Here is a 144179-nt window from a genome sequence, read left to right on the forward strand (position 1 = left end):
TAATGTGATATAAAAATCGTATCATTGTCTTGAAGAGGTGTACACTTTTGTCAAGATGATTGTTTTGTGTAGAGGCGATATTTTTAGTCGATTATGTGCTTTTGAACATTCAAAGTGATTCAACTTCGAGTCGCCTTTATCATTGTGAAATAACATTTGAGCGCAATGGCATTAATGCCCCCTACAATACTTGTTGCTATCTCTTTGTCATATGCGCTACCCACCTGTACGTATTCTACAGTTTGTTTCTGTCGATGTATTTTCGCAGTTTATGTATCCGTTCTAAACGCACAAACTTAACTTGCCAGTGTTTTAGTAGGCTACAAAACGCATGACATCCCAGACTCAGACAAATGATTGCGTTCACAAATACTTGCTTGTACTTAAAAAGACATAGTGATGCCTTTCACGTTGGGGAGTTTTACAATGTGGCCTAAGCTACCTATGCCTTTGTAAACGCACATCACCCTCGGTTATTCCAGGGTTACGTCATCTTTTCTGGTGGCATTCTCCCGAGATGCACTCTTCCGTGGCTGTATGAGTTTTAAATGCTTTACTGGAAATCATGTCAAATTAACAATGGACCTTACATGGCGATTTCATAATTTGGTAGGTAGTCCGTTCATCCACATTGCACATACAACCCTTCTTAAAATGATTGGAGATAACTTCTAGATGGTTTGATACAGAAATGACTAATGCTATGGAGCTTTTTACCATCATATCTTTTGGTCAGTGATGTATAGAGATCAACCATTCTACTTTATAAGCTGCACAACACTTACATTTCTCTAATTTCCACCACTGTCTTGGTGCGTCCTTTTCCATTTACCAGATAGCTTGATTAAAGAACTGGCTCTCACATGGTGTTTGATTCCTTGTGGTATTGTATTGGTGAGGATTTACAAACCCCTTTGTGTCTACTATGACTGCAATGAAGCTTTACACTCTCACATACCATGTCATAGAATACAAGAGTAAAAATGGAAGGCAGGTTTGCAATTTTGTTTGGCTTGAAACATCTTCATTCATTATGCCTGTTTAAATTGTGCAGCTGGCAATAACTTCACCTGCTTAATAATTGTAGCCATGCAAATTGAGTTGTGAGTTTGAATTAGCACAAAGTGTTGTCATCAATATGAATGAAACCCTATACTTCTTTATTTCCCCAGAGAACAGGCATTAGGCAAACATCTCTGTTTGAATTTTCCTCCGAGTGGGTAGATCTAGGCTTTGAGTACATCAACCACAAATATCAAACACAGAATACACATACAAAAAAAGCTGATGTGGGATGAATTAAAATGCTTTTATAGTAAGAGCAGCCTTGCAATTAAGGAGCTAAAAAATGCATCGAGGAATCCTTGAGGAATTCTCTCATGATAGATGATGTATTTGTGGAGGTATGGATACTTATCTAAGAATAAAAGGGATGTTTACCCGGGCACTGCAAAGACATAATAAAGGTATTTTCAGGCTATGGACTCACATAAGAAGTAGAGTTACAATTTGTCCTTGCATTTCTTTTTTCAGAAAGAGGACAGACAGGCAGCTAGATCGAAATAGAGAGAGAGAAGGTGAGAGAGAGAGAGAGAGAGAGATAGAGAGAAGGATGGAGATAGAGAGAGAGGGAAGGGAGGTTGGGTGTGTGCGTGTGTGTTTTGTGTGTGTCAATCTGTGTGTGTGTGTGTGTGTGTGTGTGTGTGTGTGTGTGTGTGTGTGTGTGTGTGTGTGTGTGTGTGTGTGTGTGTGTGCGCGCGCACGTGTGTGTTTTGTGTGTGTGTGTGTGTGTGTGTGTGTGTGTGTGTGTGTGTGTGTGTGTGTGTGTGTGTGAGTGAGTGTGTGTGTGTGTGAGTGTTCCGGAGCTTGCTACTGTGTGTGCAGCAGAATTAGGAAAACAGTGTTTGGATATCAGCACAAGCAGCTGTTCAGTCCTCACTTCAAAAGCAGATCTGTTAGCATGGACATTTGACAGCCCTCACCATGGATCAAAGACTATCCAGACACTCATTACATATGGACCCACAGTACTATGAATATTGATATTTTTGTCAAGTTGGCAGCGCTTTGGCATACTCTGACCATTTGGCTGAAATATCAGCTACTCTTTTAGCAATTCCTTTTCCACTCAAAGAAAAGATGCTTATTACAACACATGTACTACCAAAATAATTTTGATGTTTCACGACAACAATGTTTTATTCTAAATTCATCAATGCTTTTATACAAACACATACAGTATATTTTTAATTCACTGTAAGTGCCATGGAGATTGGGAAATAGTTCTAAAGATGCCTCTTTACATGCCACTGATCTCTTAAAAAAGTCCTATCATTTCCTATGATTTGTGAAGGTATCAGGATTCTGTTTAATCCTTGACTGCCTGTATGCCACACCTAGTCGATCCACTTTGGACTCTAGGGAAAGGACACCAAGGGACCACAACGATCTGTACAGTGATGTGTGTCCGCTTGCACTGGCTGGCTGCAATATCTTATATTGTGGTTGTGGTATTAGAGGGATTAGAGTGAGGTTTATACTGGTTTAATTAGCTCCTAGCATAGAAATGTCAGCAATAAACTTGGCATCAACCAGTGGGATGACATTCACCAGACAGAGAAGGGCAGATTTGGATACTTTGTTTGCTGTGAAAGCTCCAGACAATATACTCATTTGCAAACGCCAACCATCGCTGAACCCAAACCTGTGGCAGTAGAGATATTGTCGGACCATATGTTTTATCAGGTCATCACATGTCATGTAATATATAGCAGCTTACACCGCAGTCATGGTTAATATGTTGATCGCTGCAGGCTTGGAAGATATAACCTAAAACAGTTGCAGATTTTCAGGGACTTTAGCAAGCAACAGTTATGCAAAGATTCACAAGTGAGCAAATCCCCTCATACGTGATGTCCTTCGACTCCCAGATGGGATATGGCTGTGGAATTTACCCAGCCCTGGTCCTGACGGAGTTTACACTCAGCTGCTGTCTAGACTGGTGGACTATTCTATCACGCACTTCATAATTATAAAGATATTAAATAAAAGTATTGTATATGAAGAACATCATTTACTTGATGCTGTTCCACCTGTCACAATGAATGGTCTGTTGATAATATAAATGAGTTGCCATTCAATCCAGATACAAAGAAATGTTTTTGTGATGCCTGTGGAGAATCCCCTTACTGTTATATTAACTTCCAATATAATGCTACACAGAATTACAAAAACACCTCAAATGCTGTATTAGCATACATATCACATTTGCTGTAACAAAATTGGATATGTGAATGCGTGCAGGAAAGATTAAGGTTGTTTCAATCTCTAATCTGATTAGTCTCATTGTAAACAGGGTCTTAGACGGAGCGAAAGCGTTTAACCAAAAAAGAAGGCATCTCTGCGGGGCTCTGTCTGCTCATTTGCATGGCGCTCAGACTGCGCGGCACAAAGCGATGAGCTTTTTCCGAGTGCCGGCGCTCGCCTCTGATCGACAGGTCTTCTCGCCCCGCTCTCAGCTTGCGTCGCACATGTTAATTAAAACGTCTATTGAGATTTTCCCCCTGCTAAAAGGCCAAATTAAATCAGCCCCCGAATGAGGAAAATGACTTCTTGGCAATTGCGTAATTGTGTTTAGATGCATACCGGAGCTGCTCCCTGCCGCTATTTGATTTTTGGAGGGGCAGAGAGCAAGCATAGGCGGCGAGGCGAGGATGGAAGGGAAGGGGAGGAGAGGGGTGGAGAAGGGGGGGGGGGGGGGTCTCTGTGGACTCTCTGGCAACCTTGCTGGGGCTACCCTAATCCAGAGGAAACAGCTGGGACACTAAACCTGCCCAGTGCCTTCATCCAGAAATATCACCATCCACAGCTTAGTCATGTGGAAGACACGGGTGCCAAGGGTATACAGTACCCTACATCTGTAAAAGTGAATGCATTAGAGTAGAAGTGATAAGTCCTGAGGCGTATGATATTTCCAGTTTAACTAATCTTCCCCCCTCACAAATGCACTTTGCATCCTCTTATCAACCCTATTTTTTTTCTTTAACTGGCAGGCTGATGTTGACGCTTGCTTACCCACTACCTTGTGTGCATTCAAAGGGGCTTTTACGCTATCCTTCCCATCAGCCAGCTGTGTTCGGAGGACTAATTACCTGTGTCCGCAAGATGGGCAAGGTCAAGGGATAATGGCAGAGATTGAAAGCTGGGGTCAGCCGCTCCAGCTAATGAGATTTACGATCCGGTGCCCCTCCGATTGCCGTTCTCTGAGCTGTTAACATGATTTATGAATCATCCCTCTCACAGGTGGCTGCAGTCTACAGATAGATGGCTCACTAGCCAGGCGTCTGAGAAAAAGCCATCACACAATTAGAGACAAGGGCCACCAGTTTAGGGCTGCCATAACAAAAGCACTTGTCTCTCTTACTTGCCACCAATGGTGAAACATGACTGGTAGATAGGCCTCTTAAAGTTTTTGATAAAAAATGATTGTGACATATTTGCTAATATGTTCTAGATTAACTTGGCCCTCAGTATGGATCCTGACGACCATATGTTTGCACGGTTTTGTGGAACAGGTTCTCAGTTAATATACTGCACCACAGAAACATGTGGAGAAGCTCCAAACCATTACACAGTCTGCCTGCTCTGTCGTGATCAACAGATCACCAGACAACCCAATTAAACCCCAAACCTGGGCCCACTTGGCCAATTACATCAGATTTGTTAGCCACTGTAGCACAGCCAGATCCAGCAGGATCAGCTCCACCATTAGTCTTCCCTCCCCTACAGCCCTCTCTGTCCCCCTTTATCTTCTCCAAGAGCCCCAATAGCAGCCGTCTTCCATTATTGCTTGTTTAAAAAAAATGTCAAGTCCTGACAGCCGATGCTCAGTCCACACCTCCAAACAAGAAACCTGCAGAAAAAGAGAGAACAATCCCGCTGAGAAAAAGCGCTACCTGACAACGCCACGCGCAGGGCTTCCCATTAGATATGGCCCAGCCCACCGGAGAGGTGCAGTGGGGCAAGAGACATCAATTTGCTCTCCCTAATGCGCTCACTGCCCCCACAAGACATATTGATTATTTCTCCCCCGCAAAGTGACAAATAGCATTTTCGGGGGCGTAATGGAGACGAATGGTGGGTTTATGAGGGGGAGGGGGAGGCGGGGGGGGGGGGGGGGGCACCCTCCCTCTCCATCTCCCCGTCCTCCATTGGCTGCTCCTCCCCACCCCGTACCCCTTCATGCTCCCATAGAGGGACTGCCGAAAACAAACAGTGCTACCAGTGAGATGAGGCGGGGTTGGTGGTGGGGCTGGAGGGGGTTGGCACTCCGTCAGGGAGAGTGAGACAGGGGCAGCGGGAGGTAGTGTGGTTGCAGATGTCTGGAGCTGCCGGCGAGGTGGGGAGAGTGATGTTCCTTCATTACGCTCCTCTCTCTGGAGGAGCCTGCTTTATGGCCACGCCGCAGAGGCCTACATCTGCTGCCGTTTTTAAACGCTATCTACTGCCCCAGCTCCAACCATGTCCCCGTTCAGCACCAGTCTATCTGTTTATCCATCGGCTCTCGGTTGTGGTCCAGCTCTCCCACCTTGACAAAAATGTACGCTCAAGCTCGGTAACACGCCCGCATGTAAATTACAAGATAAATAGGATAAATGTGTTTCATTCAAATATGAAATGCAATGCGGGCTGTATCTTGCAATAGTTTGAAAACATGTCAATAATGCAATAATGAAAATATCACAAGAAATCATTCTGAGGAGCCCGCGGCAACAGCTCCGCTGGATAACCAGATTACATTGCCTTTGCCTGACTGTAATGGTAGATATGGATGGAGGGGCTGCAATTTCTGATGATTATCTCACATTTTCCACCCAGTGTGTCTGCTGTAGATGGAAATAAACTGAGATACAGGATTTCAGGGCAGTGTGCCTGTTTAGGACCCCCGCAAATCCTGTGAGGGCACAAGGAGAAATGGAGGTTAGGCTCGCCTGGAGAGAAGCAATCAAAAGGCAGTGGTATAACTTTTCACAGAGTAACTTGGCTTTAACTCATTTGAAGCAGTCTGTGTCTCTTTTTTCATAAAGAGAGATATAAGTTTAACCCACTTACATCTCGAAAATGTATCATGGTGGTTTTTGGTTAGGCTGAGGATTTATGAATGGTGCAGAATGGGGAGCATAGCATAGCAAATATCCTGTGCACTGTAAGACCTGCTATAGACTCCGGCATTCTTTGGAAACTGTCACAAGGGCTAGAGAACCACCGCTACCTCTTAGATTAGAGGACAACCATAAAAGGGTTATCATATTGAAAAAAGTAAAAAAAACAAAAACAAATACTTCAACGTACAGGCCCTTAGCCATGAGTTCATGCTGAACCTCACGTTTAACAACAGAGTCATCTTCTCATTTCATTACATTATTATACATGTAATTCATTCTTTCACAGGCAGTTCCACTGCTCGGCTGTCTCCCATGGAACATCATTCCGTGTCTTCCGCTTATCTGCATCATCAGATCCATATTCTCTGTCTTTTCTCTCCCAGTCACATTTTCCAGCTATTTTCATTTTCCCATGTGACAGGCCCACCTTTCCAGTTCAGTGATTGTTTAAAATGTTATCCAGTATAGATGTATTTTCACTTTCACCTAATCATTTTCTATCTTTTCACACAGGTAGTCAAGTCCTGCTGTCTTCATTGCCTCACTGCAGTTATACTCTGGTATGTACTGGAACTCAACAATGGTTGATGCACTCACTTCATGGCGCAGTAGTGAAACATTACTGCTCTAAGATGCCATCATTAAATAACTGTGTTTGGCACAACTTTGCCAAAGATACTCAAAGGACCCTTTGTTTAAGTGTGAATACAACCGCTAACTCTCAGAAATTCACTTTTCATCTTTTTCAGATTTGTCTTTGTCGCAGAGGTAGCGATTTTACTGTGTAATCGAATCAGGGAAATTGTGTTTCCATTTAATCATGCAAATAGAAAACAGAACAATTTGTTACCATCATCCTCTGCATTAATAATAATTTCCAGTCGCTGCTTTTCATCGAACGCGGAAGGGCGTGCAGGGAGACTAGGACATGCTTGAGGAGGCAACAGAGGCCCTAAGAGACTCTTGCAGTACCGCATTAGACAAATTAATGTCAAAGAGGGACCAGGCTCTTCCAATAATTCATGTTGAGCCTTTGTGGAGAGTTTACAAAGAACAATCTCCCACCAACTTCTTAAATGTGCCAGTAGCGGTGTAGTGTCCGTGGGCTGCACCCAAGGTTCAATATTGCTCAGTCTCAGAGCCCCTTTTTGAATCAATGTCCCCTTTTGAAATGCTCTAACTGGCCCTGTCCCTCCCACCACTCTTAACCTCAATCTTCCAGCAATCTCCAGGGAGCAGCGTTGAGGGCACACCGTGGGTCCCTTTTTTTCTATCTCCCTTTCATCAGTCGCCACTCGTGTGCAGGCCCATCAAGCTCAAAAACAAGAGCTTCTCATAGCAATCTGACCTTCATCAAGATTGGGGGGTAGGGCGGTGGGAGTGGGAGGTGGTCGGTGGTGGTGTCGATGTGTGGAGGTGGGGGTGGGTGGAATGTTTCTGGGTGGGAGGCGAGGAGTCTTAGGGGGTTTTGATTAGGCCGGAACCTAAATATAGCAGCGATAGCAATTAGGCGCCAATCTAATCAACCATGTGCTCCTACCAGGCTGAGGATGATTCAGCCCTCATATTCCTCTGCCTGCCTGCCTGCCTGGACCAGTCGCTCGTCATCTGGCTGCCAAGCCGCCGCCGTCCATTTAATTATGCCCACCCCCCGTCAGCCGAAGATAAGGCAGAGATAGCCTTATCGCTGCGCCTCATTTCAGAATCAATGAAATTAATACAGCCGCCCTCCCTTTTTCGGGGCCTGTCATTATAGTCATAGCCTGCCTGGGTGGCTTAGTGATTTATTGGCATGTGCTTCGTCTGCCTGTGGAGGCCTGGAAAGTTTATTTTTTCTGGGTTTTGTTTAATCGTTTTGCCACAGACGTTGTGTATAATCCCTTTCCCGAAACCCCGCTGCAAATGGAAAAAGCGAAGTGGTGCGGAGCGGTGGCATCGAGACACGTCTGACTTGTTGTTTATCGGCAGCTGTCGCCCCACACCTGTCCGCTTTGACTCCACACGCGCCTCTGTTTGTGATCTATCTTTTCCGCAAGGGTGTCACTGCCTTGAACACCTTAAATAAATGATCGGGAAAGCTATACAATAGCTACAGCTGTGTATGGCTGATCTGAGTAGAAATGGGAATGTACTGCTGTTGAGACATGATAGGGGGTAGGGGGTGGGGGGGGGGGGTCGGGGGCTGAATCCCACTCCTGCTCCAAGTCGTTGTATTTGACAGGCAGGGTCTCTGCAGTCCTCGGAGGTTCAGATGGCAGATCAGGCTGGCATGAGGAGCAGACAGACGGATGGAGGTGTCCCTCTTGATTTAGACCCATCGTTTATTTTTAAGCGATGCCAGATGGTCCAGCCCAGCATCCTCCCAAAGTGCACGTCTGATGGATGTGGCATTGGGGAGGAGGCAGAGCGCATCTGCGCATTTCGATAACTGCTAACAGTGCCTTCCCTTTCTTCCTCAAGATTACCCTCGCAGCAGTCAATGCACTCTGGCTGAAATCAATCAGGCAAAAAGTCTGGGGAACACTGTTAACAAAAAGCATTAATTAGGGCATGATGCATTAATGCCGGGTAAATCATTCATATTCTGTTGATTGTTTAATGAGGCTAAAGCAAGTGTGTCTGAATAATTAGTCAAAGAAAATAAAAAAGGGAAAACAAATGTAAAGAAGTACCTTTTTTTCATAAATAGCCAAAAGACCAAGACTCAAGATCTTATTTCATTACAAAGCTGTCATAAGCTTTCAATTATAAGACTTTTCAAATGATCTGTCTTTGACTCACAAACATAGAGAAATAATAACTGTGCATAAAAGATGCTATATAGTTTGAACAAAGTCTTGAAGCCTCTTTGGATGATTTGAAAGACCATCCTGCTTCAAAATAAAGTAACATGTTGTAAAGACGTTGTAAAGAAGTGAAGTTAATTGCTAATATAAATAAACATGGATGTCAACTTTAGGTAGCTGTACGAACATGTTATTCTAATACTTACTGTGCTTTCATCCTCAACAGATAGATTTGCATTTTCACAGTGACAGTGAATTGGCTTTTATCAGCTGCCCCCTTCTCCTGAAATGAATTCTTCATACATTATAGAATACTACATTCCTGGCATCTGTTAGGGATTGGGATACTGATAAACCGAAGAGGGAGGACGTGAATTTTGCATTTCTCTCTCCGGTTATTTATGTATGAGGCCCTCACAGTTCAGTCACCGCGCACACACTTAAGCCCGCAGAGGCTTGCCAAGACTCTGCCTTGCATCCCTCAATGACTATCTTAGCATCCTCAGGGCACAGCAGGCGACCTCTCTTGATGATTCCTTCCACGGGGGTCTCGATCCTGATGTTTATGACCCGGGTTCATCACTGGCATTATCAGCGAGGAGAACTCCATTAGACCCCTAATTTTGGTGACAGCCTCTTTAATCAGTGTCGCCATGGAAACACAGGGCCTCTCCTAATGAAACAAATTGTCCTTGGTATTCTCTGATTGTGGCGCGGGGAAACCATGCGTGCCGGGCCGATCTACCTGAGAGAGCGAGAGAGCGAGAGAGCGAGAGAGCGAGAGAGATAGAGAGAGCACACAGCATAGCGTAGGTCTGGGCAGGGCCGGATTAGCCGAGTGGAAAGTAGCCACCTAATGATGATGATCAGATTATTATCACCTCAGCAACAATAGCACTCCCCTGCACAGGGGTTTAGTTGTCATGTGCCGAGCCCTCTGACCGTGAGAAATCTAAACGCAGTGTGGGTGGAGGAGTTGTGCCTCCATTCAGTGACTGTTGTGATAAGCCTCGGAATTTCGCTACTCAATGACTGGAACATTCCATGATAACCTCAGTAAGCCACCATAACAAATAGTGTGCGCACACAATGGAAACTAGACACCTACACACCGGATTATGCATCAAGCCAACTCCCCCGCCCCCCCCCCAAACCCCTACTCCCATTCTGCCATCCTCACCTCATGCACACACCCACACACACATATATATATATATATATATATAATGTATGGGAGTTTGCTATCCTATCAAATCTCCTTCAGCACGTATCAGTAATCATGTTTGCAATCATATCACTGTAATAACCATTTTCTGTCTCTACACAATGCATTCATATGTATGTAATAGTGAGCCTGTAACATTTGAAAAATGTCTCACACATCATGAGTCTGTTTATAAGTCTGTTTATAAATGCAATGTTTATAAACAAGGTATGTGGTGTCTCGTGTCTGTGTGTTTTAATCGCATGTTGCAACATTTAGCAACATTATGTGCTTTCCAACTTGATAATATATTATGATATCATGCTTCCCATTCACAACCCATTGTATATATGTCTCACAAATCATGTATGTGTTGTCATTTACTCATGCTGTGTTAAGAGTGCTTGTCTATACAACAGTTTTGTAACATTCCTAAGCTAAGTGTTTAATAAATCATTTATTAATCATCTATTAAGTCTTTCTAAAGCTTATATCTGACACACATCATATCTGTAATACCAATAGCATTTACTTATCATTTTCATTGTCCATTGAGATTTTTTTATACTTTGTTAGAGACAAATTTTTTACATACATTATAAAGATATGCCTTCATGAATAAATATACAAAAATCTAAAAGAATCTCAACACATGCTTACAGGGGAGACTCCAAGCATAATTAATGCTTGCAATTGCAATCAACAAATTAATCAGTTGCATGTCAATATAGATTATAATTATGAGCATTTCATTTGCTTTAATCACGCACTTTAATTAGTAAGGTTATTTTAAAATTCTCTTTATCAAAAATATGATTGGACTTCAAAATGGTTTTCATTTGAAACTGAAAATGATTTTTGCACATGAAGACGTGTTAACTGCTCGAACAAGTCATCAAATTACTCTCACTGCTGATTTAATGTGTAGGGCACATCCTCAAAGGAATGTACCCAAGTGCTTCAAGTAAGCTTTAATTCAGGACCAATGCAGCATCTACAAAATATACACAGCTAATTGATGAAAGAAAATTACTTGTTAGACTCAATCAGAAATTTTGTAAGTAGGGCTTAACCAGCTGATGCATACAGACCTCTTCCCCGTGTCTGAGTACCACTGTGGGATAATGATGCTGTACGTTTCTACTTTTTCAATCTACAATTCATCTGCTCTTTACTGCTCCTGTGCACTACTTCAACCTGTCATCATAGCCTCATCCGAAGCAAAAGGCACTATCATCGCACACTCATAGAATCTTTTCACATAGCAGTCAATAGGTTATAGAAACAGGATGGATAGACTTTTGTGGAAATCAAAATGCCAGTCATTAGCGCCACCCCCAAAAGTACAGCAAATATGAGCATGGGGGACGATCAGTCTTGCAAAACCCTGGGTGGATGAAAGGACATGTGAGTCAGCCAAACAGCCAGCAAATGCCGTAATGACTCATTTCACCCCAACTTAATGGGGGTTTTATTACTCTCATTCAAACCTAATCACATGCATAAAAGCACAGGGGGTAGCTTTAAGGACAGGACAGAAGAGATTACTTTACCCAGCAGTCCAAATGGAAAGGGTAGCTCTAAATGAGGAATATTGGTGGGTAGCACAAGGCATTTGATATCCCCAGCATAGTAGGTTGGTTGTGAAATATTTAGGTGGAAAGATAGAGGGAACAGCCAGTACCTGGGACAGCAGGGGAACTCTACAGGCGCATCATCAACGGTTTTCAGAGACACTCCGCAATTCCTGACCAAAATGGTTCAGGTTCAGTAGGATCTGGTTGAAAAACTGTGTCTGTTGTGTCAGTATCTGGAGAATTACACAATCCAACTCTTGTACGTACTTGCGCTTAAGTCTTTAAATAATGTCTTATTGCTCATTTAGAGAATATGAACTCATCCATCTCTATGCAATTATTATTTCACCCTAAGAAGGAAATATATTGGCTTTCTGAGAGAAAAGGCCAGCAGAGCATACTGTAATTTTCAGGCGATAATGATCCTATCCAAACATAGTATTTACTTGAGCTAACACAGGGAACCACTGAGCACATAGGCAATAAGCTGTAGTGCAGTGTATGATGCCTTGAGGTGCAGTGCAAATACAGTATAAAGGTATCCCCAACCACCACAGATGGTGTGGTTCAAGACCATAATAACCAGTTCTAAAACATGCAGTATTTGAATATGACTATAGGAATTTAAAGAGTACATATACTGTACGTAAAACCCATTACCTTTACGGGTGATGTGAATCCAAAGGTTTAAGAGAGGGTTTCTGATTCAGCATCACAAAGATTCAGAAGCGGGGCCCATGATTTACAGACCGAATGCATGCTTCACAGAACCCTCTTCTAGTTTGGAGAGGTAAACAGAAGACACTTTTGATCCTTTGAATTTACCACAGATTAGAGTGTACCTAGTCTGCATGGTGTCAGATAGCAGACAGTGAGATTAGCTTGGATCAAAACCGTTGTGCTCTCTATCAACAAATCAAGCTGTGTAAGCCTGAAAATGGAGTCAAGAACCACTAAAGCATCTGCAAATCTAAGCCTTTTGTTTGTTCCGGAAGGCCTCAGCAGCAGGGACAACGTATTACTGTCTGAGTTTTGTTTGTCTGTGCTGTTTTCAACAAATTACCTGCTTAGAATCGAAACACAAAAGTGAGTGGCATCTCGGCAACTCTCAAGCCTTCAGCGTTTGCATTGTTTTACTAAATCTATATGCCCAGCACACACACAATAAGCCAAGGTAAATCTTCACTGTATCCCAAGACTATCCAATGTGTTGTTGCTGCATTTCTTGCATCATTTCCTCTATATTATTCATTGTAGCCCAGGTTCTACATTAGCTTTTGTTATCAGAAGGAATGTACTTTTGCAGATAAATTCCCACAGATGTCCACTGTAGATGACAAGTGTAAACAGAAGTAAAGATGTTTGTAGCATAAGTAAAGGGCCAACTGTACATTAACAGTGACAGTGTATTTCTGGCATAACCACGTGTTATTGCTAGAAGTATTTTGAGGTTGGTGTAGGTTTGCAATCAATAAATTGTAATAAATCAGTTCGGCTGTCTCCAAGACATCTCATTTAAATTCAAACCCAATTCTGAACAATGTGCAGCTGGACACAAGTGCTTGCCTTCACATTCTATCCACGTTTTCCATGTTATTTTTTTCCCCTCCACTCTCTCCGCTCTCTTTACAGGGGGAAAACGCAGTGAGACAGCGAGCCGCTGAAGACCCGCTCATTAATTTATGAATGGCCCGCAGGCCTGGAGGTATGCGCTGCTCATCCTCGCACTGACCAATGCCATCGGGCGCCTCGGGCCCTGCTGCTCCCGCACGTCCACGCCTGGCAATTTCTAGACCGTTCCGCATAATCCAAGATGCCTCTCTCTTGCTCGCTTGTGCTATGCGGCCACATTGCATCTCACGCCTGTTTTTTTCCCCCTGCATCATGTGGCTGATGAAGTGTTGCAGGGTTTATGGGTGGGGGAAGGTCGGGTAAAAGCTGTGTGTGAGAGTGTGTGTTTGTATGGAGGGTTCTGATAACTGGTCCTGCTTACATCTCTCCTCACCAAAATGGGTGAGGATATAGAAGAGAGAGAGGTAGAGAAAGTGAGAGGGGGGAGGTGTTGGGAAGGATAGGGAAGAGAGAGAGGTAGAGAAAGAGAGAGGGGGGAGGCGTGGAGAGGAAAAAAAGGCCGAGCTGTGGTAATTTACTGCTCCCAGCCCGTGTCGAATTTCACATCCCTCAGAAAAAAAAAACGCGAAGGCTCATCTTGCCGCACGCTGATTTCCATACGGGCACAAGAGAGCCCTGCCCCACCTCATGCATATTTATCACTCCTGCCTGGCATGTGTTCACACACACACACACACACACTGATGATAGTGGCGTACACACACACACACACACACACAATAGGCACATACAAAAGCCCTACCTGCCCATGCTGTTGAATATGTCGCTCTGACTGACTGAAGTGAAGGAAGTCCCTGAGCTGTGCCAGTGGACTTGGTGAGCAGCGGCAGCCTCCACTCCTGTGCCCGAGCCACGTCTCTTTGAGGTGGCTGAAGATCCGGCTCAGACACACGGGTAGATTTGTGCTGGACGAGACACCGGCTCGCTGGTGGCTACTCACGCTGTGTTGCTGTCGAGCTGGCCGTGGCTGGATAAGCATGACAATCAGCTGATGTTAAAAAAGGGGCTACATTGTCTGAGATGCCAGTACACGCTGCTGTGGTCAATTATTTATGTCTCAGTACATGATGACACCCTCTCAAACACTCAGTCATGGTACATGGCGAATGAATAAATTCAGAAAGCACACAGTCACTAGTAGACCTAAAGCGACTCTTGATTGTATGGTATATTATATATATATTATATATCGATAACATCACAAAACCACATACCATAACTTCCTGATGATTAACTGCACCATGTTTAACTGCACCGTATATACTGTGTGGTTTTATAAAACAAATCTGTGTATTAAGTGTACATTGGTATTAAGCACGTTTTATTCAACATTACGTCGTTGTGTCAAAAATGCAAGTACATTTTGGGAACTCTGAGTGTCATTCAAGCTGCAGATCGACCTCACACTACTTGGCACTTGTGTATTCTGTGTGAGCATGAGAGAGAGAAAGAGAGAGAGAGAGAGAGAGAGAGAGAAAGAGAGAGAGAGAGAGAGAGAGAGAGTGCACACCAGTTACAGGGCTTGTCATTGTTGGCATCTGGTGGTAGCTAGATAGCTAATTCACTAAGGCAAGACTTAAAAAACTACGGATAAAAGACAAGAGGATGAAGGTAACAAGGTGCCTGCAAAGCTAGAGGGCGTGGAAAGAAATCTCCTGTTGTTGACCATTTGGCAGGCGCAATGTAAATTGGCATTCTAGTTAACATGCGCGAAGATGAGGGGAGCAGCATTACCACGGTGAAGAATAAAACACAAGTCTTTATTGATGTTTTTATCTCTTGTTTAAAGCTCACACACTGTTCGAAGACACACACAAGCACAATGAACCAGAGATAACTTCTGGCTTAAAGAAATATTTTGATTGACTTCTTTCTTTTTAATAATTCATACCAATGTATAGGCCGCACCAGAGTACTAACCACAGGGCTGGAGATCGATCAGATCAATGTGTAAACCGCAGTTAATAGTTTGGGAATTATGGTACTCTTCCTTATACACTCATACCAAAGATCTGAGGCCATACTCTCAGCTCTTCTGATGCATGGCTCCACCCTTTCTTTAGCAATTTCATGTTACACTCTACCTGTGCCCTTTTTACTGAGCCTGTCCTCCTTTTCTCCGTTCCTCTCCATCCCTCTTGGGTCCCTCTATTCTTCCCTCTCTGGTTTGCCTGCCTTGTCTTTTATTCCTGTCTTCTTTCCCCCCTTCCACGGCCCCTGTTGGTGCTCTAGCCTTCCTGCTGTGAGTCTGCTGTTGTGTCTTATGGCTTTTTATTCCTACGTGATGAGAGCCGTGCTCATGTAGGGGTCAAAGCCACTAAACACACAGTGTGAAGTCAACCGAGGGCCTTCAATGACCACTGGTCATTTCAAAACCATGTAAACTGACTGTCATAAATAGAGACAGCGAAACACACAGCACTGTCCTTGTCAAGGGAGATATTTGTGTGTGTGTTTTTGTCTGTATGTGTGTTTGTGTGAATGTGAGCGAGAGCAAGAGAGAGCGATGAATAAGCATGCATATGAAATTGGTGCTATAGCATCATGGCTGGGTGAGTTGCAATATAAGATGTTTGAATTGAGTGTAATTGTTTTGAGTACATGAGCACCTTCTGGGAATAAAAGTGGAAACAGAAGTAGTTTGTCACATATACAGTTTACATCATGAAAATGGTTGAGTAAAATAAAACTGAAATACATATGGCAAAGACTGTAGTCCTTCCTTCAAAGTATTTTCTTTTGTTGGGTAGCAAATACATAATGTATTGCAATACAATGCTCTGTATAAAACTAAATCTGATGTAAATGTCAAGTAAACACAACACAGTAATATAGCTAATATATTATTATTATAAAATATATATATAATAACCTGTGGCATGACCATGAAATACATTATCAGGAATTTGTCTTGTGCAATTATTGATGAAGGGGCATGCTGGTATATTTCAACAGGGCATGTCAGATGAGTGCTAACGTTGCAAAAATGACATGCTGGAAGCTACATAGGAGGCAGGAACATTTCCGATGCAATCATCCATCCACTTAGGCTGTGGTCACGCCTGGTTGAATGCTCCCAATTACTTGTTAGCAATTCTCCCTATCATGTGATGGTCCAGTGATGAGCTGTAGAGAGATTATTATATGTATATATATTCTATACATACTGTATATACTATATAGAGAGAGAGAGGGAGAAAGAAAGAGAGAGAGATTGATAGATAGATAAAGAGAGAGCTAGGGAGAGAAAGAGGACGGGCTTAGCATGCCATACCATTTTAGAAACTCTGACTGATATAAAACAAAATTGACAGTGGCCTGGTATCAAGTTGTCACTTAAATTAGAGGGCAATTTTATTCTACCTTTGGGCTGGGAAATGCCTTTGAGGGCTTCCTTGCAGGTTTGTCCTCTTTCTTGGCAGTACTGTGTCATTTTTTATAAATTCTCTTTCATATCAAATTTGACATCCCATTTCTAGTGTCTAAATTCTTTCAAGGTTCTTGAAGGTCCATTTCCCACTTTGAACCCCTTCCTCGCGCTCTGCCGCAAATTATCAAATTGCCCCCCCCAAGCAGGGAAGCCCCACGGCGCTGACTGGGAGTGAGGAGCTGATGGAGATTAGACGCACACAAACACAGGTCAAGGTAACTGAGACAGAAACATCTCCGTAATGACTGGGAGAAGCTCGCAGTCATGTCGGCCTCTCCCTAGGTTGCCCACGCAACAGCAAATCACACCGGAGACTCGGCTCGCTCCTTCATGATGAAACCCGGGGAAATTCCATAGCCCTGGCAGACTGTGTTGTTGTATAATTGATGGTGTGTGGCTGGGAGTAGGAACGCCATGCCACACACTCCAATTAAAGCTTAAACTGCTGGGAAACTACAAACTGCATGTGTTGCTTGTGTAATTATTTATGCGCTTGGCACCGTCTGTGTTTGACACGGAGTATGAAGGTAAGGTTGGAGGATACAAACATAATGTGCAATTAGCTGATCTAACTGGAGAATTTATCAACTATAAACAGCGTTTTGTTTTCCTGTTAAAAATAAAGACGGACTAAAAATAGTCCCAACCCCACCATGTCCATCTGTTTATGAGTACCACAGACAGAACTGGATTCACTTCAGTGAAACCAAGGTTGAAAAGCAGTCCTTAGCAACACAGTAGGCCTGCTAATGCCTTTTGAGTCATTTTGTCTTTGAAATCATCTGATCAAACTCAATCGACTCCGTGGTGCTGCCGTACCCAGCTGGCTAAATATATCAAATGAATTACCTTCGTATCCAAAGTCAATATCCAAATCTAATCACTGTGAATATTTGCTCTGGTTCAAGAACTACAGCTAAACCGATGATGAAAATGCGGACAGCAGAAACGCTCTCTCACTCTGGCCAGTCACCTCTGTGGATTCCCTGCTGGCCCCTTCAGCACCAGTCCCTTTCAGACAGGCTGATATGGATCGCCCAGTGCACTTCAGCACATTACCGTTCCGTTAAAGGTCATCTCCTGAGCCTTTCGTTTCATTACGCTTATCTGTGTGTATGATCAGAGAAGGGCTGACGAGCAAGGGATGGGGGGGAAGGAACGAGGCCCAGCTTCCCAATCAACAGTGAATGCTCAGGGCTGTAATACCTGGTTAAATATAGCAGCAAGGCGAAGATGAGCATTGATTTCTGGGGGCCAGTGGGGCATAGTGTGATGGGCACAGCACTGTGTTGGTTAGGCACCAAGGGGAATCTGTGAGACAAGACAACGAGATGAGGAGTGTGTGTGTGTGTGTGTGTGTGTGTGTAGGGGGAGGACTGCTGGCCATGGCTGTCCCCTGTCCACCCGAGTGGCGATCGCATCCTCCGGAGAGGGGACTCACTTCGACCAGCGGAGCGTGTCACACTGAAAAGTAATTACAGTTTCCCTCAAACTCCCCCGCCCTCACCCCCCACCCCAACACCCAGCTGATGTACACAGAAAGATGCATGTAGACACACACACACACACTGCACTGCATGTACACACACACACACACACACACACACACACACACACACACACACACACACACACACACACACACACACACACACACACACACACACACACACACACACACATACACACACCATCACCCTCTCCTTGATCCACCCCCAGGATGAAATAGAATTTTGGGCCTTGGCATCTACCTCACTGTAAAATATTCCTAATCTCCTCTTGATAAAAGGGTCATTACTCTAAAGCCTTTTTAAAAGGGAAAGTGTCACCTGTAATTAATTAAAATTGCACTGTACAGCCACAGAATGAAACTGGGGGAACCTCCAGTGAAAAAAAAGTAATTGAGTCATGGCTTCCCTCAAACACCTCAACCGGGTTCCTATTTCTGTCACCGATGGCAACAGACAGAGATGAGATTGATTTTTTTTTCTTACTCTGAAATGTGTCAGAGATGAAAATCTTCAGGGACCAGTGTGCAAACCCAATTCTATATCAAAGCGACCATCAGCCAGCATGAGGGTTCGATGACCTACTTTCCAAAGCGTGTCCACCACGCCACCTGAAATCAATTGGTCTGTAACGAGAATGGATAGGATAGGTCTATCACAGGGCAGGGTCCCAGGTATAGCGTTCACAAGGCCGTGAAATAATCCATTTCAGCACCGACTGAAAACAGCAGGGAGATCAAACGGCTGTTATAACTTGTGTGTGGGCTGAGGGAAGGACGTGTGACTTTGTGTCAGTATCTAAATGACAATTTGCATATTCATTCAGCAGATGCATTTGTTTGACACCAGAAGCTCTAGAACCTTCTGCATTATCAAAGGCCTGTGTATGGAAACATTTCCACTGGACATTTCTCTACGAAACAGTAACCATGTCAGCACAAATAAGTCTCTAAATTCAGTGATTTACTTCAGCAAAGGCAGGTCTTTGCTTAAAAAAAACTCCACTAGCAAAGAAAAGGTCACACCCATAGCAATGTTCAGCCTTGTCGTTGGACTAACAGGTCGCTGAGATCAATGACTTGAGCTTCAAGGCAACCACTCCAGTCGCTGTGCGTACCACTTTATTACTAATACTGAGAGATGAAGTGTGACTATAGAGTTACTCTCTTCATTTCAGAATCATCAAAAGGCCTGGACAGAATCTGCCAATACGTAGACATGCGTATCCATCTTTTTAATTCTGTTATGTTTCGAGGTATATTTTCAAATGGGTAAGGACAGTGCTTTGTTATTCAAATCAGATAAAGAGGGCACTTATAAACGCCAGCTCAAAGGATATTCCATTGAGAGAGTAATTCATCCATCTAGTGAAAAAAGAAAATAAGATGATGGCTTCCCACATAACATAATAAAAATAATAATAATAATAATTATAATAAACTTTATTTGTTTAGCACCTTTCATACAGAACAATGCAGCTCAAAGTGATGCTTAACAGAAAATAAACTACCTGCACAAAGAAGTTACATGCACAGTGATTCACATAAAAATAGACATAAAATAAGCATAAACATAAAAACTGGAAATACACTACAATATTCTCCCAGAATATCTGGAATATATTACATATAATATTGTCTTGCCATTATCTTGTTTCAGTTCTGACATCCCCTTCCATGGGCTGAGAGAAACTCATTCGGTATTTGCTCAGCAATGTGAATAATTAATATTCAGCCTCTTAGAATTTTCCAGATGTTATTTGATGAGGTCATTCATTAATCTGAATGAAATTAAAGCCTGCGCAAACATGTAAATCTACACATAGGACACCTTCAGATGTGACTTGAAGCCATCATTTGTTATTATTTTATATGGTTCCTCTCTCTTCTCTGTCGCCCACATTTTCTCTTTCTCACACACACACACACACACACACACACACACACACACACACACACACACATAATCCTCCCAATTCCCCAGTATATCCCGAAGCCAGAGAAAGGCAGCACCACTGGATCAGAGGCTAAATTGGCAGGGAGAGGATGCAGCCTGCTGCAGCGGGGAACAAAACAGGTGGCCAGGGAGGCGAATGCAAATGTGGGTAGCTGGGAGAGGGGGCACGAGACATCTGGAGATCAGCACACACCTCGCCAGGGAGAGCCAAGCGGAGTCAGCCAGGAGCCAGGCGCCAGCGTCCAGCGGGGATTGAGAGGAACCTCCAGAAAATACCACAGAATGGCCTTGAGAAATGAATGGGAATGTTACATTTATTCGCTTTACAGAAGGTGTTCCCCAAAAGCAGCTTACACCATGTCATACTCTTACAGAGAGAGATGAGACCATGAGCCCTTAAGCATTCTTTTCCATGGAACTTTAAAGGTTCTATTTCAATCCGTCTCCCCAAACTTATTCGGTCATGTTCTGTGTCAAACATCAACTGCAAAGCAATTTTCAGTGATGAAACATTTTCTTCACCAAAGGGTTTTGCATGTGGGAAATATTCGATGTGGAACTTTAGCTTCCCAGCATAACATTTTTTTGTTCTCAAAGTCTTAAGTGCCAGTGGTCATTGAAAACTCCCTCTGTTAATTATCTTTCCCAAATAATTATTTCCTCTGATGCCGATATGAGATTTGAATCATAAACCAAATGATACCTGCTGCCAGATCTGTCACTTGAATGGCGGCCAGGAACTTATGGTAATGAGACTGATGTTTAATTCCACCCCAGCTGTGCGCAGGCCCTGGTCAATAACCCAACCAAAATATTCATTAGGTCTTCTTCTGGAGCCAGACCACAGCCATGCCAGATATGAAAACACAGGTGTCAACTGCCAATGAGCATTGGTGGTACTTCAGCTCCCTCTAGTGTCTGACAGTCTTGTGGTCGCACAAGATTTTTTTCAGTGTGAAGGGGCCGGTATTCATAGTTAATAAGGATATGCCATAGTCAATAATTCCATCTTATTTATACCTGGTATAAATGTTACTTTTAATAGCATGTAAGCATTCCTGGGTGAGGGTACTTTGATTTGACCTGAGGACGGAGGTGAGAAACACCTTCCCCCTCCGGGTCAAGACAAAGAGTCTGCAGCCATGGCCTATTTGAATAGATGGTTACACCCCTAAACATTATGTATATAACAGCCTGTCCTTTAAGGAATAGTCAGATAAGCTTAGGTGAAACGCTGTGAGTGAGTGTGTAACTTCAAGCCTCTGTCTTACAATGATTGGCCATCATTGTTCAAGAACAAACCTGGATCATGACTGACAAATCCACGACTGAGTCTTCCAATATATGGTATAAAATCTATATACTATCAAGAGTGATATAGAGGGACATTTGTAAATACATAAACATATAAAATACAAAAATGGCTAAATGGTTGCAATCCATTACAGGAGTGGGCATTATTATACAAATTCAAACTGAACCACAACTCCAGAATAATGGTCCACATGGATTACTGGCCTAAGTGATTATTACCCTGTTCACAATATTAAAGCATAAGTGATTTTAATAAGTGATTTTAATAAGTGATTGCACTGTGAAGAAAAGCCAGGCAGGCCTCTGGAGCACATATTGCAGAACCTAAAATTTTAAATAAATACTTTTGCTTGGCCATGGCATTTTTTAATAGTATGAGCGTCGCTCCTGCCGGAATACACCCTGCTGCTTTGTATGCATAATTAAAAAGGGACTTGAGTGCTTCAGCTACGCATCCCATCTGATTGGTGCAGACACGATGCCAAGTGAAGGTGCACCGAAGTCAGCAGAAACTCTTGTTGTGCACAAAATAAGATGCAAAAATGGGTTGCTTTCATTTGAATGGGAGTAGAGTTGCTTACTACTGCACAATGAAAAAGCGAGTTCAGGCTGGGAAGTCGTCCTGTGCAATGTCACAAACTATGTAATTTCTCAGGGAAATGTAACGTTTCCAGTTTAATCTGAACTTTCGCTGTGAAACTCTCAGATTCACATAATGATGATCACAGTGATATGGTACATACATTATGGGGTCCTGACCAGCCACCAGCCCCCAGAGAGCAGAGCACACACCTTCAGCACCATGGAGAGCGCCTCTTACTCACAGCACAAACCCTTGGGCGTGGTTCCTGAACGACGGTTCTATCCTGGAGGGATGGTGAGTACCATGGAGAGCTCCACTGGCACGCAGGTGTGGCTCCAGCCTACACCAGGATGGCCACAGGTGTTCGCAATTGACTATCAGCCTCAGCCTGATCAAAAAAGTCTGGGAAGCCTATGAGCAGCAGACCCAGGCAATCTGTCTGAAAGGAAGGGCCCACTGCGTCTGTTTCTGGGCTGGGCTGGGCTGGGCTGGGCTTCCCAAACTGGGCATTTTGTTGCCAGTAAGGATTTTCTTTTTGAAAGACTGTTGGTGGAATGAACTGTCCATTTGCCCGATGACGAGGCCAAATTTAAGTTTAAAAGACTGAACTCTGCCTACACCTGATGAGGCCTGTTTAAGTTTAAACGACTGAACTCTGCCTAAGCCTGATGAAGCCTGTTTAAGTTTAAAGACTGAACTCTGCCTAAGCCTGATGAGGCCTGTTTAAGTTTAAAAGACTGAACTCTGCCTAAGCCTGAAGAGGCCTGTTTGAGTTTATATTTAAGTTGTTCTATTCCCCTTGCCTGAAAATTGAAGCGTAAAGCATTTTTTTTGTGTTAGCCTGCGGTTTCAACCAACTCCACCAAATCCTGTATCTCTGTTGCCAACATGAAAACGTAATCAGCATTACAGTAAAGCAACACTGCAACAGTTTGGCGCTTTTTAAGTTCTGTTTTTAACCAGCAACTACTTTTGCAACAAATGTTCTGATGTTTGATCAGGTGGAGGACAGAAAACACACACCTGTCATTCCAATTAGCCGTCCACGCTATGCACTATGTAGTTCTGTGGTTCAGACCACCCTGTGAAAATATTATATAAAAGCCTTCAAAGGACAATGTTAACAACAATATCGTTAACCAAAAGGTGCCAGTTAGCATGTAAGCAATCAGGGTCAACTGGACTGTTGGTTGTCATTTTCAAGGTTTTTGCATGCTTTTGAGGGAGGTTGTTTGCTAGTTATAGACCAAAACTTATCATCCATAATAATTATTTTAAAGTGAAATGGATATAGGGGTATTCTTTCAATAAAGGAATTCGTTTCCACTCACTTTGACTCTAGTATCCTCTGTCTAAGACTATAAAGTCAACTTTTAATGAGATTTGGATCATTATTGCATCTCGGAGCAAGGAGGTACTGGAAAACGGATTATTTTTCATTAGAGGCCCCTTGTCTGGTACACAGATAACATCACTGAGACATTTCTGAGTGCTGTAAAGTTTTAATTAAATCACAATGAGGTTTCTAGCCCTCGGTTTCACTTTCTGCCTCGAGCACTGCCATGCAAGAAATGGCATTATGACTGGTTATTTTCAGGCTGATCTCTTAGTTTAAGATTAGACTGATAGATTAGTATTGAGACTATGATTTACCACCAGGTAATGCTGCGATGCAAAAAAAAATCCAGAGTCTTAAAAACTGCTTTCCTGAATGGAGAGGAAGGCATTGTATTATCTTGTATGACATCCTCTTTCATACGGTTTGTGACTATGCAATCAAATGAGACCATTCTCCTAAAGAATCCTAAGTGTTTTCTCTCTCTCTCTCTCTCTCTCTCTCTCTCTCTCTCTCTCTCTCTCTCTCTCTCTCTTTCTCTCTCTCTTCATTTGCACCTGTCTGCCCCCCACCAGCTGTGCAGGAGCCTACAGAAGAGAGGAGGAGCGGGGGCTACTAGGAAAATGGGTTTGTTGGGTGGAGAGGTGATACTCCCTCTTTTGTCCCCTAAAAAGTCCCTGTCCTCCAGATTTGCCCAGTCAGCTGTCCAATGTTGTTAACAAAGCCCAAATGCACCTTGTTCCCCTGACCTTTATCTTGTTCTAGAAAAACACAGCTTCTACAAGTGCATCATGGGCAGAAAGACAGATTCACTTGGGCCAGTGGCAGTCTGAATAAGGAGTTTCCTCTTTTAAAAAGTGTGAAAAGAGATGATGCAGATAAATATAAGCAAATGTTTGGTGTCAGGCGCTCGTATAATTGCTCACAATGGAATTAGGTACAGAGCAGAGAAATCAGCCATGAGCACGAAAGCTTTAACCCCTTGTGCATTCGCATCCACACCGCCACTTCTGACCACCTCAGGTTTTTGTTTTCTGCTGAGGGGAAAATGCGCTGAGGAGATTCAATGGCATTTTCAGAGAAAGCCTAGTTCTGGGTCCCGTGGGGCTCGCTTGCTGTGTAAATATGGAGCGGGCCGAAGAGGATCTCTCTGTTTGAGTTATGGCCTGACATTTCTGGGCCACTCTCCCGGGGCCCCAGGGCCTCCCTCAACAGAGCAACACCTTCTGCTGGGGAACGTTTCATCATGGGCTTAGAACCGGAGAGGAAGTGTTATGTAAAGCATTGTGTAATGCTTTCTTTTTACTGATCCTTATCAAATAATGAATGATTTCTCATAATGGTATTGCATTTGTGTATCAGACTTTGTGATAACTATGTGATCCTTAGTAACATCCTGAGATTATGGGAAATTCATAATTTGACAATGAAGAAATGTTTGGCTGTGGTCATTACAGACAGTTTAGTTAGCGTGATAATTTCTCTTCATTAGACCAATTGCTCAATCTCTCTTGAAGTTATTGGCAGCATATCAATATTGACTGCGGTAGATAGTCTGGATAAAGACTACTCATCAATACATGAATGCTGGAATGCTGTGCCATGGATGTATAAAGTTATTGACTGAAGACCTTATCATCTGCTAGTAATGGTTAAATATTTGGCTTGCACTGATAAAACAAGCTACACCTCTAAATGGAGCCCTTCAGAGGTTCACATTCTGGATCTCGTCAGAAACGACAGGGCACCACACTTGACTTGATGAATAATGTCCTTGTTCACCTTTTTGGCTCATTATGTCAGTGACAGGCCCTTAGTGGAGGCTAAGTGCTTTACCATCTACATCAGAGCCAGTGATTAAACTAGTCATCACTATCAGCCGCCCCATTTGAGCTAATGGCGCAATCTGGAGGGCCGATGTGGCTGTTCCACTTCATTAAATGGACACTATAAGCTTTGAGCATTTTTTCCGCGTTAATCATCCAGTTGTATGATTTGGCTTGTAGGCTATTTAGATAAATATGCAACACAGCTTGTATTCTCTGCATGTTGTCACGTGACATAAAAAAGTCAATTGAACATCTGATGAAAAGGGCTGTCATACATTTGCATGGATATGAGGATATCAATTAGTCTACGCTTTATATAATCATAAAAATAGGTAATGTGTTACACCTGAGCCACGTGAAGAGACCACGTTGGTCGAAAACCTCTCCCCCTAAGTCCGGGACGCAGAGGGGAGGAGGTGTCCCGAGTGAACAACCTTAGCGAGGCGCACCTCTCGCCCTGTCAAAACTACAGCTATGATGCCCTCTTAATCTAAATCGTATTTTGGGCTCGGTTTTTGACCTTTGGGTGCTGAGGTGTCTAAAACTCATATTTCACTGAAACGTTCTGTTCTGGGAGGATGGTGGAGCATGATTGCTCAGGGACAGATGTACAACTGATCCAGCAGCGCTGCCCGACCATGAGGATTCAGCCGGGAATATGTAGTGGAACATCGGACCAGCGTTGCTGTAAAATGCGTGATCTGGACTTGGCTGCAGATACTGATGAGAATGTATCCTTGGAAATACACGATGAATCGACAAGGGTGTGCCCCGAAACCCCAAGGCTCAGGGCACGGTTATCTTCCGGCTCAACTCAAGGTAGGCTAATCACGGGAACTTGACGTTTGTCAACTTTATCAGATAGCTTCTCATGGGTTCTAAAAAAGTTGACGGGAGTTTGCTACTTCGGGTTTTGAAAAGCCTAAAGGAAAACACATGTGACCAATTTGTCATATAGTCTTCATGTCGATTATCGTTTGTCAGTAGTGTCTGCGATGAGTTGAAAGCTCCAACGTGGTTTGAGGTGAAGCATCTTCTCATTAAAGTGTCGGGATACCGCCTCTGCGGAAACGTGTTTGGGCGCGGTTCGGAGTGTGACATAATTGTTGTGTAAGCTCATGAGCTGTAAATTAATGTTATCGTCGGAGTAGCCTAACTTCATACAACACACATGCCTTGCCAATTACAGTAAGGTATGACAGTGAAAATATAATCTTCTGATTAACTGCAAATGGTGCATTTGTCAGCGTTTGTTCCTGATTACCCTAGTTACCCTATACATGTGTTCAATTCAGCAAACTTATTAGTAAGTAGAGGGTAGCCTCCTGCTTTGTACTCTCAAACTGACAGACACAAGCCCTTTCTATTCTGCATGTGTTTATATATCCCATGTAAACGTGTGTGGAAGGGTAATCATGTGAGCAAGTAGAAGCTATGCAAGGATGGTAAACATCTATTTTATGTTACAGCAATTAACTGCTGCAAGTACCAGCAGCCTTGCCAGAAGACCCACTAATGATGTAAAGTGGGATGAGAATTATTGTCAACCCATGCTTTTCTTTTTCTTTTCTGCAGAGAGAGAGAGAGTGTATGTGGCATAGGCTATAGATAAAAAATAAAAAAGTAATACAATTATGTTTTTCATTGAGGAATATTATAACAAAACATTACTGTGGATGTGGATATGTATGTGTGTTTGTGTGCTTGTTTGTTTGTGTGAGTGAGTGTGTGTGAGTGTGTGTGAGTGTGTGTGTGTGTGTGTGTGTGTGTGTGTGTGTGTGTGTGTGTGTGTGTGTGTGTGTGTGTGTGTGTGTGCGCGTGTGTGCGTGTGTGTGTGTGTGTGTGTGTGTTTGTGTGTGTGCTCGTGCGTGCGTGCGTGCATGCGTGCGTGCGTGCGTGAGTGCGTGCGTGCGTGTGTGTGTGTGTGTGTGTGTGTGTGTATATGTCCAGGAGTGTGGGTTATGTTTGTTAAAGGAGAGGAGTAGAAATCTTTTCCATCACTTCATAACCTCATCTGTAACTCTTTATGTTGTGGTCAGAGTGCCAGCCCATATACTGTCAATATTGCTTTTTCTTTGACCTCTCAGGTGCCAGACAGCCTCTGAGAGACCGATCAGTCTGGAGCCTTTCATTGGTCAATAAAGGCCACTAGACCATAAGGTCCTGGATGGGTCTAAGGGGGGGTTAACATCCCTCTCAGGTTGCACAGAGGAGTACTGTTCATCCTACATGTGCATAGTGGACCCTGACAGGAATTTGTCAGTCGGTATGGACAGAATGCTGTACTGGTTCTGATGTTTTTGAAAAACGGTTCATGTTTGATTTGTGTTACATAACAAAGATCAGGCTCATTGTATCTCTGAAAATCCCAGTCTCCTGCTGTTCAACGCATTATTTAAAAATGAACCACAAACTGTGTTTAGCCAGTGAACAGAGAACAGTGATCACATCTGTCAAAAAAGATCAGCTGTTCTGTCAACCACAAATTTAAATAGGACACACAATTACAGACATTTACCGGGTATGTTTGTTTTGACCATTCGTTGACCAAGTTATAATAGCTTTACATGGTAGCCACGTTTTTTTTTATATTTTGAACTTCTCGGATAAAAAGGTCATTTGTATGCAGTTTGCAGCTGCTTCATTTTAGATTCATAGATGTTGAAGTGGGGAAATATGAACCATTACTTTGCCTCGTCAAAATGTCAATCTGATTCCTGCTGTGACCTCGCTGGCTCTTGTGAAGGGAAGCGAGAGTAATTCCAGGGGATTGTTAAATGTCTTGGTGATGTCTCCTGTCTGTCACTGGCCTGAAAAAAAGAAGAGTGTATTTGTCTCCCACAGACCGTGAGCCAAGCTGCGGCAGCCACAATGCATCCACGGGTACGAGCTACTACAGCTGTGTCAGTCAGATAACCATTGGTGAGTACGTTTTTGAGAAGAATGCTGGGTAACACTTTATTTGGACAGTTTATTTGGACAGTCTGCCTTCCGAGACTTTACAGATGGTTTGTTCAAATTCAAGTTCTGTCTTTCTAATTATCCACTGAACATCACATTAACCCAACCCAACCCATAACCCTAACCTTAACCAACACATTGTAGTGAACAAGGTTTGTTTGATAGATAGTTTGTTTATAATCTGTGCATCTGTGGATAGTCTGTAGGGGACCATCCAAATAAAGTGTGATCGAATCCTGTAATGTTTAAAGGCAAACAATTAGGAAGACCTTGGAGAATCTGACCAATTAGGTCTGAGATCAGTAGCTGTCAAATAAGATTGGGTAAATGTGAGCTAATTAAAAAAAAAAAAGGTTACCTGTAAAGATAAAATGGTGATGCCAAACAAACCAGCAAGGCTCAATTCAAAGCTCACTCACTGATGAGTGCTTCTGTTAGGCCCCAGCCCTGACTTCCTAAAAGTGATTTGTGATTGATGTCTCCACGTACACATAATGTGGTTTGGAGAAACTAAATTGGAGTGCACTTTTGAAGTTATATTTGAAAGGCCTGATTAATTATCACGCATCTGCATGGTACCATTATTCAGCGCTGGAGCACAGACAACCGAAAAGTCAGAGCACAGTGATATTTAGCCACACTGACTGGAGGCAGATGAATTCTGATTAAAGGCAATCCTTGCACTCAGCAGAGATCGACCTATTTGAAGATATACAGCAGGTTCCTTAAAATGTTCCCCCTGCTCTGAGAAGAGGAGGAAAATCGATGGGCTTTCACAATGTGGCGCTTCTAAAAGAATCAATGCCTTCACTGCCATAATGATTAAAAAGGCATGTCTGTGGGGTAGAATAGTTTTGTCCGCAGTGGGTAAGTACGGTCAACATGTAGCTACTATTCTGTTTGAGCACAAAAGAAAGGAAAGTGGAGTTTCTAATGACCTTGGGAGATTGGTAGCTAAGGCCTGTGCACTATCCTTTAAAAAAACTGACTTCTGGGGCGGTGGCCCTGGTTTGGGGTGCATTGCAAATGGCAAGAGGGCGGAAAACTGCAGGTGGTGTGAGGTGTGCGCCTGTCGCTCCTCTGAGAGCTTTCTGGGCATTTTTTTTTTGATGACTCCACCAGGGATATTGCTGATATACTAATTGGCCACTTGAATCATTTGAAAAGGTCATTATAAAAAGAACATGCAGTTAAACAGAAGATTTGGATGCATGCCAGTGTAACATTAAGGTTATGTTCAAATGGATATAGCGAGGCAATTAGGTCAAGCGAAGGAAGAGTAAATATACATGTATATTAAATGCAAGTTAGGAAGCTGTGGTTCACTCAGATTTTTTTTTTTATGAATGTTTATAGATGATTCAAATTTAACAGTTACCCCCACCAACCCCTAGTTCACTCAGTTTCTGATGCAGATAGTAAGAAGGCATTTATACGTAGCCCCCATGCTTCCTAAAATGAATTTCCATTGTTGCCGATAAGAAATATGCTTCCATTACATCACATTTCTCCCATAATGCAGTGCAGTACATCAATAGATGAGAGACAATCACGGGATGCAAAGGGCTCTTGAACCATCTCTCTCAACCCCCCCTGCAGGATTTGACCCGGAGGGCCAGGTGGCCATTGGCATCTCCCACTGGAAGAGGCCGTACCCGCTGATGTGCCAGGCCTTGCCCAGCCCGGATGGGGTGCAGTCGGAGGCGGCTGCGTTCCCCTGTCTGATGGAGCACGCGGAGCCAGTGTCCTGCCCGGCGTCTCTGTCCATCACCCCTCTCCCCTCTCACTGCAGCAGCCAGGACACCATCAGTGAGAGCAGCGCCAGTAAATATCCAATCCTGTTTAACTTTTGCACAGTTACATTATCCCCATTGTTTGAGATACCCTATACTGTAGTTATGCATAATGCATAATAGGGCTTCCCTCTTACCAGACGGTCAGGGTTTTGGTTCAAATGGATGTATTCAGTTGGTCAGTAGTCAGAAAGTTGCAACTTTATTCAATGCTTGAGCAGATCTAAATCAAGTGCATTGAAGGTGCTTGGGTCACTACTGTGATTACTAAATCAAGTGCATTAAAGGTGCTGGGGTAGCTACTGTGATTGCTAAATCAAGTGCATTAAAGCAGCTTGGGTAGCTACTGTGATTGCTAAATCAAGTGTGCTTTTGTTGCTCTAATGAGTGCTGTTGAAATGCTTCAGTCAGTCAGTCAATGAATAAGTGTTCTCACCCGTCCCCTTCTCTTGGTCATATCAAAGTGTCCTTGATATTCCCCACCCCCATGACTACAGGCCTTAGACACATTTGCTCACAGCTGGATCTCTTAACCAATTTCCCCTGTGGACAACTGTTGTGGAGTTTCCCGTCTCAGAGGTAGTAGACTGATACATATTCATGGAGGGAGGGGCTATGGGGTGATACCTCTTTGACTATGGAAAAATTACCATCAAGGGGTATCGCAGGAACTGCACTGTAGTGGGCTAGTATTAAGCGCCTGCAAAACACGCGCCAGACACAAACACCATTAGGCGTATGTATATATCTTAACAAAAATGTGTTCGATTTTACGGTTGAATAAGATACTTTGGCTATTGTATTGGGAAAGCATACAGGTCAAAGTTTACTAAACGTTACATCCACCCTCTTTGAGGTGTGCACTGCCCTGCTATTGTTTCTAACATTACATGTGACAGGGCAACAGCCGAGTGATCCTTTTCTAAATTTAAAAACTCATTAAGACCTACCTAAGGAGCAGGAGAGGCTGAATGGGCTGGCTACCCTGCTAATTGAAAAAGCAAATCATCACCACTTTTATGTTGGAAAGGTTTAGTTCGGCTTGCAGGTGTGCTGTGCCTCTTGCTGTGCTCGGTCAGCTTGTCGGTCTTGACGTTCAGATTTTGCGCCTAAACTAGCTATATCGTATCGTCTCGTCACAGGATCAAAAAGAGACTTGTCATTAGACATCAAGATACATATTACCCAGTAATCATCATTGCATATCTGTATATGACAAACAAACAAAGACAATATTGATAAATAAAGATTTAACGTTTTTTTTATAGTTTCTGTAGTTTATTTAGGATAAGCATATAATATATATTGTGTTATAGATTGCTACTTTCCCCAAAAATGATGAAAACCAGGACAGAGACAGGTTTGCCATTTCGAGGGCATACGTATATAACATAAAGTGTCATAAAGAATTAAAAACGAATGAATTGTTGGTCACAGACGCATTTACTAGCAACACTCTGGCAGTCGTATGTCCGAGAAAAGTAGTAAGGCATGGCCTCCTTTCCCTACGAACCCTCCGCTCTGGCTGCATTGTCTATAGTTATGCCCCTGGCGCACATGAATATTTTCTAACCCATCGCAGGTACACTCAATTAAAGCCAACAGCAAATTAACAAAATACACCTCTTTCAAGCACAAATAAGAGATACATAACAGCGACTTCATGCAGAGGCTCTGGTTTAGGGCCCCCCTGAGCTCATGGGCCCCTGGGCCTGGGCCCGGTAGGCCCATTCGGTAATCCATCCCTGCTGTTACTGATGCTGTACTTGAAATCTGAGAGAGTGGTAGAAGACCTACAAATGAAGCTGATCAGCGTGTTAGTCAAGCACCTAGTGGCTTTAGCGGTGCCGTTAGGGATTTGAGGAGTGGCAAATTTGAAACGCTTATAGCTTAAATGGATATCTGAAGGATGGCAATTGAAAATTGTTCCTCTGTCTACAATGTCTGATGATAGTTTTTTTGAGAAGTTTTAATGCATATATCAATGATTTAGGGGGCCCACACAAACAAATACATCGAAAGAGCCGAGACAGAAACAGAGCATATAAAGTTCACAGTGATATTGAGAAACATGGTTTAATTTTTTGACAGTAAAAACCACTTACACTTTCTTGACGAAAGGATGAATGGTACTCACATCCATACATTTATGTTTCGAGAGCACATATGTTAATGTGTTAATTGGTCGACATTTTGAAGTAATTTGGATCAAAGAAATTAGAAGAAAAATCAGCTTAGATCAGACAGCAGCCTCTGATTTCAAGGTGGAAACAGTGTGTACCTCTGATTTGATGTCATCCCAATCCCACTGTGGAAGACTACCCTCTGTCCTTGGAGTCCCATCATACATTTCTGCTGTTCAACACCAGCAGCTGGCTCCCATAAAAGCACTCTCGCAGATGGTCAATCACAAAAACCATCGTAAACGATTAAGAACAACCATTACAAACAACAGAGCCCGTTGAGATGCTTCTAATTTTTAATCACTTTATTTTCGTTTGCACTGTAGCTTGAAGTCAGGAAACGCAGCACACATTTAACATTATGCTAATTTTCAAAAATACGTCAAATTGGCACTGTGCACATTAAACCGAATAGTATGTTAGTGTATGTATATACACGTGTGTGTGTGAGTGTGTGTGTGTGTGTGTGTGTGTGTGTGTGTGCGTGTGCGCGTGTGCGCGTGTGCGCGTTTGTGTACATGTCTGTTTGTGCATGTGCCCGCGCAGGCACTTGTGTCCGTTTCATGGGAGAGCAGTACCTGCCCCTGTGGCCAACAGCGTTACTAACACAGCCAGCCCTCCTCTGATTGGCTGCTAACACAATATCAGTGCCTTCCGATTGGCTGTGGAGAGTGACTGATCAAAAATTCCCATCGTCCTACAGCTATCCCTCTCTTGCCTCCTCAACTCACTGCTTGGCTTCTTCCTCTTCTTTTTCTTTTCTGCGTGCTCTCTTTTTTTCTCTTCTTCCTCAAGAGAATTTGTTTTTTTGCAGCTGTTTCCGAGCCTCTCTCCTTGATTTCAGCGTATGGGCATCAGTTGCAGGAGTGGATGACAGACTGTGCTGCTGCTGCTGCTGCTGCTGTTGCTGCTGCTGCTGATGCCTCTGTTTGTGTGTGTGTGTGATTGGCTTTGAGAGTGTGTGGATGTGTGTGGTAGCTGGAGAGAGGTAAACACAAGGACCTCTGCAGGAGTTCTCCATCCCATTACACTGCTGAAGGCACGCACACACACACACACACAAACACACACACACACACACACACACACACACACACACACACACACACACACACACACACACACACAGACGCACACACACACACACACAGATGCACACACACACACACACACACACACACACACACACACAGAGGGGCTGACAGTGACAGGACTTCAGCTCTGTCAGCTCGCTCCAGGTAGCTGCTCTCTAGCTCTTTCTCTCTCTCTCTCTCTCTTTCTCTCCCTGTCTGTCTGATGGGTTACCATCTGGTGGGGGCTTCCCCCACGGTCCTGCACACTCTGGGGGTCTGAAGCTGTTTTCTCGCCACACACGGTAAGTCCAACCGCTCACCACAACACAAGCTCTGCTGCTTTCATTTCAAGGCTCCGTTTGTTTTTGCTGCAGTGCTCTCTCTCTCTATCTGTGCCTCTCTCTCTCACTCACTCACTCACTCTCTTGTACTACAACCTACATAATCTCCTCCCCCCCTCCTCTCTCTCTCTCTCTCTCTCTCTCTCTCTCTCTGATCTTGCAGCCCCCCCAGTCACACACACATTTGACCTTCTCACTCTCCCTCTGTTTTTTTCTCCCTGTCTCCTCCTCATCTTATTGCTATCGCTCACTGCGTGTCCGCTGGGTATGGTAGTAAATGAGTGTCTACTTATTGTAGTGCTGTTCAATTATGCATCGTTCCCTGAAGGAGAAGTGGGTCATGACTTGAGGGAGTGTGTGTGGTGTGTGACACGAGCGCACTCTATGTGTGACACGAGCACACATGTGTGCGTATGTGTGTGTGAGAGTGGAAGAAACAGAGAGAGAGTATGTGGCATACCTGAGACTGTTGAAGATGTATGAGAATGTATATATTGTTTGGCGTTTTGCATTTCCTGGTGTAGGTGTATGAAGGTTTATGTATGGATTTGTGTGGATATGTATTTATGTATGTGCCGATTTTGCCTTTGTGTGTAATTGTTTGTGTGCGTGGATGGGTGTGCATGTGTTTGTGTGTGTGTTTGTGTGTGTGTGTCAGGGAGCACACATGTGTGTGAGGCAGCTGACAGGCATGAAATTGTCATTGTGTGTCCTAGGTCTGCTGGTTCCCTGTGCTTGGTTAGTGGTCTAGAACTGAACCAGCTTTGGATGGCCATATTGTTTTACCCCCTCTTGTCATTCTGTCGTCCTATCAGACTAGTTCCTTCCTGGCTCCTGAGCTCTTGCTAGTGCTGACATCATACAGCAGTGAACAACTGTAGCCAGGGAGCTAAACTCCAGGGAATTGTCTTTAAAAGTCTCTGCCGTCGTGCTTTAAAGGGCTCTCAAGCTTTTAAAAGTCCTTTTACCGAGAGCAGAAAATAGCCGAAAAATCGACTTTGCACTCACAGCAGAGCAGGCTATCAAGTTGACCCAGGTGTGGGTAAAGGAAATATATATCTGCTGAGTATATTTGTGGTGTATGTATGTATGTTTTTTAAATGTTTATTCGGGGTAGGATTGTGAGTGTATTTCTGAGGCATGCATGTGTTTTATGCACTTACTTTCACACATTTAGTGAATGTGTGTGTGTGTGTGTCCGTGTGCTATTACAAGGGCGTTGTGCCGTGTTGTTCCATCACTCTCAAATGAATTAGTGGTTCAGAAAGAACACAACCCAAATACAGTTATGGTGAGGCGAACTGGAAATGCAAATATGAACAAGCACATATAACAAGTCCCCTACTTAAATGATCTGTTATGAGTCATTTTGCATTTGGTTTCAGTCTGCCTGCACTGTCTCCTTACTACATTTTCAGAATGCTGCAGTTAGATCATAAACATTATATCTGCATGTCTCTTACAGAGGATACTGAATATAGGCGGAAGCATTTATATATTAGTATCAGTTTTATGTTCATATCACCTATAGCAATGCCGCTTTTTTACAGAGGTGCTTAAAACCTCCTTAGAGAGCAGTTACGGTTCAATGAGAACAGAAACATGGACAGTAATGTCAAAAGATTCCCCTGACAGACTTACATTTAAAAAAGAGTTGGATCATTATGATATCTGATGACCTATTGCTACACCTCGTTGCTCGGCGGTAATGAGATTTTCTCAGGGAGTCAGGATTTGTTGTAAGCCAAATTGTGGACCAGGGTACAATTTCAGGGAGTCCAAGAGTGACTCCAATGCTCCTCACCAGCTCATAGCTTTTTCCCCTGTGCCTGTTTGTTTGTTTTTGGATGTAAATAAGCGCTAACAACAGGGCAACAGTCTTTTAACGGTGTGTTCAAAGTGTGCTGCCTGCAGTGTCCTGGCAGAGGTGCATAGGCTGTATGCTGTATGCTGTTTTTTTTTTTTTTTTTAAATGATTAACGGGAGTACAGGCTGTTAAGAAAGAACTGGAGAGAAAAATGAGTAGGAGGGAGGGAGGGGGTTACTGTTAGTTCCAGTTCTAGAGCACTTGACATGTAAGTATACAGACAGGCTGTTATCCTCTTATCACAGCTGGAAAGACTGGATGACGCTGGATTCTCAGAACAGTGTCTGCCTTTTAGATCCCAGTTATAATTTAAGCAGAGGTTATATTCAACAGAGATTGATTATTGAAAACCTTTGACACAGTTTATTACGATTACATGTGTATATTTGGTGTGCACTGCAGTCCTCTTTACAGACGCTTTTGGCTACTCTCAGTTAATCTTTCACCATAAAGTGCTTGGGATTGCAATGATCTGTTATTGTGTCTGTTGATGGGTACAAAATAAGCAACATTGTGGGTGGTCTCATTCAAATCGTGACTCTCACAATGAAGTTAACACAGATACAGTTGGTTGCTGTTAGAATAATAGTTTTCATTTGGATAGGAGCCTAAAGCCTATAGAGTGTTTTCATCTATCATCTGTCTGCAGTGGTCGAATAGTCTTTTTGCTATGGAAGGTTCCTAACTGAGGGAAATAACCCGGAAGAGTCTAAGTGGCAGCAATGATTAGAGCTGGTTGAATTATCTAAATACTGAAGGAATGGTGCTCCAATCCTTCCTTTCTTATCTCCTTTAAGGTACACTGGACCATCCTTTACGAAAGGAAAGGAGATAATGCTGTCCCTCAATTCCTTGCAGCAGCAACAACAAACTAACACAATGTCTTGCATCAATAACATTGCATAATTACGTAGCCTTGAGTCTCTTAGCTCGCTTTTGAAGTCCTTATGAATTCTCCTTAACATGTTTCCGTGACCTAATGACATTTTACATCAAGGTCAAGGAAAAGTGGGTAGGAAAGAACAAAAGACTTTATTCTTTTCTGACTGTTTGACCACAGCCATTGAGAGTATGTTCTGCAAGATCATTGCCATTACTGAGCCTGAAGCTAATAAGGGTAGTGTTTGTATGTATGTGTATTGGATTGGATTGGATGGATTGGATGGATTGGATTCAATTTATTGTCATTGCACAGAGTACAGGTACAGAGGCAACGAAATGTAAAGTGTATTGTAAGTGTGACAACCCCTGGACCTGCTTCAATAGCCACACCTCCGATTTGATCGTCCTCACTCACCCATTTAATGCACTAATTCCATTGTTTTGCCACCTGGCTACCCTAACAAGCAGCACCTGAACTCTTGGGCTCCTGATTGTTTGATTGTTTTACCCACCTGTACTGGAATTGTTTTATAAGCTCCCTTGTTAAGGCTAGTCTTGAAGGAGCATCTGTTGTTTGGCGTACGACCCCTTGTTTATGTGGACATTGTTGATCGGTCACTTGGAATGCTTTCTGTTGAGACCTTGTTGATAGTAAGGAATAAAAGAAACTACGCTAGAAGCACCTACCTCCAGCATCATGGAGGATTTATTAGACTATGCATATCTGTAAATAATTTATCTCTGAATTGCAAGGGGTTTGGAAGGAAAAGGGCATTATGAACAACATGAACATCATCTCATAAAAACTATCACCAACACTGAGACTGGATCTGGAATGTGATGCACTTGATAAACATGGCATAGAGCACAGAGTACTATGAGGAGTAAAACTTGGAATGGTATTGCGCTTGCCTTCTGGTGCCAAAGACTACCAGAAATATTCAGCTTGAATCTGAATCTTATTACATGTTTTCAAGCCCTCTTTTACATTCTTAAATCATTCTTCTTATTGAACTCCAGTATGTGAGAGTCAGGTTCAACTATGTAGAAATACACACATCCATATAGGAATAATACAGATTTGGGTGAGCAATATTCATTTACATTAAACTCCACACCAAGACCTGTATGGGGGTTTTACTGACATCGGCCAAATGTTCTTGGATATACTGTATCCACCCACGCAAAATACGTTTTTATGTAGGAGGACAGGCAGTTCAATACTGAATGACTATTCACTCTTTCAGTACACTGCCGTTGTTGGCTGTTTGGAAGTTTACTTTAATTCGAAAGCACAGACATTTCTGAGTGAAAAATATTTGAGAATCTCAAACCCTCTTGTAAACAGAAACGTAGTGATTTTTTATAATGGGTCTATGTGTGAGGGAGTGATAGAGACATCTTTTTTTCATTCCAGTTCAGCCAATCCATGACTTTTGATTATCTAACTAGTTATATCTCTAGTCTGTATTTTGACATTGACTAAAGCTGTATAGTTTTAAATGCGGTTCTGATGATTTAATCTCGTTATTGGGAGATGGAATTGAACTATAATGATGCCTGTTTGCACCTCTAAAACTCTCTCCATCTGCACATGCTGCTGAGATGCATCTCCCTCATCTCATCATGATAAATCTCAATCATACATGAACAGCAATTTGGGTTTTGTGATCTGTCTACAGACCCCCCATCCATCACATTAAATGTGATATAAAATCTCACACAGGAGCAATAAAATCAATATTTTAATTTTCTCAGACTCTGTATATGAAAGGTTGGTACTTAGCTGGGGGTGTACTTAGCTGGTAATTGCAGCTTTTAAAAACCACCATTCCTTTGAAACCCATAGAAGGTCGACCTTTTATAACTCTGCTGTTTCTTTTCTTTTCCCATTGAAATGATGACGGCATGAGCCTGATATGGGATATATGTAAATTGGTGTTTGAAGCACTTCCTACCGCAGAGTTCCTACTGCATTTTCTTTGCATATTTTTTTTGAATAGCTGTCAGATTTCTTTCAACTTGACATCAAACTGTGTGAAACTCAAGCCAGTCCTGCAAACACCATGAAGGATAAACATGTGGTTTCACATTGATGTTCATTTGTTTAGCACCTTTTATCCAGAGCGCCGTAGAGCACAATGCAGGCACACACTGTCTATTTGCATTCTCTTTGTGAATTGAACTCATGACCTTGGTTTTGTTCGTGCCTTGCCTTATCACTGTGCTACAGGAACACCTTCAGGCTCTTAGTCACTGACCCCACCATTTTATCACTAGCAAGACATCTTTCACATTTAATTACTCCTCTTCATTGACGTCATTGAAAATCCATCACAATAATAATGTTTCCTAACATTCCTTTGTCTCTGGGATGAAGATGGAAAACTCTATGATGACATACTGTGGCTACTGGCAGATGCTCATCCACATTCATAATCTCACAAGGCACATACAGTAAGCTAAGCAGGAACCCTCAGTTCTCAGTTCACCATCTTCTCTATGTCTCAGTTTGCGTTCACTTACGCACTTATGCTTGCTATTTTGAGTGAATAAGTCCACTCACACTAATAGATATGGCAACATGCAATGCAGTGTGGGTACCCGCATGGTGTACTCACACCGTTCAAACAGTTGAGTGTGAAACGCTGGACACTTTGCGCCCACCAACCTCTTTTTCGGTGGTAGGATGATATTGCTGTGGCGTTGTGATCGACATTTCATTTAAGTGCACAACATTTGTATTGGATTTGAGACAACACTGCCCCTGTTGAAATTCACGCACCACGCAAGTCAGTTAAAAGTGTCTGCATGGTACTATGTTGAAGTATACTGGTGTAAGGATCCAGAATGATACAGAGTGGATGAGGTGAGTTCATACAAAAGATTGGAACAGGAAGTCTTTCATCTCCTCAGGACTGTTTGTCAGCCACCTCAGGTGCGGAATGCTGCACAGGCATCATCAGGGGCTGTTTTTTTCCCTGTCACCTGTAATCAGAGCCCTTTTCACACAACCATTTTAGATGAGTCAATAAAGTCCCCATAATACGTAATCCGCTCCGTAGTTTCCTCAAAACTAACACAGTGATTCAGGGTGAGCCGAAAGAGCCAAAGGGAAATGGAAAGGAAGTGGGGAGGGGAGGGGGGGGAACTATATTAAAACCTGCCGGCGTCAAGGAAAACTGGTTATCAGTCTTGCTCTAGCTGACAGATCCCATTGTTGTTTTATTAGCCGCGGTGGTGCAGGGCTGCTCTGTGCTCGGCGGGCTGCGGAAGGGACCATCAGTGAGGAGTTATTCCTCTGGGACAAACGCATCGCTCAGCAGAACAGAACGCTGAGTCGCTTGTCCCGCTGATGACCTTCTTCAGCCGCCCCGAGTGCCACAGATCAGAGCCTCACAGACCAGAGGGCCCACGACAAAACTAGCGGGCGGCTAACCCACGGCCTCTTTGTGCTTATTTCCCAGAGATTTCAAAAGGTTTCTTACCTTGTACGGTCATTTTAGTACAAAAACAAATGCTGGTTGTAGTGTAGTGTTTGTGGTGACCTGGTCATACCCTAATAATAACTCTGTCAATCACGCCTTTGTCTCTTTAGAAAAGGCACCACTGAGCTTTAGGTTGATTCATTCAGGTGAGACAGTGAAGTGAAATCGGAGTTCAATCAATGGTCTCCGAGTCAAGTAAATCAATCAGTGGGAGTGCTGAGTCGAAAACGGAGGCGAGCAAATCACAGCGCTCCTTCCTGACCAAGTTTCCCCTCCTCAGCAGCTTCCAGGCTCTGTGATCGCTGACCAGGTACACCCCCCCCCCCCCTTGCTGTCAACAGGTGTGAGTTTCTCTCTTCATGGAGCTGAGCCCCACTGGTACAACCTCCGCAGCCAAAGTGTGTTGCGCCCCCTGGCCCAGCCCCTCTTTGGGACAGCCGTAACCATGGAAGAGTCCTTTTCCGGGCCACCAGACGCCAGCAGCACCCTGGATGAGTCTCCCCCATTCGGTGAGCTCTCTCATGGCAGCTTTGGCGCCACTTGCACCCTGTGTGAATATTCCCTATGCAGATGTCAGTGTCTGGGCCTGGATTCTCACAAATGGAGCACTTATGTCATAGAACTAGATCCATCCAGCAGGTTAAGAGCAGTTAAGAGGTACAGCTGAACAAACAAGGCATCTTAAGTGCAACACGATCAGAATCCAGGCCCTTCACAACTAACTGTGACTCACCTGTGTTTAGACCTGGTTTAAATATGCCTGTTCAACGTGTTCATGTTCTTCCACCGTTGTGATTGGAACTCATGTGCAAACATCGCCGCTTAATAAACATGCTATTTTGCATTAACACCTACTCGAGTTTATAGTCAGAGTGGCATTGCTATCACAGTGAATGTACATACCAGGTCTGAGGGGTAAATAGGCTATTCCGGCATTACTGTGTTTGATCTAAGTTACAAAGAAACTGAAGTTGACCATAATGGATTTGGATTTGCAGAACAAATGTTGTCTTTTGGCATTTTTCCTAACCAGCAGTGAGAAGTAGCTAACAGAATTTCTCTCATGCTGTTTCTTTTTGGAGGCCAACAGCTTATTTGCTTTCCACACATTTAGTGGGCAAATATTTGTTCAGTAGCACTGAATACATTAAATTGGAATGAAGAAGAGGAATATACGATTAAGGGTGTAACTGCAGCCCAGATGAATCACAGCAAAGTTTTTCAGTTTTCAGATTAATCTGTGTTATTCATACAGCCAATTATTGAGCAAACCCCCAAATCTTTGCTGATTCAGGCATTTTTAAACTATATTTTTCATTTTCACCTGGCCTGTAAAAAGCAAATCAGAGCAAAGCATCATCTGAAACATAAAAACAATAGTCACAGATCACATTAGAACAGCAAGGACATTTCATTACTTACAAGCACACACTCTCTGTTTGCCAGATGGGTCCCAGAAGAGTCTGCCAACTGACCATTCAATAGAATATTCTTTATTAAACTTTTAAGAGCAGGTGATGTGGGGAAGTTGAAAGTTGCTTTCCCTGAGAGAGTTTTACTGAAAGAGCACTGTTGTGAGTTGCTCCTGCTCTTAACCTGGTCTTTCCATAGTGGCGGTGAAGGATGCAAAGATTCTCCTGGAATGGAGTGAAAGCTCTGGGGGCCCCCCCAAAGACGACGACTCCCTGCTAAACCCTGGAACCCATAGTTGCACCCTTGATGAGCCCAGCTCCATGGATCTTGCCTCAGAGGTACGTCACACTGGGCCTCTTACATGGCCCCATAGCTGTCATCTGTTTAAGTGCAGTCTATAAGCCATCATTTGATTCATATGTGAGGTATCACTCATGGAGACCATCTATCCCACAAGTTATTTCTGAGAAAAAGAGAGAGAGATAGTACTATCATTTTCACAATAGCCTTGAGAACACTGTATGTGGAAGACAAATGAGCACCATTTTAATTATAAAAGGGGTTTACTTTTTGTCCACGCCATAAACATTATGACGTAAACATAGATTATGTATATGATCCAGACATGAAGTATTTGGTCGTAACAAGGGAGGAAGCTTGTTTTTTGTTGATATTCTGTTTTGTTGTTGACCCCTGGTCTTTTTTCCACAGGCAGGCAAAAGTAAGTCTAGTGGCCTGTGCTTCAGCGACGGCAAGTGCCGAATCGACTATGTGCTGGTGTACAAGAAGTCCAGTCCACAGCTGGAGAAGAGGGACGTTTTTGAAAGGAACATCCGTGCCGAGGGGCTGCAGATGGAAAAGGAGGTGAGGGAGAACACGTTGTGAGGGAGTCTTTGGTGTGCACTCAAGTCTTTGAGCGCTGCAAATGTGCTGATGGGCCATGTTCTTTTTTTCACATATTTTGAAATGTGGGGTGAGAGGGAGGGGAGAGTGGGAGCAGGAGCGAGAATGAAAAAAATTGCTGAAATGGTGCGTATGGCATTCTGTGACAGTCGCCACGTATAATCTGACTGTGCTGATTCAGAAACACCAAGGTCACAATCATTACAAGTATTTGAAGGGAGTGTGTTTCAAGTATTTCAAGTATTTCATACACAGAAAAATAGTTTGTCAGAAATATGTCATTCCTGTTTAACAAAATTTCACAACTGCCTCTTGACAGTATTTGAAATATGTAAAATACTGTAAAATAATGAAGTGTTGTATAAACTGTGTACTTTATGATGCAGCTTTATGGTGCAGCTGTCATGAGTATCTGCGATCATGAGCCACTGTCATTTTTCACACTTCTAGCCATTCCTAACCGCTCTCTCTCTCTCTCTCTCTCTCTCTCCTTCTCTCCCACAGTCTTCCATCACCAACGGCGATGTGATCTTTGTGAAGCTACACGCTCCTTGGGAAGTCCTGTGTCGCTATGCTGAGATCATGAACATCCGAATGCCCTTCAGGTAAAGTGCCTTGACCCTCACCAGTGGCCTCCCATGTAGCTGTGTGTCTCAGACAAGAGCTCAGTGCTGCATCAGAAATTATCCACAATTTCTCGCCCCTCACCACTCAACAGAACGTTTGTACACTGATGTCTTTTATTCCACCTCTCACCATTCCTGTGTGTCCTCCATCCTATGTTGTTCTGCTCCATCCAGTACACTCTTGACTGTATTAAATACCAGCCCATGCAGGGGCAGATGGGCCTCCCTTTTGAGTTAGGTTCTGTCTGTTTATTCTCCACTTCTATGTGGATCTTTGGTGCCCTATCACTGTAGCTTGTGTGGTATGTGGTTGTAGTCCTGAAAAGTCGACTCAACTGTCTTTTCTGGTCTGTTTACCGCAGGAGAAAATTCTATTACTTGCACCGGCGCCACAGGTTCATGACTAGGTTGGTACGAAATCAGCACTAATTATGACTAATTACACGTTCTTCTTCTTTTCCCTGCCACTTGAAGCTTTCTTGTTGCCTTATAAACAGGTGCTGGGGTCATATTCATTTTGTTCCGTTGATTAGCAATTAAACTGATCAGTGCTCACAAACATCTAGTTTTATTGGCCAGAAGTTATCATCACACAGTAAACAATCGGGTATTTACTGAAAAGCCCCCTCTAGTGGTGATGATCAACTCTGACTTTTTCCAAAATTCAGTTGAACACAGTGGTACTAAATGTTTAGTGAGAATAAGTAGTGAAATAGAAAAAATGGACATGTATGTATAGCTCTGTTATATATTATACAGCTATATTGTATGGGGGCATCAAGCTACATTTTTGTTTTGTGCCACTCACTGGTTGTGTGTCATTACACAGACTGGAGAAGAAGATGAGCAAGTTTCGTGGATGGCTACCCAGAAAACTCATGAAGTTTGACGACACCCTCCCTGACCTGGAGGAAAACGAGAGCTTCACTGCCCCCTTCAGCCGACAGCGGATACACCAGTGAGTGTTTTCATGCCTGTTCTAATATTCCTAAAGGCCTTTGGTCTATATAAGAGTACCCCGGCAAGCCATTATGCATGTGGACGAGCTGTTAATTACAGAGGTAGATTAGAGTCTTGGTCTGTAAATGTGAAATGTATAGTCTACGTGAGATTCTGTGGCCAAGCTCTGAAGTAGGTAATAGAAAGAGACGCTGTTAAAGAAGACAAACACGTGAATTCCTGAAGAGAATTGTTTTATTCTTCTGAACAACAGGCTATTTTGTTTTTTTTTGGTAGCATTTCACTGAGTCTCCTCACTGTCCCCTTTAGTTTCATCATCCACAACAAAGACACATTTTTCAGCAACGCCACAAGGACACGGATCGTGCACCACATCCTCCAAAGAGTCAAATATGAAGAGGGCAAAAATAAAATAGGTAGGAATGAACATTCATCAAACTCAACAACAAATAACTGTATGAAGTAGGTCAGAGGGTTTGTTTGCTTTAATCAAAGTTGCTTTTTGGCCTGGTTCACGTCCATGTGATTGTGACAATGTTAAATGAAATGGTTTTACTTCACTGAAGTTTTTCCCCCACAGGCTTAAACCGACTTCTTGGCAATAACTCCTATGAGGGTGCTTTTCCCCTGCATGAGGTATTGTACTTACAAGTTACCCAAACTACCTAAGACACTAGTGTCCAAAACGGGCCTAATTTATGATGGAATTATTATTCCTCTGTGTTGAGCAACCTCTGTCCTTCACACAGCTGCAAATGACAAAGTAGAGGTGTTTTCCTCACTGTATTTAATTGTTATTTTGAGTTCCTGCACTTAATGTGATTAAAATGATGACCTATTTTTTTCACATTGCATTGATGATCTTAAATGATTAGAGGGATTATTCTCGCCTCTCTATCCTCCTGTATGTGACCTCTTCTATCCACGGTCTGCATTTGCATTAGCACGTTGAAAATGAAAGATACGTTTGCTCCCAAATGCAATATGCTCCTTTCCATACTATGTAGTCTGGCTGCTAAAGCAATGCATTGGTCTGATTATCACTGACCAGTTTACTCAAAAAGCTTAACATGTATGGTTGTTTTGAAAGATCATAATATACGACTGCTGCTGTCTCATACTGTACGCAGCTCATGCCTTTCATGTAAATCCTCAAGTGGTCCTCAAGTAGTCATTTTGTTACAAGTATTAGTTTAATCATGGCACTGAAGTACATTTAATACATACATTTTCTTTAGTTTCTAACAACAAAATTCCTGTCATTTTAGTTAAGCACAGGCTTAGACTCATTTCTCCATGTCTGGCCTTGCTCTCAACTTGTCCTCAAATATTCTATGTTGAAAATGATGTGGTTGCATGACTGTATTGTAATGTGACTGTGTTTTCCAGGGGAGTTACAGGAGCAAGAACTCCATCCGCACTCATGGAGCTGAGAACCAGCGCCACCTGCTGTACGAATGCTGGGCTTGGTGGGGCGTTTGGTACAAGTACCAACCATTGGACCTCATTAGGTACAACACAGACCTAGCATGCTTGTCATTTACATACAGATGAGAATTTCACAGTGGACAATCTCCACAGATACTATAGTACAGTGAAGAGTAGTCATAACCAAAAACACAATGTTTTTTATGTGTAAGCAAGCAAAAAACAACAATTCCTCGTGCTAAAGTACTATTAAGGAACCGATATTGAACAGAAGGCACTTTTCAAATAGTTGCATCACCGTACTGCCAAAACAAATGAAACACTGATTGGATTAACATGTAATACTACACAGGCAGAACCTTGAGGCACTTGATTCTCTGAATTTCTAAGCAGAATTGAAAAAAAAGGACCAGCACCTGTCTGAGATCATCTTTGTGTCTCACAGACGATACTTCGGGGAGAAGATTGGCCTCTACTTTGCCTGGCTAGGGTGGTACACAGGGATGCTGTTCCCAGCTGCTATTGTAGGGCTCATGGTGTTTCTCTATGGGGTGTTTACCTTGGAGCACTGCCAGGTTAGGTAATGTAACTGTCAACTCAGCTCTTTAAAATCATTACATGGATGTATCTTACCAAAGGGCAGTCTTAGTGGATTACTTAAAGATGCTTTATGTGATGTTGAAATTTTAGTTGATGACTACAGGGCCCAGGATAGTGCTAGAGACTAATTGCTTTATTAAGAGGATTAGCTTTTCTGATTTGCAGTCAGAATGTTAAGCTAGCTGGCAAAGATATTCCCGAAAAGTAAGGCTAACAGCAGCTTCAGCACATATAAAGCTGTATAATACATTTCCTCATGGCTCTTAGTGGCCCTAACCTCAACACCACCATTAATTAACAAGCACCAGTAGCCTGTGTGTGGCTGCCAGCATATGCAGCCTATTTGCCTGGGTTGTTCTTGTGTTCTTGTGTGCTGCTGTCTTTAAGACAGTCTTTACTTCTTTCAGTAAAGAGGTCTGCCAGGCCAATGACATCATCATGTGTCCCCTCTGTGACCAATACTGCCCATACATGAGACTCTCAGATAGCTGCATATATGCCAAGGTGAGTCTACCCTACTTTAGTTGCTTGTTTTAGGCTTGCTTGCTTTGTGATATATGCACCTCTAGTACAGTTTTTGCCCGGTTGCCTAGGCATCTTTGAAACTCTAAGCTATTTTTGAAAAACTCTCTCACACTAACCACAAAACCTTGTACCAAACAGCAATATATATCTTGCAAAAGCAAACAATTCTTGCAAAAACTATTGTAAAAACAGTGATTTTGTGTCAATACAGTACACACAAGCCATTTTTTCAAAAAGCACACAATGCACAAACAATGCACTGATAGTATCACTGAAAAACACCTTTGACTTCTTCTGACTGTCTTTTGCTTTTCCTGTGAGCAGGGCATAGCATTTTGCAACACATTTTTGTCATACATGCAGTAACAGTAACGCACATATACACAGGATGGATGGATGGATTATAAACATAGCACACTATCAGTACAAAAAAAGGGACATTCGCTCAAAATGTTCTACCACGCAAACAACAAAAGTTAAAGAAAACAAAAACATTTGTGCTAGAAAAAAGAAGACTTCATCCAAATCACATGCGATTCAGTACTGAGCTAGGCATTATCTAAAAGTGTTAACAGTATTGCTAGAGGTGTAATATTGAATTGCAAACTGAGTTTTAAGCAGTGAGACATCTACAGTTTTGCAAAAAGTATGTTATAAAATTACAAGCAGAGAATTTGCAATGAGCAAGCAAAGTTTGGCACACTTAGATATTGCATTGGCTGCGAGCCTTAATGGTTTTAGAGTGCATCAGGAATCACTGTCAGTGTCTTACCATTCAGGAAACTGTTAAACCGTTTTGGGGGTTTGTTACCGTGTGTGTGTGTGTGTGTGTGTGTGTGTGTGTGTGTGTGTGTGTGTGTGTGTGTGTTTGTATTGTAGGTCACCCATCTTTTCGATAATGGAGCAACTGTTTTCTTTGCTGTATTCATGGCAGTTTGGGGTAAGTCTTTGAATACATTTACACTCCATCAAATGAGCATTTTTAGGTTATTTAAGTGTCCTTGTCCTTAACGATAACACGATTCAGCCTGATATGTAATGCAGTGTGTGATTTCAGCTTTAGCTGTGTCCGGTGTTGAGCTGCTTCTTGCAGTGAGCGTTCAGTGGGAGTGCTGCAGTCTCTTGTTAAACGTGCCCTTCAGCGCTGCACCAAATCCCAGGTATTACAGGGCAAGTGAGGAGTCGCTGGGGAAAGTCTGCCCAGCTCTTCATAATAGCAGTAGGAGTCAGAGTGAGGAGTAGAATACAAACCAGATGCCGCTAACGCCACTCCACTGTGGAGGCCGCCCTCGACCCATGGAGTCAGAAGGCTTACGTACTCTGAGAATCAAAAGCACAGACAATCTAAAATCAGCAATATATATACCACAAATATATGATTACACCAGAATTCACATTGTGTATATGCTAGGCAAACCATGAGTTAATGGGTTTGTGATTTCCAAATTTCATTTAGATGCATCAAGTGACGTTGATGATTACCTTTTGCGTCAGGTTTCCTCGGTTGCTTATCTTTGCTGGTTTCTCGGATTTGCTTGTCGTAGCTCCAGCACTTGTAGAAAAACAGCGCTACTAACGTCAGCTGCAGGGCAAAGGTCAACACACCCACCAGCACGATGACAATGCCCACTGCAGGAGGCAAAAACAGCACGGTGCCTTGTTAACACAGGTGCAGATGTTGCAGTTCATCACCAGTGTTTAGAATCAGCAGACGTGAGTTTTAATGGCAATCACAACATGTTTTTCAGACCACTTCTGAGATATCCTGAGGCTATGTACATCGTTGACATACAAACATGGATGCGTTTTGTTTTTGTAGCAAATCCGCCCCACTCCCCAGCTGAGCACAGATGCAGATCAAAGCTATGAAAGTTTGCCTCGGTTTTTGTGTCAAACCAACTGAATAAACTGTCAAGCTGTTGGGCTATAGTTTGAGAGAGATACTTTTTTTCTCTCTGAATTAATGAGCATCTACTGTCAAATCCACTTTCAGGACTCATACTACCAGATGTTTGGACTTTCACATTTGGGTAAATTCACATTTGATCTGTCTTATCTTCTCACACTTCACCTCTTTTGATGCCTGTAACGTACCTCTTGCTGTTACCAACCCCTCCCTCGAAAGAGGGATTATTTATCAACACACGCCCATGGTGTCTCCGAGTGATCCAGTGCTCCCTTGGATAAGCCATAGAACACCATGCATGCATCAGCTCACTAGGCATTACTATTTATTCATGTGATGTGTTTTCTAACTGAAGGTGGTTTATGTGTTTGTTGACACTTACGTGCACTACATCCCACTTGCACTCCTCTGGCCTTACACTCGCACTCCTCTAGTGACACAAGGAGTGACACAAGCCACTGCACCAATGTAAATAGTGTTTCACAAGCATCACTGTGACACTCGTGTGTGCATGTGTTGATTTGTGTATGTGTGTGTGTGTGAGAGTTTAGAGGTCCTAATAACGCAGACCTTTGGTGAGCTATTACTGTCATAAGAATATTGCATTGTTCCCCACATTGAACAATTCCCTTAAAGGTGCATTAAGGATTAATAGCTATTCGCTAAAGGTATGCTAGCAGCTAAAACTCAAGAAATCTCTTGAAATGTGCTGACTTTGACATTATGTCAAACTAATTACTCAACGACTGTCCTTACACAGTCAAACATCAATCATGTGCAACACAAGACTAAGCAAGACGGCAAATAAGCTACTTACTAGATCGGCAGAAGGTAATCAAAGTCAGGTCGGCGGGCATCGGCAGGCAAAACTACAGAAGGCAGTTATATGCCTATCGACCCTGCTATGCCATTGGAACGGACGCAATTCTCCATATTAAAAGTCATTGTAGCGCCCCAATTTTTTTTAAGCTGTTATTTTAAGGTTAAACTGCTTATCCTAACCCTAATCCTGAAGCATAATTGTTGCATATTGTGCCTTTAATTCATTAAATTCCATTAATTCAATTCCAACCAGTCATTAATGTGACTGACAAGGAACTGTAAAGGAGAGCGTTTGGAGGTTGGGTAGTAGTGGATAGTTAGATGGTTATAGACAGGCAGACAGATGAATAGATGATGACTGGATGGGTCTATGGAAGGAGATTGGTCATACAAATGTCACACCTGGGGCTTGTAGATGTGGCTCACCTGTGCTAGAAGGAAACTGTTGTTCCCAGATGGAGATCTGCAGAGCATCAGAGAGGCTGCTGTTCAGTGGAAGCCCCATTTGAGAGATTGGCGGTCGCTCTAGACAGTAAACAAGAGATACATCTTTAGTACGGTGAAGGTCCATATGTAAGGTGGAGGTTGTAGGTCCAAGATTGTAGGTCCATTTGTAAGATTTACTAGAATATTTTACGGTTATATATTTTGTATAGATAAAATTATGCTGATCGACAAGCATTCATGTAGGTGAGTGTTCCATGCCTGAAAGCCCTCAGATTCCTTTAAGATTGTGTCCATAAAACCTAGATTTTAAGTATAGTGAAAGGATAACCGTTGTATCCTCCTGTAAGGTAGAGGTGGACAGTTTAAATATGAAAAAAAAAAAATAGGTAATTTCTAAAATAATTGTAAAATAGTCATCGTATTTATAACTGTAATACTTCAAACCTACATTATTAATGTTTGCTTCTGTTAGGAAAATGCATTGCATGCATTGCATTACACATTGGTCAACGTTTGTGGATGATAAAAGTGTATGCACCTTATAGTACTAAAAACACAATGGATAAAGTGGAATAAACAGCTAGTATGTCAGTTAGAAGATAGCTAATGAGTGCTTAAATGCACATAAACGGTCATACTGCCTGCAGTACACAGTGACATAATAGTTAAAAACTGCTGCTCAATCAGCCATGAAAAATCACTCAAATAGTCTGTGACATGGGGCATTATTAGGAAGAATTTCTAGACCCCTGGGTTGCCTCTCCAAGCTGAACTCCACTGCTGAAACACACTTTAACATGATGGTTTAAATGCACCCGTGTTATGAAATGACTCTCCAAATGAGAGGCAAAGGTCAGAGAATCTGAACGAGGGCCATAAAGTAAAGACAAGAGTGCAAGAATGCTTCCATCTTGGACAAAAAGGCTTAAACTGTGCAGTCTTTTGAAACACATCTTTTGTCTTACAAGTGTCACTTCCAATTGAAAGCACAGCAGCCATTAATAAAATTAGAATACTGGAAGCGAAGTGGGGGTGCACCCTGGAGAGAAACTATGCACAACAACAGCCTATCTTGAGTTTGGTTCAGCCTGCTGCAGTTGCTTGATAAATGCATTCATCGACTCTTAACACAAACATAACACGTAAATGTTCCCAACATACCTGGAAGTCTAAAAGACGTGAACCCTTCCAGATAAACACTTTGCCCCTCCGAGAGTCACACAATCAGCTGTCGTCCAGAATGAAGTGCTTGGCTTGTAACAGCGGGGCTCTGTTCGGAGGGCTTTGTTTGTAATTCTATGCAGTATTCTCTTTGGTTGTGGCTGTAAACAGCGTGGTCCTCCACCGGGTACATGGGAAGGAGCTAATCGCAGGGTGTCCAGAGCAGAGTGAGGGACTCTAGCTTTCAGCTCTCATCATGTCAGAAGTTAGCAAATGTGTTGCCAATAGGTAACCTCTCCTCGAGGACTTTGTCCACAACAGCACAGAGTTGCCCCCTTTCACTGTTTCATTCACTCTCTCTCTCTCTCTCTCTCTCTCTCTCCCTCTCTATGTGCGTGTGTGTGTGTGTGTGTGTGTGTGTGACTCTTTGGTGTGTGTGTCTGCATGTGTGTGTGTGTGTGTGTGTGTGTGTCTTTGGTGTGTGTGTGTGTGTGTGTGTGTCTTTGGTGTGTGTGTGTGTGTGTGTGACTCTTTGGTGTGTTTGTCTGCATGTGTGTGTGTGTGTGTGTGTGTGTCTTTGGTGTGTGTGTGTGTGTGTGTCTTTGGTGTGTGTGTGTGTGTGTGTGTGTGTGTGTGTCTTTGGTGTGTGTGTGTGTGTGTGTGTGTGTCTTTGGTGTGTGTGTGTGTGTGTGTGTGTGTGTCTTTGGTGTGTGTGTGTGTGTGTGTGTGTGTGTGTGTGTCTGTATGATGTTTCTGTGGGTGTGTGCATACAGCAACTGTGTTTCTAGAGTTCTGGAAGAGGAGACGTGCAGTACTGGCCTACGATTGGGACCTAGTAGACTGGGAGGAGGATGAGGTTGACATTTCCCTCTTATTCACCGTTCATAAAAGACACGAGAGAGATAGAAAGAGAAAGCAATGAATGCAATAAAGATGTATTTATATTAAGAGTCTTTATCTAGAAACTCTTTTCATATTATGGCCATACACAACACAGGGGAAAATGGGATTATATTTTACCCATAGCACATGACTGCATACTTTTTTTAGAAAGACAGAATTTGTATTGTGTTTATCAAATGCTTTTTGACTCTTGCATGAAGATCTCCGGCCTCAGTTTCGAGGCCAATAACTCTAAGAAGGAGAATTGTTATTGTGTTTTTCAAATGCTTTTTGTCTCTTGCAGGAAGATATCCGGCCTCAGTTTGAGGCCAAGTATTCTAAGAAGGAGCGTATGAACCCGATATCAGGGAAACCTGAGCCATACCAGGCGTTTACTGACAAATACAGCAGACTCATTGTGTCAGCATCAGGAATATTTTTCATGGTAAGTCCTTCCACCTCCAAATTACACATTGAAGTTGATGAAGTATGTCATTATCCATTATCAAGCAAATAGTTTGGCAATACTGAGGAATAGTCCCTAACTAAAACAAACACACACACACACATACACACCAGCCAAAAAATAGTTACTAGAGTTCTGTGAACAGCGTGCCACTAAAAAGAACATACTGAGAACAGATTTAGAGAACAGAGAGGACACAATGAACAAACACAGGATAAAACGTAACATAACGTAATGTTGCTGCTGTTCATTTGGGAAGGTTCAAAGATGTCTTATGATGGTGATACAGTGTATTACCTCTGAGCTAAAACATTTAGTATTTAGTATAATCTATTGGACATTGTCAATGGATGTTATATTTACACATTTTTACCATGATAATAGATATATATAAAAAGTCACTCATGGCCACTATACCACCAACACCAACACCTGGCGTTATATACTTTACACTATATCTGGTTTAAATCTATCCACCTCTCAGCTGTTCTTCCTGTTGTTCTATCTTCTTAAAATATATTTTCATTATTCCTTAAGAAAGATGTCCTTTTCCATATGAGAGCCAATATCTTTTTTCGTACAGTTAGTCATTTGTGACCATACTTTCACTTGTAAATAAGAGGTTGGGCCCTAATTTGAAAGGCTGTGAGCTCAGAACTGTAATCAAAATAGTTTAACCCAAAGCCCTTCTTTGATGCGTGTATGAATCCACAGTGTGTGTCTATTTAATTAGGACCCATTATCTTGTTAGACAGAGATAATTTTTTTACTCTCCTTTTCTAGATGTTCAACTGTTGCCTGAGGCAGGAAAACATCACTTATATGTCAGTAGACATTCTTGTGGTTGCAACTGTTTCTGCAAAGCCACCTAACCATAGGTTTGGCTTGGAGGTCATCATTCTGGGCCTAGAGTTCATTCTGTCTGTGCCTAGAGGTCATCATGTCTGGGCCTAGAGGTCATCCTGTCTGGGCCTAGAGGTCATCATATCTGAGCCTTCTCTTCTTTGGCACTTTGACTGATCCCTTACTCACTCAGTTGTACCCTATTCCCTCTCCCTTCCCAGATTTTGGTGGTGATCGCCGCCGTCTTCGGCATAGTGATTTATCGCGTGGTGACGGTAAGCACGTTTGCAGCCTTCGACTGGGCCCTCATCAGGAATAACTCTCAGGTGGCCACCACCGGAACGGCAGTGTGCATCAACTTCTGCATCATCATGCTTCTGAACGTGGTGAGTGCTGCCAGTGGTCTCCCACATGGTAGTGGCCGCCATTAGGAAATGGTCGTCCAGATAAATCGCTTGATTGAGTAGTGTGTTAGCTATATTGTTGTTCTTGGCGTAATTGTTTTTAGATTTGCATGCTTCTTCATGGCCTCTGTTTGTGTGTTTGTGTGTCTGTTTTTTCCCAGCTGTATGAAAAAGTTGCACTTCTGCTTACCAACTTAGGTAAGACATTAAGGGCAAGATATAGATGCCCTTTGTTTGTATATGTAAAATATTTACATATACAAATTTTGTATTTTAGCAATGTTTACACGGGTCTGATTCACTAAGTGAGGCAGTAAGTGTTCTGACAAGAGGAAGCCTGAAGTGACTTATCGCTATTTGCATGTCAAATAGTAAGTCAAATTGCATTTGGATAAGTTAAATAAAAAATGCAAATAAGGTAAAGCAATAACTTCTCTGTTCTCCTGAGTTAGCTCAGTTGGTCTGCATGCTGAAGGAGCCACAGAATCAAATGTCAGAGTTTAATAACTCATCCAAGATGATCAGCAGAGGCCTGATCACCTAGCAGCAAATATTTCTTCACAAAAGTATCAATGATTTATCAATGAATTAATAAATAGGTATTAGTATATATAGATATTGCTAAGTGAGCTAACTCCTAAAATCTTTTTGTACACACAGAGCAGCCAAGAACAGAATCAGAATGGGAGAACAGTTTCACCTTGAAGATGTTTCTCTTCCAGTTTGTCAATCTTAACAGCTCTACATTTTACATTGCATTTTTCCTTGGAAGGTAAGAAGTTACAGTTGAGTTGTACAACTCCTTATCAGAGGAATTGTTCAGTGTGTGAGAGGAGGAGGGAGACTAAGACACATACAGCTTGTCTACAGAACATATCTTACCAGTGTTCTCATTTAATGTAATTTTGGTCCTTAGGTATTTCAGAGGGAAATATTGCACTTTCTACCAGATTACATTCTTTTGAGAGCTTTAGTTTGATGAAGATTTTACACAATGGATAAAAGCTTTGAAAATACAACACACTATTAAAGATTAAAGCAGTAGTTTCCAACCTTTTTGGCTTCTGAAATCACACTAAAAGGAGTGTGTAGTCTGGGGGACAAATTTCAGATTTGTTAACAGCTCCAGCAAATAGTGATTTTCCCCTCTAAACTTCTCACATGGTTTCATTTAATTTATATCAAGTAGTTCAAACAATGTCCACCTGTAGCAGCTACAGCAGTTTATATGGTATATATACAGTACATATATATATAAACCTATATTGAGCTGCTAATACTTAAATTTAAGTAGGATTTGTAATGCAGGGCTGTATTGGTACTTGTACTTAAGTTAAGGATCTGAATAGGTCTTCCATCACCGATTACCAATAGCACTACTTGCGGTCCATAATGAAAGCAGTGCAAATTGTGGAATGGCCACACCTGGCAAGATCCAATGAACCAGATGTACGTTTTGGCCACAGATTCGCTCAATTTCCTGAAATACTTTTTTCCTTAACTGATAGGTTCACTGGTCGTCCCGGTGCCTACATTCGCCTTATTAATCGCTGGAAGCTGGAGGAGGTGAGCATTGTTACATCGTAGCACGGCATATTGATATATTATCGGTTCTTTAGACGTGCTTACAGGGTAACATGAGAAATCTGCCCCCCTCCCTCCTTTTAGTGCCATCCCAGTGGCTGTCTTATAGACCTGTTCATGCAGATGGGAATCATTATGGTGCTCAAGCAAACTTGGAACAACTTCATGGAGCTGGGATATCCGTGAGTAGGGTTGGCACGATAATCGATAGCATGCATAAGGAAAACCGCACAGCAAATCACCTTAAAAGCTTTAAACCATTAGCATTCTTTCACTATGCCCAACTCCATGACTGTTTACAATAAGCCAAGCAGTTCTCACTGTTACTACTGACTACGCTTTTGCACCCATTAGTGACTCAAATGCGCTACATAACACATCTGAAGCCTTTCCACTCGTTACGGTAGAACTTTTTTTGTAAGTAATGTCTTTGGGATGATACATTGGTATGTATCATTTGCATGATTGTTTCTTTCACTGACAAGTCTCGGTCCTGAAAATTCCATTGTCGTCCCAACCCTATCCATATGGTTTGATCAATGGTCCTCCGTTATGAATGATATGCTTTGGTCTCACTTGAAGCTGACTTACCATGCCTTTTTAGGGGAACTGCACTAATTATATTAATGTTTTATCTGTTTGTTTGTATTTTCTATGTTGAATATCCTCACCCTTCCGCAAACACACACATAGAGGCACATACATTCACAGCCGCACACATTCATTAAGGTCATTTAAGAAGTTTTAGGAGGGTAGGATTGTCACAGGTGAACTATTGGCCGATGACTGTGATAACTAATGATGTTTTACTGAAAATGCAATGTATAGTTTTTTTCTGATCAATAAAATTTGTTCTCATCTATCTTCAGTGTAGAAGACACGAACAGCCACTGACACTAATCCCTTCACATGTGATAATTGTCTTGGTGAAGAGATTCTGAATATTATAGCAACTATTAAGACCGGATTATAGTCAGTTTTAAACGCAATGCGTAAGCACGTAAAATACACAAGAGCCCCTTGCGCAGTTGCTTAACCCTCTTTACGTGCTTAAGTGCATCCCCCAAAATGTCTGACTATGCGACAAAGCTACTCCGGCCCCACGCACCTTGCAAAGACTGTGATTGGCCTGCTGACCACAGCCTTTCATGAGTCTCACGTTTCCGGTTTCATAGCATACTACAGTCTTTTAGACCCAGAATTTGTTTTAGTCATGATTAGCCTACAGACCGTCTCATAAGCCTCTTCTTGTGGATTATGAAGAAACATAACAGAAGAGGTCCGAAGACATGAACTCCTTTACAAACCCTCTTTAAACACTTATAAGGACGCTCAAATGACCGCAAATGTATGGAGAGACTATCCCATTCTCACAGGAGACATCACCCGCGATAGTTTTCACCAAACAAATACTTTCATATTCATTTTCCACCACTTGTAAGTCTTGTCATCCATTCATACTGACGTGAATCAATCAATTCCACCTTGAGGCAAGTTCGAGTTTGATAGAATGAGCCAGGTCTGCTCATATACAAAAGATAACATTAACGTGGAGTTAACTTGCAGCCAACACCATTGTATTACAAGCACTGACAACATACCCTCATGATGAGAAGGTACACCTGGCGATTCTCTCGCCGTTTACCTTTCACCTTTGAATAATGTAGGCTAACTCATAAACACATCGTTTTAAAGCGCTGTGGCCGTCATTAACAGATGTGTCAATAAACGAACTTCTGCATCATGTGATCTGTCTTTTTCGCCACTGGTACTGAATTGCCAACCTTTGTATTTTGTGTAACACATGTATTCATAACATCAAGCCTTTCGCCCACTACAATTTCATGCTCCAGTACCTGCTGCAATAAATACGCTTACTTCACTCAAAATAAATCCTACAGTTCTGGCGTTGATTTGCTTTGCAACACGCACAATCCTTAGGGAACATTAGGAACCTTAAGGAACCCTAAATCAAAACTTGTCTAAAACAAGTCCCTTGTGTAAATTACGTGCTTACGTTTCTGCGTCTAAAACGGCACAACCGGCCTTTAGCAGAGAGAATAATAATAAAAAAGGAAATTATTCATTTATCATCTATTTTCATTGAAAAAAAGTCTTGAATTAACAGGAATCAGGAAAACTGTTCTTGTTAAAGCAAAATCACAAATACATGTATAAAATAGTTATGCCTTGTTGGTCATCAAAGGTATTGAGATCACTGTCTCCTCACTTGGCCAGTTCGTCTTTGTGGACTCATGGGTGTTGCCTCTGCCTTTAGACTGATCCAGAATTGGTGGACGCGGAGACGCCTTAGGAGGGAGTTTGGCAAGAAGGCCATGGATGTCTTTCCACAATGGGAGAAGGACTACAATCTCCAGCCTATGAACACCTATGGCCTGTTTGAGGAGTACTTGGAAATGAGTATGTTATGTCTTGAATGAACATAAAGGAATGCTTACACTTCTTTGTTTTATTTTACTGAATTCATACTCAGTGTGAGAGTGACACTTCCCAGAAAGTCACATCCAAGGAAGATAGATCAAGACATTTACTTCATTGTTCCAAACAAAAACAAAAACTACGCCACTGGGGGGCACTGTGGCGCAAGCCGATAAGCCCCCCATTACGGCTTCATTGGCCACAGGGACACAGGTTCAAGTCTGGCCTGCTGTCGTTTCCCGGTCCTCTCCCCACCTCTTCTCCGCCACACTTCCTGGCATAACACGTCACTGTCCTGTCCACATAAAGGCATTAAAAAGCCCCCCCCAAAAAATTAAAGATAAAATAAATACGCCACCATAAGTGTTTCTGCACTTACATGTCTCGCACTGTTAACTCAGTTTTGCAGTTTGGCTTCACCACCATCTTTGTGGCTGCCTTCCCTCTGGCCCCTCTGCTTGCCCTCCTGAACAACATCATTGAGATCCGTCTGGATGCATTCAAGTTTGTCACACAGTGGCGCCGACCATTGCCCTCCCAAGACAAAGACATTGGTAAGAGCTATAGTTATGGTCGTCAGTGTTGTGGAGGAAATGAAAAGTCAGTCGCTGGGCTATTTGTCAGCAATGGTTTAATGTTAGAAAGTAGATCAAATCATGTCCCAATCAACTTCTCTCCTGTTGTCCTAGCATTCTAGATTATTGTATTCCAACTCCATCCATTTTATCTGTTGTTTCTGGTTGTTTTATTTCTAAAAAATATGTACTGTTATTTAGGAATCTGGTACGGCATTCTGGAGGGTATTGGCATCCTCTCTGTCATCAGCAATGCCTTTGTCATTGCAATTACCTCAGACTTCATCCCACGGCTGGTTTATGCCTACAAATATGGCCCTTGTGCTGGGCAGGGCCGTGCCGGCGAGAGGTGAGGGAGCAGTCCAGACTAGTGGAACACAGTTCTTAGGATGCACATGTTAGTATTTATTAAAGTTCTGCTCCTCACTGCTCTTCTCTTGTCCCGCTTTGTAGGTGTATGAGGGGCTATGTCAACGCCAGTCTCTCAATATTCCAGGTGTCAGATTTTGAGAGCAAGTCCCAGCCACGAACAAATGGCTCAGAACTGTTTGGGGAACCTGTGAGGTATTGCAGGTATGCCATCCTCTGTTTTATAAGTAATAACTTATAAGGATTACTGACAATTTGAATTGATATTTAGTACAACGAACATTTGAATGAAACATTTAGTTTTAAATGCTACTTTAGATTCATTTAGATAATAGATTACGTATAAATGGTAACCCAACTTCAGAAATAGTTTTGAGAACAGAAAGTTGTATTTGTTTACCCCTCTTAGATACCGTGACTACAGAGAGGACCACAACTCTGAAGAGCCATATTCTTACACACTACAGTTCTGGCATGTCTTGGCTGCTCGTCTGGCTTTTATCATTGTTTTTGAGGTTAGTTCCTTTTTAAAGACAGGAATGGAGACCTCAGAGAGGCAATGGTAGAAAAATCAGGAACAAAGTTTTATTTACAGTGATGTGCTTTAAGGGAGAGAGAGCATGGCTTTACAAAAAGATTTTGCTAGACTAGAACAGCTTCTGACTAGAACAGAGAGAGTCTCTATTTAAGAATTCTAAGTCTGACAGGACAGGCCTTTACCCTTCTTCTAATTCTAAGAAACATAAAGGCATATGAATAGAATAATAAAACATTAATATATACGAATCAATATATTAGTTCTGACTGGAATCTTTCTCACTTTCTATCAGCAAACAGTAACCTAGTCCAAGACATTACTGGTGATTTTGAGGTTTTATTTTTAAACTATTTTTAACTGATACCTCTGTATGTACGTATGTACATAAACACAGTTATCTGTGAGAGGTAGATCTTAGACCAAATGTTACACAAATATAGAATATGTTATCTCTAGGTGTGTATAGAGATCTTACCTAGAACTTGACAGTGGTACGTACTTCAGATAGCGATTGAATAGTAGGTCAAAAATAAGCAAAGTTTAGAGTATAGGTAAGTGAGAACATACCTTGGGCCTTCAACTATAACACTGAATTATTTCTTCTTTTTCCCTTTGTTGACACAGCACATGGTTTTCACCATCAAGAACCTCATTGCTTACCTGATTCCAGGCCTGCCAAAAAACTTGCGGGACCGCATGCGCCGGGAGAAGTATATGATCCAGGAGATCATGTATGAGGCCGAGCTGGAGAGGCTACAAAAGGAGAAAAATGAGAAAAAGAAAGAGAGAGTTCACCATAATGAATGGCCATGAGTATGTGCAAAAAAGGTTAAATCAGCCATCTTGTGATGACAGAAATAGGTGTAATCAGCCATCTTATGATGACAGACAGGTAAAGGTGGATCAGGGATCTTTGTATGATGAATGACCCGATTAGCACAACGGGGGAAATCACTCTCCTGTACTCTTTAATGCTAAAATACTGGATGATGATGATATTTGCTTGGTTTCAATAATTCAAATCTTAAGACGTTCATGTTTAACTGTATTTTTCGTTTAATTGTTTGTTTTGTAATACATTGCTTTGTTGCCACCCCATTGCATGTGGCCATCACGAGGGATGGCAGAGGACATAAACTGAACTTGACAATAAGGGCCAGAAGCACCAGGAAGTGGATTTAGTAATTACTCCAACCAAGGTGTCAGTTTTCTCTGGTGTGTAACTGAAATGTAGATGGTGGAACAGTGTCCTGAAATGTATACCTGCTTCACCATGACGTTGCAGGCTTTCCTCTTTAGGGACATGCCAGTATTTTTTTCAGACAATGAATGTACAGTATATGAGGAGGAATTACTATCTTGTTACAAAAGAAAATGTTCTCTCTTCCATTGTAAGTTGAGTAACAGATTGTTTACAATTTTCTCTTGTATCTATTCCTCGAGAATATAGGATAAAATGCTTTCAAATGGAGAACTATGTAGGTGAATGTATATAGTAGAAAGACAATTCCACTAGAAACCATATCAACAGTGCTTTGCTGATTTAGTTAAAGAAAAGCTATTAAAACTAGTTTCCACTTCAGATAAACTGTTGATATAGGAGATAAGAAGTACAATAAAGCTTTAGTGCAAGCATTTTGGCTGTCTCTTTTGAGGCAATCTTTAAGCTGATTTTTGAGTCATGCAAAGTCAGTCATTGATGCAAAAGGTCCAATCAGCTTTGTTGTTTGTCTATTTGCTTCTAGTACTGTCATAGTACCTGTCAACATGGAGGCAGAATACATACTATAAGAAAAGAAAAATAATAATTTGGGGATAGCATAGTAGCACAATACACCTGCTGTGAGGGGGCTGTTTTGTTTGTGTGAAGTATGTAGGTCATCTGAATAAAAAAGACTAAAGGAGACAGTTCTATGTGTCAAGTCACTTTAAGAATGATACCGACTTTTGATGTAATGTAGTTGTGTGTGTGTGTGTGTGTGTGTGTGTGTGTGTGTGTGTGCACTCACATGTGTGTAGTCCTAGTTTGCGGCGTGTTTATAGGGAAAATCCTGGCCTCTGTGACTCTGTGAGAATAATCATAGGAGTTAATGGAGTAACACAACCCAAGCCATAATGCATGCAGCAGTCAGAATTCTGAATAGAACACATGAGTCAGGGAGTTTATTTCCTGTGAAGTTAAAAACGTATTTCATTTGCTTCAATTACATGCCTCAATTTGATTTTTGCTATTGAGGGGGTCAGATAAGAAAGTGAAGATAATTGGCTATTGATGGACGCAGGCACCACTGTTCAGTCTTTCAGAGGAGTTGGGGGTCTTATTAAAAAAAAACATACATGAAGTGCTCATGAGGTTGATTTGTTGTTGTTGTTAAGTATTGTTAAGTGAAGTACAACAACTGTAAATAGAGTCAATGGTCAAGTACCACTGCCAGTGGATAGTGAGAGAGAGAGAGAGAGAAAAGCAACCATTTTTACCATGGGGTCCTCGATTGTATCAAACCATATTTTGGCATAGGTTTTAATTTGTCATTTGTTCACAGCAGTCATCGTTGTCAATAAAGACTTTCAATGCAAGTCACTTAAAACATGAGTCTTTTAAAATCACAGGAGCTTATATTTTGATATGTTATACCCCGGAAGTATATTCCATTCTGTTTCTGAAACAAGCCCTTAAACGTCGTTGTTCTATTATTTCATATATTAATTAAATGAAGTTCAATTGGTGGGGGAAAACATGTGCTATGTGAACAAAGGAAATTCAATACATCATTTATACGGGCAGTTTAGATAACACTAAATTACCATATATTTTTTTCAAAGACTCACTACCGCGCTGACTTTTATTTTGACATTCTCCCCAAACATTCTTGACCTGACATGCTGTCGAATAAACACGTGAAAGGTTCAGGACCAAGCACGACTGTAGTAGATACATTACACTTCAGTGCTAGTTCAGGTTGTTAAATGACAAAAAGCCACACACATAAAGATACATCATTACGGTCAGTCATGTAATTCCTTAAATGATCAGTTTGTTTTTACTGTGATCTGTCGGATATCCTTAACTATTCAGTTACAAATAATGTTCGGCACATAGCAGTTAGCAAGCTAACATCAGGCAAGTTGCCACTTGCACATGTAAAGTATAAGTAATAGACTAGTATCATTTTACAAGCTCCGCTGTTTGAAACCGCACGATTGTTGTGACAGCAAATCTCGAATTCCTGTTTGTATGCAATAGTCAAACGGTAAGTAATACATATTTGCAACTGTTTGAGTTAAAGTACCGTGAAATACGGAATATGGCTGACAAGTAAATGTAAGGCAGGTTATTTCATGAAACATTTAAAGTGTAAGTTTTTCTTTACAAATATAGTTCTAAAGATGGATGACGGCGTGGGTCGTGGAGATTCTGTACACCAAACTTTCGAAGAGACTTCATTGATCAACTCCAGTGCTCCAGCCATGGAAAATGTGCCTTTAGCATTAGATGATACCCATACTGAGAGTGGTACTAACCCAGCAACAAGTCCTGAGACCCAGCCTGCAACATCAGATGATATGGACACGACCGCCTCCACCGCTTTGGGAGTAATTGGTTTTAATTCCTCGTGTGATTGTCTGGAGCCTGAGTCAACAAGTGACAATAAAGACACCGAGATTCACATTGAGCCTGGAACTAAACAGGAGTATGTGGCTGTAGGCTCATCACAGGGTGCCTTGCCATCGGGTAAGACGGATTCCGACGTCTCAATCACTTCAAACTCTATCGAAGAAACAGTTATATTAAAAGACGACGTTGCCATCGCTCGTAATGACATTCTGTCAGAGCACAAAACGGAACAGGAAAACCCCCTGATTGTGTCGACAGAGGACATGGAGGTTTCTGTAACTAATGTTACACCAGAAGCAACTGACCCCTCTAAGATGGTGTCGCAATCTGCTGTGGCCTCAGTAACGAATCTTGAGTTCGTCCAGAAGTGCCAGGGACTGAGCAGCATCACTCAGTACAGAGGGGACAGTTCGGACGACTTATCAGACAGGTATGCAAAGTCCCACACACCTGACTGTCAGGTAGGCTGGTGTAATGAAGAGAAATACACATAGCATGATATCACAGTTCTTTTGCCTTGTCAAATTGGCTAAGGTTACAGGTGTCAAGACATTTTAAATTCAAATGATTAGCATTTAAATAAGGCTACACGTGAACCTTTTCATAGGCCATTTGGATAGCAAATTTTCCTTGTCATTGGTGGTGTTGTTGAGATGTTATTGCAAGACAATCGGCAGTAAATGTGACACAGGTTTTTCACCACACAGGATATAACTGGCAGAAGTGGTGAAATTATACACCTTTTATATACACAGATGGTTTGTATGTAATGGTGACATTACCAATAGAACTTTAATTTTGTATTTGGCATCCATAAATGACCACAAAAAAACAATCACAACTTGGCATGCCTAATTTATCATAGTAAATATTTGGTTAATAAAGACTTAGCCTTTCATTTATCCAACAATGTCTGATGTTAACTTGGATTTCTCCTGTTCTCTCCTTCAGTGATTCAGACTCTTCGTCGTCCTCATCTTCCTCTTCCTCATCTTCCTCCTCACTGTCCTCGCCTGGACCTCTAAACATTGTTTTGGAAGAGGACGACCTAAATGAAGGTGTTGGAAAAGCAAAGCCCACAGTGCCTCTCAAGACTCAAGATGAAGTTCTCATTGATGTAAGTGAGAACCATGTCAGGACAACTGGCTTAACCTTCTGATGGAACCCAGAACTCAATGCACAGCCGTTTCCAGACACTATCACATTGTACTCATTGTGTAGACACTGTACACCAGTGGCATTTCATCCCCTCCACAATTCATTTACAGCTGCTAAACAGCTGAAATCCCTGCATTTCCACTCATCACAATGGTACTCCACTGTGAAAGTACAAATCACTGTCATTCAGTTGCAGTTCAGTTTAATTTCATACCGCCACTAACAATTCATTTTGTATTCTGTTGTCTGGTACCTGACTAGGCTTCTCCTTTAAATGAGTGGACTCAAGCTTTCAGCTCTCAGAGTGAGGGACTCTAGCTTTCAGCTTTCATCATGGCAGAAGTTAGCATCTGTGTTTTGGATAATAGCGCAAAGTTACCCCCTTTCACTGTTTCATTCTCTCTCTCTCTCTCTCTCTCTCTCTCTCTCTCTCTCTCTCTCTCTTGCACGCTTTCTCGCTTTCTCTCCCCCTCTCACTTTCTATGCGCGTGTGGGGGTGTGTGTAGGAGCTGCCTGCAGTGGAGGACCTACAAATCAGTCTTCCAGACGACACTGAGCTCAAGCCGATGGGACTCATCTCGAGCATCGTTGAAAAGTTGGGTATGTTCATGTTTTAATTATATCTTTAACTGTCACTTTAATTGGATGGATGTTAACTTTTTTGCGAAACAGTAGTTGGCATGTCTGTGATTTCTAAAGCTCTTATGTCTTACTCTGTAGTGATTGTGGAGTCATTCAAGGATGCCCCTCCTCTCAATGATGACAGTGTTATATTCAATAAGAACAGAATGGGCATTGGAAAGGTGAGAAAATACTAAACTTCATTTTAGAGTTAATTAATTCATCATATTTTACTTACAGCACTCATCGAACAGCAGCCTAGTGCCTAGTGGGTAGATTTTTTAACGAATAGGTCTAATTTTATTAAAGGAAATTGGGTCACTAGTATGGACTTATTGTATAGCGTGAGATGAGCACATGTATTTGCCAAATGATGAAGTATGTCCATGTGAAACTGATTTTGAACACAGAATATGAGAATAATGAACAGCCACATACTTGGACAAAATGCTAGCAGCGATTGCTCTCAATTCTCATTTTTTTTTGTATGGACTTGGGAGTTGATGGTTTTGTCTTTATGCACAGGTGTTTAATGGACTTGAGAGTCTTTATGCACAGGTGTTTAATGGACTTGAGAGTCTTTATGCACAGGTGTTTAATGGAATTGAGAGTCTTTATGCACAGGTGTTTAATGGACTTGGTATCTGATGGGCTTGTCTTTATGCACAGGTGTTTGAGGTGTTTGGACCTGTGGTGCAACCATTCTATGTGCTGAGGTTTAACTCTGACACGGACATCACAGAGAAGGATCTCAAGCCAAAGGACACGGTCTACTTTGCCCCGGAGGTGAAGGACTTCACCGCCTATATCTTCACAGAGAGGCTCAGACAGTAAGCTCCTCAGTTTCCAAAGCACATAGTAGACCTCTACCCATGTCAGATCTGGGAACAACCATAGCTTTGCTGTAGAGAGCTGAAAGCCATTGGAATGTGATTAGTGTGATCCCTATTAATAGTCAGTATTGAGCTTACCCTTTATCAAGAGACATTTTTGAGTGGAATGTCTCACTAATCACTTGTGTCCCTTTAGGCTAAAAGGATCTGATGCCTCCTGGAAGAATGATCAGGAGCCCCCACCAGAGGTTTGTTCACATAGTTTGCTTTTCAGACTTGGTGTTAGACATTATAGGGTTTGTATGGTGGATACTTAATGCTGCCATTAGAACTTAACTTGCACTTACAGGAGTTACATTCCTGCACTTTTTAGGCTTTTATCATGCTTAAGAGGAGGTGTGAACTTCTCTGTCTTTCTTAAAGGCTGTAGACTACAGCGATGATGAGAAGGAGCAATTGGCCAAACGGAAGCTTAAGGAACAGAGGCAAGGAAATGCAGAGACTAATGGTAAGTCAAAAGCAGCCAGGCACCCATTCTACATGGTTATTCTCTGTAGAATCCTACAAATGGGAGACTCCCATGTCTCAGGCACCCATTCTACATGGTTATTCTCTGTAAAGTCCTACAAATGGGAGACTCTCATGTCTTGTGCACCATACCCTGGACTTTCTAATATTTTCTTTCCTCTTCTGCAGAGGGTGATAAGGAGAAGCAGAAACCAAGCAACAAAAGACCCCCCAGACGAGAGCCACGCCAGGCCTGGGGCCAGCGCTCCAGGGGCTCCCCCAGTTCCCGAGGCGGGCCAGACAGCCCCAGAGCCATCTATCAGCACCACCACCCAAACCCACACTTCCGTCCTCCTCCTCCCATGGACAGTGGCTACAACCTTCACCCCCCATATCCCCCTCCCTTCCAGGCTCCTCCGCCATATTATCCCATGTACCCAGGGCCACCCCCAGCCCACATGCCCTGGCCCCCCCACTCCTTCCCAGGAATGTACATGCATCCACCTCCACCACCTCCTCCCCCACACCCTGGCAACCAGCACTGGCCAAACTGAAGTTGCTTTGCTATACCGGTGCACTATAGGTTATAGGCACTTTGAATTGTTAAGTCCAAAAGACATTGGTTGTAGCTGCAAGCATGTGCATAGTATGTTTGGGTAAATCCACATTTTTATTTTCTTCCTACCCAGAAACTGTATGGCCAGTCAGATCTTTGAGCCACTTTACTTTTGTTATGAGAAAATGGGTACAAAATGAACAGTCTTAACAGATGTGTATGTAGTGGTGGTCAATAATACATTTTTATATATTTTGTCTGTGTGACCATGAATAAATCTTTGGACTTTGTGTGTGCAAATCCATAAGCGTTTTTCTATGCAATATATAATACAATTCGTTTTTGTGAGAGAAATATACATAATGTAGTTGTGTATATTTACAGAATGAATGTACAGTCTGGAGAGTGTGTTTTTCCTTTTTGTTTTTGCATTGTAAATCAGTGAAATGGACATTTGAATGCAATCCAGACTTGCCTACGGGTGTTCAGTAGCTGTTTTAGACAGTCGTGCACTAAAGCCCATGATTCAAACACTGTCTGGCGACTGAGTGACCATGCAAGAAGGAGACTAGTAAGAGAGGCCACCAAGACACCTATGACTACTCTGAAGAAGTTTCAAGCTTCAGCAGCTGGTATGGGAGAGACTCTGCATACAACCACTGTTGCCTTGGTTCTTCACCAATCAAAGCTTCATGGAAGAGAGCCACTGTTGAAAAAATGCTCCACTTTGGTCTCATCAAACCACAGAACCTTCTTCCACTTGACCATGGAGACTCCCACGTGCCTTTTGGCGAACTGTAGTCGATCCTTTTTTTCAACAGTGGCTCTCTTCCATAAAGCTTTGATTGGTGAAGAACCCAGGCAACAGTTGTATGCAGAGTTTCTCCAATCTCAACTGCTGAAGCTTGAAACTCCTTCAGAGTAGTCATAGGTCTATTGGTGGCCTCTTAGTCTCCTTCTTGCACGGTCACTCAGTTTGTGAGGACGGCCTGATCTAGGCAGATTTACACATGTGCCACAATCCATCCAACAGAATTCAAGGGGATGTTTAGTCTCTTGGACATTTTTTTTGTATCCTTCCCCTGACTTATACTTTTCAACAACCTTTTCTCTGAGTTGCTTAGAGTGATCTTGGGTCTTAATGGTTTAACAATAGCAAGGAATACTGATTACTGAATACTGACCAGTGAATGGACCTTCCAGGCACAGGTGTCGTTATACTACAATCACTTGAGACACATTCACTGCACACTGATCCCCATTTCACTAATTGTCAGACTTCTAGCACCAATTGGCTGGACCTCTGTTGAATTAGGTGAGTCTATATAAAGGGGGTGAATACTTATGCAATCACTTATTTTCATTACATATTTTTATTTAATTTACATAACTGTGTAGAAATCTGTTTTCACTTTGACATTCAAGGGGGCTTTTTTGTGATTTTTTTTTGTCCAAAAAGCCAACTTATATTGACCATGACTGATTTATAAAAGCAATAAAAGGGTAAAACAAGGGGGTGAATACTTATGCAAGGCACTGTAGATACATTTTAATTAATCCCGTGAGGGAATTTCAATTATCAAAGCAGCAAGGTAGTAGGAATAGGATTCAAGTATAAACATACATTTATTTTTTATTTAATTTTTTAATATGGATTGCCACCGATACCCAATCTACAAATGTCTTCAATATCGGTACCGATACAAATATCGGATTGGTGCATCCCTAGTAAAATATACATAACGTATTTGTGTATATCTACAGAATGAATGTACAGTCTGGAGAGTTTGATTTTCCTTTTTGTTTTTGCATTGTAAAACAGTGAAGTGGCCATTTGAATGCAGTCCAAACTTTCCTGCAGGTGTTCAGATGCTGTTTAAGAAAGTTGTGCACTAAAGCCCATGATTCAAACACTGTCTGGCGAGAATGAGGGCAACACCTGTCTTTGTTCTTTGTGTGGTCTTCAGTGGACTAGCCCTTGGAATGCGGGTCCGGAAGCATTTCTTGGTGGATCTTCGGATGACCTGGAAGGAGGCTCAGAGCTACTGCAGACAAAATTACAGTGACCTGTCCACCATAATAACCCACTCGGAAAACCAAATCTTGAAGGACGCCTCAGTGCAGCAAACTTCTGCCGAACGCGCTTGGATTGGTCTGCACAGATGTCGCCCCCAGTCTGCTGAGACATGTACAGCTTCACCCTGGAAGTGGTCAGATGGAGATGTGTTCACTTACCATAAGTGGGGACCTTCGGAGCCTAACTCTGGGGCTAACTCTGAATCCTGTGTTGAGCTGTTGCAATCGAATGGGACGTGGAATGATCAGTCCTGTAACCAAAAAAGGGCATTCTTCTGTTTCAAGTGGAGCCCTGAGATCCTCCTGGTGACCGAGAAGATGTCCTGGGAGGAGGCGCTGCTCTACTGCAGGGAAAAGTACACTGACCTGGCCAGCCTGCTCACCGACGCGGAGATGGCCTTGGCAGACAAGAAGGTTAGCGACGCCAATATCACCCAGGTGTGGACCAGCCTGCGTTTTCTGGCAGGCGAGTGGCTGTGGGTGAGTGAAACTCAGGAGGAGGTCCAGAAGTTTACACAGGGGAACCTGACCAGCTGCCCAGCACATCCTTACAGCTGTGGCGTTCGCAGTCCTAATGGCAGCCGCTGGGAAAACCAAAACTGCCAGGAGAAGCTAAACTTCCTCTGCTATAGGGTTTATGGATTGAATGTATCTCTTGTGTGATGTCAGCAGAACCCCTTATGTCACTGGTAGATTGCACTGCTCATTGGCACTGCATAGCATCTGTTTTTGCTGTAATGTTGAGTAGTCGAGTAACTATGGATTTCTGTTTGTAAAGTTGTGGTGTGTAATTAGCCATTCATATATTAAGTGACAGCCTTTTTGTATTTCTTTGCCCATCTTGAGATGGCAGGGTAACAAAGTGCAGTTGTCAGCCAATAAAAGTACAATTAAATACATCACTATGTTCACATCTTATCAGTGTTGGGCAAGTTACTGAAAATTAGTACTTAGTTACAGTTACTAGTTACTTCTTTTAAAGGTAATTGAATTACTTCCCAGTTACTGTATATCAAAAGTAATTAGTTACTAGGGAAAGTAACTTTTAAGTTACTTTTATATCTGCTTTTAATATAATGAATATGAACAGTACTGAACAGTCAAACCCAATAAACATATATATTTTGTACCTAATTATTTTAAACAACAGGGCAACATGCCTTCAAATCAAGCAGTAGTACAAAAGTCCCTTTTAACACTTACTTAACACAAAATAACTGTCTCAGTCATTTAACAGTGTTTTTTTTTTTTTTACTACATTAGTGATTGGCTTACAGTATTAACACCATATAAAAAGTAGGGGGATAAAAAATAATCAATTAGTGGTTCAGTTCACAAAATACCCTGAAACACCCACACAGTATTCACAATATGCTAAATATATAATTAGAATAATATCTTTCTAATACATCCTAATCGCTGGCAATCCCCACCCTGATCAAGGTAGGAACTGTTTATAAGTTCCCACTGGTCCCGGTGGTGCTTCTTTCGCCGTTGCCCGACAGCCAAGATGACTGAGGACACGAACACCTTATACAGTTGGTAATAGATTCCACGCGTTTTCTGGTTAAACAATAAATGTTGGAAACCACGATCGGTGTCCTAGCCTTCATTCCATATGTATGCGCGATTGTATACAAGTGCAATGAATGTGTGTTAGCGGCCGTGGAGAATGGGAGAAATAATTGCGGTTGTATATCCGTGTGTGAGTGCGTGCGTGATTGTATGCAAGTGCAATGTGTGTGTGTGTGTGTGTTAGCAGTCCTGGAAAATGGGAGACAGTTGCGTATGTACAGCCTTGTGCGTGTCTTTGTGTGTGTGTGTGCATGCGTGCGTGATTGTATGCAGGTGCAATGTGTGTGTGTTTGTGTGTGTAAGCGGTCGTGGATCTGGGTAGCAGAGTGTCTTTCATGTGCGGTCGCACTGGTCCTGCGACGTCAGATCAGAAGAAGCTAAAGTAGGTCTATCTTGTCTTCTTGTCTGCAAGTGTTAATTTTCCACAAAAGATAGTAACGCGGGTAACGAACTCATTTAGATTGCAGTAACTGTTACTGCGTTACTCGATTTAAACAAATACTTAGTTACATGCTCGTTACCGCTAAAAGTAGTGGAATTACAGTAACGCGTTACTTAGTAACGCGTTATTCCCAACACTGCATCTTATGACTTAAATTTGTTCAATTTATTCGTGTAACTGCATGACACCCGAAAGCATCTTCGAGGTCAATGGATGTATGTAGGCCTATAATATCCGTGCCCAAATAAGTTGATTGTTAAAGGATGTATTTTGCTGGTTTTCAATTTTATATTACCTTGGACCCAAACTATATCAAGCATATGGGGAACATGGTTTACTCTTATTTCACCCAGTAGGACGCAGCATTAAACTAACAAAGTAGTAGACGGTCTAACTCCAGCCAAGACTGCCGAATCAAGTGAATAAAAAGTTCAAAGTACTTCATTTGTCATTGTCACAAAAACAATGAGACCGTAGAGGCAGCAACAGACAGCTTACAACCTTAAATTGCTGTTGACATTAACTGCCACAGCTTAATGATAATAATAACAATTAATAAATAGATAAATAAATATCCCTGAGTAAATTAAAACATAAATATATATATACATTGAAGTGCATCAATAGTTGCAGGGTAATTAGTGTTAGAGTGCAGTCCATGGGGGCGGGGGGAGGTTTTGGGTGAGCTGTTGGGAAGCCTTATTGCCCAAGGATAGAAGCTCTTTGCCATTCTGGAGCTAGCGGTAGAGAGGTAGAGGCAGGAAGAGGAAGTGCAAGTTAGGAAAGGAGGTGCTCTCTGAAGAGTTGGGTGAATCTTATGTAATGTTTGTGTATCCCTTCGCCAATTGGTTAAATGAAAGGGTTTTTGTTGAGGGCCTTAGTGTGAAAGCACACACTGTACCATCATGGTCACTTTCAAATAGACATGCCATGTTTGCAATGGCTGAAAGGACAGCACAAACACCATCCGATAAAGTCATCCGATAAAGTCTCTTCTTTTATTTGACATTACGCACACTCACAAACACACAAATGTTGGAGACAGTACTCCACATTCATGACAAGGGCTTTCTTAAATCACAATGTGTAGATAAAACCAAACAAATCAAAATACATTTCCACAAACACGATATGCATTAAAAACAAGAAAATGAGAAATAAAAGATCTTGAGAAATCATAAATAAATTTCAGCTCTGTGATACTGGACAATATATTTATTAGTTTAGAGTTTGGCATGAATGGATACTGTCCATGTAGGCTATTTGTTAAACTTTTAGTACGTCAAGTCAGTAATTTGTCTTCATAAAAGGAAAGGAGTCATGCTGCTAAATGCTTGTGCTTTGTGCCACTTAAGCCTTAATAATACCTCACAAAGAAAATCTTGACCAACCGCAAAAATCATGACAAAGAGCTTCATATATAAAACATACACAAAAGTACTCTATAAATATCAGTCTCGACTCACCCCTCCAGAACATGTTAGCTAGTAAGACAAGCTTAAGGTTAAAATGATCCGTCAGATCAGCTATCAAGTCTTTAGCTTTAACATTAAGCTTTCCACAGGCCTTAAAAGATGCTGCAACAAAGGGTAACATTTTTGCGTAAATTCAAGCACCCCGAATACTATGATATACCCAAGCCACACCCTTGGAAGTCCATAATCTTCAAGAACTGTTATCAGATTTTAAGCCTAGAAAGTTTGAAGGAGCTAGCCTAAATGCTTTTCTAGTAATAGCAATCTGAAAATGGCTCTTCAGAAAACGCTGCTAAAAAGTGTCTTAAGTACAGGCACTCCCTCCCCCCTAAAACATCTTTTTGCGAAAAAAAAAAAAAAACCATTGGGAGTAGAGAGCTAATATTTGGGACTTTACCTATTAGGAAGTGTGTGAACAACCTAGAATTATTTTTGCCAAATCTGTTACTCTGAAAACCACATCCTATACAAAGCCTAAGTGCAGCATCCTTCTGCCAATAGCGCTTGGATTGGTCTGCACAGATGTCACACCCAGTCTGCTGAGACATGTACAACTTCACCCTGGGAGTGGTCAGATGGAGATGTGTCGGCTTACCGTAACTGGGGACCTTCGGAGCCTAACTCTGAGGCTAACTCTGAATCCTGTGTTGAGCTGTTGCAATGGAGTGGGATGTGGAATGATCAGTCCTGTTACCAGGATGACCACCGATGAAGAGATGGCCTTGGCAGACAAGACGGTTAGCGAAGCCCAGACCGCCCAGGTGTGGACCAGCTTACGTTTTCTGGCAGGCGAGTGGCTGTGGGTGAGTGAAACTCAGGAGGCCGTTGAGAAGTGTACACAGGGGAACCTGTCCAGCTGCCCGGCACATGCTTACAGCTGTGGCGCTCGCAGTCCTGATGGCGACCGCTGGAGGAACCTTAACTGCCAGGAGAAGCTAAACCTCCTCTGCTATAGGTTGATGTATTTCTCGTGTGATGTCAGCAGGAGCCTAATAACACTGGTAGATTGCACTGCTAATTGGCACTGCAAAGCATCTGTTTTTGCTGTAGTAATGTTGTGAGTCGAGTTAGATTTCTGTTTGTAAAGTTGTTCTGTAATTAGCCATTCGTATTTTAACTGACACACTTTATGTATTTCTTTTCCCATCTTGAGATGGCAGGGTTAAAAAGTGCAGTTGTCAGCCAATAAAAGTACAATTAAATACATCACTATATTCACATCTTAAGACTTTTAAATGTGTTCAAATCATTCCTGTAACTGCATCTTAGAGGTCAATGGATGTATGAAGGCCTATAATATCCATGCCCAAATACATTGCTTGTTAAAGGGTTTTTATGTAACCTTAAACTAGGACAAGGCAAAGCATATCAAGCATGTGGGGAAATGTTTAGTAATTTGTATTTCACCCAATAGGAGGCAGCATTAAACTGACACAGTCTAACTCCCCCCCAAGACTTTTCCCAATCAAATGAATGCACACACCTAGGCCCAAAATAAATATTTAATCATAAAATAACCATAATTCGAGATTAAGGAAACGTGCCAAACTGAAATACTGGCGTCTCCGACAACAATGCTACAGCCAGTATATTCTCCTTTCAAAATGTATGTTCCGGAGCGGGAAATCTGTGGCCCTGTGTAATTTCGCCTATTACCCATTTCTCCAGTACCATTTCAAAACCCGGGGTTGCCAGATAATAACGCGAACGTCATGAAAGTCTTCAAACAAACAGCACCAACATAAATAATGTTTGATTCTACCAAAAAAGCCTTGGCATAAAAAGCTGCATGACCAAAGACGTGGTAAAATGCAGGTAAGTACTAGCCTGACGATGTCATACTCATGATTCTAGTCAGAATATGAGTCTGATACCGAACCTTTGGGCTGTGATTATGGGGCGTGTTTCAACGAACCAGGAAAGAAAATGCCTATTCGCTGAATTGGATACCTAGAACCAATCAGAGCAACGTAGTAGCCTATTACCATCTGATAGATTAAACTTTTACCTGATCCCGTAGGAAGGACGCCAAAAACATCTTTTCAATCGACAAATGCCTTGATCGCATTTCTCTGTTCCTCTTTCAAAATGAATGCGCTTTCAATGTCTGTTGAGATATGCCTGCTCACGTTAATTAATTAGCATTAAGGCTACAAGCTACAGTTGGTTTCAATGGGTTTTTTGTGTACACGTTAGCAATGATCTAACAATAATGGTCTAGAGAGCTTTAGTTAAGACAAACAATACTCTGCAACATTCGTGTTGCACATGCACAACTAACCGAGTCAATGTAGACATTAAAAAGTCGTGTAGATAGCTTAATTCACATAAAATATTCCCCACTAAGCACCCGAGACGCGGCCATCTTGGTCGGAGTTTGAATCTACCGGTTAATTCAACTCAAGCGTTGGTATCTGTCCATCAACGTATAAAGCCCGCCCTGACAATTTGATTGGTCCGGTTTTATCCGACCGATGAAACTCTCTCCCAATTAGCCCAGAGCCAGACCAAATCTCCCTGACCAAAAATGTTGTGGGCTGGGTCTGGGCTGGTATCCAGGCTAGGTAAGTACTGGATATGCATTTGAAAGATGGAGAGAAAGCCCAATAGTTTTGAGAGACCGATGCCAAGTTGGGTAATTTTCTCCTGAACAGGTAAGTATTGAGTTTCAGCTAAGGTTAGCTAATCCTAACTAATTTATCATTGCTACTAATAGGAATGGGCATTTAGTTTCAACATTACAGTACCAGTGTGCAGCTGGGTTATCAAGGCAGCGAGCATTTGAGACACACCTGGTGAAATGATCCCAAGTAGGTTGAAGCCTTAACGAAATGATAGATACTGCCATCAGTCATACCAGAGCAGAGGAGCGACTGTTACCTACCTCTGTAACAAGCAGCCTGACAGAAATATAGCCTACAGCAGAAACACATTTTTCCCTATTGCCTATTTACCAATGCGATTACTCTATAGTTGCGCAAATATTGACGTCCAAAAAGAGTGATGTTACTCATGCATGTTTAGCAAGTCAGACCTCTGAGCCACTTTACTTTTGTTATCAGAAAAAGGGTACAAAATGAACAGTCTTAACAGATGTGTAAGTAGTTGTGGTCAGTAATACATTTTGATATATTTGGTCGGTGTGAATAAATCTTTGGACTTTGTGTGTGAATATCCATATGCGTATTTCTATGCAATATATAATTCAATTATTTTTTGTGAGTAAAATATACATAATGCATTTGTGTATATTTACAGAATGAATGTAGAGTCTGGAGAGTTTGATTTCCTTTTTCTGTTTTGCATTGTAAAACAGTGAAATGGCCATTTGAATGCAGTCCAGATTTGCCTACATGTGTTCAGTTGCTGTTTAAGACAGTCGTGCACTAAAGCCAATGGTTCAAACACTGTCTGGCGAGAATGAGGGCAACACCTGTCTTTGTTCTTTGGGTGGTCTTCAGTGGACTAGCCTTTGGAGTGCGGGTCCGGGAGCATTTCTTGGTGGACATTCGAATGACCTGGAAGGAGGCTCGGAGCTACTGCAGGCAAAATGACAGTGACCTGTCCACCATAATAACCTACTCTGAAAACCAAATCCTGAAGGAAGCCTTATATAAGCATCCTTCTGCCATAAATGCTTGGATTGGTCTGCACAGATGTCACCTCCAGTCCGCTGAGACATGTATAACTTCACCCTGGGAGTGGTCAGATGGACATGTGTCCAGTTACCGTTACTGGAAACCTTGGCAGCCTGACTCTGAGCCTAACGCTGAAGTCTGTGTTGAGCTGTGGCAATGGACTGGGAAGTGGAATGATGAGTACTGTTACAACAAAAATGCATTCTTCTGTATGAAGCGGAGCCGGGAGATCATCCTGGTGACCGAGAGGATGTCTTGGGAGGAAGCGCTGCTCTACTGCAGGGAAAAGTACACTGACCTGGCCAGCCTGCTCACCGATGCGGAGATGGCCTTGGCAGACAAGAAGGTTAGCGACGCCAATATCACCCAGGTGTGGACCAGCCTGCGTTTTCTGGCAGGCGAGTGGCTGTGGGTGAGTGAAACTCAGGAGGAGGTCCAGAAGTTTACACAGGGGAACCTGACCAGCTGCCCAGCACATCCTTACAGCTGTGGCGCTCGCAGTCCTGATGGCGACCACTGGCGGAACCTTAACTGCCAGGAGAAGCTAAACTTCCTCTGCTATAGGGCTTAGGGACACAACACAGGGTGTTGGTGTAGTGAGGGTACTTCTTGTGTGATGCCAGCAGTAGCCTAATGTCACTGGCAGATTGCACTGCTCATTGGCACTGCAAAGCATCTGTTTTTGCTGTAGTATGGATTTCTGTTGTGGATTTCTGATGTTGTGTAGTAAACCATTCAAACTTTTAGTGACAGCCTTTGTGTATTCATTTTTCCATCTTGAGATGGAGTGGTTTCAAAGTGCAGTTGTCAGCCAATAAAGGTCAAATTAAAAAAATCAGTTCATAGTTACACATCTTATGACTTTAATTTGTTCAATTCATTCCTGTAACTGCATGACAACTGAAGGCATCTTAGAGTTCATTGGATATATGTAGGCCTATAATATCCAAGCCCAAATAAGTTGTTTGTTAAAAGGTGTATTTTGCAGCTTTTTAATGTTCTGCTACCTTAAGCATGGAGGGACTTTGATACAACCCAAAAGCATCTCAAGCCTGTGGGGAAAGGTTAAGTAATTATTTTACCACCCAGTAGGAGGAAGTAGTAGTACACTCCAGCTAAGACTTTTCCTAATCAAATTAATGCAAACACACCTAGGCCCAAAATAAGTACTTGACCATGATATGTCATCTGAGATTAAGGAAACGTGCCAAACTGAAACACTGGCGTTTCCGACAACAATGCTACAGCCAGTATATTTAAAATTTCTGTTCCGGAGCGGAAGATCTGTTGCCCTGTGTAATTCCGCCTTTTGCCCATTTCTGCAGTACAGTACCATTTCAAAACCCGGGGTTGCCAGATAAGAACGCCAACGCCATGAAAGTTTTTAAAGAACATCACCAACATAAATAATGTTTGATTCTACCCGACCAAAAAAGCCTCGGCATCTTTCAAAGAAGCTGCATGACCAGAGACCTAGTAAAATGGGGGTAATACTGGAAATGCATTTGAAAGATGGAGACAGAGCCCAGTAGTTTTTAAGGTTGATGCCATGCCACACTTTCTTCTCTCTGTTGCTCTTTATCTAGATCCTCTGCCTCTTGTTCCAGCGACCTGCTCTCCCAACACTCTCCAATATTTTGAATTTGTAATGCGGTATCGATTTTTAGACGTGTGGCTTCCAGGCTAAGCAAATAATGTCTTAATCTGAGTCCTTTCCTCTGGGCTCCAAACTCTGTCCCTTTTATCGCTCTTGTTTTGCACAGACTGCTCTTCATGGACACTCTCATTGCAACCTCAAACATCTCAAATGCCAAACATGTGGACATGTTTGAGTACCACAGGATCCAGACATCCATTCCTCAGCATGGAGCGAGTCACTCAAGGCAGCACTGCACAACAAAAGCCTCACCCCAGGGCATGAAACTGCCCACAGTGTGCACTGCATTCATCCATCCATCTCCTCTTCCTCACGTCACTTAATCGGAGCTAAACATGTAGGCCTATGGGTTGTCATGTCATTGACATGTGCATTCCCATGTACATCTTGATCTAAAACCCTATATGTGTCTGTAATGAGTAAATAAAGGACACATTTGATTGTTGATTTAGTATGCATAGGAGAAGTAGGATTGACTTTTGAAATGTGTTCATTTTCACTTATAAGCTAATGATTTGTTGTCATGTACAATACAGCTGACAACACTTGTCTCTACACAGTATGACTGCATGTTTTGCAACAGTGGACCCATGATTATATGAATTTACATTATCATTTAGCAGACGTTTTTATTCAAAGCGACATACATAGGAGAAAACAATCAAGCTACGTGCAAAAGAGATCAAGTGTAACAATAAATATTACTTTACATAAGGAACACAAAGTGCAGGAATGTTACTGTAGTTAGTAGGTACTGTGAGTTAAGTACTAGTTAGAAGATAGCATTAGAGGAAGATAAGGAGAGGTAGAGGAAGGAAGAGGAAGTGCAAGTTAGGAGAGGAGGTGCTCTCTGAAGAGTTGGGTGAATCTTATGTAATGTTTATGTCACCCTTGCCAATTGGTTAAATGAAAGGGTTTTTGTTGAGGGCCTTAGTGTGAAAGGACACACTGTACCATCATGGTCACTTTCAAAGAGACATGCCATGTTTGCAATGGCTGAAAGGACAGCACAAACACCATCCGATAAAATCTGTTCTTTTATCACAAACACACAAATGTTGGAGACAGTACTCTACATTCATGACAAGGGTTTTCTTAAAGTGCTGGAAAAGGTTGACATACTCAAGACTATATTTCAATGACGCTACATAAAAATCACAATGTGTAGCTTTCACCACACATCAACATCCATTTCCACACATAAAAACAAGAAAATGAAAATAAAAGGTAGAATGCCCAAGTGGAATCCTCCAGGTAAAACTAGAGGGAAATCATTAAAATATTGGCCTAAGAAACATATTGCATGATTTTAAATTATACTGGATTAAAAAAAAGGCATTGCAGCATTTGAAAGGTCTGATTTTTAATTTGTTAACTTATTGGTGCCAACAGGTCAGGTTGGCAGGAGTCCTGACACTTTTCAAGATGTCAACGTAAAGTCTCCAGGTCAGGCCCTACGTTAAGGACTCTCCCGTTTGGCAAGGGTGAAACCCCTCCATCCAAACGCTGCTGCTCACTGACAGGTGGCATCCAGCCAACGGATACATTCAACCACAGCCTATGGAACTGTCTGTCCCCAAAAGTATGTCATCTGGATAAGTCTCAAATAGCCACACAGCTGTACGCAGTAATAACAAAAGCACTGAAAGATAATAATAATAATAATACATTTTATTTGTATTGCACTTTACATCATACAGATCTCAAAGTGCTACATATTCACAACACAAAAACAACAACAACAATGAACATAATTAGCAGAAAGCTTTTGAAAAAAGATAGGTTTTTAGGCCTTTTTTAAAAACGTCAGTAGACTGTGGGGCCCTGAGATGGTCAGGGAGGGCATTCCACAGCCTTGGGGCAGCAGAGGAGAAAGCCCGGTCACCCATGGTGCAGAGCTTAGTTCTGGTGGCTTGAAGGGTGTTTGCAGATGCAGAACGGAGGGAGCGTGAGGAGGTCTGGTTACAGTTACTTGGAGGCAGCTCGCAGCACTGGCCGTGGTGGTGGCCTCGCTGTCATCCATCGACAGGACCTGGAGTTGTTCCCCATCCCACTGCCTACAACATCCTCCTGTGAGTGTCTTGCTTTTAAATGTAAGCCCCCTTTTCCCATGACTGTTATCCTCATCTACCGGCCTCCAAAACCCAACTCTGCTTTCATCCCAGAAATGTCCGATCTCCTCACAACACTCTGTACTACCTCTGCCAACATCATAATCCTGGGAGATCTAAATATTCATGTTGACACCCCTTCATGCCACTCAGCTGCTGACTTTCTTCAACTGTTGGACTCTCTTGACCTACAACAACATGTTGATGTTCCCACACATTCCAGGGGACACACACTTGACCTGGTCATCTCTAACTCCGCCCCCCTCAGAAACTTACAGGTTTATGATCTTGGTGTCTCCGATCACAAGGTTGTGTCAATGGAGCTGTCTTTTCCTTCCCCCCTCTCAAAACCCAAGCGGCAGATCCACTTCAGAAACCTAAAAAACATCAACGTGGATGCCCTGGCCCTGGACCTTCAACTTCTCTCCTCGGGCTCTACTGACTTCCTCTGTGTTGCTGACTCAGTAGATCACTACAACCAGTCTATGAGCAGTCTTCTGGATCATCATGCCCCTTTAAAATCTAGGTCAGTTTCATTTTTGCGCTCGACACCCTGGTACACCTGCGAGCTGCGGAAGATGAAGACGGCTGGGCGTGTCCTTGAAAGGCGGCTCAAGGCCTCTGGACTGACTGTTCATAATCAAGCTTACAGGGAACACAGGAGGGCATATGCAGATGCTCTGAGGGATGCACGGTCCAAGTACTACTCTACCATCATCAACAACAGCCCTGGTAGCTCCAAACAACTTTTCTCCACAATAAATCACCTTCTCAAACCCCCTTCACCATCCTTTTCTGAGGTCACTGAAGAGAGGTGCAACTTGCACATGACTTTCTTCAGACAAAAAGTTGAGAACATCCGCTCACACCTCTCCACCACTTCTGCCATGCCTCTCACAACTGCCAACCCACTGTTAAAGTCTGTCCCGCCCCTCTGCTTCTTCTCTGATGTCACGCAGGAAGAGGTGGAGGCTATCATCAGAAAAATGAAGCTGTCCACCTGTGCCTTGGACCCTCTCCCTTCAACCCTGCTGAAAACCAACATCTCTGCCATCTCTCCACTCATCACCAGGATCATTAACCTCTCCCTCCTGGCCGGCCATATCCCTAACTTGTTAAAAACTGCTGTCATCAGACCACTGTTGAAAAAACCCTCTCTGGATCCTGAAGTCCTCTCCAACTACAGAACTCCTCTCCCCCCAGACCTCCAGATAGCGGCTCCCTCTGCTGGCCTCCTATAGAAATGTCGCGCTTGCATCTATCGCGTCATTCAACTTCAAGTCTGGCTCTCAAACTTTGTTTGTGTTGATCGGTTGATTTATTACCATTTCTTTTTAAAACATGTTGGATTTTATATGTTTGTAATGTTAGTGTTTCCTTGTTTTCTTACGATTTGTACATTTGGATAGAGTGGAACATTAAAGATTTTGTTGAGTCAAAAGTCTTTAAAAAAAATCGAAGTTTGCAATCTGTATCAGGTGAAGCCAACATGGGTTGACGTGCAACATCAGACATACATTTGTCAATGTTCCAAATTGAGTTGCTTGGAATTTAGAATGTTAACGATCATGACGACTTGACCATTCCAACTGAACTGCTTTGGTAAAGATCTCGTTTGACTTTGGTTTGACCATTAGGGCCTGTCGTTGTATGACATCATATGTAGCGCATTATGACATGGTAGGAATATAATTTATAACCTTGTAACTACTCTGCATGGAGCACAAGTGTTTTTTCTTGGCTAACTGAAACACTCAAAATTATTAACTATTAAAATATCAGATGAGGCTTAGACAAGAAGTCTTCTCTGAGAAATGAGTTCCGGAAATACACCCCAGGACCGCAGTTGAGTGCGTTATCATTGATCATAAATATTTATTATGATATATAATTAGGGGAATATCATTGAAAATTACATGTTCGTAAATATTCCACATACAGTCAATTACATTGCAGTCTATAAGCCTTATTAAGGAAGTACATTCAATAGGCAAGGATAATCACGACCTGTAGCTTAATTGAGATGACGGCAGTTCGAAAGATTCATTATATTTTTCATTTTAGCCGAAAATCGGCGAGAAAGCCGAAAAAACCGGACGACACCTACCCGGTTCTGATCAAGGTATGTAGACGGCATACTTGGATGGGTAAACGTTTGAGATGGCCTTCCTGCCCAGCAGTTTGGTTAAATGTAACCTTAAATATATTACACAAAGACCTGGTGATTTTGTATTTAAACACAGGGCAATTCAACCAAGTAAAAGTATGATTATAATATATGTTATGATATTTGCGCATAGGCTATTGGTTGTTCCCCATCAAGGCCGGATTAAGACAATGGGTTTTAGGGGCTGCAGCCCTGGGCCTCGCCACCAGGGGGCCTCAGGTTGCCCGATGTCGAGTGAGTCAACGGCACCGCGCATAACATTAGAAACAGTCAGAGTGAGAAAAAAAATGATAATGCGCGAAAATGTCCGGTCAAAGAAAGCACGACAGTAGGGCCAAGAAAATGGTCCGTGGACCGTGACCCTCTAATCGCAAAAGGCCTCAAGTGCAAAGTTAGACTGAAGAAGGTAAATTCACATTTCTAAACTTTGCTTTGGTTCGCACCACATCGCATTAAGGCAGGGATAAACGCTTTTAATAACGTGCTTTCAAATACGATGATGCAGGTAACAAGTCAGGCTTCCCGGTTCCATCTAAATAGGCCTAATACAACGTAAATTCTTTCAGCAATTGAAGATGTATGAGTTCTTATCCTCACGCATATCGCTGCAGATTAGGCTAATTCATTGAACATTGTAGACAAATGATTTGCAAGCCAGTTAGACATAGCTAAGTGAAATATTTTAGCTTAGCATCTTCCATTTTCGCAGTCATGGTCAAATATAAATGTAGAGGTTTTCACTGAGCTTTTTTGTCAGATCAGCAGGCCTGAATAGGTTCTACGCTCAATCCAGTTTGTGAGGTATTTAAATTGCGCAATCTGAGATGAGGCACAGCTCGTCGTTGCCTCACCGTCTTGCTGTCTTCTGTATGTTTGAACAGGACATGCGCAAATTCAGCGATTTTGATTATAAAACTGCTCGAAATGATTGGAATCATGCAGAAAATACATTGATCTTAATACATTTGTCTTAATCCGGCCCTGTTCCCCATGGGTGGAAATGTATTAACCTGCTGAAGAGCTACTCTATATCTGTACTATATCTATACCTTAATCCTAGTGATAACTGGTCTGAGGCACAATACAAACTGACTAGCCCAGCATACCCTGTTTTTGCTGGGATTATTGTGATTTCGTTTAATATCTTACTATGACAACATGGCTGCTGTTAAAGATAGGAAGGATTCTGCATTTGTATCTGTTTTATCATGTGTTACGTGAAGTCATGTGAAACTGAGAAGAATGTTTAGTTTGCTTCTGTAACATCACATACTTGCCACCCATTTCTGTGAACTTCACTTCCCATATAAAAACAGGTTATATTGATGATCCACCGTCACTATGCAGGTAGTTTCTGGGATTACAACATATTTTATCATTAAACGCAATCCAATGTCGCATCACCTTAACATAAATCCACCCATAATACCTATTAGATGCTTCTATGTTTCCTGTCGGAGGCAAATATTTTATTGCGTTTCATTCTTAGACACAACATGGCTCGCTTCTGCTCCAAAGGTATATCCAAGAACTCATTTCAGCTTTACCAGACAGAGGCCCTTGCTTGCTCACACATGTGTCAGGTTGTCAGTCGTCACACTCTGGGTGGGGGCTGGGAGGCTGACATAACCTCGCTCTGCTTACTTTGCTGACACAGAGCCAGACTAGGCTGTCAGTCCTGCAGGCCCGTGGACGCAGGCCAGCGAGTGGACAGCCTGCATGGCACTGTGAGGCTGTTGCTGACAGACCCCTCAGAATGCGAGACAATACAGACTGGTCACTTACACCTTGTTTGGGCCAGAAGGAGCTTGTTAAGCCAAAGACATAATGCTGTACATGGTGTTGAACAGCTTGCAGGGCATTTCCTTATTAGAGTGAATGGGCTGGGGTTCGATTGGCCTGTCAAAGTGACATGGGTGGCACCTTACGTGCCTGTGGGACTAGAAGAACTTTCTTTGATCCATTCTTTCTGCATCTCTTACCTAAAGGTCAATATCATGGGATCTCACCCATTTCCAAGATCTTTGCCTCTTTCAAGGCATCATAATTTGGATGCTTTTTGCCCCAGCTGGGGCAGTAGAGCTGAAAAGACACTCTGTGTACATGTCTTTTACCTGGCCATTCTCCGGTTTATCACCACCAGTGTTATATTCCCAAAGGATAGGGTTTATTCCAGGCTAGTCAAGTTGCTACTGATTCTGACCCCACACTCAGGCACAACTATCAGCAGAGGGAAGGCCAACAGCAGTAGATTGTATGAACCGGCAGACCTTGTAACCCTCCTCTCTGGGTATAGTTATGCAGAGTAGAATGTGGAATGGCTCCCTGGGCCGAGCTACACAGTGGCAAGGTCCACTGTGAGCATGGAGTCTGTGGAAGGGGTAAGTTTTAATGGCAAACCAAAATGGACAGTAATGGCTTAATCAGTAACTAGCAAAGGAGGTAAATGCTTTCCTGTTGGTATTTTGGTATGAATATTAAAATGATCTTTCAGGGTAAGTGTGTCTATGGTGTGATTCTACACATGCATTTGGCCCTTATTCAAACCTATGATGGTGGACTAATTAATGGCAGCTTACCTAAAAGGCTGCCCTTCAGCTTGGTTCCTTTGTTGTTAATAGGCCTTCCAACCTACAGCTAGTCCTCATTTCAGTGTGTTGGCCAATTGGTTGAGTTTAAAGTGGTAACTGTACAACCATATCAAGACTCTTTCTTCTCACTTCGCGCTTGCAGTGAACAACTGTGCCAATACTTAAGACTGAAGGCCAACTCATAGTCCTGGTGACAAGTGTAGCTCATAAAAAAAACCTAAAATGTCATTTTTTTCTTGAGCGAAATGTGTCGCTTGGACTATGAATTAGCCTTAATGCCGTAATGAGATTTGTCTGGAGTAGGAGGAACCCACGTTGGTCAAGTGATTTACATATTTTCCCACGTTGGTCAAGTGAAAAAAACACTATGATTCTTTTCAGATAGATAACTAAAGAAACCCTGACTTACTGTGTTGTGTAACCAGTGTTTATATAATCACCCATATGCACACGATTGCACCACACAAAGGCAAGTCTGAGGTTGTCTTCGGTGTGTTTGTTAGATGATTATTCACCAGCATACGGTCTTGGGTCAGATGATGAAACTCACAGCACTCCTACATATGGAGATATCACTGTTCGTGGGTCTATGGTGCATGAGAAGGTAAAATGGGCACAGATGGGGGTGAACAGTGCGTGTCAGTTGCTAGAGGGCACAGCGTTCTCCCCCTTACGTAATTGTATCTGCAGTCGTGCCACTCTCTAGCTACCCCTCATGCCTTGCGTCGTCATTCCTCCCTAATCGGAAGGTGTTTTTTCTAAAAGATGACTTGTGTGTGTGTTGACATAGAGGAGGCAGATAAGTATCACCCACCCACCTTCTCAAAAAAGTATTTCTCACTGTGGTGCAGTGTATAAAAACCAGTTTAATTCCTTCATTATTAGTTTTATTCACTGTACATTCTATTGACCAGTTGTGCATTCAGCTTTAGTCATTTAGTGTACAGTTTGGGTATGAATATTACATTGTGTTTATTTTTTACTCTGTGGGAGTGATTTTGCAATATCCTTGATGGGTGGATTGTGGGTGGGTGAAATGTGTGTTGGAGGAGTATTTCTGAGCAATGAACCGTGCGAGAATTAAAGAAGTTGCATGCAATTCCTGAAGATGCCTCCTCATAGTCTAGAATTTAATTTTTCCCTAGTAACTGTTGGTACATTTTTGGTGTATTTTGAATGCTTTAGTTTGTTTCTCTATATTTTTGCAAAATAGAGTCAATTCTTGCCAAGACCCTAATTTATTACTTATTATGAGTGTTGGAGTTAGTTGAAAACATGTTTTGAACACTTTGAAACATCAACCTGCAGCCCACACTCTTTGGCGTTCCCTGTACGTATGGCTTCTGATTGGAAACACGCTGTCACTTAGTGAAAGAACCGTATAAGTGCATAATGTCCTCTCACCTGGAATGTGAAAATTGGACTGGGAACCATCGCGAGTCCATTAAGGATTTGTAGAGACATGTTCCCCGATATTATACAGGTGATGTAATTCAACTATGGCTTAGAATTACCCCTTATGTTTAGTTATCCACATTTGCCGTGTTGTGTCCTTTCTGCCGTTGTTCGTTTGATCACTCATGTAGATGTGTACCTGACCTGAGTGTTTTGCCATCCACATGCAAGTCACAAGCTACTCAGAGTGCAACACACCCCATTGTTAGGGCTATACCATGGGATATCCTCAGATTCACAGTTGTATGGCTGTAGTTTACGATTTGACCATTGCAAATACAGTTGATTTAAAAAAATACTTACACTTTTAATTGGCTGGGTTAGAATGTTTAGCAGATGAAAGTGAGAACAGTCTTGTCAGGCAGTGTGTTTAAGGAAAGTGAATGATTATGTGAATAGGAACACGTTTAAATATTTGTGTGTTTGTGTGTGTGTCTGCCTCTATACTTCCCACAGCCTAACGACTGTCCCCCAGATGGGACTTCAGGGGCTGGCTTGCGCATGCCATCTTGCATACGGCTTGGATCAGCTGCACGCCAAAAATCTGGTAAACGCTTGGGATCTGGTAGGCCCTACCAACAGGTGAGTCCTCTCTAATTCCATCCTTAAATGGAGAACCCCCTGAGGTGTAGCCCACTCCTTGCCCGGAGTTTCCCTAACACCTTGTCTTCCACCTCTCACCTCACCCGTTCGCCGTGTTTTGTGAGGGTAAAACCACTTTGCTCTAGTGCAAATTGCTATCAGGTGCCTATTAAGTTAATGGGTATTTCAGCTAAAGATGAATACAGCAAAGCCTTACCTCAAGTTCAGTTAAAGAACTGTAAATATATACTATAAACTATGTATAAATAACTATATATAACTATAAACTATACTTAAACAAAGGGGGCACACCCAAGATGGTAGCACTGCTGTACATTAGAAGCAGAAATTGAGGGCATTGGGGGTGAGGCAAACTATGCACTGTGGCTAAAGGTAACGCCCCTTGAGGGTGTGCTGACAGGACCTGTCACCGCTGGACCTCTCTGCCTTTGTCCCTATCCCTTTCTCACTCGGGGTAACCCTACCTGCCTCTCGGGAGGTCTAGTACCTGTGCTGCACATGGGCGCCAATCAGCCGGAAGAACAGACAAGGGGCCACAAACCCTCTTTTGTCTCCCCACCCTGTCCCCCGCACCTGTGAACCGCTCAGTCCTTCACATACCATAGGGAAGTCGTCACCCATTCACATCTCATCAGCACAAGCATTTCTCTCTGTTCCCCTCAGCACCTCCTTGGCCCCTTGTCACAACTAGAGAGCAAGCCATTGACCAGTAGAAACCAGCTGAAGACTGGCTGCTATCTGGACCTCCTGCCTCATATTCCCGCCAACGTCCAGCAAAACAACACTGTAAGCATGCCAGGGTAGATAAAAGTAGAAAACTGCCAATGGGTAGTATTGCTTTTGCTTGTGTGCTTTAGTTAAGTACAGAAGGGTACGCTTTTTGACATTCTGAACCTGCCATTCCACAGGACGATAGGCCACAGACCGCCAACTTAAGGTCCACTGTTGGGAATCTGTCGGAATGCGTCAACAACAACCCGTTTGGCAGCAGCAGTGGAACCTACGAGAGAGCAGTGCCTTTAACACCGAAAGGTACAGAGAAGTTCAAGTGCATTATGTGATAAAAGAGAGCAAAGCTTTCTGATGACTGATATTTTCTCTGTTACATCTTTTCACAGAGGCACTGAAAATGTATAGGGATAAGCTGACGGCGTTTGAGCAGGAGGAGATCTCGAACTTTCTGGAAATATGGTACCTTGGTTGTGATGTCCGGAAGATTGAAGCAGTTGAAGGAGCACCCCAAAATCATGGATTTGATGATGAGAGTGGAACGTACATCAAGGTGTCCTGTCATAAGAACTCTGTAGATGTAATAGGCATAATTGTATCACTCCTTGTGAGGTGTACAGATATGCATAAACGCATATTATCACAACATTTTTTTCTTCTGTTTTGATACTCAAGGTTATCCATGACCACATCCAGTACCGCTATGAGGTTCTGGAAGTTATCGGTAAGGGGTCATTTGGCCAAGTCCTGAAATGTTTGGACCATAAGACTAAAGAATTGGTTGCTCTTAAGATCCTTCGCAACCAAAAAAGGTAAAAAGGCTCTATTAACAATGCATGTACATACCTATGTACGTATACATATTTATACACATTATTGTCATGTTATTAATTCATGTGCATGACCTTTTAATTGTGCACAGGTTCCACCACCAAGCCCAGGTGGAGCTCAACATCTTGGAACTGTTGAACAAGAAAGATCGGAGCAACCACTACAATGTCATCCACATGAAGGAGCACTTTATGTTCCGTGACCACCTCTGCATCACTTTTGAGCTCCAGGGGTAAGCCTGTTGCATAGTCTGAGTAGAGAAATGCCTCTAAGAAACTTAGATTTACCACATGTGAGAAAGGTGATGACTGAAGATGATTAGAGCCAAAAACTAAAAACGTTTGCAGGATGGGTGTTATTTTATATATTAATATATTTATTGAGCCACTTTTTTTGTCATGATTCCAGAAAAAACCTCTTTGAGGTTTTAAAGAAGAACCACTATCTAGGCTTCAGCCAAACCACCGTGCGTCGCTTCACTCACTCCATCCTAAAGTGTCTGCAGATGCTTCACCAAGAGAGGATCATCCACTGTGACCTCAAGCCGGTATGTTGTCATAGCTCCCCATCGGTCTGCATCCCAGTTGACTAGCTAGAAAAAACCCAATGAAACCCCATGTTCATGTTCTCAAAGCTAAATTGATGTGCATGTTTTCAGGAGAACATCGTTCTTACACAGAAAGGCTCACATAACATCAAAGTGATCGATTTTGGATCCAGTTGCCTCGACCATCAGAAAGGTGCATAAGACAGCTTTTCTCCATTCCCCCTTTCCATAATCACCATAGTGTCACCAAAGTCTAATCTCCCCTTCATCTCACCAATTATCACTGTGCCATGTCTGCAGTTTACACCTACATTCAGAGCCGCTTCTACCGCTCTCCTGAGATCATCCTGGGTAGCGACTACGGGATGGAGATCGACATGTGGAGCCTCGGCTGCATTATCGCAGAGCTGTACACTGGCCGGCCTATCTTCCCTGGCGAGAATGAAAAGGATCAGTTTGCTTGTATAATGGAGGTACCTGCTAAAAGCAAATGTTCCGTATATTCTGTGCAGGTTCTGTTGATTCCCCGCTGGTTGATTTGTATGCTCCATTTGCACGTAACGAGGATGGCCTTGTGGGTGTGTTTGTGCCTTAGGTGCTGGGAGTGCCTCCAGCAGAATTGCTTCATATGGCTTCCAGAAGGAAAAAGTATTTTGGTGAGTTATGAGAATTTGTTGCAGTCATATTACAGGACATGGTGCAGTCATATTACAGGACATGGTGAACTTCAGTGAGGAGATGATGACCTTATGAGAGTCTGTCAGCTGTAAAATATGAGCCCTTTCTCCCCCAGATTCTAGAGGCAACCCAAAGCCCTATACCAATAGCAAAGGCAAGTGCAGAAAACCTGGCTCCAAAGATCTGTCCAGCGTTCTGAGGTCATCTGATCCACTCTTTCTGGACTTCCTCAAGGGCTGCCTTGCGTATGTATCCGTGCAAAAGATAAAACAAAATACAGATCACAAATTCAAAATGAAATGTGACAGGGCAAACATAAGGCAAACTGGGAGAAGACTACTGTGGCATATGTACGTGAGTTGCAATTTGTTATTATTCTCACATATGGATTCTGTGGCCCTTCACTACCCCTTGCAGCTGGGACCCAAAGAAGCGCATGACTCCAGATGAGGCCATGCAGCATGATTGGATTCAGGATGCTATAATCAGGTGCGTTACAAGGACACGCCCTTCCCGGAAGACGATGGAGGTCCACAACGCCTACCGGTCAGAGGCCCCACTGCAGAAGAGCCCGGACAAGCTCCAGGACCACACCTCTCTCAAGAACACCATGCACAGCACCAGCAAAACAAGCAAGGTGCTGCCATGTCTTCCAAAGGGCGCTGAGGGGTCCCCCAAACATGCAGCTGAGACGTCCCCTAAGCAGGCTGCCGGAAGGACCTCCAAGCTGGCACCCGGCAGGTCCTTTAAACAGGGGGTTACAAGGTCCCAAGAGCAGGTGACTGGGACTTTCCCCAAGCAGGGGGTCACAAAGTACCCCAAGCAGGTGGCTGAGATGTCCCCCAAATATGGGATTGAAAAGTGTCCCAATCAAATGGTCACAAAGTCCCCCAAGCAGGTGGCCGAGATGTCCCTCAAATATGGGACTGCAAAGTCCCCCAAGCAGGAGGCTGAGAGGTCCATCAAGCAGGTGGCCAAGAAGTCCCCCAGCACTGGTGCAGCAAAGTCCCCCGAGCAGGGTTCTGAGAAGGCCGAAAGGAAGAGCCCTGGGAGAGGCAAGCTGTCTTCCCCAGAGCGCCACTCTCCATCTGGTGCTTTGGTGGGGAAGGATGCAGTGGAGGCAACAAGCAAAGACCTCAGCAGTGGTGGCAGTAGGTGTGCGGTGGCCAAACTGGAGCCATTACCCCCCCTGTATGCCAGAACTCTTACTCTGCACATGCACCTGGGCCGAAGACAGGCCAGGTCCCGCCTCAACTGAGAGGCAATAATTTGGGCTCTGTTTTGAGGGCAGTGGTATTGGTTTGCTCATCCTGCTCGTGTGTATCCATATATTTCTGATCCTGAGGGTCAACATCAGGAATATTTGGACACATGGGAGGTATTGGCATGTTAACAACAGGTTACCCCTCTGCCTTCAAGCTGTAGCCCTTCATTCGGCCTACTGGCTGTAGGGTCTAGGATGATGCTTGTTTTTTGTGTGTGAGTGTGTGTATATGTTTGTATATGTGTGTATATGTGTGTGTGTGAATGTATCTGTAAATCTAGAAGAAAATTAATTGGATAAATACCTAGGAAATTAATTGGATATTCAGTCAAACCTTTCTAAATGTCTTCCCATGCTCATAAAGCTGAATGATAACATTGAGTGCGGGTCATGGATCTACGCACCTTTGTTACAAAATTCAGTACATAATTGTAACAGAATTCAGTCTTCCTATGTCACCCATAGGCTGCATTAAATCACTGAGTGCGAGTCATTGCTGTGATCTACGCACCTTTGGTTGAGATTGGAACCTCATGTAGACTACCCATTGCAAAGTGGTTCATAATGCTCTCTAATTGACTCTTTTTAATTGACTTCTGAAAGATCTGTCTCATGTTTACAAAGTCATTATCTAAAATACTATCCAATAGATGTATTTGTAATTGGCTTTCAAAAAAGAGCTTTGCATGGATATTGTTGAGCATCTATTATTAAAACGCAAGGGAGCTTTGGATAATCTTAAACATCCACAACTGAGACATTGAGGGCGGATCATTCATGTTTGATCTACGCACCTTTGTTTTTTAATCCAAGGACATAGCTGGAATAATCAAAATGTCCTGACCTGAATGATTGTGACGTGATGTGATGTGATGTGATATGATATGTTGATGTGTGACATGAGCAAGCAGCATCATTGACCCTAAGCCTATACCAAACCATCATTATAGACTCAATTGGACCCCCCATGACCGTGATAAATGTATCTCACACGACTGATCTCTAAATTGCATCTGCCACAGATTGCACTTACCAAATAATCATCAAAGACATAAGAGTCCTCTTTTACCCTGCCAAATATGACACCTTTGGCACCTCTATATTGCACCACTTGGGCCCCTCTTACCATCATGACCAACTCAATGGGGCTTCCCTATTAACCCCCCCTCCATACCCATCCCAAGAGCCCCAAAACGCCCTCTAGTTTACACCTTTGGCATCTGCCACACCGCAGTCCCCTCTCAACCCTTTCTCCTAAAAACCACTGAAAACCACTGTCAAATTGCATATTGGCTGTACATATTATTTATCATTCTCATGTAATTATAACTATTTGTAAATTATTGGTATTGTATAATGGCTATTTTTGTTAATGATATTGTTTAAATGTATTTCTCTAAACCACTTCATCCTTACATATTTTCTTTTTTTTTTGTGTCTTTTTGTAAGAGGAAGGACAACAAGTTGTACAAATCAGATTTGAATGTGAGCATATCCAAAAATGTGACTTGAAACAAATGTTAAAGCACTTTAGCTTCCTGGTCAACCAGTGCCAGGGGCACTGTTTTTTTAAACAGGCGGCACATGTGGACCTCTGTCTAAAAAGGTAGACAAGGCTGCCAAAATGCAGATTGAGAGCTCTAGAAAGTATTTCTTCTATGATAATTCATGTATCAGCACATGGTCTGTTTTATCATGGAAATTGAATGTGGTTATTTCTTCAATGTATTCTGAGTTGGTAGAAATCATATTTCAGTGGTTATGTTCCCTTAAGGCAGATAAATGGGTGTTCTGAAATTGTGATATTTAGATGCTTTTGTATCCATTTTTATATTATTTTTATTAAGTATTATTATTATTATTAAAGGAAGGCATTATATGCTTGTCTTTGCATTCGCAATATTTTATGGGCTTTTTTCATGGTTTTTGAATGAATGTGAAGGATTTGACCAACATCTCCCCTCACCCAATCTGTGACCACATATATAATGTATCATGTATAGGAGTCATGAGGAGCCAGATCAGTTATTCTGTTCTCAACATTATGATATCATATTTGATGATTTTATTTGATATCATAATGTGCATCGTTTTTTTCCCCAGGTTTTAAATAGCATTCAAACAGAGCATCTTTGCTAATAATGTGTGGAGGTGGTGCAGCATTGTCTGGCATGTAGTGCCAGTTAAAATGTGAACAGTGATGCTGTTTAGCTGTATCATTAAACGCCCTATTTCCCATCATCAGCAAACATTCTGCAGAAAACATAGGCTGTTGTATGTATTTACACTGGGCAGGAAGATGTGAACATTCTTTTCTACGACACGAGGTGTCCGCTAGATGGCACATCTTACACGTGCCCTTGTTGGCTAAGAGTACGTTGACATTGTCAGTGAATGAGCCACCATAGACTCCATTACCCACAATTCCCTTATCACATTTCAATCCTTATCAACAGTCAGTGACCTCGCAATTGGTCACATCAAAGTCATAAAAAGGGTGACGCATTTTGCCCTTAAAACAGTGATTACCCCCCAAATCTGTCTCTCTGTACGGTGGTTTCACACAAGTGAACATCGTTCAATTAAGAGATACCCTCTCTGCAGAACAAAGGACAACGCACGACAGTCGTATTGAACTTTTGGCCGAAGTTAAGAAAATACTTTGACGCGTCTAGTTGCAACCAAGTTATACCGGTAGTATATTACTGCAGCCCAGCAGTGCTCTGAGTAGGATAAGGCGACCGGCTTCCCTTATTCGTTTCTCCAAGTCGACAGAACTTTACATCCTTCTAAACATCGGACCTCCAGCAAGGCCTCCGCGAGTTCAGCCGACGGGCTGCAAAGAAAGGACAGACGGACATCCAGTGAACCTACGTTACGCGTTGTTCCAAGGATTCCGCGAAAACACCGTTGAATGCTTAGCAGGAGCGTTCTTCACGTAAGGCTGACATCTGGGCAGAGATTAGTCTTATATGTGTGTTAATATATGTGTGAAAGTATTGCTGTTTTATTTCATTCATGATTTAAATGCTTACTTTGTAATTCACAGTGCATGGTTTGTAACCGTGCTATATCTTGCGTTTGTTTTACTTTCGCTAACTTGTTAGAAACGTGCATGCACGTTCTCTCTCTCTCTCTCTCTCTAACTACCTCAATCACCGTCTAAACATATACACGTCATATCGCGAGTTAAGTGTTGTTGAATATCTTGTTTTGAATTAAGGCAGCTTGGATTTAGTCCTTAAGACAAGAATCCCTTTGTTCAGGCATTCTTTACCCAGAAAGGTGCCCTGCCCCCAACTAAGAAAACAAATGAGTTTAGGTCTCGGACCCCAGCCTTATCTCCTGAATTTAGGGCTAGCGCACTCTTCACTTCACTCAAACAGATTTTATTATCTGTGCGCTCGCATAGCCTATCTCACTCCCCCTCTCTCCACTTAGCGCGTAACTGCGCATACCTGCGCGCGCACGCACGCACACACACACACACACACACACACGGACGAACAGGCTCTCATGCCCCCTCCTCTGAAATCCCAACTCCACTTTGTGCCTTGTTTCATTGTTATACTCAGTCGTTTATGTGATTAGTATTAGCCATTGATTACTGTCTGTTACCTTTAATAAATTGTTTATTTAGACTTAAACAATTGTCTTGTCTGTTGTTGTTCCAATATTCCACTGAAAGCCATTTTCCGCCAATCAAGAATTCCAAATGCCTTCACTTCTCTGGTTGTTCCATGAAGTGTTATAGACTTTGTAGTGATATTGTAGTATGATAGTATTGTGATACCATACTTAAACTGTAGCATAGTGGTACAACTAGAGCTTTCCATTATTTTAGTAATTTAATTATAAAATATTAAATACTAAATTTAATGATTATTAAATTTTATGAGACTGATTTAATTAAACTAATGTAACAACCACGGTTTTACCTACATAATATGGTGCCCCGTGTGAGGATTGGTATTGTTGGCTTCAGTGATATTGTTGCAATAACAAATAAGAATCCAACCCCCTGAGTAACTCCAAGACCTTACCAGGTCCATTGAAACTTCTAAGGCATAGATCAAATGTGGTTTTGAATAATTTTAGGTGTTGTGTACTAACTGTTTAATACATACTAATTATCTAACAGTCCCTGTTCCAGCCACACTGTAAGTATAATTAGTGGGAGTCCATACTTGTGATACCAGCAACCCATTGGACACACAAGTACCATATGTTACCATAGCAACCTGTACAATCAGTTGTAATAGTTGTAACAAGAGAGTAACTAGCATTTTAGAACTGTAAAAACAACACGGTAGTTACCTAGCCGTGAGTGTAAGTCACAGGTTCGAGTCCCTCACCTGTGCTTCTCCTTGTTTTGTTATTAAGCATAACATTGTTGTAGTTTGCGTTGTGACTACTTGCATTAGCTTGCATTAAAAGGGTTAAATTAAGCATCAGTGATCACGTCACTAGCTTGCCAGGCGTAGTTCCGTGCCCCAGACTAGGCAGACAGGATGAGCCCGAAAACCCCACACACGCCAGGAGCTGAGAGTAACCTCCCTCCTGTGGAGTCAGCCCAACTTTTTAAATTTGTGGCAGACCTCCTTAAGACCTCCCCTGATGAAAGGGAGGCACTTGAACAGATGAACCTAGATGAGTGTCAGTCCAAGATAGGCGACTTAATCAGGCATGTTCATAATCCCTACCGTAAAGTCCCCACCCATCAAGGAGTGGTAGGTAGATTGTTCCTGTTTCATCACCAGAGCACCCGCCTGGAGATAGAGATTCTCCGCAAGGAGAACATGAAACTGTATTCTAGTTGTGACAAACTAGACACACGCAACGATGAACTGCATGAGGAGCTCCAACTCACTATGGAGACCCTTGTAAATTGCGTTAACATGCTCGACACTGAATGGCCCAGAGTAGCCGTTTATGACCATGCCCCGAAGGAGAGCCGCGAAACAAGCGCCAGGGCCCAAGCAATGCTTAAAGCATCCCCCAGAGAGACAGAGGCAAAAGTAGAGCCAGTAACTAGGAGAGGAGTAGAGTCAGAAGCAGATACCTCAGATTGCCTGCACACCTCACTCTTCCTAGACAAACCTGAGCGCCATGCTGTAGCCCCCTCTCTCAACCCAGGTGGAGCCAGGTCATGCCCACCAGCACCTGAAAGGCTCATAAAGCCTCAGGCTGCCAAGAAGGAGAGAAAGAGGAAAAGGCATGCAGTAGCTAAACCTACTTACCGTGAACCCTCTTCCTCGTCCTCATCCTTTTCCTCTGATAGCTATGATGAGAGCAGCTCTCCCCTAAGGAACTCTTCATCTGGTAGCTCAGAAAGTGACCGCCCCAGGTCAAGGAAAACACGGAGAGGTAGTTCCCCCACTGAGACATTGGCCACCACTAGCGCCATCCAAATCAGGCAGAGAAGGACAGAACCCCCACGTGAATATCATGCGCGTTTAAGACACGCGTTCTTCCAAGGCAGTAGCGCCCCAGGCCTGGAAGAGCATAGGGCCTTCAGGTCCCTATTCATACACAACCTCCACCCTTGTGTGCGCACGCATGTTGCACTGATGTGTCAACAGGGTAAACCCAAAATGCGGCAGATTAGAAAAAAAGCACAAAGGACATGGGAAACAGTTGTGTGCCCGGTTGACCAGCCGGATGAGGAGCCTAGAGTGCTCAACGTACAATCCACAGCTGGTGATCCGTTAGATTCGGAAGGCTGTGAAGTGCCGTTGGAGTGGCCAACCCATAGAGGTGCCACCCAAAACCGCTCTCCACAAAACCACCACCAGGGTGGGTGGAAGAGCTGGCGAGGCAATGGTCAATATCAACGCAGGAAACAGCCCTACCAAGGGAAGGGTAACCGCCAGCAGGGCCGTTACCCTCACAATTTTAACAGAGATCACTTCCCTCAAAGGCCCCATGATCGGTTCAACCATGGACCTCAGCATGGTAATAGGGATATGGAAACAGAGTCAGGACAATCTGAATCAGGGAGTCAGATTTGGTCGGACACTGATTCTCTTAAAGAGGTCCTGATAGTTTAAATAGTGATCCCTCGTCCCCCGCCAAGGGTTTACCTTGTGAGAAGGGGGGATAAACCCAAAGAAGGCGTAAACACCCACCAAGGACCTGAGCCCCTCTGGTGGTTAGACCTAACACACATAGGGCGTCTTTCTCACAGTTTTTGGATGTTGGCTCCTCTCATTGACTGCCATCACGAGCAGCTCATCCCTCCAAACCCTGTTTATCTAGCAGGAGGCCAACAGGTTAAGAGTGACAGGATCGGTTGCCACTAGGAGCAGCCTAGCCCTCCTGAGATCCATGTCCCTACCATGGCTGATTTTCAACATTCATATGTTGAATCCAATGTGGATGTAATAGACCCACAGAGGTCCCTTTTACGTCAACCACATGAGACACTGCGAAACATAAAGGTCTGCAGTGCCGGCCCACCAGAAAGATATGGTTATCTATGCTCTCGCTGTCCATCCAGAAGTTCAGTTTCATCAGAAGATGACATAGACTCCTCACCATGTGAGCCATATCCTAGGTCGAAAATGAAATCCGGCGACAGCTGAAAAAGGCTGATGCCCTTACTGGATATTCACAGGAAAGCTCTGCTAGCTTTGTTACCCTTTGAGCCGTCTCCACGCCAAAGGGGGGTGGATAGACACTAACTCTCTAACTCCACTCACTAACCTTGCATGCCACGCTAACCCCATAGGCATTGCATACACGCTACACAAACAAATACAACAGCACACGTAAAACTTAACCCCACAGTAAATATTCTCAAGAGTTTTCAGCGCAGCGGTGTTCAGACCTCCCTCACACCAAAGCTGCCACTAAATTTCTCAAGGAATAGGCTTGTTAACCCTCAATGCTAACACCCCTTCCTTCCTTTCCATGAATATTCTGTCTGTTTTAAGTTTGGAGTGTTTGAATGTTGTTTGAATGTTTGTTGCTAGAACTAAAGTATAGAAATGCCATCTGCCCAGATGTTCAAAAGCCTTTATGATGCCCAGATGTCAAAAGCCTTTTTACGAACTATTTGTGTCAGCAGGAATAAGAGACATTGATGGACTATGGATTTATGGACTACACAGCTTTCTGTTGCTCTCATGGACTACGAAGCAATCCCAGCCCTGAGACCAAAAGGGGGGATGTAAGTGAATGAGACACCATAGACTCCATTACCCACAATTCCCTTATCACATTTCAATTCTTATCAACAGTCAGTGACCTCGCAATTGGTCACATCAAAGTCATAAAAAGGGTGACACATTTTGCCCTTAAAACAGTGATTACCCCCCAAATCTGTCTCTCTGTACGGTGGTTTCACACAAGTGAACATCGTTCAATTAAGAGATACCCTCTCTGCAGAACAAAGGACAACGCACGACAGTCGTATTGAACTTTTGGCCGAAGTTAAGAAAATACTTTGACGCGTCTAGTTGCAACCAAGTTATACCGGTAGTACTGCAGCCCAGCAGTGTTCTTATGAGTAGGATAAGGCGACCGGCTTCCCTTATTCGTTTCTCCAAGTCGACAGAACTTTACATCCTTCTAAATCAGCGGACCTCCAGCAAGGCCTCCGCGAGTTCAGCCGACGGGCTGCAAAGAAAGGACAGACGGACATCCATTGAACCTACGTGACGCGTTGTTCCAAGGATTCCGCGAAAACACCGTTGAATGCTTAGCAAGAGCGTTCTTCACGTAAGGCTGACATCTGGGCAGAGATTAGTCTTATATGTGTGTTAATATATGTGTGAAAGTATTGTTGTTTTATTTCATTCATGATTTAAATGCTTACTTTGTAATTCACAGTGCATGGTTTGTAACCGTGCTATATCTTGCGTTTGTTTTACTTTTGCTAACTTGTTAGAAACGTGCATACACCTTTTCTTTCTCTCTCAACTCCCTCAATCACCACGTCCACATCGCGAGTTCAGTGCTGCTGAAATATATTGTATTGAGTTGAAGGCCGATTCTATCCTTGAGATAAGAATCCTTTGTCTGTTGTAACCTACTCATTTAAAGTTGTGCCCATCCTCCAATTTGTATTGGCATACCTGCGCACGCACGCACGCACGCACACACACACACACACACACACACACACACACACACACCAGGCAGGCTCTCATGCCCCCTCCTCTGAAATCCCAACTGCACTTTGTGCCTTGTTTCAGTGTTATACTCAGTTGTTTATGTGATTAGTATTAGCCATTAATTACTATCTGTTACCTTTAATAAATTGTTTATTTAGACTTAAACAATTGTCTTGTCTGTTGTTGTTCCAATATTCCACTGAAAGCCATTTTCCGCCAATCAAGAATTCCAAATGCCTTCACTTCTCTGGTTGTTCCATGAAGTGTTATAGACTTTGTAGTGATATTGTAGTATGATAGTATTGTGATACCATACTTAGACTGTAGCATAGTGGTACAACTAGAGCTTTCCATTATTTAGTAATTTAATTATAAAATATTAAATACTAAATTTAATGATTATTAAATTTTATGAGACTGATTTAATTAAACTAATGTAACAAACCCCGGTTTTACCTACAACATGTACCTTCCAGGCTTAATTTTTTCTAAATTCTTTGTCGCAGTGATCTAGGTCATAAGATACAGGGGTCGCCAGGAGTGGTTTGGTCGGCACCCTGGGCCCTGCACAGACTAAACAGTCACCTTGTGGTATTTGTGTTCGGACGGTCTGATTTACCCATTTCCACCACGGATGATCTTTAGCCAGGTCCAACCGTGGATATTCGTCCAGGGCCGGTATTTGCTGTATCATCCATAAGTATGTTATTAGTCCAACAATGTCAAATCCCACAGTCGTTGCTAGTAGTCCCCCACATACTTTGGCCCACTTCGCGTAACCTCCCATAACTTTGCAGAGGAATAGACCTTTTACTCCACAATTTCCACTCGGTTCTAATCCCACAGGACAGTACTGTATCTTCTGCCACGGTTTGAGACGAGGAGAATCTAAACATCAACCCCCCTTTGTAAACTGTAGCTTGTTATATTTGTAGTGGTACGATAAAGATGGTAGGTTAGTAAGGAAAAGCTAGCGTGCCTTGTTCTGTCCAGTTTTACAATTACATTTGTTTTTCATGTTCCATGTTTCCATTTTTTACACGTTTACAATAAAATACAATATTTAAAGATATAACATGTTGTCCTTATTGGTTTGGCTTAATAGTATTAACTTTGCAGATAATCCGTGGTAGATAACTTGTCATCTGCAAAATTGTAAGATATAGTGTGAAAAGTATTACAGAGGGTAAGCACAATAAGTACACCAACCTTTCCAATAAACAAATGTTGTTGCTTATAATTATTACTAGTAGTGACTTCTGTAGAGGCATAAGTATTACCAGTAGCTATATCTGCATTCTTTATGAAAATGGCACAGCCCTAGACATTGAGAGACAACCCATTGCGTGAGTACTTTTACTTTTACTTTTAAAGTACATTTAAAACTAAGTACTTTTTACTTTTAACTTAAGTAGGATAGTTGATGTAGTACTTTTACTTTTATTTTTCTGGGTGCTTGTACTTTTACCTAAGTACTAAACTTCAGTACTTCTTCCACCACTGGTGTATATTTACAGAACGAATAGTCTAGAGAGTGTGTTTTTCCTTTTTCTGTTTTGCATTGTAAAACAGTGAAATGGCCATTTGAATGCAGTCCAGCTTTGCCTACATGTGTTCAGATGCTGTTTAAGACAGTTGTGCACTAAAGCCAATGGTTCAAACACTGTCTGGCGAGAATGAGGGCAACACCTGTCTTTGTTGTCTGGGTGGTCTTCAGTGGACTAGCACTTGGAGTGCAGGTCCGGAAGCATTTCTTGGTGGACGTTCAAATGACCTGGGAGGAGGCTCGGAGCTACTGCAGACAAAATTACAGTGACCTGACCACCATAATAACCAAATTGGAAAACTACAACCTGCGGGACGCCTTGCAGCAAAGTTCTGCCTTAAGCGCTTGGATTGGTCTGCACAGATGTCACCCACAGTCTGCTGAGACATGTACAGCTTCACCCTGGGAGTGGTCAGATGGAGATGTGTCCACTAACCATGGGTGGGCCTTGGGTCAGCCTGACACTGAGGCTAACTCTGAATCCTGTGTTGAGATGTGGTATTTGACTGGGTTGTGGTATGATGGGGACTGTCATAGCAAAAGGGCATTCTTCTGTTTCAAGTGGAGCCCTGACATCATCCTGGTGACCGAGAGGATGTCCTGGGAGGAGGCGCTGCTCTACTGCAGGGAAAGGTACACTGACCTGGCCAGCCTGCTCATCGATGCGGAGATGGCCTTGGCAGACAAGAAGGTTAGCGACGCCCATATCACCCAGGTGTGGACCAGCCTGCGTTTTCTGGCAGGCGAGTGGCTGTGGGTGAGTGAAACTCAGGAGGAGGTCCAGAAGTTTACACAGGGGAACCTGACCAGCTGCCCAGCACATCCTTACAGCTGTGGCGCTCGCAGTCCTGATGGCGACCGCTGGAGGAACCTTAACTGCCAGGAGAAGCTAAACTTCCTCTGCTATAGGGCCTAGGGACACAACACAGGGGGTTTAGTGTATTTCTCGTGTGATGTCAGCAGTAGCCTAATGTCACTGGTAGATTGCACTGCTTATCGGCACTGCAAAGGATCTGTTTTTGCTTTAGTATTGTTTACTAGCCGAGTAACTATTGATTTCTATTTTTAAAGGTGTTGTGTAGTTAACCATTCATATTTTTAGTGACAGTCTTTATGTATTTATTTTCCCATCTTGAGATGGAGTGGTTTCAAAGTGCAGTTGTGAGCCAATAAAGGTAAAATTAAATAAATCACTTAATTCACATCTTATGACTTAAACTTGTTCAATTCATTCCTGTAACTGCATGACCCCTAAAGGCATCTTAGAGGTCAATGGGTGTATCTAGGCCTATAATATCCCTGCCCAAATAAGTTGTTTGTTTGAAGGTGTATTTTGCAGCTTTTCATTTTATGTTACCTTAAGTATGGAGGGACTTTGATACAACCCAAAAGCATCTCAAGACTGTGGGGAAAGGCTTAGTAGTTCTTATATCACCCAGTAGGAGGCAGCATTAAACTAACACAGTAGTACACTCCAGCCAAGACTTTTCCGAATCAAATAAATGCAAACATTAACACACCTAGGCCCAAAATGAGTACTAAATCATAAAATGACCATGATGTGTCATCCGAGATTAAGGGAACGTGCCAAACTGAAATACTGGCATATCCGATAGCAATGCTACGGCCAGTAGGCTATATTCTCCTTTCAAAATGTATATTATACAGTATGTGTTTTGCTATTGCCCATTTCTCCAGTACGTACCATTTCGAAACCCGGGTGTGATATTTATGAGTAGCCTACTGGCTATTCTGAATATTACACCGGGGGTGCCAGATAATAACGCGAACGTCATGAAAGTCACCAAACAAACAGCATCAACATAAATAATGTTTGATTCTACCCGACAAAAAAAGGCTCTGCATCTTCCTAAAAGACTGCATGACCAGAGAAGTAGTAAAATGCGGGTAAATACTGGAAATGCATTTGAAAGATGGAGACAGAGCCCAGTAGTTTTTAAGACCGATGCCATGTTAACTCATTTTCTCCTGAACAGGTTATTATTGCGTTTCAGCTAAGGTTAGCTAATACTTAGGCTACTTATCATGGCTACTAGGAGGAGTGGGCATCTTAAATAGTTTCAACATTCCAGTACCAGTGTGCCGCTGGGTTATCAAGGCAGCGAGCATTTGAGACACACCTGGTGAAATGATCAGGTTGAAGCCTTAACGCAATGATAGATACTGCTATCAGTCATACCAGAGGAGCGACTGTTACCTACCTCTGTAACAAGCAGCCTGACAGAAATATAGCCTACGGCAGAAACAATTTTTTTCTCTAAATTGCTCATTTACCAGCGCAATTACTCTATAGTTGAGCAAATACTACTGACGTCAAAAAAAAAGTAATGTTACTCATGCATGTTTAGCAAGTCAGACCTTTGAGCCACTTTACTTTTGTTATGAAAAAAAGGGTACAAAATGAACAGTCTTAACAGATGTGTAAGTAATTGTGGTCAATAATACCTCTTGATATATTTGGTCTGTGTGAAAAAAATCTTTGGACTTGTGTGTGAATGTCCATTTGAGTATTTCTATGCAATATATAATAGAATTCGTTTTTGTGAGTAAAAAATACATGTATTTGTGTATATTTACAGAATGCATGTAGTCTGGAGAGTTTGCTTTCCTTTTTCTTTTTGCATTGTAAAACAGTGAAATGGCCATTTGAATGCAGTACAGATTTGCCTACAGGTGTTCAGTTGCTTTTTAAGACAGTCGTGCACTAAAGCCCAAGGTTCAAACACTGTCTGGCGAGAATGAGGGCAACACCTGTCTTTGTTCTCTGGGTGGTCTTCAGTGGACTAGCCCTTGGAGTGCGGGTCCGGGAGCATTTCTTGGTGGACGTTGAAATGACCTGGGAGGAGGCTCAGAGTTACTGCAGACAAAATAACAGTGACCTGTCCACCATAATAACTGACGCGGAAAACCTCTTCCTGGAGGAAGCCTTAACTACGCATCCTACTGCCATGAACGCTTGGATTGGTCTGCACAGATGTAACCCCCAGTCTGCTGAGACATGTACAGCTTCACCCTGGGAGTGGTCTGCTGGAGATGTGTCCACTTACCGTAACTGGGGACTTTTGGAGCCTAACTCTGAGGCTATCGTTGAATCCTGTGTTGAGCTGTATTTTGGGAATGGGAAGTGGAACGATCAGTACTGTGACCACAAAAAGGCATCCTTCTGTTTCAAGTGGAGCGGGGAGATCATCCTGGTGAACGAGAGGATGTCCTGGGAGGAGGCGCTGCTCTACTGCAGGGAAAAGTACACTGACCTGGCCAGCCTGCTCACCGACGCGGAGATGGCCTTGGCAGACAAAAAGGTTAGCGACGCCAATATTGCCCAGGTGTGGACCAGCCTGCGTTTTCTGGCAGGCGAGTGGCTGTGGGTGAGTGGAACTCAGGAAGCCGACCAGAGGTTTACACAGGGGAACCTGCCCAGCTGCCCGGCACATCCTTACAGCTGTGGCGCTCGGAGTCCTGATGGCGACCGCTGGAGGAACCTTAACTGCCAGGAGAAGCTAAACTTCCTCTGCTATAGGGCCTAGGGACACAACACAGGGAGTTTAGTGTATTTCTCGTGTGATGTCAGCAGTAGCCTAATGTCACTGGCAAATTGCACTGCTCATTGGCACTGCAAAGCATCTGTTTTTGCTGTAGTAATGTTGAGAAGTCGAGTAACTATGGATATCTGTTCGTAAAGATGTTGTGTAGTTAGCCATTCATATTTTTTGTGACAGCCTTTATTTCTTTTCCTATCTTGAGATGACGGAATTAAAAAGTGCAGTTGTCAGACAATAAAGGTAAAATTAAATAAATCACTTAATTCTCATCTTGACTTACATTTGTTCAACTCATTCCTGTAACTGCATGACATCTTAGAGGTCAATGGATGTATGTAGGTGTATTATATCCGTGCCCAAATAAGTTGTCTGTTAAAAGTTGTATTTTGCAGCTTTTAATTGTATGTATGGAGGGACTTTGATATGACCAAAAAGCATCTCAAGCCTGTGGGGAAAGGTTTAGTAGTTCTTATATCACCCAGTAGGAGGCAGCATTAAACTAACTAACACAGTAGTACACTCCAGCCGAGATTTTTCTGAAATGAGTAGCCTACTAAATCATAAAATGACCATGATATGTCATCCGAGATTAAGGAAACGTACCAAACTGAAATACTGGCATCTACGACAACAATGCTACAGACAGTATATTCTCCTTTTAAAATATCTGTTCCGAAGCGGAACATATGTGTTTTGCCCTGTGAAATTCCGCCTATTGCCCAATTCTCCAGTACCATTTCGAAACCCAGTGTTGCCAGATAAGAACACGAACGCCATGAAAGTCATCAAACTAACAGCACCAACATAAATAATGTTTGATTCTACCTGACCAAAAAAGCCTTGGCATCCTTCTAAAAAGCTGGAAACGCATTTGAAAGATGGAGACAGATGCCATGTTGGCTCATTTTCTCCTGAACAGGTAAGTATTGAGTTTCAGATAAGGTTAGCTACTTACTTATGTATCATGGCTACTAGGAGGGATGGGCATTTTAAATAGTTTCAACCTTCCAGTACCATTGTGCCGCTGGGTTATCAATGTAGAGAGTATTTCAGACTCAGCTGGTGAAGTGATCCCAAGAAGAGCTGGTTGAGGCCTTTACGAAAACACGCTAAGATACTGCTATTAGTTTCACCAGAGGAGCGACTGTTATGGCCTGACGATGTCATACTCATAATTCTAGTCAGAATATGAGTCTGATACTGAACCATTGGGCTGTGATTATGGGGCGTGTTTCAACGAACCAGGGGGTAAAAAGGCCTCTTCGCTCAATTGGATACCTAGAACCAATCAGAGCAACGTAGTATGACCATCTGATACATTAAAACTTTAACCTGATCCCGTAGGAAGGACGGCAAAAACATCTTTTCGATCACAAATGCCTTGATCGCGTTTCTCTGTTCCTCTTTCAAAATTAATGCGCTGTCAATATCTGATATGCCTGCTCACGTTACAAATTAGCAGCAAGGCTAGCTTGCTACTATGTGTTTCAATTGATTTTTGGTGTAAGCGTTAGCAATGCCCTAACAATAATGGCCTAGAGAACGCTTCAGTTAAGACATACAATCCTCGGCAACATTCGTGTTGGCACATATACAACTAACCGAGTCAATGTAGACATAAAAAAGTTGTGTAGATAGCATAATTTACATAAAATATGTCCAACTTACAAGCTCTCGATACGCCGCCATCTTGGGAGGATTTCGAATCTACAGCTTGATCATCTGTCCATCATCGTATAAAGCCCGTCCTGACAATTTGATTGGTCCGACAGAATCCTACCTTCTGATATCGCTCCCCAACTAGCTCAACGCCAGACCAGATCTCCCAGACCAAAAATGTTGTGGGCGGAGTTTGGGCTGGTATCCAGGCTACGACTGTTACCTACCTCGGCAAAAAAGCAGCCTGACAGACATATAGCCTTCGGCAGAAACAGCAATTTTTTTCTCTAAATTGCCCAATTTACAAACGCAATAACTCTATTGTTGAGCAAATACTGTCGTCTAAATAGAGAAATGTTACTCATGCATATCCCTGGCTACTAGCTATCGAATTAAAACTATAACCGGTTTTAGAATAGTTAATTCAATTTTGTGACAAGTGTGGTCAAATTTCGCCAGCATTAGACATTCTCTGTCGTTCTTCCTCGCTGTACTTGATAATTTGCACCATCAGGAGCAGTCTGGGGTTCAGGGTCTTGCTCAGGGACACTAGCAACCTTCTGATTACCAAACGACTTCTCTACCTCCTGTACCACTGTCGCCCCCACACTACACCTGACAACACTTGTCACTACACAGTATGACTGTTTGCAACAGTGGACCCATGATTATACGAAATGACATTGTCATTTAGCAGATGCTTTTATCCAAAGCGACGTACAAAGGAGAAAACAATCAAGCTACGTACAACAGATCTAGTGTAATAATAAATAGTATAAATAAAAAGTGCAGGGACGTGTACTACTGTAGGTGCAAATTAAGTAGTAGTTTGAGGATAGCATTAGAAGAAGATAAGGAGAGGTAGAGGATGGAAGAGGAAGTGCAAGTTAGGAAAGGAGGTGTTCTCTGAAGAGTTGGGTGGACCTTATGTAATGTTTGGGTCACCCTCGCCAATTGGTTACATGAAAGGGACTTTGTTGAGAACCTTAGTGTGAAGGCACACACATCATGGTCACTTTCAAAGAGACATGCCATGTTTGCAATGGCTGAAAGGACAGCAAACACCATCCAATAAAATCAGTTCTTTTATTGACATCACACACACACACTCACAAACACACAAATGTTGGAGACAGTACTCTACATTCATGACAAGGGCTTGCTTAAAGTGCTGGAAAAGGTTGACATACTCAAGACTATTTCAATGACGCTACATAAAAATCACAATGTGTAGATGTAACCAAACAAAACAACATCCATTTCCACACACACACACACACACACACACACAATACACATAAAAACAAGAAAATGAAAAAAAAAAGATCTTGAGAAATCATAAATAAATTTCAGCTCTGTGATACTGGCAATATATTTATTAGTTTAGCGTTTGGCATGAATGGATACTGTCCATGTAGGCTATTTGTTAAACTTTTAGTGTCAAGTCAGTAGTTTTTCTTCATATAAGGAAAGCAGTCATGCTGCTAAATGCTTGTGCCACTTTAAGTCTTGAGACTACCTCACAAAGAAAATCTTGACCAACCGCAAAAACCATGACAAAGAGCTTCATATATAAAACATACACAAAAGTACTCTATGAATATCAATCTCACCCCTCCAGACCATGTTAGCTAGTAAGACAAGCTAATACATTGAGGAGAAAAGGTTAAAATGATTCCGTCAGGTCAGCTACTTTGTGAGGATTAGTGTTGGCTACTGACAAAACTGACATCATAACATCTTTGTAGGTTTGAAAGGTAACATCTTTCCCCATATCCCCAGGACACACAGTTCACCCTCACACTGTTCTGAAAAGGCACACCATGAACTTCCTAAATCACTAACAAAAACAGGTTAGCACTCTCATTGACAGGAAGACCAGTATAGATAGTACATACTGAGTCAACACTAAGAAACAGTTTAAAAATACAGATTTAATTAATGAAGTCTTTGGCTTGTATAAAACGTCTGTGACCCGTGACCATGACAAGTCAAATTCCTTGTTCGCCAGCCATGGATTTCAGTTTTGCTTCTGCTAGTGTCAAAACGTTTTACACAACCACTGAGCTGGGTATATCTGGTTCAGACCAAGCTGGACTCCATTTCAATTTTGAAACAGTAGGGTTGAGAGTAATTGTTGAAATGCATATATGGACAGCAAAAGCTGTTCAGGGTTAGGGTTACATATGCACACTTACAAAAACAGTCTCTGATGTTCTTGTGGTAACAGATCTCAGTGGAGTATTAAGGTCTTGTGAAAGAAACAGTGATTGTGCTTTCGATATAAAAATCAGATGTATGTGGTAAAGATATAAAATGGAGCCCAAAAAAGTAGTTCTATTGTATTAAATGCTGAGGTTTCACCTCGTGACCCTTTTGATAATGGCACAAATAAAATCATAAAAATAAATTAGACACAAATATAAAATCAAACAGACTGACAGACAATGTTGCTTAAAAAGCTGGTAATGTTGTGTGTAAAAATTAAACTGAAGAAACACATTTGTGTCTCACGGACAAGTGCTTGTTCGCTAACTGGTTGGATAATCTTGAGGATTCCTATGAGACCAGAGGGAGTCTGCCTCGACAGAGGCTGGTGGCGCTTCCTTATTCCCACGCGCTCAGCACTTCTGCTGCTTCCTGTTCATCTCAAAGTAAGGCTCCACCTTTTTCACTAGCTTAGTCCGCTGTGTGGCCTTCTGAGAGACAGGTGGTGTCTTGAGGCTCGGTTTGGTTACTGTGATCTGCGGGGCCTCGGGCTTCTGAGTGGAGTTGTTGGTCAGAGGCTGCTTTTTGACGGGCAGTCTCGGTGAGGCAGCAGGCAACTGCCGGTAGGGGGACGGGCGAGCAGCAGCTAAGACAGGGGTCCCGGGCCTGGATGAGGCCGGACTCTTGCTTGCAGGTTCTTTGGCCTTAGTCAGGGGGGAGGCTCGGGCCGTTGGGAGGCGGGTCCGTAAGGTAGGGGTCTGCGCTCTGGAGAGCGGGGAGGGGGAAGGGGATTTGGAGTCCTGGGAGGTGCAACTGGCGGGGCTGGCTGGCCGCGAGGTGTTGGGCCGAGGGGAGAGGGGCCGAGGGGAGAGGGGCCGGGGGGAGAGGGGCCGGGGGGAGAGGGGCCGGGGGGAGAGGGGCCGGCGCGCACGGCTATCCACACGTAACCTCGAGATTGGGGAAGAGCCTCTGCGCTTGGCCAGCCGTGAGCGCAGAGGGGCTACAGGCGGCTTCCCGTCTTTCTGAGTCACCCCGAGCTTGGGGTTCAACATGACGGCCCTGCGCGTGACCGGTGCGGACTTTGGGTGCTTGCAGGTGGGCTCCGCACAGACAGGGCTGCGGGGCAGTAGCGGTGAGCCGTCAGGGGTCTGCCGGAGCTTCAGTTTGGAGGAGGTGGGGACCTTTTGCTTGCCGCCTCCACTAGAGGGTGGAGGAGCAGACAGAGGCGGCTGAGGTGCGGCTGCTTTCTTAGGGACAAGCGCAGGAGAATGCGGGGTTCTCTTTGGCAATGTGGGAGTCACCTGGAGGACCTTCTTGGGTACCGGTGCCTTCCTCTGTAAGGTGGGGGTGGAGGCTGGGGATGCAGCGTAGGAGCGTGGAATGCAGTGCCCAGGCAGAGGGGCTTTGGAAGTGGCTGTAGGGGACGAGCAGGAGGATGAAGCAGAGGAAGAGGAGGAGGACGACGAAGAGGAGGATGTCGATGTGGATGAAGCATCAGAGAGGGTGACAGCGGCCAAGGGGTCCATCATGGGAGGCTGGACCTTTTGAGAGGTGAGGGCAGGACCTGCTGGCCCCTTCTGGTAGGCCAGGATTTTCTGCTCCAAGGTAGTAAACTGAAGTACGCGTCCTGGGTCGTTCTTCAGCAGGAAGCCCTTCAGCGTGTCCCAGCCCCCTCCAACCCGAACCATAACATGCTTCCCATGGAGCATCTGTGTGTGTTTGAGTGAAAGAGAGAGAGAGAGAGAGGGCGGGAGAAAAGCAAAGGAGAAAGAAGAAAGACCACTCAAGTTACATAACACCAAATCTTATGTAAACACTATTGAGTGTCCAGTTGGGTTTAGGTCAGTTCCAAGGCTTTTCAATCATCCCTATTTTAACCTGGAATTAAAAGCAATAAATAAACAGCAACCAGCAAATAACCTAAGTAAACAAAATGGTGACAAGTACAAATTACATTCATCTCAAACATCAACAAAACACATCTGTGCAACCACTTTAAGATTACATTGGCATTTTCAAATCAGAGAATTACCCATTTCCATTGGTTTTAGCATCAACACCTACCATTTCATGTCACATTTGATTTAATATGGAATTAAATTTATTAATATGGAAAATGGAAATCATATATTACATCATCTTGATACATTTCCCATTATATAATCAAATTAGTTCATTTAACTGGATAATATGTTCATTCAGCTGGGAATCCAGTCACTTACACTACACAGCAAATGTATAGATAAATACACCTGCCCAACATTATATAATTACATTAATTTAACACATGAGGCATGAGTCAGCGAGTGAACGCTATATTTAGATGCATGTCCTGCTAAATAAATGCCCATATAGATAGGTTTCCTATCTCATTTGCTGATGTAATTGATTATGTAACCTTTACTCCAGGCTTTGTTAATGCCTCTGCACAGAGTGCTACTCTATTTGACACAGAGCTTAGACCCCCATCTGTGTGCTTGTCACACGCAGGGCGTAGCGACAGATTTACGGCAGTGCCAAGGTAAGAATGGAACCTTAACTAGCCAGTCCACTCACTGACAGAATTGGGGGGAAAAGTGGTGAAAGTGATTAGAAAACTGATGATATCAGGCGATTATCCTTATACAGCACCTGCACGTGTGGTTGGATCTAAAGTGAGTGTGAGGAGACGCACATGCGCAACCTACGTTTGAACTCTGTGTTGATGTATTGACTGATCACCTAATTGCTGCTCTTTAAACCATTCCACACGTGGCTTTCTGATTAGAAGGGCTGGATTAGCGGCTGGTTGTGAATGATATTGCCGGCAGTGGCCATTCATTTAGTCTCAGTACTTTTTTTGTAAACTGTAGTGGAGAAGAGACTGGTATTTCCAGCAGAGACCCATCACCAAGCCAAATTAGTCACTTGGGATCATCATTTCCAGTCAGCAAATGGACCAGTAAAATAGATACGTTACTAAGATGTGATGACTAGAAATAGGAAAAAGTGAAATAGTGATTGTACATTTCTGGTAAGTGTGAGAAAAAAAAAAAAAAAAAAAAAACGTGTCACTACACGAGATGCTCAATGTGCAGCGCCTCTTGTGTTCCAGCATGACAGAGCGCAGACAGAGCGCTGGCTCTGTTCACGCTCGTCCGGACCAATGAATGCGGCAGGAACAGCTGCTGAGACCCAGCTCGTCTTCACAGATGGTATTGCTCTCAAGCAGAAGAGTGCAAAAGAGCCAGGGGAAAAGCCAAACGACTCACCCTGATGAAGAGTATCTTGTCTCCGAGTCTGTAGCGGCCCTCCGAGAGATACTCGATGGACACTTTCTGGGCGCAGTTACAGGGGGGGTCATCACTCATATCATGGTCCTACAAGAGAGGGGGGAGAACGGATGGGGTGGGGTGGGCAAAAGAAAAGCACTTAAGTGAGACTGAAACTTATGAACTGCTTGAAAGTAAGAGGAGATGAGGGACTCCACATTGTATAGTGGCAACGTGAGAAAGGATGCGCGAGGGGCTGTGTATTGACATTTGGGTTCAGGAAAGTCAGAAGGAGAGCTGACTTTGCATCACCAGAGTGTGTGTGTGTACACTTTGGCACTTCAAGGACAGAGCTAGCTATGTGGGTCAGAGCAGAGAGAGCTCTGGGAGAAGGGACAGAGTGTTTATTGATACGAAAGGGAGACGCAGCAGTGTCTTGAGCCAGCCGAAACCACACTGTGCTTTGTCACAGGACCTCAGCGCATCTCAAGGAGGCCAGGCTGGAAATGGGGAGAGTGTTTACCAGCAGCAAACAGAAAACAGAGAGAGAGAGGGAGGGAGAGACTGACAAAAAAACAAACAAGTCAGGCCAGGCAACTACTAATGCTTTATGCACTTAAAGCATTCTTCTCACTGACATTTCAAGAACGACCAGTTGTGGAACAAAGAGGTATAACGTAGGGCATTCATTCAAACCCCTCCGCTATGTAACGTTTTGAAACGCACTGCACTGATACCATGTGCCTCAGCATGTCACAAAGAATCTGTTAGACTCCGTTGGCTCTGTGTCTAACTCAGGTGTGGTTTGTGGAGGGTCTAGCTAGTTTGGCCTTTATACTCACGCCTTGGTAAAGGCTGCCGTGCTGACAGCAGACGGTGAAGGTTTTGACGGCGGGGGCTGGTTCTCGGCCCATCAGCAAAGTCTCCTCCAGTTCGATCTCTTTCTCCAGTTTCACAAGAACTGGAGGTTCCACTCCATATCTGTGATAAAAGTGGGAGATGAAGAGTAACACATTCTTTATAACATTGCTGCTGTTATATGCAACAGCATGAGAAATCCCTTCTCAAGGAACGAGGGGATACAATAAAGAAAATACCAGTAGCTCAACCACAGATGAATACAGATTCACCCCTAGAATCCTCTTAGAATTTACCGATTAAGCTATACTTACAGTAGAATTATCTGGTGCACATTCTGGACAGGCAAAGAACAAGTTTAAGCCCCCTATCCCAATTCTGCTGCTAAAATCTACAGCAACAAGCCTTAACAGACCTTTCGGCGAACCCACTTTAAAAAAAAATTCACAAGATTATCTAAATGCCCAGGACCCACACCCCCGATGCCTTGCTCTATGTTGTGTAACTTTATCACTCACTTGGATACGATCCTGCCAATCTGCAGAAGACACAGGCATACCTGGCGAGGATTCTTATGCAGAACTACAGGAAGAAATTAAAGTGCAATTATAACCTCATGGAAAATAAATAAGTTTACCAAAGCTGGTTTAATTAAAACAATTTAGATCAGGAAAAATTGAAATCACTTCAGACACCCCACTGGCAGAACCAACTTAATCCTGTTAACCATCATTATCAGTTTCATCGTGGAGTCATTCTGTCTTGTTGAAACACTGAGGATCAGTTGGGCAAGCCTCTTATTCAGTTGTGTCCATGGTGACGACACAATGCACTCTGGTAAATTGGTCTACACAATGGATCCCAAGAAGCCACTAGGTTTTGGACTTAACTAAAGCCAGTGACATGTGGCTCTTTAGTGTACGACCTGCCACATACTGGAAATGCTGGCTTACCTTTATCCGCATGTTCATTTGAATTGATTACTACTCCAATTAGAGCCTGATAATTAGCTCAGCCGACGGTGCTCTATATCCACCTACTCTAGTGAGGGGGGGCGTTTCCCTTACACTATAGGCTTCTGCACAAAAACGTACGGTTCCTAAGATTTCAATAACCAGAACTGCCAAAGACACCCTCATACTTTTGTCTCATTTTGCTCAAACCAAATAATTACATACATAAATAAAATGCATAACTCACACACATACACCACAAAAAATGCCAATTATAGAGTAACAAATACTTTGCCATGTTACATACTGATTTCTTAAGGATTTCTTAGATTGCCTGCCCCTTTACACCAGTGCATTATGAAGTCTGGCATGGACTTTGAAGGGTGTCTGAAAATAGATACGGTTTCGATCTACAGCCCATTTCGCGTCTCACAGTCTAGGTTACGGTCTGATCTGCTGGCATAGCAGTGGGGTTCACACTGGGCTTTTGGCCTGACTACTGAGGGATCGCCCCATATTTGCACACTAATCTGCTGTGGAAAGCATTCAAGGCTGTTTTTCAGGTCAGAGCTTTTCGGTGAACAGGTCACCTAAAGCTGGAGCCAACAGTCTGACTATACAGGTTCTTGGATAAATTATGAATAAATGGAGCTTTGTGCTCGGCATCGACTCAAGGACCACTTGAACACACACACACACACACACACAGTTGTAGTTTCTTTAGGCAACACTAACTTCAGTCTGACCACTTGGAGGGTCACCGTGATGATTAAAACTCAAACCAAATGGTACCTGGTACCAATTTCACCTATTCAAATGTAAGCAATGAGCTTCTTGTTTTGAACAGCCACTGATTAGACTATTTTCATTGATTTCAGTCTTCTCCTGAGCAAAATATCATAAAAATAAGGCACATTTGTCAAAAACACTTGTGGAAACCAAGGACAAAACTTGCCAGTGTTACTAAAAGGTTTGGCCCTGTGTCCTCACCTAAGCCCTCAGACTCAAACATGAAGGTCTCGTCCACGCCTATCTGGCGACACCAGCTCAGGAAGTTGGCCGTGTTGTCGCGGGCAAAGAAGGACCCAGGAGAGGCGACGCTCTTGAATGGCACCTTTTTCATGGGAAAGTGCTGCAAGAGAGACAAAAAAAGAGGGGTAAAAAGAGGAGAAATGAATGGCTCAAGAGCACAAAGGCACTTTAGATGAGCTATTATCTGCAATAGAGCCCCCCCCCCCCACCCTCCACGCTACTCCAGCAGGGCCTTTATCTCACCTGCCACTTGTCCGAGGGGCAGCTCTGGGAGACTTGGGTCTGCAGCACTCCGATCAAACGGCACAGCTTCACGCCATTGCCCAGCTCCTCCATGAAGTGCTCTGCTCGCACCTCCTCTCCTGTTCACGTTCGTGTGTGAGTGTGAGAGAGAGAGAGAGAAGGATTGAATGTGGTGGGAGAGAAAGAGAAATAGGCAAATAAATTAAGAACGGGAACTAGAAAGACAGACAGGTCTAAACTGGTCCAGTATATTGAAATTTGGCTGAGGTGTAAATTACAGCCTCACATGCCACTGAAACAGAGTTTCGGCAGAGTCATCGGGGAAATATAAGGTTACGGAAGGCTTGTCTACCTTCTTTTTCTCATTATGGCGAATTTGACCAACCTATATTTAGAGACCAGCCTTCAGCCAGAGTCAGTTCTCTCCAGAAGACACACCCTCAATTGTTTACTTATTCTTCTCATAAAGGGGTCTTCTCCCCTTACTCTCATCGCCACGGATTTGAAAAGGGTAGAATTTCTCTACAATACAATACAGATACAATCGTATCCTACTACTTCTGTTCCATCTTATGGGCCCCAGGCTGTGTGAATGTGAACTTCTCACATCCTACTGAGGGGTTGATAGGGGAGTAAGAATCCAGACGCAGCTGTACAAACAGAATGCAAATTTGTCTAGGAAGCGGGGAAGTGTTTGAGGTTTGGTTTGGCTGTAGACATTTGCACTCTATGAAATGCAACACTCAATTCCACAAGAAGTTAGTCAAATGGAATTCAAGATGCCAAGGCTTGAGACCCCAAACTATTATGTTATCAGTGAAGAGTAAATAAATGGAACAGTTGGAATAAGTGGTTCTTTGCTCTGCTGAACAAAAGAAAAAAAAGGGGGGGGGGGGGGGGGGCGGGGTATAGGCTGAAATGACTAAACCATCAGTCCAAGGGTCACTTTTACATTCACAACTGAATGCTTTTTGAACACTACATTTGTAATTTTTCTACATATAAGCCAAAGAAAAGACATAAGGACAGACCAGAAGAACATTACATGGAAGACGACATACCCAGCATGCTGGTGATCCATATGGCCAGATCCTCCTGCATGGGCACCAGGGTGGCTTCATGCCGCACAGCAAGCCACTGGTCGTACTGGAAGACATCGGCCAGGCCGGGGCCATGGCGTGCGGCTAGGGGGCTACGCGGAGCCGGGATGGGGGAGTCGAACCTCTCAAACCAAGACTGCAAGGAAAGATAAAAACAAAACAAAAAATATTACGGAGAGTGAGAGCGAAAAGGGGGATGAAAGTGACAGCGACATGGAGAGAAAGTCAATCAGTTTGTTCAGCCATCACACAAAACAGTCTTTGTATTGTGTCCAAGCTGATTTGGATTCATTAACAAAATGGCTCAGAATAACCTCATGGCTGACGCAACTGGCTGGACAATGAACCTAGAAACTAAACCTTCAATTGTTTGCATAAGCATTTAATACCCAACCAGTTTCAAAGGCAATGGTCAATAAAAGTGAGCCCCCTCTAGGAGATAATGATAACGAGCCTGCAGTGATTGTGGGGTGGCTCACAGGGCTGAAGGTGAAAGGGGGTTTTGTTGAAACCAACATGAGACTGGCCTTTGAAACCGATGAGTAGGGCAACAATTCTAAGGTTTCAAGTTGCTGAGCAGGTTAATTGCACGTAAGCGGTTTCACAATGCAACCTCATATTTGAGCACCTTAGGGAAGGCATGCAAAGCTCTTAATCTGGTCCGGAGTCCACAAACAAGATTTTCTAGTATTAGAAAATACCAAACTTAAGCTTGTTAGTTATTCACAGATAGCTTTTCTCACAGGTAATTTCAATCCCATATAGATTCTTTTTAGTTGTTCAATTTAAGCGCAGTCCGCAATTCTAATCCCATACATTTTTTTGTCAAATTCAGCTAATTACGCCTCACAGTTCTCTAACAGTCCATTCAGTATTCATGCTGGGAAAAAAAAACTCTGGTGTTCGTACTAAGTCCTGGCTCTGTAAATTTAAAACAAACATAGTGGCTTGGATCGAGATACAAACAATCCTAGGCAATCAACATGGTGCTTCAGGAGCATGGGAGGAAGGGGTGTAATTGGTCGTTGAGCTCAAATATGAACAACCTTTCATTACCAACAAAATGGACTGCATCTTCAAACCACCCATAACCTATTTGGCAAAATGTAGATATTTTTTTACCAGCCCCCCACAACATATTAATGCAGCAGTGAAAAGGCTCTGCATACAAATGTGGAGGCATTGGACCTTGGATGTGTGTGTGTGTGTGTGTGTGTGTGTCTGTCTGGGGGGGGGGGGGGGGGCTCAATGAAGAGGTCAGGGCAAACAGCTACACTGCCCAGCCTTCATGGTGTCCTGTCGAGGTTGATCCAGTGGGAGTTGGAAGCAAGAGAAAACGTCATGCTCCACAACCCACAGAGGCTACTGGGACCTAGTCCAGACCCACAGCCACCTCCCTCCCGCACAGACAGAACACTATCCTCAAAACCACCCTCACTGTGGGCTACAATGAAATGGCAGAGTGAAACTCAGGATAAAAAGCCCAGCTGGCCCCCCCTGCCTAAAGGTCAGCTTGCTGCTCTGATGACAAAGAGTGTATAATGAACTAATAAGAGCGGCAATTAAGAAGTCAGGTCAAGGAGGGTGCCAACTGATATTCTGCATATCAGGAGCTGGGCGAAATTGGCTTGGCTGCAGAGGTTTTCACGGCGGGTGAGAGTGCCTGGAGCGAGCTTCTCATCCGTCCAGGGAGGTGAGCCACTCGGAGTCGTGTCAGATTTATCTCCCCAGCCCAGCGCGCCAGCAGTGCAGTGCTGCTCTCGCACACATAAGCTTCACTGTCAGTCTAACAATAGGCCCCTCACATAGGGACTGGAGATATTCCCTTTCCTGCTTTGAACTTGAGCGCTATGAAAGGCACGAGTGCACATGATCACTTCCAATTGAGGCCCATGCAGTCGAGCGAGATCGGATGATGATTTCTGATGACAATGATTGGTGTTGTTTGCTGTAAGACACCATGAAAACTATCTAACATTATACCAATCACTTGGCAAAATGCAAAAGCAATAGGCTTGAATCCGGGTAATACACTATTCATTTTTCACAGGCCATATAGGATAAACGTAAGATTAGTGGGGGTTGGATTGTCATAGAGACTGGCTTTGAGAGGTCACAGGGGCAAGGAGGCTTCTTTAAACAGAGTGCTGAACAAGGACAATGCACTGGTCACACATAGGAATGTTGTTTTCATGACCTGCTTTTCTGACCTTTTCTGGCCAAAAAGGAGGGAGGGTTTGCTTATTGTTTGGGGCTTCAGGTTACACCTAACAACACTAAAAGCACCGCGACTCCACCCCCTAAAACCCCACTTCTGCCTAAAGTTGCCTAAAGATGGCAGGGATATTACAGGAAGCATCTCATTAAAATGAGTCCTCGTTGCACGCTGCTAAAACCACATCTGTTTCTGGCAACTGAAACACTCTCTGCTCTTCCTTTGTAAAATCAGACGCAGTGAACTGGACGAGGTTCTCAGGGAGATCACATGCCCTCTTTGCTTCTGCACGTTTCCCGTGACTCCCACACATGTAACCATGATCCCCAGTAGAGGAGGGGGGGGGGGGACAGGCAGATAGAGAGAGTGAGCGAGCATGAGGCACTGGCTCCAGGCAAATCCAACACATATGTACTGTTTCCCTCTATTGCACAAAGGTCAGCTAATTAGACATGAAAATACAAAATGGAGTGGAAGGAGCCCAGGCTTACATAAGCATGCCTGATTACCATACCACAGCAGCTTACAGAGGGGCCCCATCACCTGACCAGATGCAGGTTGCGTGTGAAAAAAAAAAAATATATATATATTTAAAAAAAAAACACTTTCAGCTGAACCAATTTTCTTTTTTACAACCGTGTTTAAAACAAGCTACTCTCTGTAACATAAGAATTCCAAGGAATTTCCTTCTCGGTTTGATGGAATCGCTTGTCACACTTCAGATGACTATCTGCGGGAAAGAGATTTGCATGACAGCAAGATCTTCCTTATGGCTTATGCTTCCTAAAGCCACCACTCATCCCAGTTCACCTTTGATCCCGTAATTTACCAGAAGGTCACCTCTCAAAATCGCCCCCTGCCCTTGTGTGACCATGAGAACCACCTGGACCCCTCAGCTCTGAGTCTGAGACCCCTCTGACCTATATCTTATGATGTGGGCATATTGTGAAGCTGCAAAGTTGAGTAAAAAAAGTTTAATTTAAAAAGCTTAAAAGTTATGGAGGCCAAAGTGACTAATGCTCTTTGCTACGTCATGGAATGTTTTGTAGGACTGTCCGAGAATATTGTGCACAGCTCTGCATACTGATTACGCATCTCTGTGGAAGCTGCTGGAAAAGAACATGGCCAGGGTTCTCATTAGCATACATGTCAAGACCAACAGTACACCCTTAAGGCTAGGAGTTAGGCACTGAATTTTCCATTTAACTTGACATGCTATGGTTCACGTGGCAAGTAATGCGATGTTACATAACAAAAAAGCAGGTGTGGAGCAGAATGGTAGGCAAATTGCTCTCCTCCTCCTCTTCCTCTTCCTCTTCCTCTTCCTCCACCCTCCACATCCCCCCCCCCGTCCCCCCTGCCCATTAGAAAGGTGCAAGGACATTCGGACAAACTTTCAAACTGCATCCCAGTCCCTTTTCAAATCAAATGAATCACTATACTTAACGGTGACCATTGGGGGGGGGGGGGGGGGTTGGGGTTGGTGATGAGTCAGTCATAATTTTCCTGTCACTTCTCACTTTCACTGTAGCCCCATTTCTGTCACATACAGCACAGATCAGAATTAAACTGAGAGGTTCATTATGTATTCTGTACCTGAATCCCGGCCTGAACTGCCATCACTGAGCTCCGCAGACGTTCACCTCTTCATTCTGCAAGTAAGAGAGAAAGCTGTTATTAGTAACGGTCCGTTTCATCCAAAGCAGACTTAAATACTTCAAAATTGTGATGCAGGGGACCACAAACTGATTTTAGGAGTGAAGTAGCGAATAAAAGGTAACCACGTCAGTTTGAGCCATCTGAACAGGGTTTCAGCAATGTCTTCACAAAAAGCCCTTCTGCTATTCGATCATCAATACAGCCAGTCTTAATTAGTGCCAACTCATGCCATGGCCTGCAAATGGGCTATATTAAGCACAGCACACTTCAAACAGTACACTTCATCAGCCTTTTCGGTCAGGGAGAATGCTCTAGCTTCAGGACATTTTCTTGAGTCCATGTTGACTCATCTTGTGGGTTAGTCATACTTGTTTTTCCCCTCACAGCGGTTGAGGTTTGGAAATACAACGAGGCCAAATCAAGTGTAAAGACCATATCTGGAATGCTTCACATCAAGTGTCCAGTTAGAAAACTGGGAGACAAATCACTTGAGAAAATGTTGTATGGTTTGAGCCACAGGCCACCTTCTAGAGAGGTCAGGAGTTAAACAGAGAGCACTAAAAGCCAAGAATTCCTGTGGTTGACATCATAGCGGACATGGCTTTCATCATATTTACATATTAAAATGTTGTCATATAGGCATCGCACCAGAGTCTTTTCATATTAAAAGTAGGTATGTGGCTTGCACAAAAAAGAAAGACACTTGCGAAATGTGCCTTTTAAACCAATGAAGCCCATATGTAGACTGTGAGCAAAAACACTGTTGTTGTTGTTAAGAAATATCTGCTGATGACTAACCGTGGATACGGATCGAGTCCCCAGTCAGTAGCACTCCATTACTCTCAGTTGCTCAAGTGAAACATCTGTGTGTGAATCTGTGGCTGAGCCTTACTTTTCTCAGGGGGAGCAGAGTCCTGAGCCCAGCCTTCTTACAGGATGTTAGGGATTACCCTGATATTCATCCCCCAAGCCACCCAACAGCCCTTCAGCAGTGAGTGTGTGTGTGTGTGTGTGTGTGTGAGTGTGTGAGTGTGTGTCTTCCCACACAGAATTCAGACAGTCCTGTCAATGAACAGAGCCCAGCTGAGGAAACAAAAACCAGATTGCACCCTGTCCTGCACAAACCCTCACTTCAATTCTCACTTCAGCGAGGTTTCATCCAGGCTGACTGTCATTGCCAATCGAAGAAGTTGAGCTTGGGACCGCGAATGAATAGCTTTCTTATCCATCCCACGAAAGGCTACATTAAAATTCTTGCAATAAATGACTCCCATCAGGATTATCCAAACTATGCCATTTTTTGTTTTCCAAGACTAAGGCACGTCAAACAAGCAAAATACTATGCCATGCAAGGATAAAACATACCAGAAGGAATGACAATGACAGTAGGAAATGACACCTACCTCACTGAACAAAAGACTCTTGTTCAGATTATAGAAGGATGGGACAAAACAACAAAAACCCCACAACACCAGCCTGCTTGATTTGAGAAAATCCGGTTAGAGCATGGAGTCCCTTTGGATGCTGATTTAGTGTGGAGAGGGCAAGCTGAACAGGACACAGCAGCGGAACAGTTCAGGAGACAGCTGAGCATCCGGCCAAGCGGACAGTGATAGTCCTGAACGCTAGTGTGAGTGTGTGAGCAAGCAAGCTAGTGAGAGAACGGGAGATGGAGAGAGAGGGAGAGAAGGATAGAGGAGGGGTGGAGGGGGAGCGGCTTGACTAATGAAGCAGCTTCGCTGTGCTCGGTGCTCAAACCCCCCGATCCAGCCCAAGCCATCTCACAATACAGCCATTGTTGTACCCCCCACGGCCCCCACCGGCTCACACACACACACAGTAAGACAGCCCTAAACGGTACACCCAATGGATGGACTCAAGCCCTTGGCAACAAAAGAGCCTTCCCTCTTTGAAAAATACAACAGTGTTAGGAAAGTTTGGGGTGGGCAGAGAGAATACGACAACAATAAGTCTTTTCTGCATACTTCTGTTGGCGTCAAATGCCAGAGAAAGGACGAGGAATGGGTGGGAGGCACTGACATTGGGATATTTGGAGAGCGAGAGAGAGAGACTTAATTGAGTGTGGCGCACTGTGGGGGAAAACAATAGAGCGGAAAGGGCAAACTCCTCTGTACAATGATCAGCATCTGAGCCTCTTGGCAAAGAGCTTGACAGCAAAGCTCGATGGGCCAGTCCACTAAATGTCAGTTGAAGGCAGGAACAGAGGGGGGGGGGGGGGAATAAAATAAAAGTAAACCAGAGGAAAACAACAAAAATGTGTTTTATGTTTCCAGCTACAAGGACACAAATTGGCAGCAGGAAAGAGGAAAGGACACGACATGACACTGACCCTGGGGTGAGACCATGGCTCACTCTCTATAAGTTATTGGCATATTAAGTAGAAATTCCACTCAGAGACCATCAGAGCATTGTGTGTAAGCATCATAAAAGGGTAGCAATGTTCTGCTGCATGACGACACTCTCGCTACACATTTTCCAAAAATCTTGCTGCTGAAGGCTGATGGAGGGGGGAGGATGCTGCTCTGTCCTCATTACACTAGCTGCCTCAGCTCATTGCTGCATCTGTGGTTGTGCATGACCTAGCACAATTGTCCTCAGACGTAAATGTACAATAAGCACCGAGCACTGATGACTCATGCAAAGTTCATGACGCAAAAATCAAGAGATTAAAAAAAAAAAAAAAAAAAAGAAACATTGTATCAATGGAAATATGCCCTTTATAGAAGTGGAACAAAGTAGGATTAGGATATATAATACTGATTTTTTTTTTTTGTAACGTAACAAATAAACAAAAAAACAATGGAAAAGTTATTTCGGGGGTTGCTAACGTCATGCGCATTGTACACGTCAAAGCCAGATGCATGGTCTGTGGTTTGATATAATAATCCCACAATAATGAATCTCTGCGTGAACACAGTAGATTTGGGGCTTTAATTACATCCAGGGAGACGTCTGCGAGTAGCCTGGAGAATAAACACAGGACGGGGGAGAGAGAGGAGGGATGCCCACATGTTCTTTCACGCAGGTCATCTGACAGCCTCCCCTAATCGCCTAAGAGGATCACATCCATCCCAGACATGCTTCCTCCAATGAGACGCCTTGTATTCTCCCGCACGTGGCACATGCGTACATGCGTGGGTGTATAATACAGAAATGTGTGGGGTGTTTGTGGGCACCAGTGGTCTGCACGTGGGGCCACATCCTAAACACCCCCTCCCACACCCAAACACTGGACCCTCAGGGAATACCCCCCACATGCACAACATTATGCAAGTCCTTTTGTTCCTGATGAGTTCTTTGTCCCTGGTTTTAATTGGCCTGTCAGTTAGTTTCATTAGGGCCCTCTTGTCATCGATCAGCAAGCTGCTCCACAAAGACTCTGAAGATTAGCGTGGTCTCTGCGACCCTGGGCGTCCCATAAAGCATCCTTCAGACAGCAGCCCCCACCCTCTTCTCCACCCCCAAAGGAAAGCCCCTCTTCTAGACTAGAGCGTGGCTGATGAAGAGTATCCACCTGCCAATCCTATTCCCCCGATGAGTGGATCACTGATGCAGATCCACACCTGATGCCAATTTTGGATGTGCACTTGATTGACTATGGATTGAGTAGGACAGTCCAATCAGCACAATTGCAAAACCAGAACTCGAAAAGCTATATTGTAACTGAATGACCAGTCATCTTCATAAATGCCACTTCTGCTGAAAGAATGTCTAATGAAGTTAAAAGGTATTAGTCATCAAGCCTGGACAAGCAAAGGACTCTGGCTGCCTGCCAAAGAGTAGAGGCGTGCATGCTTTTGCCAGCCAATGATCTCATCACTCTAAATATCATGGCAACACGGCACTTCGCATCATTCAAAAACACCAAACACTACTCAGAGACACCAAAGATCCTTTGAAAATATACAAAGACTAACAGCCACTAAAATGGACAGTCTTTTAAACCAAACAAACAGTGTCTTTTAATCAACTTCAACATTCAGTAATGGTCACAGCCTTTGCTCCTCTCGTTTTTAGCATTCTGAATAGCGAGAATAGACCCCAGCCTTTGCCATAGTCATCTGCACAAGTGAACTTGGCCCAGATTCTAAACATTTAAATTCAAAAGGGTTTGTTGATGGTCTTTTAGTTGCCCCAGCCACCATCCGTGGAGAGCTAATTAAACTCTGCACTGGTTTGTGAAAAAGACATGGCACCATTTGTCCTTCGCGGTTACCAAGGTAAACCAAATAGGCCTACAACCTTTAACGTTGAGCCACAATTTATATAATTCCTGTGGAGACGCAGACAACACAATAATGTCTAGTAGCATATCTGACTTTAATAGGCCTGGTTAATTGACTTCAGTGGCAACAAAGCTTGGTGTAACCTACAAAACCACTGGTGTTTGGCTTGAGGGAAGCTTACCTCATCCTAGACTTATGACAAGTACCACAGAGAGGCAAGTCCATCCTAACACTCTCAGACAGGTTTACTATTATCTGAGCAAAAAGGCCAGGTCAAGGAGACACAAGGTGAATGGGTAGTAGTGGGTTCAACCGATTTAGAAAAACAAAGAGCATTGGGGCTTTGGAGGTTCATCCAGACAAACCATGCTGTATGATAATCCAGGGGGATTGAGATGGGATTGGGGAGGGGGACAAAGGATTGAGAGGAGGGGAGGGAAAGGTGAAGATGGAAACTGAGTAAACTTTCTCATTCTGCTTACTGAACGGTTTGACATTCTAACTAGCCCTTGTGCCCTTACTCCAGTTCAGAGTCAAACCAATAGGGTTAAACCTTTAGGAAACCCAAGACATCACAAATAAAGCGTCATGACACTGGGAATGCTTTGCAAAAAACAACTCCAATATTTTGGTGAAATCTACAAAAATATCTACATATCACACATTCTATAAGTGGTTGTATTTCTTTGATGGGAAATAAACAGACCAGATCCTCTCAACAAGGTATCGGTCAAATTAATTTTCAGTCCTTGTACCTATGAATGAATTTGTATGGTGCAGAACAGACAAAGAGGCTTATTAGAAACCATCAGTGACATGCTGTTGGTTTCTAGCCTGATGGCATAGTGCAAACAGATACTGTTGCCTAGGAGATGCTTGGGGGGCTTGTCATCTGAGAATCATGATAGATTTTTTTTTTTTTTTTTTTAAAGGATGGTCTACAACAAACTCCTGGCACAATACCAAACGCCCAACTGGGACCATAATGACAGGGGGAGAACCTCAAATACTGTTCCTCTCAGCTGGTCATCAGCTGGACCCTCTAATGAACTGGGTAATCTAAAAGTCATTATGATTGCTATTGTGCCTTGTGGAGATCACGCCCCATATGGCTCAAAGCGAGGGTTAGGCCATTAAGCCTTATCCCTATCTTTTCACATATTTTTTGTGTGGTCTTTCTCCTCCTGTCCAAGAGGCTCCCATGCTCCACATTTTGCAATCTAATGCCAGTTTATTTTTGGACAGATGGTATTTGAGGTTGGCAGCTAAATCTGGGCCATTTTTAGGGGCACAGTTCCTGTCTGCACTCGTGTGCTCATTAGTAATCAGAGAAAAAGTGTGCCATCATTTCAAAGCACTGCACTCGCCTTCTGTTGTTTACGGTAGATATTCACAAAAGGATACGAAGGGTTTCCAAAATTGTGAGCATGTCTGGGAAGCTTCACCAGAGACTACCAGCGCTCTTTCAAAATACAATGTACAAATACAAAGCTCTGCTGTGGCCAACACCACTGAAAGACAGGGGAGGGTTTTTAAAACCCTTCACGGCCCTGACACTCTACCCTGCGTTGGCAGACACACCATAGGGAAACACCTGCAACCCTTTCCTCCGCCTAAAAGGAAACAGGAGACACTGACCTCGAGGATGTGTAGCCTGCATTAAAAATGAATGCACATGGGGTTTTCTTTTATTCAGCCCTAATTGCAAAACACTACATATCTGGAACTGGATTCACGCGGCGTATCGTTTGCTACAATGGCTGAACAATAAAATAATATTTTGACGAATACGATAATAGGTAGCTAAATAAGGCCAGGAAAAAAAGAAGAAAAAAAAACTAACTCTACTTTTTAAAGGGGCTGCCTCAAAGGTCCAAACTTAAGGTAAAATGCATTAAGATGTGTCCAAGAACAAGTCGCAGCTGTAATGGTTTACCTTAACCAATGCACATTTCTACGTGAAAAAAAACTAAACCTAACGTTACCAGATTAAATATTCGGGCAACTAATTGGCGTTAACATTTCCAGCATTTTTTAAGGACAAGGACATTAACTCGTCAGTGAGAAGGGCAAAAAGAAAGAAAAACGGAGATTCACACTGCATTAAAAATTAAATACCCTTAAGCCCGAACCTATTTTGAGCGTGTTTGCTAACTTTAAAGCTCACTAGAAAGTCACGCTTCTGCTAGCTAGCGACAGCGTGTATGGGCGACTTGTTGCGCTTACTTTCTCCTGGCAAAGGAAGAAAATGCAAGAAAAACGCGTATAAAGAGACGGGGAAAATATGACTTACCAGCGGTCAACGAAAATGCCTTAGAATCTTTAAAGTGTTTCAAATAGCCGAAAGACATCCAGTCGAAGCATACACAGTTACAAAGTTGCGATGTGGCGTGGGATGTCAGTTAAACAGCATTCTGCAAAGTTGTTGTTCCTCAGCGCCATGGAATGTAACTACTGCTGGACACGCAGCGCTGTTCGAAACAACCAATCAGAGGGCAAATCCACAACTCTCAATGGAACAGGGGCGGGAAATGTAAGGTTTTCCCTAATCTTCGCCAAGTGGCAAGTGCAGGTGGGCGTGAGCAGCTAACCAAAGTAAACGATGCCTTGGAGAGTCAACGTTTTTCGGTTAAACTATCACATCATTCTCAGAGCCATCATTCTGTCCAGGAATGATGTCAGGAGTTATATTTAAAGGGGGCCAACTGACAAAACTGTAATGTTTGAGATCATTTTGTCAGACCTTTATTCTTGATTATTCTAAGCCTTAAATGGTGTAGAATGTTGTGCTACCCGAGTTATTTATTGCACGTTTGGCGTTGGAAAACTGGAAAAATGAATTGCAAATATGGAAATTTCACCTACATCTTTCTGTTAACAGGTCTTCAATAATAATACAAATCTTATAATTATTGTTTATTTATAATAACTATTCGTATTCTTATTATATAGACTAGGCAGACAGCTTTACATTAAGTCTTATATGATATCAGAAAACAAACCCACTGAATAAAAGCCTTACATATTAGCCTATTGTAGTTTGTTGATATCCTCATTTGATATGTTTGTGATATTGTTTTGACTATAAAGTCAAACTAACATAGCATCAATGGTAGGCCTGATGTTCTGTGTAAGAGTAGTCATTTGGGCTCCCTGCATTTGTTTTCTCTCCCTCCTCTACAATAACATTACAGGGTATCTCAAGATAACTGTCAGTCAGCATTGTGGCCAATTAACAGGTCTATCAAACCTGACTAGATCCCTGCTTAACATGGACTAAAACCAGCATGCATACTGAGTTGATTCAACTGGGAGCAGTCATTAATTATTGTTCACTCAGCTTTATTGGTGGCAGCTCTGCAGGATTTCACCCTAAAAAAACAGTCCCTTAAAAAAGTTACATGGCATAATAATTAAATAAATCTCTGTGTTTTGTACGGACAGTATAAAAGCACATGTTATGCAAGAGGATTACTACAAGATGGATCACAGTCAGTTCAATTACACCTATACCCTACCCTTTATTGCACTTAAAGCTATCCTTACTTTAGCAAGACAAGCGATTCCATTTTTAAGATGAGATACAGTGACAAGTGATTTCATCCATAACTACAGTTTTTAATGATTACAAAATTAAGTTAGCTATACAACTGCTTAAGGAATATTAGCATACCGCATTCCCTAGTGCAGCTAGGACCTGCTAAGACCCTCAGCCTTATTAGGCGAACTGTACATGAAGTCATAACACGAGATTGCCCCTTCACGATTAAAAACAATCTGATTAGTTCTGTATGAGGGTCATACTGAGGGATTACATACCCTATGCACATTCCAGTGGGAGATATGACCCACTTGATAACTGTTTCAGCAAGCTTTACTCTGACAAAATGTAGAAATTGGCAACCCACTGTAAAACAGGGCCATTAAGATTATTCATATATCAAAACATTTTAGACTCAGGGATGTAACAAAATGTTTCAATTTGTCAGAATTGACACAAAACACCCCTTCAGTCATTACTTTCCAAGATCAAATGTATCAATATGTATGGTAAACAAACAGGAGCGTGGATCAGGAACTGTGATTGTGATCCTATAATCTTACACATGTTCTGGTATGTTCTAAGATCCTGATAGGCCTATGAACACAGTGGAAATTAGCCACTTGGCCCTTGGGATGTTAAATGGTTTTATGAGCCGACACAGGCTTGACATGTAATTGCCTTTGTTATGATACTACTGATAACAAATCACCAACATTAACTAATATTTTTTTTTCTTTAAAAGAATTTACCTCCCGGTAGTTATTCTGTACCAATCCAACTCCCCCTTATTTTTTTCATATACAAAGCTAGCCCCCATCCTATAATATCTTAAACAAATTAAGCCCTGGAGGCTACCGTTACATAATGTGATTAGGATAATGTGATTATGATAATGTACAAGTGATGTGTATTGTGGAAAACTCCATTCTGGACTGTGAGCCTACGTCCCTGTTAGGGCTGAGGCGTTGCGCACGCGCACAAACTTTCAGTTTCCTTTTCGCGCCAGCTGCTAAAAGGAGTTGACGTGCTCTGAAATACCATGTTAGCATAACGTTATTGTGTTGCCGTGTGCGTTGCTGCCAATGTAAGTTTGTAACTTCATATTCCTGTTGGCCTTGCTTTCTTGTGTTGATGTTTGATAGCACTGGCCGTTGTAATTAGTAATTTTCTGAAACAAACAGTTTTGGTTGGGCTTCGACACTGATCTAGATATCTAGTTGTTTCTGTGTTGCGGTTAGCTTGGAGTTTAGACTGCCAGGCAACTTGTGGTCTTGGAGTGCCATCTTGTGGTGAAGTTAGGTACAGCATTGTAATTACGGTACTGCTGATACACTGGGCGCTGGTACTTATATATTACAATCATAGCAATTCTGTTATTGTATTATAGTGAACTCTAACCATTTATCATTATTATTGTGTATATTGTTCAGATATGCATACATTTATGTTCATTGATACAGATTGCTATTTATGTATATTTATTATGTTACATTCTGTATTTCTCTACTCACAGAAAACCACACGAACACTGTTCTTTTAATGTATGATTATTTCACCGCAAGCACCAACTGCACTTGACCACCTGCTCAACTGAAATAAATAAATCTGTTCTTACTGCACCTGGGGGTTGCGGCTGCTTTCTGATCGGAGTGCATAGCCAGATAGGGGCAAACCAGTTGGCAACGCATACGTACTTCACAAGTGGTCCTTCGAAGCCGGATAATTGCCCCCCCCCTGAACTATGGCAACCTTTCCAGATTACAGTAGAGAACCAGATGTCCGACCCCGTCCCAGCAGAGCAAGGCAGCCCCCGGGGTACCTCGCGAACTACGAGCTTGGCTATCAAGCTAAACAGCCCCTGCTATATGAGGCATCCTCCAATCAGACCCCGGAGAGGCTATTGCAGAGCGCTCATACCCAGGTTGACCCCACCTTGCCTGACAGACACCCGCATAGGTGCACTGAAGAGGAACGGTGGCAGCGCCTCGAGTCACGCTACGTGGACATGAGCAAACAGTTAGAGAGGCTACAGCTTGAGATGGACAGTGCTAAACGAATGCCCTTCCTGCAAAGCGCTCCGGTATATCCTCCACCTTACCCTCCTTACTCTTCTCACTACCTCAGTTTGCCAAAGCTAGAGTTAGGCAGTCACTGTGCGACGCCAGACCACAGCCCACAGAGAAACACCCTTACAGATGGCAACGAGCCCCAACATCAATCAGCATCTCCGTCTGGAGACCAACCTGAACAGGACCAATCCGCCTATACCCAACCAGCTCATCAGACCGAGTCACGGGTCACTTTGGATCCTGCCGCAGCTGCTCGGCTCAGTCCTTTGCTATCTCGCCCTTATGCTCAGGCTCCCATTCCACCTCCATGGCCTGTGCCATACCAACCCAGCCTGCCTCGGTTCCATCTCCAGCCAACTCGTCCTCCTCTTCAGCCTGCCCAGCCTCTTATGCCGCCACCAATACAATACCAGCTCCACCCTTCGCACCCTGCTTACCCTCTTTATCCACCCTGGGCGCATCACCCCCAGTATCCGTCTTATGCACCAGTCATGACAGCGTCAGGTCCTACAGCCCCAGGCATACTGGAAATGGCTATCGCATCTTCATACGGCATTCCAAAGCCCAAGCTGACTGCTTTCAGTACTGGCAAAGAAAGCGACTTCATAATGCTGAAGAAAGGATTGGACAGCGTCCTTGGGCCACATAAGCACCTTAGTGAGGACTACAAATACCAAGTGCTGTTAGACCTTCTCAAGCTGCCAAATGCCTACCAAGTGGCGAAGAGGTATGTTAACGATCCAACACCATACAGTAGTGCAATGCAGGCCCTCGAAACACGATATGGTCAGCCACGCCATCTTGTTCAAGGAGAGCTGAAGACTATACTCAACTCCCCACCTATCAGGCAAGGCGACTCGCAAGCCTTTGAGGACTTCTCATCAGCTGTCAGCACGATGGTGGGCCTGCTAAGCACTATGGATGGCCCCTCACAGGCTGAACTCAGATGTGGCTCTCACGTGGACACTCTACTCAGTAAGCTGCCCACCAGCTACAGAGAACGCTTTGCTGAGTACTGTTTATCCCAGGGAATCATCCGCAGTGGCAGTGATCGAACATATACGCTCCCTGACTTCGCTGAATGGTTGGATAGGAAAGCCCAAGCCATCCAGGTGGCGAGACGGGTTACTGACGGGGCTAGGTTAGATGCTACACCGATAGAGCGGGATGGCAAGGCAGCGAGGCCTCGGGAATCCAACTCTGCTAGCATCTACATGACCAACCAGCCTGAGACTTCATACACCCCGCAGAGACCTGATGCCTACACTAAGCCTGGTCAGTCCCCCAAGAAGCAAGAGCGCTTTAAGCCATACTGCCCTTACTGCTCCAATCAGGAACACTACCTCAGTGCCTGTGCCGAGTTTGCCAAGCTCAACACTGCTGAGAAGACTGACTGGATAAAGGAAAAGGGAAAATGCTGGAGATGTGGGCGCGGACACAAACCAGAGAGCTGTACTCTGAAGAAGCCATGCTCCACCTGTAACGAGCAACACCTCCTTGTCCTGCATGAGGCGGCACTCAAAGCTAACCAGAGTGTCCTAACTGTGAGTACCTCCTCTAGTATGGTGTATGTGGGCAAAGGTAACCGCTCCAGTCGTGTCATGTTGAAAGTTGTCCCAGTGAGGCTCCATTACGGAGGTAGGACACTGGACACACACGCAGTGCTGGACGACGGCTCTGAAAGAACAATTCTACTTCCAGCTGCTGCCAAACATCTCGGTCTACAAAGAGTGGAAGAAGCGCTGCCCCTTCGGACCATCAGACAGGATGTTGTAGAGTTAAAGGGCGCATCTGTCTCATTCGAGGTGTCCTCTCCAGCTAACACTCAAGTGAAACACTACATCCGTCATGCCTTCACTGCTGCTGAGCTCAGCCTGGCTGAGCAGTCATGCCCAATGGAGGCCCTCAAGAAGAGGTATGAACACCTGAGTGGCGTCCCAATGCGTGGATTCTATAGGGTACAGCCAATGCTCCTTATTGGTTCTGACTATCCTCAGTTAATAACTCCTGTGCGTCCAGTGCAGATAGGACCCCCAGGTGGTCCAGTAGCCGTGTGCACCCTTCTAGGTTGGGCTATACAAGGACCTACAAACTTCCTGCAGAATCCCATCAGGGAGACATCCTGTTTGCATTCAGCGTTCCTGTCTCCTACTCTGGACCTACATCAACATGTGGAAAGGCTGTGGCAGATTGACACGCTGCCATTCCGATCCGAGAAGGAGGCGACACGCTCCAGGCAAGACCAGGTAGCCATTACTACACTGGAGGAACGAACCCTCCGTGTCACAGTGGATGGAGTGGCCCGTTGTGCTACACCTCTCCTCCGCAAGCCAGGAGGACCCAAGCTACACGCTCCTCCTGCGGCAGTGATGCCCCTCCTCAGAGCTACAGAGAGGCGTTTGGCCACTAACCCTGACCTAACCAAAGTCTACAATGAGGAGATCCACAAGCTAGAGAGAGCGGGGTACGTGGTGAAGATCAGCGACGATGAGACAAACCAATCTGAGGAATCCTGGTACATCCCTCATCACATTGTTCACCACAACGGAAAGTCTAGAGTGGTATTCAACTGCTCATTCAAATACCAGCAAACTGCCCTCAACGACATCTTGCTTCCTGGGCCTAACCTTGGCTCACCACTACTGGGTGTCCTCCTCAGGTTCAGGGAGTATCCGACTGCCATCAGCGGCGACATCCGTGGAATGTTCCACCAGATCAGGCTACTCCCTGAAGACCAGCCACTTCTCAGATTCCTTTGGCGGGATATGGAGAGAGACCGCAGCCCTGACATCTACGAATGGCGTGTCCTGCCCTTTGGCACCGCCTGCAGTCCGTGCTGTGCCATATATGCACTTCAGAGGCACACCAAGGACAACAGCGCTGGCAGCCAAGAGGTACTCGAATCTGTCATGAAAGCCTTTTACGTAGATAACTGTCTGCAGTCTCTCCATTCTCCATCACAGGCTAGACAGCTAATCGACAAGATGAGGGTCCTGCTCGCCGCCGGAGGATTTGACATGAGACAGTGGGCGAGCAATAAACCAGAGGTCATCGCACATCTTCCCCCAGAGGCAAGGTCACAGGGTTGCGAGCTGTGGCTGACTGCAGACAGGGCCGATCCCCAAGAATCCACACTCGGCCTCCGATGGCACTGCCCATCCGACACCCTGGGCTACAAGCACCGCCAAGCAGTAGCCATTGAGCCCACGCTAAGGAATGTGTATCGAGTTCTAGCCTCTCAATACGACCCACTTGGGTACATCATTCCTTACACCACGCGTGCCAAGGCGTTGATTCAAGCGCTCTGGAGGAACGAGCAGGGCTGGGATGAACCCATCTCAGGTGAACTCCTCACTGTCTGGCAGACATGGGAGAACGAGCTCCCTCACCTACAGCACATCAACATGCCTCGCTGTTACGTGTCAGCCAGTGTGAATCTGGATGCTTCCCCTGTGGACTTACACATCTTTTGCGACGCATCAGAGAGAGCGTACGGATCTGTGGCCTACCTGCGTGTTGAAGACACTGACGGGCATGTAAATGTATCTTTCATCATGGCCAGATCCCGTGTTGCTCCCAGGAAACAGCTCTCCATGCCGCGTTTGGAGCTCTGTGCCGCATTGACCGGAGCCCAGCTGGCCAAACTACTTCACTCGGAGCTCACCCTCTCAATAAGGCAGACCATCCTCTGGTCAGACTCGACAACAGTTCTCAGCTGGATCCAGTCTGACTCCTCCCAGTATAAGGTGTTCGTCGGGACGCGCATCGCCGAAATACAGGAGCACACTGATGTCAGTGACTGGGGGTACGTCCCCTCTGAACATAACCCGGCAGATGACATCACACGGGGAAAATCACTGCATCAGTTAACCCAACCTTCTCGCTGGAATAGTGGACCCGACTTCCTGTATGACCAACCTGCTCACTGGCCATCTAACCCTGCAGTAAAGTCAGAAGAGTCCGATGAGCTCAGAAAATCCACATTCTGCGGTCAGCTCACTGTCCCTGACGCATCTTCTCTCGATCTTTCCCAGTACAACACCTGGTCTGATCTTCTGGAGGCTACTCATCAGTCCCTTCATGGGGCGGCAGCCTCTCCACTGTCTGCTTCAGATCGTCTGGACATAGGAGTAGTCCTCCTCAAGCAAGCACAGGCAGATTGTTTTCCCGAGGAGCTCAATGCCCTGCGACACTCACATCCTGTCAAGGCTAGCAGTCGCCTCAGCCCCCTCTCACCAGAGTATGACCAAACTCTGGGCCTCATTCGAGTTGGCGGTCGCCTCCGCAAAGCTGAAGACTTACCTGAGGACATGCTTCATCCCATTGTCCTTGCTCCCGAACACCACATCACTCAGCTGCTGGTGAAGGACTACGACGATCGTTTACTTCATGCTGGCCCTGAGAGAGTCTTCGCCGAGATTAGGAGGTCCTACTGGATTCTCAGAGGCCGCCAAGCCATCAAGAAGCACCAGCAGCGTTGTGTGGAGTGTCGCAAGTGGCGCAGTAAGCCAGTGATCCCAAAAATGGCAGATCTCCCAGCTGCACGGCTCCGATTCAATAAGCCTCCATTTTGGTCTACCGGTGTGGACTGTTTTGGCCCATATCTGATCAAGATAGGCCGGCGGCAGGAGAAACGCTGGGGCATTGTGTTTAAATGCCTGACCACCAGGTGTGTTCATCTTGACTTACTGCCGAGTATGGACACAGACTCATTCCTTTTGGCACTCCGCCGCTTCATCGCGAGAAGAGGGAAGCCTTACGAGATATTGAGTGACAGGGGCACCAACTTCCGTGGAGGGGAGAAGGAACTCCAGGAAGCCTTTGAGGCCCTTGAACCAGCTCTCAAAACACAGTTAGCCAAACAGTGCATCACCTTTAAATTTAACCCACCTCTAGCTCCACACTTTGGTGGAGTGTGGGAGAGAGAAATTAAATCCGTTAAGACATCTCTCCAAACCATCCTGAGGGACCAAGTCATCCCAGAGGAGGTTTTGATGACCGTCCTCATCGAAGTTGAGGGAATCCTCAATTCCAAGCCGTTGGGTTACGCATCATCGGACCTGGCGGATCCTGATCCGATTACCCCAAATCTTTTGCTAATGGGGCGGCGAGACGCCTCACTGCCCCAGGCAGTATATGGCTCCAGTGACCTGCTAGGACGACGCCGGTGGAGACACAGCCAGGTGCTTGCTGACCACTTCTGGGATCAGTTCACACGCAAGTACCTCCCTGGTCTCCAACCACGACAGAAGTGGAGGAATGCCACGCCTGATCTTGCTGTGGACACAGTAGTTATGGTGGTTGACTCACAGCTCCCGCGGGCACGGTGGCCCGTCGGGCGCATCACCAGGATCATCCCCAGTGATGATGGCAAGGTACGTGCAGCGGAGGTAGACATTGAAGGCAACCTCTATACTCGTCCTGTCGCCAAGCTGATAGAGCTGCCTAGGATGCCGGACGACGGTGAGACCAGCGCTCCTTAGCCCAGCATGGACTTTCCTGTTACTGCGCATTCGCTTCACGAATCCGGGGGCGGCTGTGGAAAACTCCATTCTGGACTGTGAGCCTACGTCCCTGTTAGGGCTGAGGCGTTGCGCACGCGCACAAACTTTCAGTTTCCTTTTCGCGCCAGCTGCTAAAAGGAGTTGACGTGCTCTGAAATACCATGTTAGCATAACGTTATTGTGTTGCCGTGTGCGTTGCTGCCAATGTAAGTTTGTAACTTCATATTCCTGTTGGCCTTGCTTTCTTGTGTTGATGTTTGATAGCACTGGCCGTTGTAATTAGTAATTTTCTGAAACAAACAGTTTTGGTTGGGCTTCGACACTGATCTAGATATCTAGTTGTTTCTGTGTTGCGGTTAGCTTGGAGTTTAGACTGCCAGGCAACTTGTGGTCTTGGAGTGCCATCTTGTGGTGAAGTTAGGTACAGCATTGTAATTACGGTACTGCTGATACACTGGGCGCTGGTACTTATATATTACAATCATAGCAATTCTGTTATTGTATTATAGTGAACTCTAACCATTTATCATTATTATTGTGTATATTGTTCAGATATGCATACATTTATGTTCATTGATACAGATTGCTATTTATGTATATTTATTATGTTACATTCTGTATTTCTCTACTCACAGAAAACCACACGAACACTGTTCTTTTAATGTATGATTATTTCACCGCAAGCACCAACTGCACTTGACCACCTGCTCAACTGAAATAAATAAATCTGTTCTTACTGCACCTGGGGGTTGCGGCTGCTTTCTGATCGGAGTGCATAGCCAGATAGGGGCAAACCAGTTGGCAACGCATACGTACTTCACATGTATTTTACAATGAAGGCTTGCTTTGATCATTTCCAACAAGCCATACCAGTTAGGCCTGCCTGACAAGTAGACTTCAACAGCTCCACCGTGTGTAAGTTCAGATACTTACATCTCACTTGAAACTATTACCCTTTGAATGTTTCACATCCTGTAGTGAATATATGTTATAGCTATACTGTATATACAAATTTCGACTAACTTTGATATTAAAAAAACCTCACTCGGTCCATAGATGGATTTCCTTACATTTGAATGACGTTTCCCATCATGCCATGCTCTTAGTAGTATGACGTCTTCGGCAGTAACAACAGTAAGAGTTGGGTACATTGGATTTTATGTTTGCTGTGAAACAACAAACTGCAATTGTGTTTCAAGCATTGAAGGTAAGATCATTTCTGAGAACATCTTCGACAGTTTATTTTTCTAGACAGCTATAAGAACAGGTCGACAGACGGTGTTAGGTTAGCTGAGGTGTAAAGTTGACATCTACAGTTACAACAGGCAAGCTAATGTTAGCTAGTTATCTGGCGCTTGTAAGATAGCTAAGAATAGCTTGTTAATTAAGGTTGACTCGATTAAGAAGCCTACATTAAGAAGTAGTAACTGTCTTAAATTTTTATTTTAGCTTGGTAAGGCAACCAGAAGATAATTCAGCCAAAGGACTATTGTAAACAAGTCACTTCGTTTCACACAACTAGCAAGCTAATGTAAGTAGCTAGCTAGCTAATATCACATAGCTACTAAGTTAATGACGGTCAATTTCTGGTAGCTAACGTTAGCATACTGTTAACTAGTGTTCATTATACCCGGAAATGAATGAACCCTTGCAAGTAAGCGTTACTATTACTGTTTTTATTTGTCATCGAAGTGTGTCTAAAATGGTGTGACCCGGCCATAGCCACAAGGAAGTCTGCCTCCAGTCAAGCTTAGCTGGACATGTGTGTAACACTTCACTTGTACTGACATGACATGACATGACTGCTGGTTAATTCCTAACGTAATAGACGTTGGGGTCATGGCCATATCGATTTCTTGGTGGTATTACTTCCATCAGTTTTGCCTTTGTCAAACAATTGATGTTAACACAACACATCTCCACGACTTGTGATAATAATAATATAAATTAATTGTTGATTTAATTCATTGATTGAATAAGTACTTACATCGAACACATACAAGAGTGCTTCGTACAAATTAATCTCCACAGCAGTATAATTCAATTTATAGCTTTGAATATGCAGTTTAAGCTTCTTTGTATCTGTCAAACAGGAATGGCGTGCACTCTTGAAAAAGTGTTGGCAGATGCCAAATCGCTCGTTGAGCGTCTTCGTGACCATGACAATGCAGCTGAAGTATTAATTGAGCAGACAACGTCTCTAAACAAACGAGTGGAGGCCATGAAACAGGTAATTCGAAAAGTTTTGTCTCTGTGGCCCTCAACATGTGAAAAGCTGCTAAATATTTGAAAGGTAGTATGTTGATAATTTGTTGCTGTTTGTAATAAGTACTCATTGCACACATACACAACATGTCCTTTAAACGTTGACTATTGTAACTCATTTTATCCCGTTGTTGTGATTCCAATTAGTATCAGGAAGAGATTGAAGCCCTTAACCTCGTGGCCAGGCATCGTCCTCGCTCCACTCTAGTTATGGGAATCCAACAGGAAAACCGGCAGATCCGTGAACTGCAGCAAGAAAACAAAGGTACGTGTATATGCTACATCTTTAGTTTACCCATGCATCTGTCTGCCACTAAAGAAAACGCTCGTTAATATTTGATGGGAAAAAGACAGGAGATTGCCATGAGAGTGGCTGTGAAAGGTAGCTAACCAGAACTCTCTGAAATCTCCCGGCGATTGACTGGGGATGTCCAGATGTCCTGCTTTGAATGCTCTCAATAAATAATAGAACAGGAAGATCTCTATTTCAAGTGAAATGTAATGCCTTTTCTTTCTTTCTTTCTTTCTTTCTTTCTTTCTCTCTCAGAGTTAAGGACATCCCTCGAAGAGCACCAGTCGGCTCTGGAGCTAATAATGAGTAAATATAGAGAGCAGGTGTTCAGGCTGCTAATGGCCAGCAAGAGAGACGACCCTGCTATCGTAACCCAGCTCAAAGAGCAGCACACCAGCGTGAGTATCACTATACTCTGCTTTCATAGTGTTCCTAAAGGCTCATATTTCAAACACTGTTTAAAATATTAAGAGAGACGATGGAAAGCAAATATTCCAATTCCCCTCCCACATGTACCGTGTTCAGCCCAGACAGCAGATCTGATCTTGGGAAGTCTTTCCTATTCGTGGAAGTTTTGAAAATGCTTTGAAACTACATCCTGGCGGAACAAATATACTACTGACTAACCACAACTCTAGAAAAATAGCTATGTGTACACAGTGTATTTAATGAAACAGGCTAGGATTCCGCATGTGTCAGAATTACTTTCTTGCTCACATGAAGAATGTTTTAAACCTTGCATTTTACCTGAAAAACTTTTTATCGGCTACTGTGGTATCACCTCTACTAAACCTCATACTTCAGGTCCAGTGTGGATGCCCCTCTCCTGAAGTAAAACAGTCCTTGTTGAAATGTAATATAAATATGCATCTTGTACATTAAACAAATGTTATATTTTTCTTTTCTTTTTTTCTTCTAGGAAATGCAGGCTCACTTAGACAAGATTAATGAAATGGCCAGTGTGATGCGGAAGGCCATCGAGGTTGATGAGGGAAAACTGTGTGAAGACGAGGAGAGGATTAAACAGCTGGAGGTGAGCCAGTCTGACACTCCTGTCAGGATGGAAAGCTCATCTGAAAGTTTTTGAGCTAAAATGCATGTAGCAAACCTCTTTAGACTCAATACCGGTGACATGGTACCAAACAATGATTTAATGAAATTAAACATACAAAAGATTTGGCAGGAAACACAGATACATTGTGCACAGTAATCACCATGTGTATTTATGGCTGTTTTTTTATAGTTTATATGTTTTTCAAATATATTTTATATACATTTTATATTTGTTGCTGGGTGTTTTCTGATGGCTTTTTCAGAGTTTTGTGACTCTTTTTGGCATGTCTGACTGAGTGTTTTTGTCCTTCTGTGGGTGTTAAGATGGAGAACCAGGGCCTGCGCGAGCTGCTGGGCATCAGCCGTGAAGCCTTCCAGGTACTGAAGAGGGACGAGGCATCGGACAGCACGTCGCTCTCGCCCCTGGTCACCAGCGCCGACCTTAGCCTGAGGAAGAGCTAAGGTCACCAGAGGCACTGGAGTTCCGGGACCACTGGGGCATTCCAACTTACTGAGACACTTTACCAGGGGTGGCGTCGTGCTTTCTCACGGTGTCCTGACCACGGCCGTGAACTGGGAGACTGCCCACCCTTACACACAAAGCCCTTCCACATCAACTTCACAATGCCATGACACAAGGCCAAACTCAGTCACAAATATGCCATCCATCCCTGTGCACATTTCAATACCTCTCCCGCCTCACGTTCCTCTTCCTGTTGTAGTAGGAGGAGTTGCTGAAGAGCTGAATTCCAAACTGCCTTTTGTATGTTGCGGAGAGGGAGGACAGTTTCAGGCTGAATCAGGGTGGGATGTTGATCCCAAAGATCATGTTCAGTAGAATGTGACTAGCATGAAACAGGATATCAATCACATATCTCTTGCACAAGTGTCAAGCCTTATAAATGTACTTTGCAAGGCTGTTTTGGGGCCTAGTTTGCAGATACCATATGTTTCAGCATGGACATAATCCCCTACTCCATTACAACATTCTTCTATGGAGCGAAGGATAAGTAAAGCGGACAGGTTACTTTGTGAGTCATTAATTCTCCTACTGTCTGCATGTGTGCTGTATTTGAGTTGACATGGCTGTCACTGAACAAATGCACAACAGACACCAAAGGGGAAGGTTTTGCACTCACAACACGTCTTCTCAGTGACTTGCTTTTTGGCTAGCTTGATTTTTTTGTGGTGAAATGTATGTGAATGAGTGGATTTTGGTTTTGATTTGTCAATAAAGCCTTCTAGGATAATGTTACCACAAATCCTATTCAGTGTATTTGATTAGTGAAATGTAAAGGTACACTTTAATATACACATTTTGTATATATACATTTAGCTTGATGTCTGGAGAAACATGCAAGTAATTGGTGAAATACCTGCTGTAAAAGCAAACTTATCAGTATCACAAGCAATATATCAGTACAGGCATGTTTATACCAGTATCTACAACCTTTAGTAATTTACCTTAGTTAGACCTAAAGTCTTTAGTTAGGATTCACAAGATTCCCACTATCATAGAAATACAGAAATCGTATTTTTTTTTAATCAATTTTCCAGGCCTGGAAGTTCCAGGAAATTCAGAAAATTCTGTTAAAGTTAAAAGTCAGAGAGGAGTTCCACTGCTGAAATTTCACATACGTAAGATCTTATAGTTTAATGCCACAGGTTTCACAAAATATATTCTTCACAGGTTTCACAAAATATATTCTAGATTAATGCCACAGGTTTCACAAAATATATTATAGTTTTTGCTACAGGCATCGCAAAAAATATTATAGTTTAATGCTATTGGCCTCACATAAGATATTATAGTTTAACTTTACAGGCCTCGGGTGCAAATGATAATCACCAGCCAGAAGTTAAGTCAGTGATACTGAGCACTGTATAAGGCCAGTGGTGGAGTGTTTTTTTTAAACACAGATGTTTGAATGTTGCGTTGAAATGGTTATCATGTGTGTCAATGGCCAAATCTATTGAAACACAATACATAATTCTTGTACAGGGAAGACCTATCCACCACACCCCTGTCCAATACGTTTTTTCAGTTATAGGAGCATACTAGACTCAGCGCTCCCTGGCGTTAGTATCTCCCCTAATCTGTCACCACCACCACAACATCACCGTCCACACAGACACTCACACCTATGTGTGGATGCTGGTGCTCCATTCTGTTTGCCGTCGGTGAGGGCCACTTTCAGTGATGCTGACAACACCCCGGCCAAATTGATGATTTACATTTACATTTAGTCAATTAGCAGACGCTTTTGTCCAAAGCATCGTACAAGGGAGAAAACAGTCAAGCTACGAGAAAAAGAGACCTAGTGTAACAATAAATAATATTTTACATAAGAAAGAAAGTGCTGTAAGTGCAAGTTAAGTACTAGTAAAAGTCCAAGTACAGCTTGTTCAACCAACATGGTACTACGAGGATGATAATCCATTCAAAGAGAAATGAAGAGAGATGCTGCTTTGCCACTTCATTTGGCTTAAAATAAATATAAGCTTCTGATTTTAACAATGGGCGGAAATAATAACCTTCAGCACGCACATAACTTTTGTTCCTTAGATATACCACCGGCCTATTCTCTCCCTCCAGATGTAGCCTACTCTATAACCTCAAGATATCACATTTTCAGTGTCAGAAGCACTAACGGTTTTGGTGTGCCACTTATTTTCTCTTATTTATTCATGCGTCATACCAAGCAAAGCCCTCTTTAAACAGTTATATTGATTAGAAGATACAGAAAATACTTCTGCAGCATTCACGTGATTATTAAAATGTCGCTCCAGCATATCCTCTCATTGATTTGAGGGCATTCAAGGATAGATGGAATGAAATAAGTCCAACTCACAAAGTGTTTATCTTGTCATGGTTGAATCCAAATGAGTGTCCTTCTTCTCTCTCGTCATTAATTCCACCTCTCCAGCATATCCTATCATCTTCTCCCTGAGTATTCTGCTGGTATTACTTGTTCGGCCTGGACCCAACATAGGTGATTGAGTGCCCCTAGTGGTTTGAGACGGTATTGATGGGAGTTTAGTATAAAAGCCAAGAGCAGGACCCACAGATCAGGCCAGGCCTTTGCAGTTTACACACTATATCTGTTTACAGGGCCCTCTAAGTTGTCAACAAAAGCATTCTAAACGCTTCAAAATATCAACATAAACTAAAGACAGGCAAAACAGTACTTCCCATTAGTTAGTGGTAAGGTCTAAATAAACAGCCAAATACATAATTGAGGTGCCATGTCTTTGACCAACAGTCAGTAACATTGATACAGGCAAATAGATCAGTGTGATAAAATTGACTGTGTGGATAAGAGCTATAAAAGAAGTTATGTGGACAAAGAAGTGAAGAGGAGAGGAGGTGAGAAGACTGTGGGCTTTGAATGCCTGCTGTGGAAGATGCTCTTGCTTGGCACAACACTCACAATAAAACAATTCAGGAAATGATTACAAGATGATAAGTGTACTGATAATCAATAACAAGCACAACGAGACACTTGCATAATCTGGCAAAAGAGAGAATATTTCAATACTTCAACTTGCTTGTGACATTTATCTTAAAATAAGTTTATAGTAATAATTATAATAACCATTAATCATAATAATCACATAAGCTGTCTACACTGGAAAAGTGTAATTTCATACAAATTCTGACACGTGACAAATTTAATTGAGGCCATTCAAGGATAGATGGAATGAAATAAGTCCAACTCACAAAGTGTTAATCTATTGATGGTTGGATCCAAATGAGTGTCCTTCTTCTCTCTTGTCATTAATTTCACCTCTACAGCATATCCTCTCATCTTCTCCCTGAGTATTCTTCTGGCATTACTGTTTGGCCTGGACCCAACATGGGTGGTTGAGAGCCCCTAGTGTTGTGATACGGTATTGATGGGAGTTTAGTACAAAAGCCAAGAGCAGGACCCACAGATCAGGCCAGGCCATTCATCGCACTTAGTCCAGTTATTTGAGATGATAGTGATTAGTTGTGATAGTAAGTAAATTGTGATTTATTTCATATTCAGTGAAAGATTATGAAGAACTAGACATTTTAGAAAAAGTCAGTCATCATCTTGCATTAGCTCAGCGTCAAATTCGTAGTTCATAATTGACCTGAAGTGTAATTTATACCAGCAAATTTGCTATTTCACTACAAACAGTCATGTTGATTCTGTAGGTTGAAGGAAAACATATAAATAATGTAGTAATGTAACTGCACATCATCACTGGTCCTACTCCTTTGTGTGTCCTGTGTAAACAAGAATATCAGTGGGATTAAACTGAATCTAGGCATGCTGTATGTTCTGTTATATTCTATTTATATATCTTCACAGAGATAGCAATACACAACATTGCAAGGAAGATAATAATCCTCTGACCTGTATTTGACACTGCATATAATACCTAATAGTGCACACATACTGAGACATCTCATGTGAATAAATTAAATGGTGTAAAACTGGGGATTTGAAATAACTGTTTTTAATGATAAAACATTCTTTTGTACAGTACTGTGCAAAAGTTTTAGGCAGGTGTGAAAAAATGCTGTAAACTAAGAATGCTTTCAAAAATGGAAGTGTTAACAGTTTATTTTCATCAATTCTTCATAAATTAACAAAATGCAGTGAAGGAACAGAAGAAAATTCTAAATTAAATCAATATTTGGTGTGACCAGCCTTTGCCTTCAAAATAGCATCAATTCTTCCAGATACACTTGCGCACAGTTTTTGAAGGAACTCGGCTGGTAAATTGTTCTAGCGTCTTGGAGAACTAACCACAGATCTTCTGTGGATGTAGGCTTCCTAAAATTCTTCTGTCTCTTCATGTAAACCCAGACAGACTCGATGATGTAGAGATCAGGGCTCTGTGGGGGTCATACCATCATTTGCAGGACTTTCTGTTCTTCTTTAAGCTGAAGATAGTTGTTAATGACATTGGCTGTATGTTTGGGGTTATGTTCCTGCTGCAGAATACATTTGGTGCCAATCATACGCCTCCCTGATGATATTGCATGATGGATTAGTACCTGCCTGTATTTCTCAGCATTGAGGACACCATTCATCCTGACCAAATCTCCAACTCCACTTGCAGGAATGCAGCCCCAAACTGGAAAGGAACCTCAACCATGCTTCACTGTTGCCTGCAGACTCTCATTATTATACCTCTCTCCAGCCCTTCGGCGAACAAACTGCCTTCTTCTACAGCCAAATATTTCTAATTTTGACTCATCAGTCCAGAGCACCTTCTGCCATGTTTCTGCACCCCAGTTTCTATGTTTTCGTGCTTAGTTCAGTCACTTGGCCTTGTTTCCTTGTCGGGGTAGAGCTTTTTGGCTGCAACTCTTCCATGAAGACCACTTCTGGCCAGACTTCCCCGGACAGTAAATGTCTGTACCTGGGTACCACTGGTTTCTTCCAGTTCTGAGCTGATGCCACTGCTTGAAATCTTCCGATTTCGAAGGTAAATAAGCTTGATGTGTTTTTCATCAGCTGCATTAAGTTTCCTTGGCTGACCACTGCGTCTACGATCCTCAACGTCTTCTTCAAAAGAGCTTGAACTGCACATTTTGAAACCCCTGTCTGCTTTGAAATCTTTGTCTGGGAGAGACCCTGCTGATGCAGTATAACTACGTTGTGTCTTGTTGCTGTGCTCAGTCTTACCATGTAAATGGATAAAAAAAAAACATTTATTGTCTACATTTTTCAAAGCTTAGTTCATAGCATTTTTTCACACCTGCCTAAAACTTTTGCACAGTACTGTATTATGTAATCATTCTTTCCATAACATTAACACAGTCATGTTGATAATGCTACTGACTGAGGCTGTTTTGCCTTGGCAAGAGGAACAGCTGCTTAGCAGGTACTGTATGCCACCTGCACCTTAAAAGTATATGAATACTTCCTAATCAACGGAGACTCAGTCAAGTGAATATGGAATGTCAAGATTCAGGTTTTAATCTTACAATGATGATCATCAAAGGAGAGAGAGCAAGACAAGGCTGCACTAAAGATTTAGTTTCACCAAGGCTGATTTCACTAACTGACTGAAGAGAAGTCTCCTGTATTTAACCTACACAACATGTTGGAGTGGGTGGTTACTAGAATGCTAATATTTGCCTAAGAGACAGACGGGCTAGGAACTCTATATGTAAATGAGGAGGTCCTGGCCGGAAGTGTTATCACTTCTCACAGTGATCAGGCCATCTAGTAGCTGTGACCATTTGGGTTTTAACACAGAATACACAGGAAGCTATATAATTAACATTGTATAGCTTTGACTGTGGATTACATTTGAATAAATTATCTCCTATTTCTCCGATACTATCAACCTACACCAGAAATAAATCTCCGGTAGATGCCGTAACTTCCTGACCACAAGGATGCGTCTGTGTGACATCACTACTTAGCGTGCTCAGGGGATGGGTTGAGTCTAGAGACACTGTCTTACCACCAGTTTGACAAATATGGACAACAATCTACACAGCCTCTTCTGATTTGCCACTGAAATGTTTTTGATGATTTCCTATCGCTCTTCTAATATGGTCACATCGAGTGTGATTGGCGGCTTAGGGGACGCATTGGGTCTTGGGGAGGGGGGAGGAGGGCACAGTTGTTTCAGTGAGTTGTCTGGGAGAGCAGAGGTGATGCTTGCACTCTCTGCTGAAACCCAAACTCAGAGCTTCTGCTGCGGGGAGATGAAGATGAAGGGCTGCCTGTGGGTCGTTCTCCTGTCCTCCGTCGTCCTGGCCAACCAAGAAGGTACTCATTTACAAGCTCTTATTTATTCAAGAAAATTAGATGAACACTATTAACACAGTATTTACAAATTTCTTTATGTATTAGAGTAGAACATGGTTCATGCTGACAT

General features: G+C 43.1%; 4 protein-coding genes across 5 annotated transcripts; 3 read left to right on the forward strand and 1 right to left on the reverse strand.

The window, feature by feature from the left end:
• Positions 1-26113: 26113 nt before the first annotated feature.
• Positions 26114-59611, forward strand: LOC308375075 (anoctamin-4-like; the record flags this gene model as incomplete). Its single annotated transcript, XM_080851118.1, has 28 exons — positions 26114-26138; positions 28164-28241; positions 29880-30104; positions 40249-40416; positions 41519-41658; positions 42032-42184; positions 42728-42828; positions 43212-43256; positions 43679-43807; positions 44119-44225; positions 44390-44445; positions 45199-45320; positions 45683-45817; positions 46245-46341; positions 47242-47302; positions 51472-51554; positions 51885-52025; positions 53111-53275; positions 53455-53491; positions 53954-54065; positions 54802-54859; positions 54962-55059; positions 57156-57298; positions 57718-57870; positions 58093-58240; positions 58345-58464; positions 58670-58775; positions 59423-59611. The coding sequence occupies exons 3-28, from the start codon at positions 29942-29944 to the stop codon at positions 59609-59611; spliced, it is 3030 nt and encodes a 1009-aa protein (XP_080707244.1). The 5' UTR covers positions 26114-26138; positions 28164-28241; positions 29880-29941.
• Positions 59612-61714: 2103 nt separating this feature from the next.
• Positions 61715-66379, forward strand: naf1 (nuclear assembly factor 1 homolog). Its single transcript, XM_080851188.1, has 9 exons — positions 61715-62049; positions 62178-62844; positions 63366-63531; positions 64079-64172; positions 64293-64375; positions 64863-65023; positions 65223-65274; positions 65450-65534; positions 65723-66379. Exons 2-9 carry the CDS (start codon positions 62186-62188, stop codon positions 66085-66087), a joined length of 1665 nt encoding a protein of 554 aa, XP_080707314.1. The 5' UTR covers positions 61715-62049; positions 62178-62185; the 3' UTR covers positions 66088-66379.
• A 39548-nt stretch (positions 66380-105927) lies between these two features.
• On the reverse strand, positions 105928-124940 carry gas2l3 (growth arrest-specific 2 like 3). 2 transcript variants are annotated; one of them, XM_080851178.1, is made up of 9 exons: positions 124873-124940; positions 118270-118325; positions 114420-114594; positions 113359-113477; positions 113074-113215; positions 111649-111712; positions 111115-111253; positions 110273-110380; positions 105928-108730 (listed from the first exon to the last, which is right to left on the reverse strand). In XM_080851178.1, exons 2-9 carry the CDS (start codon positions 118291-118293, stop codon positions 107435-107437), a joined length of 2067 nt encoding a protein of 688 aa, XP_080707304.1. In that variant the 5' UTR covers positions 118294-118325; positions 124873-124940; the 3' UTR covers positions 105928-107434. The 2 variants fall into 2 exon arrangements, with proteins under 2 accessions (XP_080707304.1, XP_080707303.1); XM_080851177.1 differs by lacking the exon at positions 124873-124940 and adding an exon at positions 119736-119788.
• Positions 124941-134806: 9866 nt separating this feature from the next.
• fgfr1op2 (FGFR1 oncogene partner 2) lies at positions 134807-138495 on the forward strand (the record flags this gene model as incomplete). Its single annotated transcript, XM_080851286.1, has 6 exons — positions 134807-134903; positions 135790-135926; positions 136109-136226; positions 136509-136651; positions 137173-137286; positions 137631-138495. 6 exons carry the CDS (start codon positions 134807-134809, stop codon positions 137766-137768), a joined length of 747 nt encoding a protein of 248 aa, XP_080707412.1. The 3' UTR covers positions 137769-138495.
• Between the last annotated feature and the right edge of the window lie 5684 nt (positions 138496-144179).

Source organism: Sprattus sprattus, assembly GCF_963457725.1.
Source record: "Sprattus sprattus genome assembly, chromosome: 14".
In the NCBI taxonomy this organism is placed as follows: Eukaryota; Metazoa; Chordata; class Actinopteri; order Clupeiformes; family Clupeidae; genus Sprattus; species Sprattus sprattus.

What these genes read in the sequence shown, in the direction of transcription:
- naf1 (XM_080851188.1), top strand. Translation starts at nt 62,186, where the DNA reads ATGGATGACGGCGTGGGTCGTGGAGATTCTGTACACCAAACTTTCGAA. An exon ending in GAGCATCGTTGAAAAGTTGG is followed by an intron (nt 64,173 to 64,292) that starts GTATGTTCATGT and finishes CTTACTCTGTAG; the next exon opens with TGATTGTGGAGTCATTCAAG. An exon ending in ATCAGGAGCCCCCACCAGAG is followed by an intron (nt 65,275 to 65,449) that starts GTTTGTTCACAT and finishes TCTTTCTTAAAG; the next exon opens with GCTGTAGACTACAGCGATGA.
- gas2l3 (XM_080851178.1), bottom strand. Translation starts at nt 118,293, where the DNA reads ATGGCAGTTCAGGCCGGGATTCAG. An exon ending in ATGGATCACCAGCATGCTGG is followed by an intron (nt 113,478 to 114,419) that starts GTATGTCGTCTT and finishes GAACGTGAACAG; the next exon opens with GAGAGGAGGTGCGAGCAGAG. An exon ending in GTTTGAGTCTGAGGGCTTAG is followed by an intron (nt 111,713 to 113,073) that starts GTGAGGACACAG and finishes TTCTTCCTGTAG; the next exon opens with TTCTGCATAAGAATCCTCGC.